Genomic DNA, 135,590 nt, shown 5'->3' with positions numbered 1-135,590 from the left:
TCTTTTTCTTTTTCTTTTTTTTTCTTTTTACTATTTTTGTTTTTATTTTTAAATTAATAGATTAATCAGACATTATATTTATTTATTTGAGTTTAGGAACCATAGGCAAAAAGTGAGGTGGATTTGGGCAACTTGATAACCCTGCATGAACTATCCCTAATGTTATAAAGCGAATAAAATCATATATCATAATATACATTAGCCGCAGAACATTCTCAAAAAGCACAGGCGCTTCTGTGTGATGAAACTCCGATCCCCGGAGAGGAAAGCATAGCTATACGACCCCTGGGCCCGCATGTGAGTCAAAAGAAAAAGCAAATGACCCAGGTTGGCCCCATATGTTCGCGTATAGTGTAGATGACAAGGTAATCTTTATCTGTATAAATCATGTTGACATTGTGTTGCATCCCCCACATGGCCGCGAAACATAACGTCCAACAGGCCCTCTAATTATTTTGGATTGTGGTACCATAGCAAGGTTTTCTCCACTAAACAGTGGTACAAAACATACAAAATTAACTGCTTGTTGTCTTTTTTTTTTATTTATTTTTATTTATTGTAAAGATGACCCTTTTTTGATTTGGTTCCAGCGTAAAGACTCTTCTAAAACCCAGCGACAGAAAGGTAAACACTCGATGACCTTCAAAAACCTCTGTGAGCTCTCACTCTCAGGGAAGTCCCTGTGGCTTGTCTCGCTCGTTCCTGAGAAATCTTTCCTGCGTTTTGCCCTTTTTGTTTTTTCATGCTTTTTAGCCCCATATCCCTGAAGCCGTTTCCTCAATATGAGTTGCTTAGCTGAGTTTAGACTGCTCAGTTTTGGCGGATCTGGAGCTTTTTGTTAATCCCGCGTTTACTACTAAAAAATATTGTGCTAGCAACAACCCTCCCTGCTTTAAGGTGAACTTGGTACCGAATAGATAAATCTCTGACTGAATGCAACGTAAATGGAGTCGTTCTACTCCCGCATTCCGCGCTCACAACATGCTTTCGAGACCGTGTGTATGTGCTTTATTTATTAGCCCCCCCCCCCCGCCAAAAAAAAAAAAAAAAAAAAAAAAAAAAGTAACATGAAGCATAGCTTAATAGCTCATCGGTCCAAGTGAGCCAGACCTCCAAGGCGCTCCTAATCCCTGCTTCTCTTTTATTTGCATGGCCTGATCCTGCTGCTAAACTGGGCCGATGGCGAGGTTAAGGATCGAAGCAATTGCGTGATTAAAGGATGAGTTGGTGGTAGGATTCAGGGCTGAGGCGGCAATGGTGCCTAGGATTAAATTAATAGCTGGATTGCAGGCGACTGATGACACTCCCTCTATTTCGCGCCTTTCTGCTAAATCCAGGACAATGGGGCTTATATGAAGGGAGCTAGAGGGACTAGAAGTGGTCTAGCTACTGGGTACACTAGGCGTTGCGCGGCATACGGCCTACGGAGGACTGAGCACCGTGCTGCTTTAACGTGAACAAAATGCACAGAAGCCTGTTACAACTGATTTTTTTTGATCCTGTCCTTCTTTTTTGGATGACAGGGCCTTCAGGGTTTACTGACTCTGGCCTAGTCCAAGCAGCTCTTATTCATTTTATGAAAGTAAAGTTGGATGGATAGTTGCCTCCTTACCCATAATCCTTATGGGTACAATGTAACCCCCTTTAAAGCATAAATAGGGTTCCCTTATATGGCAATGGGAGGGAAGCAAGGCCCATGAAATTGTTCAAATAGTTCAGCAAGTAAAAAGGATGCCTGAAAACAGCATTGTGGGAAGGCAGCAGGTACCATATAAGTCATTTTGCTTCCTTCTGTATGGTCCTCCTGATTAGCAAATGCGTTTATGGAATCTCAAGGAAGTGGATGTCAGTGCGAAAGGTATCAATGCAGAGGGTGCCATTGCGAAAGATGCCAATACGGAGGATGACAAACAATAAAATGCTAAGAAGGGAGATGTAAATGCAAAAGATACCAATGCAGAAAATGTCAGTGCGGAAGATGTCAATGAGGAAGGCTTCCAGGAGAAGAATACAGGGATGGTACATATGGGTTGAGTGCATTGGCAAAGCTGCGTCAGAAGAGAAATGGCAAATAGGGCCTTCGCCGGTACTGAATGAATGTTCAGGCATTAACATCCACTTTTAGCCTACCTAGCCTTCACAGCCCTCCTTTCACGCTTGCTCAAACGCCAACCAAAACAAGTTCGGCCGCCATACTTGGTGGAACAAGGGAATTTACGGACCGAAGGATACCTACAGTGATGGCTGAGAAGAACTGAGAGCTTGCATAGGCAAGTGCATCTAATGAATCTCTAAAGGATGCTGTCATATGCCTGGAAGGGAAAAAGGAGAGACCCTTTCAAGAAAATTGAACAGGTCGCTGCTCCTGCCTCATTTTGGGTTCGGAGCTCTAGAGGCCGAGGTATGCGGGCAATGCTACTGGCGGGGAGGAACTACAAGACAGTAAGGGTCCTCATGGACCTTACTGCAGAGCTTTATAATGAATGCAAGGGAAGCGTTTCCGCCTGGCTTGCAAAGCAAAGAGGGACGGAATGGAGGCGTGAAAAAGCATATGGGGCATTGGTGTGCGAAAGGACTTTAAGGGAGCCCGGTTGAGAACAAAAAAAAAAAAAAAAAAAAAAAAAAAAGAGAGAGAAGAAAAGAGAAAGGAAGTATTCCACTGCACATGGCTTCGATGTGGCATGGCAAATTGCTGCTAGTCGTGTTCTTCTTTGTTAGGAAGTTGGACTGAGCGGAGTGTACCCTATTCATAATGAGCGGTAGACATACTGCTACCGCAAATCGATTTCACCGGCGAGTAGGTGGAATATTGGAAAGGGGGACTTGTGTTTAGTCAGTGGTTCATATATTTTTCCATTTCACTAATAAGGGAATGTTTGGCTCCCGACAACCAAGGCTATTCAAAAAATTAATGGGCTACTGATGCAGAAAGAAATTTAATTTCCTTTTAGCGACAAAAAACCACATCTATTCCGAATGCACTGCTCAATTGATTTTAGAGTCCTCGCCAGAAAGTCAGGGACACATATATTTGTCGCGTTTTTGAATTGAATAAAATACTTCCATTTTTAGACACAAAAACAACACGTACAAACTTAAAATTTTAATTTTTTCGTTTTCTGTTATCAACAAGACGCTCCTCCTCAGACTCGCATTCTTCAAAATTGAAGACGCTACCAATATCTTGACAAAGGTCCACTACCTCAGGCTCCAGGATAACAGCCTCGATGTGCTCTTGGTTCATTACTCTATCAAGTTCTGTATCCCACTCACTGCTGTCGACTATGATCATGTCGCCAAAATACTCAGTAATCTCCTCTTCATCAAAGACCTCTTGGTAAACCTCCCCGCTCATATTCTCTTGTACGCGACTCCTGTCATTATAGTATCTCATACCAATTTTTACAAACTTCTTCCATACAGAGTAAAAGACCGTGCTCGGAATCTGTGAAAACAACTTAAGTAGCCTTTTCTTCAGCAAAAAGGACGTCATTGTCATCCTTGCCCTTGAAGCAATTATGTTTTTCACAACAGTCCATATCTTTTCAATAGGTTGAAGCTCGCAATGATAGGGTGGAGTCTTGTAGATTTCATGGCCGCCGTTCTCCTGAGCAATCCTGCTGATAGAAAAGTACGACTCATCGGGAAGGGCACTAACCAAATTCATAAGGTCGACTTTATTCAATGGTTTTCCATTTTCATTTGTTGGAAGAACAATGTCCTTGCTCGCGAGCCATTCTTTGATTGTCTTCACAATGTCGCTCTTGGTCGGCTTTTTGTCTTTTCTGTGAAAATGGTATGAGGCGCTATCAAGGTGGATTTGGCAAGGCCCAAGGCCCATCTCATTAAGGTTCTTACAAAGTCGCCCGAAGATGTAGTAAACAACAAACGCCGCAAATGTAACCATTATCGGCTTCCTCCCTGCATCGTTTACGACGCCGCCACCACTTTTAACCCAACGTTTTATATATACCACCCAAGGCATTATTTGAGAATATACTATTGATATCAAAAGGCTCAAAAGACATTTTATCACTTGTACAATGAGAATGAGGAAGAGGAAGAGGAAGAGGTAAATGAGATCAAGAATGATGTCCATTCCGCTTCTAGCAAACACTTATTAATGTGATAGTCTAAAACGATAATTCAATTGATTTATTTGTCATGGCATCAATTCATCCTCTATTATTCAATAAATATATGAAATCCCAACTTCGTACGTAAATTTTTTATTTTTCGAATTTTAATTCAAATTGAGCATTTTAAAAAATAGATGTGTCCCTGACTTTCTGGCGAGGACTCTACAATCCAAAGCTTCAAGGGGTTACAACGATTTAAATTCTGACATTCTAGGCACCCAACTTCATTCTCTGTCACATGAATTTAACTGGTTGCACCATGCAAGTCAAGCTATATTGGTCTCGCGCAGCAGTAATCCATCTAAATAATTTATGCATACTTTTCGGCGTTATGAAGGAAAGACTGGCTATACCTCCCCCCTACATGATGCACAAATAAACATGGCAACTTTTGTTCTATCAATAGACAAACCTAGTGGCTTACCTCACGTTGGGAAGCCGAGAGACCTTCGCGCTTTTTAGCGATTGATCTAGGCGTCCAACTATTTTCCCCTATCTAGCGGAAGTCCTGTCGTCCAGTAATCTTTACTGAAATGCTTACAGAAGAAAATAAAACTCCATTCTGAAGAACCTGTAGTATGAATGTAGGGCCAATAGCAGGATTTCTGTGTGCTATTCATTTACCGAAGAGACTTTTGATGTTGTTAATATATAAGTGGAAGAGAGGGATCAAGGTAGATAAGGGTGCTTACATAGAATGTTAGATGAAGAACTGGTTCAACAGGAACTACTGCTTTGTAATATCTAGGATGCCTTCGAAACTAAGTGACTGCGTTAGGAGCGGCTACAGTGATACCATAAACTAGACGGATGACTTGTGGCTTCGATCACGGCCGTACTAGTCTAGTGCTTTGCCTCGTGAGGCTCATTTACTTCGTTAGGTACCAACGCTTGAGGGTACTTATCTTAGGCAGATAGGATTCCTGCAAGCAAAAGTACACAACAAGTCGAAATTACTTCAAATATTCATGGGTATTGCTGTTAAAGGCAAAGACTTGAGCCTGCAATCAATCGATTTTTTAAAGTGGTTGGATATCTCGGCATGCTGAAGATTTAAAATGTGAACCTGTCTTTATCCCTGTACTCTTTATTTGCATTCCATATAGATACATTATCTTTGGTCTTCAGTTATTATACCGCCTCTTCAAGTCCATGCCCTCCACATCGATTTTCAACCCACCCCTCTGCCGCTACCCCATCCAAAGCTGCGAGTGAGAGATATCTTCCCTCCCTTGCATATTGTTTATTTTGTCTTTTTTGAACTTTATTCTTTTTTTTTGTTATTGTTTTTGCTATTGTTTTCTTGTGTATTTTATTCATTTTTTTTTATATCTGCAGTTTACGATGTAGCTTATTGCAGTAGTAATAGGGCCGAGGCTTTAGTAACCTTCATAAATGTACTATCCCGGCCTCTGTGCGATAATATAAACGTTCTGTTGGCGTTTGCAGTTCCAGACGAAGTTTGTTGCCTTTACGGGACGGGCAATAGTTTTTCTAATGAGGCAAGAGCCGACTCGTCATTATAATGACTATCGCTATTGCTACTGCTGCTGCTATTGTTGAGGAGAATAGGGTCGAGAAAGTAAGGTATGATGTGTTACAATGGTTTCCGCCTGTGAATTTGGATGGCGCGAAGTGCCCCGTTGGTGTACCGGCTATGATCTGGTGTATAGTACAAGGAATCATTACTTAATACCCTGACCCTCTGTAAGGATCATAATTGCTTTTACACGGTGTGTACAAGGTAAGTAAACTTTGGGGCCATGGAGGAGCACTAAAAAGCAAAGGAACAGGAGGGAAGGAAAAAAAGGCATTGGGTTGTCCAACTTGATTGATCCGTGACATTTATGTTATAGTTAAGCTTTTAATTCTTTTTATTTAATGAAGACCCATGGATCATAATAATACGTCTTTCTTTCGTTCTCGTAGATTATTATTATCCTAGTATACTTTAAGGCCAATATACCAAGAGAAAAAGGTAAAATAAGGATTCTTATATGCCATCATTGTGCTCTTGAGAAAGAGAAAGAGGAGGGGAAGGGGAAGGCAGTAGTACAACTTGAAGACCATCATCAGGTGCAATACCGATAACTTCTGCACACATCGTAAAGGTCAAAGGTCGTGGTGGGACTACAGGAGCCGCAGGAGCGGCAGCTCCATTGCTGCTGGCATTCGCGTCGCTTCCAGTCGCAACGCTAGGGGAAGGAGGGGATGCAGCTTGTTGATCTATTCCTTCTGGATAGATATTTATGGCTGGCAGCTCCCTCAAGGTCGGAGGGAGTCTTCGAGGCATGCTTCCTTGGGCGCAATGCGGTAGCTTGAGATAAAAGACGAGAGGGTAAGGATGAAGAAGAGCTGGTAAGGTGTAAGTAGGCTTTGAAGCGTAAGAGGATGTGGGTGTGAGCTAGGGAAGGAGGAATGGTTGTTCTTTTTTCTTTTATATACGAGTAAAAACGTATTTTTTTGGACCATGGGTGATATGGTCTGGCTTCTTCTATATGGGAGTTCTTTACCTGCCTTCCTTTCCTGCTGACAATCTGATATTAAGAAAGCTTTAATTATCTAGGTTCATATATGTTGATGTTTTTAAATGAGATAAATTATACCATCTATTTATAACAGATACCTTATGCAATACCAGTCTTTCCGCAGCAAAGTCAGCAGAGCTGGAGAATGAATGGTTAGGAGGCGCTCCTTGACGAAGTTTACCTTCGCCAAGGAAACCTTGTTTGTCAACATTTTGAGTGAAACCAAAATTTAAAAATTAATTATGGAGGCGTAATCTAATCTATTTTTGATCTAATCTTTCTTGATCTAATCTGATCTGAGGCTTTCATAACCATAACTGCGATAAATAAAAAAATGTAAGCTGGCCAAATTTTTATCAGAAACTAAAGCTCAATGTAACATACACTGCCACTCAAAACTGAACCAATGTCCCTAGCAACTAATTTCTCCCTTCCCCATTCTCTTGGAATCGCTTACGTGAACACCGCTGGCGATATATATAAGTCTCCTATCTTCCTTGATGCTCGGACTACGCATAGAAGTGAAGCCTTCAACTTACCTCATTATCGAGCTTACTTTTTTTTTTTTTTTAGTTCGGCTTCGAGCCACTACTTTGAAATCAAGCGCTCTAATTCTTTTAGTAGCCACCATTCAGGCCAGTACAGAGTGAAAAATTTTAGACAGACAAGTAGTAACTAGGGAGCAGAAGTAAGTGAGAATAAGATGTGGGAACACACATCACATCCATGGGGTATTTATTCAAATTCATATCAAATTATAACTACAAGTTTGCCTACGGGTACCATAAATAGAGTAGCCATGAAGCGAGTTTTTATGATATACAACCATTAGCATATACTATCTTGTGTATAAAATATATTATATTTTTACGTTTTAATTTTTATGTACTCGTGTATTATGAAGTATACAATGATCACCTTTTGTTACGCTCCATTCATCTAACGGCATCTATGTATTTGTATATAACTGTTAATAGTAGGAGGCCGTATATGTGCCATAAAATCCAACACTGCGTCACTTCTAGTCAGGATATTACATTGGTAGCAGTCCTCCACGCTTTAGGATGGGATAAGTGCTGGATCTGTGCATTGTATACTAATTACATGTTTAAATGTAGCATCAACCGGGGTTGTGTTTGTACCCTGTTCCCAATCGTATGGTGTCCCTACTGTCTGTCACTCTTTTGTTTACGTAGGGCTGACGTGACTACCAGGCTGCACTAGTGGATAGCGCTGGTGATCGACCCATTGATGTGGTCCAGATCCGATAATGGACTCTAGGGCTGGATTGGTGGGACCGAGGCAGATTGACGGCCCTACATCTAATTTTCGTCTTTCTATGAGAGTTAAAGGCAGAGAGACCTTGAAGGAAGAGTCTAGGGAAGTTATGGTTATCAAACACACAAAAATATAAAACACACAAATGCAAAAACCACATAATACAGAATACAAATCACAACATACAATCCATAATTCATGGTATATGATACATACAAGCTGTAAAATTGTGAGCATAGTGCACTCGTAGCGTTTACTGAATTGGGCAAAGCGCACAGCCAATCAGTGACTTTATTAAACTTGGCATATCCATACCATAAAGGTGATATAGATGCAGCAGTATGCTGGGTTTTTTTTCTTCATTACGTTTTTATTGGGATCACATAATGTGAGGATGGCACAGGTAGGATGGAATTAAAGACAAGACTGGGAGAATTTGTAAATGGGGTTGTCAGAATAGCCAACTAGTGTGCTGGTCGATATTCCAAGTGTTGGCCTGGACGAGGATGGAAGCCCTGCTTTCTTGGCATGCGAAGGGGCCTTTGAAGGGCTCGGAGGGAGAGGGAATTTGATGCTCTCTTTCCAGAACGGTTTTCTCCAATCAACTATGAACCACATTTCGTTTATTGCATTTATTTTTTAAATTGTGCACTGACCATGATCAACCACATCTGTAGTGATAAATTTTGGGTCCGAAATATATATAAAACTCCAGATATTCCTCAACCTTTTGATAAAAAAACCCCACACACACCCTCCTCATTTTTTTTATTTATTGTCTCTCTACCCTCCTCATCTTTAAGCTTTTTTTGATTTTATTCATCTTTGTTGATCTTGGCTCGAGAATATCTATATATGAAAGTGTTTTTTTTTTTTTACATCTAGTTTCACAGGTCATTAAGTCAAGGCTTAGGCTATTACTTATTTCACTGAATAAACCACAAAAAGCGCTTTGGGCTATCAGTAGCAATGTAACATAGATAAATTTATATTTGTATAGCCGGTGTTCAATAAAGAATTCATTGAAAAGCGAGTTTCATTTATTTTCTCTTCTTTCATATAGAGCTAGGACTATAGCTGTGTGCAAGTTTAAGAATATAAAATAAATTAATAGCCATTTACATAATTTTATTCAGATCTAGGCGGGGTTGAATGCATGAATTTGGATGACTTTGCTCTCTTACATATAATTATGCGTATACCTTTTTTTTATTTTTATTCTTTTCATCGCCCCATGCCCGTTAGAAAATATTCTCATATTTTATAAACCTTGGAATAGTTTACTCCTCATATTAAAAAAAAAAAGTAGCCCATGAGTCTTTTGTCGTCACAATGTAGCTTGTGTATGGATATTGGCGCTAGTGCAACAGTGCAGATTTTGTTAGTATAATGATTATAACTGGTTCATCATTTGTGGCAAATGACGCGAAGGAGGCGGCTTCCAAGAAGGGGTCCGTTCCTCAACCAACGCCGCAAGCCAAATTACTGGTTGGTTGGAAGTGAAATATTGCTGGCATGCTCAAACATTTTTATTATGTACGGAAATATGTCGCGGCGGAAAATATGGGTTTCTTACCCTATTTATTAATATAGAGGAGACTAACATGTAGAGTATATGGCAAGTGCCAACGAGCTATGGGCCAAGCAATACGAAAAAAAAAAAAAAAAAAAAAAAAAAAAGCTGACGGGCATAGGACAGAATTATGAGAATATGAAGCGCATGTCTGATATTCAGCCAAAACGTTTGCGCCTAGAGCTAATGGTTTCCCGAGTTTAGGGCTAAGTAGAGTGGAGCAAGGGTCTCAAGCTACTATTGCAGTCGTCCCCTCTTCCTCATTCTACTTGGGGGAAGCAGAATTCCAAAAGGGACATCATCGTCGCGTGTAAGGTCCACAAGTTCGGATGTCATAAAGAAAGGTTGAGTTAATGACCCAGCTGTGCCTTGGTCCTGGTTGCCTTCGTTGCCGACAGGAGCAGCATTGGGGTTGGCACTAGGGGCAGAGGAGAGACTAGAGGCAGAGGAGAGACTAGAGGCAGAGGAGAGACTAGAGGCAGAGGAGAGACTAGAGGCAGAGGAGAGACTAGAGGCAGAGGAGAGACTAGAGGCAGAGGAGAGACTAGAGGCAGAGGAGAGACTAGAGGCAGAGGAGAGACTAGAGGCAGAGGAGAGACTAGAGGCAGAGGAGAGACTAGGGGGAGCGACAGGAGAAAGGATAGGAGGGGTAGGAGGAGAGATAGGTGCAGCTTGTTCATTTTGATTAGAAGTATCCGAAGTATTTGCGGTGATTTGCGACATCCTTTTCTTTTCTTTTTTTTTTTCTTTTTTTTTAAAAAATGCGTTAGCGTGTCTTTTTGAGTTGAAAGTGTGTGTTATAGGGCAAGAGAGATGTTTTTTTTTTTTTTTTTGGGATAAGAGTTAAGGAGAAAATGAAGTTTATATATACATAGACGTCTAGGGCGGGCAAAAAAAAAAAGAGTATTTTAATGGTGCTTACATACGTATCATTGTATTCGTGGAGGCGTTAATAGAGCCGTATTTGGGGGTGTGGTGGCACACATTATTTATTTCAAAAAAAAGCAATCTATCCGAGGACTGGGGAACTTGAATTTTATTTAACCACACAAATAAGAGTATCATCCTCTGTCATTTCATTTGATCATATTTTTAATCTAAAAACGACAATTGAATTGGTTTAGCGGCATCTCACTCGCAACAAACGAGTCAACTGGCTGCCAATATATTCGAGAGTATTCAAGAAATATAAAGCCTACATGTTCAATCCATTGTTGCTTTTTAAATGACCTCTTTTTGAAAGATAAAGGGCCCTTTATTATAATAATATTTATCTGCAGGCAACTTCATAGACCCTTTTTTTAACTAAAGCCTAAACAAAACTCGGATAGCCCTACTTTTAACGTCCAATGGCAAGCCACATGTTTATATGCTCTAAAAATACTAAACATTCTCTCCTGCAGACATGATCAACGGCCACCACGCTTTGTGCAACCCAAGAGAAACATGCACAAGTTCGATTTGCTAAAAAAAAAAAAATAAATAAATAAAGGACAACACCCAATCACTAGTTTTCAGATAACGGACCAAAACGATTTGTGCACTGAATAAAGGCAAAGTGAACTTGGCCTCCAAGGAATTATTTGTAATCGCTTATACCTGTGCACTCCTATCGTTACGATGCCTATCTAAGCAGTCATAACGTTAGGAATGAGAAAAAAAAAAAAAAAAAAAAAAAAAAAAAACAGAAATCAATGTGTATTTACAATCCTTTTATTTCTTCATATTGCACATAAAAATACTGATGTTTCTATTCACCTTTGTATTTGCCTTAGTCTCTCTACTTTTTGTGCACATAGTCTCATTACTATTTAATATACAGAAAAAGTCCACTTATTCAACTATACTTCATCTTCATCTAATTGGACACCAGCCCTGCTGCACTCGGAATTGAGCTCATAGGCGTCAGAAGACAACTAGAGCAAGTATGAAAGCATATAGTCCGTTTCATTTGGTCGCGATCCCATATGTTTTGAATACTCTCGAGTGTATCGGCAGCCAATTGACTCATTTGTTGCGAATGAAATGCCGCTAAACCAATTCAATCGTCGTTTTAGATTAAAAAAATATGGGGTCATGTTCAAATGATATGAGCGATCGATACCTCTTTTTTTTTTTTTTTTTTTTTTTCTCCCCATATAATAACTTTACATCTGAGGCTTGCTTTGCCACCAAAGCTAATGTACGTTATGACCATTTCCCAAGAACCATCAAGGGAAAAAGGAAGTGGTACATTGAGTACATCAATGTCTGTGTTCCATTCCAACAGAAAACCAAAGACAGTTCATTATATTTGAATTGATAGAGCGATAAGGCACAGACGTCTCTGTATTAGGTAATCCCAATATCTTGAGGGAACCAAGGCCGAGCGAGCCTTGAACCACGTGGGTGTTAAGCATAAACTAAGATTGACTCGCGTTTGCCTTATTTATAGACTACAGGGTATTATAATAAATATAAGCCTTTACAAATCATACTGACATAATTTCGCGTCATTCAAAAGCCGCGACGCATATTGGAGCATGGAACCATCGCAAGGGCGCCCCTTCTCACAATTTGTAAAATATACAGAACCGACCGCCAGCTGTAGTCTTTTTACAAAACGGGTCCCTGGTGAGCGGACTCCAGTACTATGACTCCAACAGCCCGTGGGAGAACAACAATTAGGGAGTCGTCTCCAAAGGTACCTGCTGGCTCCCACTTAATGAAATATCTTTATCTCGGCCTGTTTTTTGTTGGCAGGTCCTCCACATGTGTGTTTTTATTTATTTATATTCCTTTATTTTATAACTTCTATCCCTGAAGTCCTTTTTTAGTATACATATAATTAGTAGAATTTTGGTCACCTTAGCTTGATTATTCCACCACTTTTGGAGTGTAGCGTTCATCCATCTGCAGGCAGCAGGAAGCTGCACCTTTGTCTCAAATCCCACACTGCGTCACTAACCAAGATGTTATGCTGACAGCTGAATGCGGTATCAACTGTGATAATATTTGCATCCAACTGCTATATTCCGCTCGTAGTTTGAGAATTGTGTGCCTTTTTTTTTTTTTTTTTTTTTTTTTTCTTTTTAGAAAAACGTAGAACAAAAAATAAAAATAAAAATAAAAAAAATAGAAATGTTATAAGTATAGCTTAATGGCCCTCGGCCCAAGTGGGCCTGGCCTCCGAGACCTTGACCACGCTCCTCTTGCAGGTGCATGACCTGTCGCAATTTTTAAGCTGGACCAACGGCGAGACTGAGGGTAAGCTAGTGGGGGGATTCAGATTATCGGTAGCAGATCCACGGATTGAATCAATCGTGAAATTGAAGGTTATCGCTGGCCCACCTCTCTTTGACGTTTTTTTTAGCAAAGTCAAGGCATGAGGAGACCATAGAATGAAAGGGCCTAGAGATTTCAGAGATACTGGAATTACAAGGTACATCGTACGAGTTACACGTTTTATAGTACGCGCTACAGAATGGGAAACTATATCATTGTGTAGAAATGCGCGTACGCTTCAATTTTATGGTATATATATGCAATGAAGACATCGCTAAATCATAAATGGATACTCACTTCCATGGTATTATAGGAGCGGGGCCCACGAGACCATCCAAGGCAATTCAAAAAATGAAAAGGATGTTTGAAAGGAGTATTGCAGCTACTACACTATTCATTTTGTTCCCTCATGTGTTACTCTTGGCTTGCGATCACGCTATAGCGGTACCAGGGGAGATGCCAAGGAGAAAGACGTCAATGAGAGAGATATTGTAGGAGATAAGAACGGGAAGAGAAGTAGTAAATATAGGTAGAGCGAGAAGGTAAATAAATGTTAGAAGAGAAATGGGAATGAGGTCGCTGATGAGGACGAACGAAGCTTCAATTATAAAACTCCAGTCCTATTCCTCCTCGCCCCCTCAGTATGTTCGCATCAAGTAAGCTTAATCGTCATGGCTAGCCAACTTGTGGACCGGCCGATGTTTCTAGTGCCGGAAGAGCTAGCCCATCTAAGAAACCTTTAGAGGGCACTGTCTTACACACAGAGGAGGTAGGGTGAAGAGGACTTGTTCAAAATCATTGAGTAGGTAGTCACATCGTCGAGCCCGGCGCCATAAGTACCGAGTTATGCAAGCAATGCCACTCGTTTGAGGAGTGAAGAGAGATTATGAAGCGATGAGAGGGCATGGGAGCTTCATGCACTCTTCTGTCGAGCATATTTAAGCTTTCTATGCGCTTAAGGAAGGAGGTTCGGTCTGCTTTGTGAAGCGACGAAGGGTGGTTTCGAGGCACAACAGAATATGTAAAGGTGACATTTGAGAGAGACTTGTCGCGGGGAAAAAAAAGAAAGCGGAAGAGAAGACATAAAACCAATGTTTATAAAGAACTTGAAACTCGGTTTATCCGTGTGAGATGTTCCAGTTGGCCAGGATAGTGAGTGTGTAAAAACTAAATTTTGAGTTTGCGTATAAAAACGGAAGTACTCTATTCAATTTAAAAGCATGAAAAATATATCCAGTTATGACTATTTGATAAGGACTTTACAACTGCTTGATTTCTACTAAAATACGGCCCATGCAAGATAAAGTTAAATATTCTTTGAAAAAGCAGCTTTGAGATGGTACTAGTATGTCTTTCCTGCAATGCACAAAAGGCATATCATTTCTAGAGCTCTAGACTTTCTGACTATTTTTTAGAATGTGCAGCTAATTAAAAAAAAAAAAAAAAAAAAAAAAAAAGTACACGCTGCTGGTCAACCCATTTGGTCAGTGATTCTTATGTATTTGAGAGCCAACTATTTCCCTTGTTACAAGTCCATCGCGGGCGGTGCAATATCAAAATCAGCCACCAAAACAATTCAACCATCGAGTAGAGAACAAAAGACATTCACAACTTCATCAAAAATAGAGAAAATTGGACCTTGTTCAGCTCATAAGCCACTGCATGGTTGTAACAGATCCCCTGGAAATTCTTTATAAATAATTAAATGAATTGCTGGTTCCTTGATGTTGCTGTGCATCACTTCTTTTATCTGGCTCCATCTTCACAGCCCTCATCGCTTTCATGATCTGGAGCTTTTATTGGCAATGAGAGCGGTTTCTTAGGAAATCGTTCTCGCGACTATGCCATCACGAAGCTCAACAAGGATATCTTGAAGAGCAGGAAATGTCAATGATGCTATGAAGCGAAGTTCGATTGTATATACAGAGTAGTTTGGGCGTAGAACTGGGGGGGCGGCCAACAAGGATGTTCTAGGCCACTATACCCCGCGCTTTTACCTAAGAAAAAAGAAAGGCTAGTTTGCTATTGATGCGACAAAAACCACATCTTCCGTTATGCTATATAGTGAAAATGGGGGGCCATGGGGTGAGCAGCACCACATCTCCATAGACTAACGATCTCGCACAATCTGACTACCCATCTAACGCACGGATACTTAATTAATTTGGTCCAAAAAAAAAAAAAAAAAAAAAAACCACATTATTACATGCAGGTCAAACCACATTTGCTTGAGCTAAAATTATTTTATGCAATTGTATATATAAATATAACATTCGTTAAGAAATAAAATAATTTTTTTCAGATTACCAATTTCACTTTTGTCTAATTGCTTTATTTTTTGCGACCGATTCCAACTCATTTATGCACAAATAGATATATTTTGCTCTTCATGGGTGAGACTCAAATCTCTTTTCTCTCCTAAGTTCCTAGGTAAACCCAGAAAGAGAAGGCGCCGAACTTTTTATGACCGCATAGCGTCTATGAACTTTCGTAGTCTGGGTGAAGGTAAGGTTAATGGAGATTTATTAAAAAAAATCATGTTGTTGGACACATTGAGTAATGTGGGTTATCCTTTGGCTACCGTGCATTGGTATGTTACAGTGGGATGTAAATATGCTGCAAAAAAGGTGTTCGGGCGCGCTTCTTGGCGGTAGCATATATAAAAAAATTGTCTTACTCTGATGACTATAGATCGAGCGTAGATGCTTATAATGATGTAGTTGCAACCATGCTAGCGCTATATACCATATATATACCATACTTTTTTTTATCAAATCCCCATCCCTTAAACCAAAACAAGGGCAACATTTCCTTAAAACCTTACGGTTGAAGGAATATTTCGCGCTCCACAACTGTATTCAAACTATATGACTATATATCAGCCATACAAAGTGTACTCGACTTATTAAATTTAACCCAACATTCCATACTCCCCTCAATTATTGCATATTTATAGCAAGGTACAGGTCGGCATTAAAATTATTATATAAAAGAAAATATGAGAATATTTCTGGTCCGGTCTTGTGCGACAAAAGCTACCTGGAATGATGGAGATATTCGATGCAGAAAGGCATCATTGGGATCCTTTTAGTCAACAAGGCCGCTCACAATTAAATAAGGCCGTTCTTAAAAAAGACCCCCATTGAGTATAAGCAAAGCTTTGCCTTGGTTAGACTTGAAATAGTAAGGTGCTAGCCAGACCATTATAGGGCAAATCTACTTTAGTTTTTATCATAGGATGATACTTGGTAATTCTTAATGAGACTATTTTGAACTTGAGGCACTCTAGGAGCCAGAACGACCTCTCTTCCGTGTAAGACAGAACTCTTTATAATAATGGACAATTTCTCCTTCGCTAGCTAAATAAACCATAACCACTGAAATAATGGATCCATTTAAAAAAGAAAAGGCTATCATATCTTGAATGATATTGAGTACTATTTTTCCTGTCAAGGAGCTTTAGAGTTTCTATCACATATTACCATTCATCACCTGCACCTTTGGCATTTAAAGAGGGGTTTTACCTCATAACGCGTCGCTTCAATAAACATATTCCAGGCATTTCTTAGAAGCCCATCGAAACCACTGTCTAAAAAATGCAAAAAATCGTCTGTAGATAGTGAATCTAACCGAAAATGGTTAACATTACGATCTCTGACCAAGTTTACGTTCATTATCAAGAGAAGAAATAAAGAACGCGAGTACTCTGTCCTCAGTTTTTTTTTTTTTTTTTTTTTTTTAAAAAAAAAAAAAAAAAAAAAAAAAAAAACTACACATAACTATGTATGGCAATCCAAAGGAACGAATGAAACTTATTTTTATTGTTCCTGAGCCGTTAGAGACCGTTAGACAAGCGACATTTTCATGTTGATAAAAATTGGAATTTACTATAAGGGGAATATAGGCCCTGAATGTTGGTAAGGTTTGAAAAAAACTTATTTTGTGCACGTTTTTTATCCCATTGTAGGCAAATTACCAAGATCTTAACTTTCATGCTGAGTTCGAAAGATTTCGAACACGGACGTGATTATTAGTGCACGACCAAGTGCGATTACAGACAATGCCTTGAAGGTTACGTTCGCTTTGCGCTTTCTTCTGTGCACAACTCGGTCCTGTCTGTTCTCTGAAATCTAGGTATTTCTCTAACAGGCGAACTAGTGCGACATCGTACAAAAGATTGTCTGTGAAATTATATATTGTTGATCCACGTTACTGTTACTTCTATGACGACGCAGAATAACATATTTGATGCATGTGACTCGATTATTTTTAAAAAGACACATGTAACTTTGATTATATTAAAAATAAAATAAACCACGTATTTTATTTATATATTAAATACAAAGTAGAATGCTTCGTGTTCCCTTTTTTTTTTTTAAAGACATCGTTTTTTTCTTAAAAAACAAAATAAAATAAAAACAAAAGACATAAAGTCGTCAAATATAACAATATAACAAGATATAATGACAAGGTGAGCAAAGAATATGTGAGCATTATATTTATTGGGTTTTTTTTTCTGTTTTGCTCTATTTGTTGGAACCACATCATACTACTGAGCTTAGAGGAAGGGTCTGCTCTATCTTTCCCCCTCCTTGGTGGCGTCTAACAAACTGCACCAATCAGTTCTCTGTGTGTGTGTTTTTTTTTTTTTTTTTTTTTTTAGCAAGGTGAATGTTTGACGATCCGCTAAGTAAAAAAAAAAAAAAAAAAAAAAAAAAGAACCAAACTCGGCGCTAGAGCAGTGTTGAGGCAGATTAGGTGGGGGAACATTTCAAAGGCCTTCATGCTCCTGTGGCGGCAGCTGTAATACGCCTTGAATATCATCATAATGGGTGACATCAACGAAATCAGGCTTCATGCAGAAGACGGGGGATAATGGCTCTGCCACGTCGTCATCCTCGCCATCCTCATCACCATCGGGGCCGGCATTACCATCAACATCGATACCGACGTCGACATGACCATTGACATCTGCCTCGACATGACCATTGACATCTGCCTCGATATGGTCAATGACATCTGCAGCCGCAACTGCATCGACAGCAGGACCTGCATTAAGAGCGACACCTGCAGGTGCATTTACATCTGCATTGGCATTGGTATCTGCAGCAGCATTGGCATTGGCGTCTGCACCCACATTGGCAGCAAGTACCTCAGCCTGTAATGAAAGCGGGGCAGGCGGGTTGGGGCCTGCAGGTGGACCGTTGGTTGGTCGTCTAGCAGTGTAACATATAGGCATTGTCTTTAAAACAAAATATTTCTGACAGGGAAAACGTCTACTAAGGGCAGTTCCTTTTTTTGTGTGGGCGCAGAAGGTGAAGCTGCGATGGAGTAAGAGTGAACGAATAAAAAAAAAAAAGAAAAGAGATAGATAAAAAAAAGGTGATAACTGTGGCCCTTTTTTCAAAATTTTAAAGAGAAGAGGTGAAGAGAAGAGAGATAAATGATGGCTGCATTATTTTCTATATAACAGAAAAACAAATAGGGCTTTGCAAAGGATACTACTCTCGCCTATACAGGGCCTGTTCCCGCATTGAAATAGAGCATAGAAGGGGACTTACGTCTGTCTGGGCCCGCTTTGGTGGTTATTTTACCTTCGCCATAAACATACTTTGCACATGGGTTCCCCCCCCCCCCCGTAGTCGCCAAGAAACGCTCTGACCTCAAGGGCTATAAGATTCATATTATTGGCTCTTTATTTAAAATCAATAGAATAGCAAGCGCAGATGCCCTCAGTCTATGAATCAGGACGCCCTCAATCTATGAACCAGTATCGAATGAGCTCATGTCTGCCTTTATTGCAGGCTACAGAAGTCTATGAATCTAAACAAGCTAGGGCTCTTCGATAGTTGCGAAAACATAGAGTCGACGTACTTGTCAGGAACTAGCTTTTTCTTCGAGGGTTTTGAAATGGGGCGTCGTTATGAGGTTACCTCCTCTCATAGTGTGTAAAATGTACAAAGTCAACTGCCTGCTATAAACTTTTTTGCAGCAAAGTAGTTCCTTGTTGAGCAGTGTGCACTGCCATAGCCTCTTCACCACCTTGTGCCAGAAGGATAAGCGGTAGGTGATCCTTAAAGTCCTCTGCAAGCACACCCTTAAGGAAGCGGCCTTAGCTTGGCGTGTTGTTGTTGGCATTGCTTCATGTTCGTAGAGTCACTTCAGAATGCATTAATTTGTTGAACTTAGGATGCCTCATCTATGTGAGCTTCTCACTTTCATAATATTCCTGTAGATAGTCATTTGTTAATTATATCTTGTAGCTAAGTAGTTGGAGACGTATTTGCATCGTGTTCCCATACCAAGCACATGCTTAGGAAGCTATGCACTTTTTTTTGAAGTTGAAAAAAGCAGAAGATGAAGCACGACTTAATGCCCCTTGACCCAGGTGAGCCGGGCCTCCTATGTGTCCTTATTCCCCTGCTCCCTTCTATTCGTGTGGCATAGGACTGTTGCTAGGCTGGGTCAATAGTGGGGTTAAGGGTTGAATCAGCGGCAGGGTCTATGGAGCCGGCGGTGGAGTCAAAGACTGGAGTAATGATGAATTAAAAGGTTATTGATGTGGTCCTCCCTTCACTATGCATTTCACTAAAGCCAGAAGTCGGAAGGAGTCAAAGGAAGGAAGGATATAGGAGATCCAGAGGTGTTTTGGTTGCTAAATTCACGATGCGCAATAAAGAATGTAACGGACGGAGGGGCTGTGCACAAGGGGGCGGAGCGCACAGCCAATCATCAACCCACCAAAATGTTTGTGCTTCTTCATGATCACCATCTTTAAACGGTAAATGGGGTTTCGCTTGTGTGATAATGGCAGGGGCGATCGCTCAAAGAGACCCAAATAGTGGAAATGGCATTTAAATAACAGTGTTGTGGATGGTGGATGTAGCATTGTTCTTGATTAGTGAGTGCGCTGCGAAGATGCCAAGAGGTGTCAAAGAAGGATGTCCAAAGGAGGAAGGCATCATGGAGGGAGTTATCGTGGAGGAAGCGTTCATAGGTAAATGAAGATCAGAGGAGTAGAGGGACTGGAGGAAAACAACTGGAGGGGAATGGTAGGAGGGGAACGGTTGAAGAGAAATGGTAAACGAGGCTGCCGGCGGCGATGAAAGGCTATCCAAGCATAAATATTCGCTCCTAGTACTCTTAAGGCTTCCAGTACTCCAAGTATGTCCACACCAATGGCGCTCAAGGCAAACTCAATTGGCATGATCAGTGAAGCTAGTTTGCGGACCTGCCAATCCTCCTTGTATCAACTCGGAGGAACTGGCAGGCACGCGAACACACCCAAGGGAGCTCTAAGGGGCGCAAGCGGAGAAGGCGAAGCAGAGAAGAGCCCTTCAACCCGTTGAGCTCTTGGTTCTCGTCGCGCTTGATGCCCTAAAGGCTGAGCTATACGAGCGCTGGCACTCGCCTACAGAATGGGTAGAGATCATGAATGATGAGGAAATATAAATGCTCCATACTCTTTTGTTGTCGAACATCGCTAGGCTTTCTAATGCATATAATAGAGTATTTTGTTCGAGCAAGGTGAATTTAGGGAAGGTCAAGGGATTGGAGGCAATGCTTAGTTAAGGATAAAAATAAAAAGATAAAGAAAAAAAAGTGGAAATATGCCATCGGCACCGCGCAACTAACGATGTGGCATTGTCTACCCTTAAGTCCTTTAGACCCCAAAAATCCACTTAATCGTTGCTCCATTTGCAGCGAAATCAACAAAACCAATTATCTCGCCACCTTCGGGTAAGTGTTAACCGAAGGTCGGTTGGCCTAATTGAGATTGATGATTTCTGGGGCAAAAAGACGAACTCAGGGGGTCTGAACATTAGATCAGACGAACGAGAAGAATATTCTGGATCACTTTCATAAGAGCAAAAGAGAAAACCTCAACATCTCTGATGAGATCGATTGCTTTACTTTGGCGAAGTAAACTATGCATCTTTTTTGGCGAAGTCAACTCTGCATCTTTTTTGGCGAAGCCAATTTGACAAAAGAAATTGGGTTTAATGAAATATTTAGTTGCCTTGGACAAAAGAAAAAAAAAAAACCAAACGCCAGGGTACTGTTAGGCGCGACATCTGATATTGGGCTCAATGACGTACAGCCTGACATGTCCTCAAATGCAGGTCTACGAAAGCAAGGATATGAAAGCCTACATCTACTTGAAGATCTTCCAGCACCTAATGTTCTTATGCTCTCTTAAAGTGTATAATGTAGTTCCCGTCTCTATTAAAGAGCCATTGATAAGTAGCTTTGAGCCACACCCAAGCGTGTTAGTGCTTCGTTGGGGAAGTTGTATGCATTGTTCAGATGATCCACAACAATGCGGACTCAGACATGTAACTCACCCCTAGATGCTTGACATTAAAGTTTTGAAATTTGGCAAAAAAAAATTGCACGTCCCCCCTTTAATTTTTTTTTTGTATCGCCGCGAAAAAAGTTTGTAATCTGATCGTCATCTGGAATATAAATAAAAGCTCTCCGCCTCCACATTTATTTTTTCAAGATTATGAAGGCAAGGCCAACTATATCTTCACCATTCGCAAAAAGTAAAAAGAAAGAAAGAAAGAAGAAGTCAGCACTGTATGCAGTCTCACATACCCTGCTGCTTCGATTACCACTCATCAGACAACTCAATCCAACTTTCAGTCAATTACTTCCAAATATTTTCTTTCCATTCCTTCAACTGGGCTTCACTGTGGGCCATCCACAAGTAGACGCTTTTGTCCTTCGTGACTAAAATTCAAGTATTTCTCCTCCATTAGTTCCCTAACTAAATCCAGACGAAGAAGGTGTTACGCTTTTTAGTAGCACATAATGTACCTTCCTAATCAGGTCAAAGACACTACAAATGAGGCTTCAAAAAAAAAAAAAAAAAAAAAAAAGCCAGTAATGGGTGATTGGCAACAAGGCAATGGCGGGCAAGGATGTATCCATTGACTACCATGGGTCAGTATGCCACGGGGATTCAATAAACTCCATCAAGTACAAATGGGCTTTGGTTAAATCTGAGGTGTTTAATTGCTAAGTATATCATCGTAGGGCAAACTCATGTTATTTCTCTGTCATGGAATATTGGTTTGGTAATCCAGATAAGCCTATATGGGTTAAAGGGGTTCTAGAAGTTTAGATGGCCCTCTTCCTCATAGAGGGCGGCATCCTTCACAAAAATGACGCTATTCTACTTTGCTAACCAATAAATCATAACCAATGTATTAACGAACTTATTATTTAAAAAAAAGTTTATCGTATTTTGAATGACATAGAGTATAGATTTTTGAAAAATAAAAAAAGTGATAGCTATTTATTTTATATTTTATTTTATTTTATTTTTAAACCAAATAAACACTATATTAATCAGCTATGTTTTGCTATTCCGGTTTATGTCAAAAGACTATAAGGTATTCAAAAGTGGACGCCTTAAAGAAGGTTACTATTTAATAAGTCATTTTATCAAGCATTGATACATATAATACTGTGCACTTTTGTACAATTTTCGACTTTACTATACCTCTCGGGCTAAGAAGCCCACAATTCATGAAAAATTATTGTCTTCTACTGATTTCCCTACTCCAGCTAAGCGTGGGTTTTTAGAATACTTTTTTTATAAAAAGAGTAAGGCTCCTAGCCAATCATTGATCGAAATAATATAGCAAACTCGAAAAATGTACAAAGTGTATTAAATGCCAATTGACGCTTGTGACTAAATATGGTAGACAAACTTGACAAAAAAGGTCTAGCCTAAAGATACCAGAGGTTTCAGAGACCTGTGACTCACAAGCAAAAATGTGATGTTGGTCGCACTCCAAAGCAAGAATGTCATTGGTCCTTCTTGGGGGACCCTCTAAATTTCTATTGACAACTTCGCCAAACTATACATGTCATGTACCCCGACGTACTCACTGGACAAGTGTGGAAACAGAAAGCAGGAGCAGGAGATTCTTCAACGGACATAAACACAGTGGGCGCAGTATACCAGTATACTCCGCAATAATCTGTATAAACAACAGAATTGAATAATACATTATACATTTATATCGCTTTTTTGTAAACAATAAACGTCGTTGATTCTATATAAAATAAAAACAATAGTAATGACACGGATGAAGTATCTGGGCGAGAATATAAATGAGCAGTATACAAAGAAACGTATAGGGCTATTCAATAGGTCAGCACAACATGAAGTATCAGACAGCCTGATCCAATCATCTTTTTCCCGCGTAATTCATAGATCTGTTGTCTCTTGGCTAGGGTCCCGATCCCCTCTACGAGCAAGCTATAGAGAACAAGAGGTGTCCCTCCCCTACTCAAATACGTTGCATTGTTTTTCCTTTCCTTAAATCTTGGCACGAGTCGTTGTATAAAAGAAAGGTCAAAAGGAGAATTGTTTTCTCTCTTTCTGCATTCTTGTCATATCTTTAGTTTTCGCATACAATTAAAAGAAATTCTACTCAATCTATACAACTTTCGTCGAAGGAAGCATGGTATTAAATAATGCGTCTCAACGATGGCTAGCCCCGCCAGCCATAAATGACCATCCATTTGTAAATCTCAACCCAGCCGAAGCAGCTTTACAAGATGCGCCTCCGGCTGCTCCATTGCTTCCACTCCTGCACCCTATACAACCCGAAATAATTATTGCCACTGGCGTCGAAGCTAACGCCAATGAAAACACAAATGGAACCGACGAAAGTAGCGAGGATGGTAGTGCTGCAGGACCATTGCCTCCAGTCTTTGCCATGGAGGCTGATATTATCGATGCCACACGTTACGACGACGTTCAAGATGTACTACAGCTTCCTTCTAAGCATCAAGGCTCCTTTTATCAAGCTCTTTCTCCTGTCTTAGAACACCAATAATTTGATTCTCTTTTAATGGTCCTCCACTCCATACTTTGGTCCCCACAGTTACCCTTCTTTTAGATATGAACCAAGCTGGCTGCCAGCCTGATTTTAACCAAAGCAAAGCAATGTTTCATTCTATTTGTTTGCTAATGGCTTAGTCCCCTCCTTTTGTCTGTGTGCTCAATGATTCATATAAAAATAATTTAGATAGTAAAAGAAAAGAAGGTTTTATTCTATTCAATTTTGTTTTTTTTATTTATACGATCAATTTTAGTGGGGTTTATAAAAATGAAATAAAATAAACAAACATCAAGAGCATGGCCCCAGCTTTTTTTTTTTTTTTTTTTTTTTTTTTTTCCGATACAAGCTTCCAAATAAAGATCCTCTCCCTCGCCCTCCCCCCCCCCCAAAAAAAAAAAAAAAAAAAAAAGAAAAAAAAGTTACTGAGCATTTTTGGTCCGTGCAGACCAGTCAATGCTTCTATTATGTATAAGTGCATTGTTATTGATAATTGGTTACATGACATATTGTCTTCTGAGGCTGCATAAAAGATTGGTTTGCTCTTATACAAAAGATGCGCAGCATTATCCAATAGGAACATTTAGTTTTTTAGTGCATGATTTGAGAACTTATCCAGGGCGAAGTGGTAGATACAGTAGATGAACACTATTTACATCTGTATATACCAATGAAATTGGCCATTCCTTGTGTGACATGGAGTAGCACAAACACAGCTCTGTTTTGGTGTTTTCATTAGAGTACACCATGTCTAACCATGACTGTTAAAAGAAATAGTAGCATTCTTGAGCTCCGAAATAAACCAAAAAGAACAGACAAGATGATTAATAATGACTGGATATTTAATTTTTCGTTCCTATATCCTCTGTATTGGACGCTCGCTGTGTGCATGTTTTTGCTGTTGTAAACCATGATCTGTGTAACCTTACATCTCACAATAGAATGTTGTGAATGGCGCATTCTCTTGCTTTTGGTAGATAGCAGGCACAAAAGAACAAACGCGATTTTATACGGACGAACCATGGTCCGTGTCCTCTTCGCATTTCCACCAATAAGATCACTCGATTGTTTCAATTGTCTTTAGTAAACCATTGTTTTTTCCTGTACAACCCACCGACAAACAGTAGCCATTAGATGTACCTCGCCTTACTTTTGCTACCCTAGCCGCTGGCGCTATCTCTCACGTTTCGGCTGCTTTGAGAATATCTGTTGGTGCTAGACCAATCTTATACTATCTCCTTCACATTAGTAGTCTATGTATCCCATATTCTTCAATCCACCATTAGCTCAGCTTACACTGCTTATCATAGGGCTTTTACCATGACCTTGGCCGCTGCTACATAGGGCAACTTTACAGTTTGAATGTAGCTTTTTATTTTTTTATTTTTTGGGGTTGACATTAGAATGATAAACTATTTCACGTTGACATGACAATGTGTTCCCCCCCTTTATTCATGAAGTCAGCATAACTTAAAAAACATGGTTTGGACAATTAAGGCAACCGAAGGAATTCAATAGTAGAAGGGCAAATCGAGCAAAGGATCCCGTCTCAATAAAGATTATGTGCAAGCATTCCAACAATTGTCGGTAAAGCCTTGAGACGAATAGCTGATTACTTGACCTAACGTGGTCAGTAAAAAAAAAAAAAAAAAAAAAAAAAAGTCATGTGCAAGAGTTTCCCCATATATGCATAAGCACATGTTCTGCGACAATTGAATCTTGGCATGGCGAGGACAAAAATAAATTTTATTTTTCTCAAACTAACATGGTCATGCGCATAAGATTGTGCAATTAATTTTTATTATTTTCCTTTTCTTTCCGCCGATTTGATTTCCCGCCATTTTCTTGGATTGGAAGCATTCCTCACAAGGCTTGGTCTTTACATTATTTTATATATACATTATTTATTTATATATCAATTTTTATTTTTATGGTTTGTCGTATCATGGATACGGTATGTAATGACCCATACTGCCCTAGCCACCTAGCAGTCTCCTACACAAGGTTATTAACATCATTACGCTATATAGACTATACCGCTATATAATATTAGCTTCGCTAAGCTTGAGAGCAATAGAAAAGAGGTGAATTACCACCTACATATTTGCATATTATCATCTTCCCGCTGGCTACCTCTCCTAGCTATCGCCCCATACAAAGTTAGATAGAAAACATGCATTTCATATAAAAAGGAGGCCATTTTATGCTATCTTGAGGGTCGCCAACGACGACAACAAACACCCCAGTAGGCGCTCTTCATCCAACAAATAGAAAAATAATAACACGGTGACGATACCGCTACCCCAGTAGAAAGGAATATGCCGCGAAAATTCCCTATAACATCAAGAAACCTAGATGTGGTCTTCAATGATGCCGAACAAGATCTCCAGATTGAGCCTGATCACTTCCTCCCTCTCCCTCCACAAGCACCACCTCATCTAGCACAGCCCGGAGCACAAGCTCCTGGTACAGCTGGAAACGATTTAGAGGGTGAGGATGACGGTGTTGCTGTACCATTTCAACCCTTAGTTTTTACAATGGAAACTGAGGTCGTTGATAATACACGAGATGATGATCTTCAGATTGTACTACAGCTTCCTTCTCCTTCTGTTCCGCACTCTTCTCTTCCTCCACGCCCTCTTCCTCCTTCTCATGACCATAGCAATGTTTGAAGGTCTTTGGCCCTGCCCTAGGTTCTGCCTAAGTCGAGTCAAGTCCTATGATACAAGTCTCAAGCCAACGCACAGAAACAAGTGCTCAATTACACGCTTTTTTTTTTTTTTTTTTTTTTTACAATAGAATGAGTGTAAATATACGAAATAGAACAGAGTAATAATGATTATGATACAACTTTTTTAGATGATCTGAACAAAGCCAAGACAGCACGGTTATGCGCTCCTCGTTTTAGATCACTAGAGCCATTCTATGGGGCCATGATGCTTTTTTTTTTTTCTTGAACTAGCTGAAGTAATAAAAAAGTAAATGGTAAACGGAGAGTGAAGTTGTTCTGACTTGAGAATATCGACCTTCAATATGCTACATTTAAAAACATAAAAGCCTCACTGTTGGTTAATAAGATGAATGAAACTAGAGAAGAGGAAGAGAGGGAAGTAGGATATGGAGTAAGAATGATGTAAAAAAAGGGTATCAATGAGTGTAGGAGATGGAGAAGAAAAACAAGAGGGAAGCAAAACGAAAAGAAATGAAGGTATCAAGCACAGTTTGATAAAGCCAGCCCATCTAGGAGAATGGATAGAAGAGCAAGTATCAATAAACACCATCGTCCCTGCCCTGCGGAACAGAGGGTGCTGGAAGAGGAGGAGACTGCATTTCAACTTGAGGGTCATCATCACGCGCTATGTCAATATCCCCGATAGCCATAGTGGACAGCAAAGCTTGCAATGGCACACTAGCACCATCATCTTTGTCGCCCATGTCATTTTCGATCATAAAACAAGGAGCCATTAGTCCTGAGTGCATTGGGAAAGGAAGAAGAGGAAGTTGCAACACAACTTGAAGAGCATCATCACGCGTCATGTCAGCAGGCTCAGCTTCCATGGTGAAGACCAAAGGCCCCAATGGGACAGCAGTACCATCAGTATCATCATTGACAATGTTGGACAGAGTTCTGGGACTAACAGGTTTATCAAAATTCCTACTTATTGAAGGGGAAAAGTGATCAAGTGTACATGTACTTGTTTCACCACAATTAGTTTGTGTTCAAGATCAGTTAAAAAAGGAGAGGTACATTATGTTGACGAAGGTGACCCTGAGAGAAGCTTGCACGCAACCAAATGTTGCCTTTTATGGCAGCGGTGTTTTATTTCTCTCACGGGCTGGGACCCAGCCTGGCCTGTGCTTCGTGAGTAGTTAAATGTCACCCCCTTAATATTCTAAATCCTTAGACCAATGTTGCCGCCATCATCCCCATCGTCATCTCTATTTCAAACAATTGGATCATTCGCAATTGATTCAAATTGTACCAATCTCAACGCTCATAATTTACAAAAAAAAAAAAAAAAATCTAGTGACATCAAGCCATCAGGACACATCGTCATCACCAACATCCTACAACCTGTATATTGAATGCCTGCCAACTTTTAGCAAAAATACTGTAGACAACCCATTCCTGGGGTTCCCAATTCTAGGACCAAGGCGAATAATAACTTGAGGGAGGAGCATGGGATAAAAGAATCCAACTCGGCCGTAAATCGTTATCTTAAAGCCTCCAATTGTTATTGGGATAAAGGCGTAAGGAAAGCAATCATGCACGACGCCTCATAAAACGTGCACTATCGGTGCAAGTACTTGGCCGAACGCTTTCTAAAATCAAGATGGTTGAGGGCAGATTAATACCGCTACGATCCAAAGTATTTCTTGACGAAGGCTACTACCACATTAGTCATTCATCAACAAACCGATGGGTTGAGCGTAGCGGCGATCCTATACAAGAACAATCCCGCCAATCACTGTTGGTAATGTTTGCTGTGATTGTGGTAATATTACGACAAGAATAAAGGGGAAACGGTTGGAAAATCCGTGAACGATAGCGTTCACATTTGGCCAGCACATGGAAAGGGACCCCTCTAAGCGAGAACAGCTCAGAAAAGCTGATCAAGAGACGATATGCGGGACGATCGGAATATCCTTGCAGACTACGATTACCATGGATATTTCAATCATGAGTTGTTCGAAGCTTTGTTCGAGAAGCTTTGTAAGACTCTTGTGGAGATGGGGTTCAGCCCTAGCATCATTTATATGGATGGTGCCAAATACCATTTTCATTCCTCCGACAAGAAACCAAACTCTCTTAGTTGCAGGGTTGAGATTATGGATTGGCTGAGATCCCATAATAAAGGGATACCACCAAGTGCACAGGGACATGGCTTTAAGCCATCAAAGGCGGAACTCCTTGAATACATTAAATCAATCGAGCATCAGCCGAGGTACACTGTTTAGAACATCGCATCTAAAAATGGTGGTCATTGGATTATGAAGACCCCGCCCTATCATTAGGAGCCTCAGCCCATTGAGACTATTGAGGGAGTTATCAAGAATATACTATACAACACTCTTGGATTGATGACTGCCGAAACTCTCATTATGATGCTGGAGATGTTCTTCATGAACCTTCCCAACAGGATCTTCATCTCTGAGTGGAATAAAAACCATCAAGTGCGGCGAAAAATATTTGATCGAGCGTTCTATGCCAAATGAGTCTTCTACAGCCGACTCGGTGGGACAGGATGGAGAAGATTTACTCCACATTTTTCGCAAATAACACAATATCTCCAAAACCCTTTGATTTTAGAAAAGGCTGAATAAGTTCATACAGTTTATTCAATTATTTTTACTATTGCTGAGATATCCACTATTCTATGCTGAGTCATGATTTGGTTAGCAACTTATCCGAGGATGGTCATTACTTTGATTTCCCGGACTGTGATGGGGATCGCTGGATAAAAGTGGAGGGCCGCTTGTCACTGCACATGTACGATTTTAAGGGCCCTAAGCATTACAAAGTAAACTGATTATTAAAATCTATAGCAATCCGACATGGACATTGAAAGATGCAGATAACAACCATACAGTTGCACGACGGGCATTTCAATGTCTCTGTCGACTGTACTCGATGATAGACGCGTTCTATTCCAGGACTTGAAACAAACAACGGCTGAAAGAAACACGGTTAGTCCACGTGCACCAATGCGCTTTCGAAATAAATAAATAAATAAAAAAGCACCTACAAAATCCACATTTCTATGTAAGGTAAGGGTACCTTACAATGAATATACGAGCATTCAATTATGAAGAACGACGACTTTTGTTGCTGAACTCAAGCTTGGAGAAGAGAAGAGAAATGGAAAGCATTCTCCCAGGTGTGCCGACGGCTGGGAAGCCTGACATCTAAGCTACGGAAAAAAGTGAACATGGGATGCGCGGTTGGCTATAAGCTTGTTTAGCCCAATTGGGACTAGTTAACCAACAATTAACCTGCGTATTAAATTAAAGATTGAGATTGCAAGACTTAGCGATGATTACCTACGTTTCACCCCCAGATAGAGGTGTGAAAGCTCCGTGATGATGGCATGGATTCGATTATGGGATAGAAGAGATAAGAAAAAGGAATGTGTCGGCTGAATAATGCCTTACAAATAGCGAACCCTTGGAAGGATATTACATTTCAGTGGCGACGTGAAAAGAGAGCCCACAACATTTTTTTTTGTATTCTATGATGATAATTCAATCTTTTCTCGTTTCTGGCCATTAATTCAATCAATATATATCTCTACAATATGTTCGCGACCAAATGGGTTCAAGTTGCTCTATGCTTCTAACATAAGCTTTATTTTTTTTTTTTTTTTTTTTTTTTTTTCATAAAAAAAAAAGAGCAGAGTGAATGTGTCATGCGTATGAACTGGGGGAATGGGAAGCTCTAATAGCGGCTCAACGGTTTTATCTCAGCTGCTATGCATCATTGTTCTTTATCATCAAGATTTATTTCCTATAGAACCAAAATAAGAATAACGAAATGGCCATCATTGCTGTAGTCTCCACATTTGGGTATACAAACTGATCAACATTTTTAGCACTTCATGTCCGCCCTAGTCTTTCCAGATCTTCTACATCCTTTTGAACATTTGCTATGATCTCTGCTTCCCGTCTCTGACGTTCACTTTGTAAGGCCGCTTGGTTCTGGAGCCTTGAAAGCTCACTAATTGGTATCACAACGACAGGTTCACCACTTGTTGTTTGAAGGCTCGTGTTTGAAGAGAACTGAGTCTCATACCAAAATCCAGCCATCAATATCGATACGGCCGACACAATGCTTAGTGCCATTAGACTGGGATTGGCATAGAATGATGTTCCTAGAGATATCCCGACCAAGGAAACTATGAAGCAAATAGTGATAGTCACTCTCACACAACAGATCGTTCCTGGGCTGTAAGGCATTCTCAATCTGCATTTTGATCGTGTATAAGAAGAGAAAGGTATATACGTTAATGTCAAGACCGTACTGCAAAAGAGTTCGCTTCCGTAGCTCTGGGATAAACAGCTAAGGTGTATGTAGTGCCATTGCTTGTGAGTCGAATATGCTGAAAACAACAGAATAAGGAACTCTTTTTTTTTTTTTTTTTTTTTTTTTTGGATATTAGGTATTCAGACTGAGAAACATTCTACACCAGGTGTGTGTATGAGCTTTAAAATGAGGACATGGGCTAGTCAGGCACACAAAGAGCAAAATAGGAGGAAGAGGGCTGGAGAGAAGAGAAAAGGACAGGGTTTTCACCTTGTTTGTGCCTGTAAAGTACTGAGGATAAAAAAAAGATAGAAAAGAAGAGACGGAGTTAGGGTGGGGACAGGACAGAGACCTTTTATATAAATATGGATATTGGAGGACTTTCCGACTTGCTAGAGCCTCGGACCCAAACATTCGATGGACAAATCGAAGCAAGGTAGAGGGCACGTCAGCAGATTTCCTCTCGCTCTTCCTTTTTCTTTTTTTCAGATGAAAAGGTCAGTGCAGAAGATCTACAGTTTTTGTTGCTCCGAGGCTCAAAAAATGGATTGCTCTGGACCAAATATGCAACAGCAAACAACATCACTAATGCATACTCCTTTTGAAGCAGACTGTACGTATCTTAATAAGGCAGACCATTCATTATTCATCATACTCATCTCACCCATGCTCGATAGACAATTTATCTATTATTGCTGTTATTGTTATTATTATCATTTTTATTTATTTGTTTTTAATTTCATCTTTGTTTATTTTTTTTTTTGACACAACATTTCCTATGTGTCTCGTCTAATGTCGTTGTAACTGAATGTGGACAAGGAAGCGGTCTTTGTAGTGCGGCAAGGAAAGAAATCCTTCAAAAGACACAACAGAATGTACACATGTAATAAGCCTAAACAGCAGTTAGAGCTTGATGATGGTAATTCTATGCAGAGAGCACTTTAGCACTTTATTCTACAAGCAAGTGAAGGATGCTGCAGAGAGCCTTTGAGGCGCATATGCGATATCTGGTAGGGCTCGAAATACTCAATGTCTTTATTCATATTGCTGTCACTTTCGATCGCTAGATCACATTCATCTAGAGAAACTAAACCATGGTTCCTACTAATCAAGGTCAATAAGGTACAATTCTGCAACTTGGTGATTGTTGCCGCTCAATCATCAACGGACCAGAATCTCGTCGTTCCACTCATGTGCTTGGAATATAAACCGCGGGACGGAAGTGTTTTCTTTTTTCTTTTTCCTTTTTTCTTTTTTCTTTTTTCCTTTCTCATTTTCTTTTTATCAAGACTCTATTGACTGGACTCGCTTATAGTTGACAAGCAAGATGCTTCCCAATATACGACTCCAAGCCTTTGGCAAAGACTGGTGTCGCTTCAAAAACTATCTGGGTCATCATGATCCAACACACCAGAATCGGATTTACCGATAAAAAGCAAGAAGTATGGCCGACTTTGGTTCCGTAGCTCTTATAGAGAAATGAGATGAACACTGGAACAAGGACGCCACCAGCTTTGGGAGAGCTAGCTTAGAACCTTTCATCACTGAGATGTTGTATAAACCTCAGATTGCTCCTTGATACTAAAGCCGTTACGGATGTAGACCTTGTTACCATGGTAGATGATAGCTGTGCCATCACGAGCTGTCAATAGAAGAATAGGCAGAAATGACGCTATGCCAGTCGAGATTAATCATTTAAACCAGTTCATTCAGACGACACCACAAGGAATCAAGTGGTAATCGTATATGAAATATGAAATACAATTAAGCATCAGCTCAAAGAGGAGAGAAAAGATTGCTTAGCTGAACATCCTTCAAACGTAAAGATATTAGAGTTGCCTTTAGAGGTGGTTGCTACCATCGTGTGAAGGGAACGTGGCTCTGCAAGCTTCCATTATTACTAGCCTCGACGATCACCCCATTTCTGAGAGATAATGTCAAGAGAGTAAAAAAGCCAACCCTACCACAGCCGTCAACGAAGTATGGACCTTACTTCCAGCAACAGACAGCATGATAATAATATGCGGTGCGTTGATTTTGTGGGTGGAATGAGCTGTCTATGGTATGTTTGTTAAAAGTTGTCAAGCATCCAATAAGTGAGGGTATAGGATGTTGGTAATGAGATTTGTCAAGAATGTAAGGTTGATTATAGATCTATCAATGTGTGACTGATAGAGAACGAGACGAATGATTGAGGATGATGATGATGAGAATGAGGATGGGAATGAGGATGATTGAAGCTGACTGACGATGATTGGTGATTGGCTCAGAGTCCTGATGGCCACAAACATTACATGCATGTTCATGTTACTTGCATAGGATTGCGGCTTCACTTTTCTGCAGCATCGGTCTTGAATTGAGCGAGCTCAAAAAAATATCTACATGAACCTACATACCTACATGTACTTTGGATAGCGAAGACGACAAAGGAAGTCTTACTGTTGAAATAAAGTTTGCTCTTGGCTACCACTCTGCCTTCGGCTTAAGATCTTTTCAAAATTCTTGCCGTCAACAGCCACGCGTATGGATTCTGTGATTAACATCAACTGAATCTGGTTTTTTTGTTGAGAGCAAACAAGAGGCTGAAGAACTAAAATCTGTTAGCACTGTGCTGTGTTCTTGATATTTTTTTATTGTGCCTTTGATATATGTTCATGTTCACTGTCAGATAATTCCTGGTTGGCGAAGCGACTACCAAGGACCTACCTATAAATACAGATCTGTTGCTCCATCGTATTCACACCAAGCATTCTTCTCCACAAACATCTTGCAATCATCATGCCTCGACGTTTCCCTTCAGTTCTAAGAGAACTACCAGGCCGGAATCTCAATCAAGTTGGACCAGATCTACAACCCATTCCTGCTCCCCTTGTCGTCCTGGTCGGAGATAGCGTGGATAGCAATAGTAACGGCGTTGCTGTTCCACTACAACCATTGGTTTTTACCATAAGGGCCGAGATAGTCGATACCACGCGCGACAATGAGCTTCAAATCGTACTGCAGTCTCCCCCTCCTCCGTCCTCCTCTTCTTCCCTTCCCTCTTCTTCCGTCTCAAGGACCTAGCGATAACATTGAAGACACTCTCGTCTTCCTGATTATTCTTCTTACAAGGCGAGAATAATGCTACGATGGATCAAGGCTAAATTGGATGGATATGGATGGCCATCATACCAAACTCAGCTTTGTTACAACGCGACACCTTTTTTTTTTTTTTTTTTTTTTTTCCCCCTTTTTCCCTATATCTCCTCTGTTCATTGATACCCTTATTTTGTACGCCTTTACATCTTTCAAAACTGTAAAAGAGGTAAGTTATCGCCATGTTAAGCGCTAATTGACCTTGCTGGCTGTTCATTTACCATCTTTTATTAACACTTCGTTTTCATTTTCATTTTCATTTTTTTTTTTTTTTTTTTTTTTTTTTTGGACTAACTGAAGCAATTGAATAATAAAATAAATAATTAATAAAAATGAAAAATAAAGAGAGCGAAGTCTTGTTGAATGAAGGATATCAATGCTCAACATTTGAGGGACGCGAAAAGAAAAAATCCGTTGGCCAATAAGATGAGCAAAACTAGAGACGAGGAAGAAAAAAGAGAAAAAGCAAGATCTGGAACGAGGTGATGTAAAAACCAGGGTATCAATGAGTAGGGGGGAATAGAAGGGGAAAGAGAAGGAGATATAACGAAAGGGGATACAAGGAAATGAAAGAAAATGGAAAGAAGTGAAAAGAAATGAAGGACGTTCTATATCACCAAGCCCAGTTTAATAAAGTCGGTCGTCCAGGGAGCTTGTACAGAAGAAGCTGTATCAACAGATGCCACCGTTTCTGCTCTGCGGAAAGGGGGAATCTGGAGGAGGATGAGGCTGCATTTCGACTTGGGAACCATCGTCATGCGTTATGTCAATATCCTCAATCGTCATAGTAGATAACAAAGCTTGCAATGGCACACTAGTGCCTTCACCTTGGTTGTCCATGTCATTTTCGACTACATAGCCAGGAGCCATTAATTCTGGATGCATTGGGTGAGGAGGAGGAGGAGGAGGTTGCAACACAAATTGAAGAGTATCATCGCGCGTCATGTCAGCAGGCTCAACTTCCATGGTGAAGACTAGAGGCTCTAATGGGACAGCAGTATCATCAGTATCGTCGTCCACGTTGTTTTCAGCTGTGAGAAGAAGGGAAGGGAGAATAGAAATGACTTGTAGATCTAATTGACCATGATCGGGGATTATGTCTGGCAGTTGTCTTGGGGGTGAATGGAATCGTCGAGGCATGATGGGTGAAAGATGATATGTGGAGGGATGAAGGGTAGATCAGACATATTTATAGGCTGTCTTGTATTATACTTACCAAATAAATTATCAGGCAGCGTAGGATATGCATTGTATGTTATGCTCGAACTTCTATGTGATTGAATTGATTTGGTGGCTGATTTTGACATTTCGCTCTCCGCGACAAACTGGTGCAAAGGAATATAATGGGTCCCAATTCAATCAAGATTATTCAAAAAATCAGAGATATCGGTATTTAGTCAATTATAAGCCTACCACTTAATAAACCTTTTGTAATTGATAGCGGACTAACCAAAAATGGCAGCGGTAAGACATTGGTATGGCTCTGCTGAAAAAAACATATGAATCACTGACAAATTGACCAAACGGCACGGAGTATATGTATATGCATTCAACTGTGTATGAAAATGCATTCAGCTGTGTAACACCTCGCCAGGAAGTACATGTACATTTAATTCAAAATTTTTTATTTTAAATTGGCTGGCAAAGGGTGAAAAAAAATCAGCCAATTTAAAATAAAAATTTTGAATTAAATGTGAATATAGCGCACTGATAAAATCCACATTTTGCAAAACGACGGGATAGTAAACTAATATATTTGCCACGTTTTTAAATCGAATAGAATAGTTCCCTTTTTGGACAAAAATATGCACTTTAAAGATGCATCTATTCTTGCTACGCCAGATTTCCAGAACCACTTGAGCTGGTGCTTAGACCCCATTGATAGTTTGATCGATTGAAGTTGATTGATATCAGTCTTATTGATCACGCCGTATTTCTCTGCTGCCAAGGGTTAAAAGTTACGTCTTTATAAACTTCCTCTTTGAACTTTCTCACTCCCCGCCCACATCCTCTCCCACCACAGTCTATATCTGTAACCCCTCTTCTGCATTATTCTCACAACCATATGCTGTAGTGCTCCTCGATGGCCCCAACAGGCTTCCAAACGGAAGCTGAGGTTATGCGTAAGTCTTAATTTTCTACAAGATGATAACAAAACACAGGAAACCAAAAGACTTTAATGAGATATACTACAAGATATTTCCCTATTGAAGCCTTCTTTTTATTTTTTATTTTTTATTTTTCATAAACAACAGACTCGGAATCGCTCAGGCGAGGGGTCGTTTCCAGAGCCATAGCTTAGTGCTCTTTTGTAGCATAAACCGACGTGTCGCCATCATCCATCCATCCATCATATCCATCAAACACCTGTGCACCTTTGCATCTTTATACCTTTACAACTGCTCTTTTAAAGCATTATACAAACATTATGATTTTATTCTCCTCCTCTCGTCGTTCCTACCTACCCGATCATTCTTTGCTTGGCCACTGAAAGGTAACTTATTAATTTCCTTTCTTTCTTTCTCTCTTTCTCTCAGGATTTTCCCTTTCAAAGTTTCATATCTTCAACAAATGTATAAACAATTTGTCATTAATAGCCTGCTTCTTTAGCCTTAGTAGCTTTAGCAAAAGCTTTCGCTCTTCTGCTCTACCAGGCAGGGGACGGCTATAACAGTGGTGTTCAATCTACAGGCTTTTCATGCTATGTACCCTTCAGAGTGCCATGTGACTTCTCTTTTGATGACATAAAGTAATGATTAGAAAGTGTGCAGCATCAGTGATATCAGGTTTAATATTAAAATGTTGCTAACAATTTATACCATGTCTCCACCATCTATCTAGTGGTGTTACGAATGTTTTCAGGCCGGGCACTAGAATGGAAAGAGAAGGACCAAGGCTATCAATTAGAGTCCATGGAACACTTTGGCCATCTCAACCAAGATACTGTAACCAAAGCGATATCCGCCACAAAAAAAAAAAAAAAAAAAAAAAAAAAAAGGCCCGCCTATCGTTAGTGTTCCTATGGTGTACTCTAATACAAAATGCATCCTGCTACACCACTAATGCGCCAGGCCAGGAACTACTGTCAGTCAATTGCACCCTCGTATTCCTAAAAGATGTCGGGGTGCTATTCGAACCTCTAAGGTTTTCCAAGAGCACCATAAGGAGGTAGCTTGGACAAGTCATGCTGCGAAGCACAATACGACAAGGGCAGCAAAATAGGCAGTTATCAGTACAAATGCATCCATTTTGAATTCATTACCCTGCGGTGTAAAAGGTATAGCTTTTTTTTTTTATTTTATTTTTTTTTATTCTATGTTCGTTTTAGGTGCTATGGTCAATGATAGATAACATCGCAGGATTGAGAGGAAATAAACTGACACTCTGCTTTAAAAATATTAATTAATCTTCAGCATTAGGGCATGGAGAATACCAGATACCCTTGCGACCTTAGGAAGTTTTGCGCAGGGTATTGACTGCATTGTAAAGACTTCCTCGGTCTTTCATGAGCAATTGAAATTGCTGTCGACGAGGGTTGCAAATAAGAGTGGAAAAACAAAGGACCACTTTCCCTCTATCATTACCCCTCATGCAAAGAGTGCTTTAAAACAATGAAGCTATTTGCATCTGTATATAAATGTATCATGTATTTTAGTGTATTAACTATAACAAACCTCAATAGATAAAATAAAAATAAAAATGCAACATACTGGGCATGGTAATGTCAATGGAGTTAATCTATTTGACAATCAGGGTTGTCACTCTTATTTGGCAGCCCCTTCTAACTATTTTACTCAATTTTTTTTTTGCGTGACAACCTTGGTTGCCAAATAGTAAAATATATGATTTGACAACCTTGGTGTAACCACAGTCATGACAATGGAGTGTTGCCACCATTTTAGAAATCGCATATTTGTCCCAGCTGGAAAGGTTGCTGAAAGGTTGTCATGTGACGGGTTGTCAAATAAGCCTATGTGACTACTAAATTAAAGGGGTTGTCAAATAGATACACCTGAAACAAATCTAAAAAACGCGTTCATCCTCTTTCTCACAAATACGCTTCATCGTTCCCCTACCTGATTCAATATTACTTGATCTACACTTGACTACTGAAAGGTAAATTATTACTTTGACTCTCCTTCTCCTCCTCTCTCTTTCTCTCAGTAATATCCCTTTCAAATTTTTCTTCCTTTTTTATTTTCCAATATTTCTCATTATTTTCCTCATTTTAACATTCAAACAGATGCATAAACATCTTGTCATCAGTGGCCTGCTTCCTTAGCTCTAGCAGACTTAATGAGAGTCAGTTTTTACGGCTCTTGTGGTTTGCCGGGCGGGAAGTGGCTATGACAATAGGTGGTCAATCTAGAGGCTTTTCATGGCATGTGCTCTCTTGGGCGCCATGTGGCTTCTCTTTTGATATTGTACTTGTGTCGTGCATAAACATCCTGTCATCAGTAGCCTGCTTCCTTAGCTCTAGCAGACTTAATGAGAGTCAGTTTTTACGGCTCTTGTGGTTTGCCGGGCGGGAAGTGGCTATGACAATAGGTGGTCAATCTAGAGGCTTTTCATGGCATGTGCTCTCTTGGGCGCCATGTGGCTTCTCTTTTGATATTGTACTTGTGTCGTGCATAAACATCCTGTCATCAGTAGCCTGCTTCCTTAGCTCTAGCAGACTTAATGAGAGTCAGTTTTTACGGCTCTTGTGGTTTGCCGGGCGGGAAGTGGCTATGACAATAGGTGGTCAATCTAGAGGCTTTTCATGGCATGTGCTCTCTTGGGCGCCATGTGGCTTCTCTTTTGATGTTGCATTTTTTTATTTTTTTATTATTTGTTTTTTTATATTTATTTATTTAAAAGTAATGACTGCTTGACAGTTAACGATTTACGTATCTCAAGTCTATACTATTTTTTTCTAGGATGTTGCAAGCGTTTTTAGACTGGGCTTTGGAATGGAAAGGGAAGGAGCACGTCTATTTGCCAGAGTTCGTGAGACATTTTGGTCTCCTCAACCGAGATGCAGCAACTAAATCTTTCCAGGAGCTCATTCAACATTCTTGTATTCCTAAAAAACGTCGGGATGATATTCAAGAGGCGTATAGGTTTTTTCAGGAACACCATAGGGAAGCGTTTTGGGCAAATCGTGCTATGAAGCACAGTACAACGATGACATCAAAGCAAGCAGTTATTAGTACAAACGCAATCATTTCAGCCAGTTTAGATTCAATATCTCGTGGTGTGAAAGGTATTTTTTATTCTATTCTATTATATCTTTTTTTATATCCCTTTGGTGGCTATGATCAATAATAGATGGTATCGCAGGAATGACCTGGATTAGAAGAAACGCTGATCGAGATCGAGCAATTCCCAAGTTGATATTATTTAATATTTAAAAACCTCAAATAGAGGATGATACGTTGAGTTTTGTTGGTATTCCCGCGATCAAACTCACTGCTGATCAAGAAGGTTCGTACTTGTGTTACTATTTATTATTGTCATTATTGTCACCAATGCTATTATTACTAATAATATTATTATTTATAATCTGAATGACAATATATATATTGCAATCCAACTATAAAGAATCCAGTCCAGAAGCATCGTCGCACCAGCCAAAGAGACGCAGGGAAGAATCCAGTGATTCTCTGGCCACAGAAGAAGATCCTGTTGACCGTCTATTAATGTGTTTACCACAGCCTATGTCAGCTATCTTAGGATCGCATGGCTGGACGTTTGTTGCTGCTGAAGACGGCCTTGATATTGGCGCAATGTTTGGTAATTACTATCGAAAATGTGCCAATTCTGTTTTTAAAGCTAGCTATCCTGAGGACGCACTAGCTTTAAATGCGACGCTGCTAATAAGGGAAGACCCAACTCCTCTTCAGCTGGAGTGTTTTGGTGAAGAGTTTTTCGAGAGATTAAAGAATCGGTTTAAAAATCGCATACCAACTATCGAAATTTCAAACGAACGAACACTCATTAGGAACTGGATGGATAACTTAGTAGACAATGAGTGGGACAGTGATATTACCTTGAATCATTTGGAGAACTCCAAGGTGACGGTGAAACTTTGTCCACTGAAAAGATATCTAGTTTATGCCTTATCGGAATTTGAGCATTTTCAGAAGCCATCCTATAGTGAGGCTGATGGCATATCATCGTTCCTAATGCCGCTGCTGCGCAAATTCTACCATGTCCAAGGCAGCGCTAGACTCGCATACACAAATAACTCGTCCAGGACCAGTATATATCACAGACGAATCCTTGACTTGGAAACCAAAACATGTGGCCAGCCCGACCTCACAACAAGAAGTAAAAGGGATATCGAGCTTTTTTTTGCAGAGGCCGCAGGAGTGATGTGCCATGATACATCGAAGCAAGCTGGAGATTTGGTCCGACTTGGAGTATATGGAAAGAATGCTATTGATCAAGTGGACGACATCTATGACACATCAATTACTGTCACGTTAGCACATGTTGTTGGCCGTAATGTCACGATGTACATACAGTTTCCATTAGGGACAATGTACATCATGTTAAAAGTTGGAGCATGGAAAATACCAGATTCGCTAGAGACCTTAGGAGGACTTGCACAAGATATTGGCTGCATTGTGAAGACTTCCTCGGTCTTTCATGAGCAATTGAAATTGCTGTCGACGAGGGTTGCAAATAAGAGCGGTAAAACAAAGGACCACTTTCCCTCTATCATTACCCCTCATGCAAAGAGTGCTTTAAAACAATGAAGCTATTTGCATCTGTACATATATATGTATCATGTGTTTTAGTGTACTAACTATGACAAATCTCTATTAAAAAAATAAAAATAAAAATAAAAAAATGCTGGGAGCATACTGGGCACGGTATTACCAAAGAGAGTCTTTAATAATCGCGCGTACAAGGAATGGCTGCCGAACTTTGTGTGACATTTAAAAATTCAAAAATAGAGCAGATCCTTCCGCCATGGAAATCTGGTTCTGCGTTTTTTTTTTGTTGCTGACGGAGAGACGGAGAAGGAACAATGTCGGCAATGCTAAATGTCTTGTCATATCGTGTGCTGATGAGAGTAGTGAGTTATGGATAGATATTGCTTCCTTCCACTGGGCTGAATGTTGGTTCCACAGATGCAGCCCCCTCTTTTCCTTAATTTTTTTATTGATTTATAAAAATAGTTGCAATTGACCCATCCCCATTGGCGAAGCACTGATTTCTTTAATTTGCCATGAAAATCTTAATAAACAAATATAGAAAGTCAACGCCACGATGAGCTTGTTTTGAGGGCGATCTTTAGAATAAATGGAAGATCTAAAATGTGAGACTTACACTTAGAAAGAAAGAAAAGAAAAGACGCGTGTTACTTTTTTTGAGTACATATATGTATATATGGAGGGTACTACAGAACAGAATCGCGATTAAGGGAGAGGATGATCTGAGAAGAATGGGATCCAGATCGACCAGTTTTTCTCATCTCTGTCGGTTGGTAATTGCTTCTTATCACAAAAATGTGTCATTAGTTTGTCCTACAATACATACAATACAGTACAAGCAAGTAAACAAGAAAAAGAAAAAATTGAATTGGCGATAAACACACAGATTTTCAAAAGAGCGGAACGCGGAACAATGATTTGTTTTTGCTATTACTTTACGCGTAATTTTGCTGAAAAAAAAAATAAAATAAAATAAAAAATAAAAAATAAAAAAAAAGCTGCTTAGTTATGATACTGTGAGATTAGCGATTGGCAAAAGTTTTGCGAGCATTGGAAAGGACTTTATTATTGTAAGCTGAAGATTTTTTTTTTCCTTTCTTTCTTGTTCAATAGATATGGTACTTGACTTTATTGTGATTTGAATGATCTAACATGAGCTTGAATTGATGCACTACGCGTGCAAATGATTGTAGAGTGGATCAGAGACGGGAAAGGTGGGGGTATCGAAATAACTCTAAAAAAGCAAAAAAAAAAAAAAAAAAAAAAAAAAAAATGCCGTCGTGATCCTGAGGAGGAGAAGAAGAAGAAGAAAAAGGAGAATGCGGTTCTTTTTTTTTTTTTTTTTGCCAGCACGACTTGAAGACTATCATTGCGCCTAAAGATCAATGGCCTCGGCTTCCATGGTAAAGGCAGGTGCAACTGGCACACCGACATTGCCATCCTCAGCATTATTATCGTTCTCCGCCACAATCACGGTCGGATTTGCTTCTGGTTGAGGTCCAGGCTGGGTAGGAGGAGGAGGAGGATTAGGTATAACTTGAGGACCCTGTTCAGCTCCATTGGGGACAACATTTGGCTGATTTCTCAATGTTGAAGGAAATCTTCGAGCCACCATGTTTCTTGCTATTGGGCGTTTTTTTTTTTTTTTTTTTTTTTTTGATGTTTTAGATAAGAGAGATCTGTAGAGTCTTCGCTGTTGTTCTTGTCGCTGCTGTAGTTGTAGCCGTAGTTGTAGTTGTTGGTAGTTAAAAGTTTGCGTGTTTAGGCATTGCTTTTATACGCGTGCCAAAGAAAACAAATTGGATGCCGATGTTATTCCCAACCTTATCATAACCAAATGAAGCGGGCTAGACAGCGTTGGAGAGGATCTATCCTAAGCGGACTATAGTTAAAAAAATGATTTATTATCTATGCCTTTAATTAAGCCCTTGATGAATATCTATTTCTACACGAAACAATAATAATATAAGGGGTGGAGAAGTGGGGGAGGGGGAAGGAAGAACACAGCAGGAGAACGTCATGATGGCGTCTCCCTAACTTTTCACACGAATTGAGTTGAAGGGTAAGGGAGGAAGGAAGGATTGTCAAGAGGTGAAGAAGATAGAACATTGGCACAACATTGGGACTATATTGGGACATTGGACTGCAATGACAAATAAATGTTACAAATATAGTTGCAGATGCAATTTTGTTCTAGTTTTAGAATAAAAATTAGACTTTTTTTCTTCGCCACGCTATTTTAAAAACATTTTGTTTATAGACCCTTGTTCTTGTTCTTGTTCTTGTTCTTGTTCATATTATTCTACATGTTACATGTGTATACATCGATGATCACTCTTTTGATCGCGTGTGAAAAAAAAAAAAAAAAAAGAATATCTCTTCCTCATCCACTCATTCACAGGGCGAAGAAAAGTAATTAGATAGGGTATATAGAAAGAACTGCATCGTACTTTATTTAATACTGTTAAAATACTTGCAAGCTATTCCTGTTCGTTTTGATGTGGTTTTCTTTTATATCATCTTCAGCAAGTAATTACTCTTCCCGTAAAAAAAATAAACTAATTTAGAGAGAGTTCTTAACAGCGCTGGCACGCTTAGCCATCTTGATGTTGGACTTGAAGCCCATGACTCCACCACCCCAGAGCTTGCGAGCAGACTCGTTCTTCTCAGTGTAGTTGGACTTGATAGCAGAGATCAAAGAAGAGAGCTCAGACTTGTCCTCAGCACGGACCTCAGTGAAGGCAAGGGCAGTAGCAGTCTTCTTGTGGACGACTGTTCCAAGACGGGCCTTACCCTTAACAATGACGTATGGGATACCCATCTTGCGGCAGAGAGCGGGCAACCAGAGGACGAGCTCAATGGGGTCAACATCATCAGCAATGACGACGAGGGAAGCCTTCTTGGCCTCAACCAAGGCAGTGATGTGGTTAATACCATACTTGATCACATAGGGCTTCTTGGTGTCGGCCTTCTCACCCTTCTTCTCAACCTGAGCAGCGGCAGCAGCAGTCAAGCGCTCCTTCTTCTCAATGCGAGTCTCGGGGCGGTACTTGTTGGCGAGCTTGAACAACTGGGTAGCAGTGTTCTTGTCCAAGACCTGGGTGAACTGGTTCAAAGTTGGGGGAACCTTGAGACGCTGATTCAAAATCTTGCGCTGACGCTGAAGGCGAACATATTCAGGCCATTTGACATAGCGAGAGAGGTCCCTAACAGGCTGGATGTCCTGACCAACACCAAAGTTCTTGGGGGTCTTCTCAATCAAGGGATTGGTTGGGGCCTTGGAAGCGGACTTCTTGGCATAGGGGGAAGGAGCGACCTTGGACTTCTTAACGGGAGCCTGCACAAGAAAAATAAATAAAAAAAAAAAAAAAGGAAATATAAATTTTAGGATCTGGTATAGGTCATGGAGAATAGAAAGATCTTTGTTGAATATATTTCTTTCTTTTATTTTGACAAAGGTAATAAGATTTAATGTTGCCTTGTCAAATAAAAGAAAAAAAAAGCTCAACAAAGTTGTTTCCAGAGCTCTAAGGAAGACAACAAACATCTTTTTTTTTTTAATGATCGAAATTCTCATCAAGCAAATTGAAAAATTAATCCAAATCTGCTAAATGATCCAATCGAATCAATAAATAAATAGAAAAAAGCAATGTTGTCCTCCACCAGTTTTCAAACACAAGAAGTATAAGAGCATCAAGCCCTTGCCATTGATTCCTATTCCTTTATATTTTTTTGCATGATCCCCATGTTCCAATGTTAACATTAGAAATGAGAATTATACCAAAGGAAGAGGATTCAATAGCACCCTTCTGCGTTATCAAAAGATAAAAACGATGGAAAGGAAAGGACTGATAGAGAAAAAAAAGAATCCTCTCATGCTCCACTGTATAGGGTAGATATGGTGGGTTCCTGAAAACGAAAAAAAGTTGAAGCTGGGTTCAAGTTATTACCATCTCGAAATTCTGCTGTAAAGGGAAAGAGAAAGAGCAAACGAATTCTGCAAAGAGGAGAAAAATTTATTCGCATCCATCCATCCATCAAAACACGCAATAGGTCAGCTAAGCCACACCCACGTGAGTATATGTTCGCATGTAAAAGCTGTAAGACTACCATTCATAAATTCATGGTGTCTTCTTCTGCTTCATAGCTAAGCGAGCTGATGCTTTGATTACCCTCCTATTAGTGATTTTTTCCAATAGATTCAGAAATATTCTACCTGGATAATAAGACGCTGGTCTGATGAAGATAGTGATGTGGCTTTTTTTTTTCCTTTTCAAAGTCGTCCAGAGATGAAGGATATGATATATTAGTTTCTTGTAATTTATTTCCATTGTAAAATCTATTCCTTCGGCAAGGAAGACCACTAATTTGCCCATGAAAGTCCTGTACTTGTTGCTGACCTGTCATGATAATCCCCTACTAACCATTGCCTTCTATTAACAATATGAATACTCAACCACGCAAGAACAAGTACATAGAGCTTATAACAAGATATTTGTTTTGTTGAGTATGATTTGATTATAGAAACAGGATAGTAAGATGTTCTCACCCTACTAGATCAATGCATACCCTCCTCATAATGAGTTGCACTATCGATACTATTGTAAGAGCCGCTTAGAATAAAATGTGCAACTTCGCACTCTCTACAATCGCTACACTTGCTGCAGACGAATTTATATCCTTTGGATCCTTCATTTTTGGCGATCAATGGCCTTACTCTGGAATCGACCCTCTGTGAATTCGTATTCAAAACATCGCTTTCTGGTATTTTGATCTCAGTTGACGTTGGTTTCACTGTGCCCCCATAGCTTGCTTCACGGGGGGCCGAACACTGCACTATATCGCCGACAGCCCCATGTTGCTCCAAGAGCTTTCTATTCGTTACACTCAAGCCAGAAACACCTTGAATCCTTGCATTACTAGCATATAGACCTGTTTGCTTCGTGCTCCACTTCAGGCAGATATTATACTGGTCAACCTCCTCTTTAATGACCTTGCCACTCTTGCTTCTGTACAACAAAAAAAAATAAGTCCGTCTCTGAACTTAATTCCAATAAATATCACATGACAATAAATATTTTTGAGCATTTGTCGCTAAGATATGCCTATTTGTGTACAAAAAGGTATATCGTTATCCATGCTGCTATAAGTAAAGTCGCTCATTTCAGACCCAATTGGGTTATCTCGACCTGGAGCCGGTAGCTGACTCCGAAGCGCAACTTTTGAGAGATGGTTTTACGTTTTCGGATGAAAGTTAATATTATGTGACCAATCTAGACAACCATTTCAAAATTAGTTTTGCAAAATTCGGTAAAAACGATGGAGCGCAATACAGTTATGCTCAAAACACATGGAACCCTCAGGATAAATGTAGTTTTCAATTTGGAATCGAACGGTGGTAAAATCGCTAGCGGTTACATAGTGAGAAAAAAAAAAAGTTATCCTAAAGAAAAAGCGACAAGGTCGCGGAAAATAGCGATTTTTCGATATTCAATGCTCATTTACTCAAGAACCACTGCATGGAATATTGAAAAGTAGGGTTTGTACCGTAGCTATAGTCGAAAAGAATGCATCTTGGCTCTATCTCTCAGGATCCTGGTGAAATAGTCCATTAAGTGTGTCAAAAATGGCATAATTTTGGTTTTTTCTGTGCTTGAAGTACTTTACACAGGTGCTACTCCATGGATACTGGGTGGATTTTCTTAAGAGTAATATTAAACCAAAGGTAATAAGCTCCCCTACTGGTCGTTCCAGTGGCGCCTGCTTCCTAGCACTCTAGCAGGAGTTACTCATGCTTAAAGTCTGACCAGTCATTAAAACCACCCAAATTTATCACAATTTTGAGTACTATCTCGTTAAATACTGAACAAATCCTTTTAATTCTTTTTTTATTTTGCGCGTATTGGTGCCTTCTATTGTATATTTTATGGGCATGCTTCCATCTTTCCTAGAAGGATAGTTATAAGCATTCTAGTACATGTACTTCATTGATGATTGCGTGTGAAATTTGATTGTGTGATTTTATGGGAGAAACTTTAAATTTAATAACACTGCCGTTGTGGCTTCTTAGTTCCGGATGCGTTGGGGATTAACGGCAAAGTATCCAGCGTATCTATTACTGACCTTAAGGTTCTTACGCTTTCATTCGACATTTTTAAATCATCAAAATTGTGAATAAACTTTCGAAGCAACTCATATAACTCATTATGTTCCTCACGTAGCTGATCATCCTCTAGTTGAATCTCAGTCTGATTAAGCTCACTCTCCTCAAGTTGATATTCACCATGCTCAACAGCCATATGTTTGTCCATGACCAAAGGCATAGCTTTCTGGGGGAGACTCAGTGGACGTTCTTCGTCATTCTGCTTGACTTTGAATAACATCAGCATATGCATACAAAGGCGGCGCCGACTAGTAAAGTATTGGCAATTACAACCTGTGATAGTGTCATTTTCATCGATGTAGAGGTTATATACCACGCCCAGTTGTTGGCGAGATAACACAATAATACCCTTCAACATGGATGACTAGACGTTGAAGCTCCTCAATATTTTTACCGTTCAGATAATTTTTATGCATGATGTCTAACTTCTCGCCTTTGGAATGCCGACCATAACGAACAACACTGCGCATTGCCAATGCCTAATAGAAGTCATCCACATCATGGCTTAGGAGATAGATCAGTCTGTCGCCTCGGCAGTTAGTATGGCCTCGTAGAAAATGGGACTTGAGGTGATTGTGCCAAGATTCTACATAATTATTGGTATCCATACCAGCATAGAATTTACCAACGCGGTATGACTTCATCCACCGTTGTCTACGTCCTTCGATGAAGTAGCGTTCTTTGAGGTACTTCCAAAGTTTCCCCTCATTGTGCTCCGACCATTTCTTTTCGAATTCAACTATCTTCTCCCCGGCGCTTAGAGGAGATGGGTCATAAGAATCGAGCGGAGTTCATTCAATGCAGATTGCCGAAGCTCCTTGCTTTGGTTCTTATCGGCTCCTCGAATTAAGGACGAGAACTTGCGGGCCCAGCTTTAATCACATGCCAGAGACACAAATGAATAGTTACATCCTTTCCAAATGCTTTACGGATGGCCTGGTATTCCACTTGAGCGTCATCAGTAGTAATGAATTCTGGAGTGCCAACCATATCCTTAATATGAATGAGCCAATTTTTCAGCGAGTGGTGGGTATGATCATTGGTGAGCAGAAAAGCGACAGGAATGGGGCTCATCCGCAGTGGATCCTGGATTATTATTGTGAATAACTCAAATTTGGATCGGTTCGTTCCATGTGTCGAGTCCAGTCCAATACACTTAAAATTCGAGCTGAATACTGATCGCTGAAAAGGAGACATGAATCCATGGGCGAATTTGCGAATTTTTGCCCATCCTTCCCTACCTTGATGGAACTCTCTGTGAAGACGGTAAAGTGCTTCTCTCTATGCAATTTTGACATCCAGAGGCTCATCGATTCCATGTCATCGTCTGATAATTTTGTCAGTTTAGACATGTATTTATGTTGAATATTATAAACATCCTCATATGTAAGGACATGGTCGTGCTGCAAACGACCTTGCTTGTGGAGAGAATATGCTTGGGGCCCGGCCAAATTAACCTTAGCAATTATTGCCCTAGTACATAGGCCAAGACGAACCAAATTTCGAATCCGTGCTCTAGTTGACTCCGTCATGGTAAGGTACTGAAAATCATCAACATTGCCTAGGACATGCCCTGTGTGTTTATAAAAGTACATGACCCGGAGTTGCTTCCTTCCATTCTTAATTGCATATTTGGGATCCTCACTGTCGTCTTTCATGTTGTGGACTATAAGTTTTGCTGTACAGCCGACTTTCATGCTAGGCTTTAAGACGCATCTCTTTTTTTTTTGCCTTGGTCCCTGCCCAGGGTCGAGAGGGATATCTTGAAGAGAGCCATGAGATGCTTTTTGTACGCTACCTTCGCCTCGTGAGTCATGTCCACGGTGGTATTCGTAGGTTTCAACATAAAAAATTTGCTTCTGCCGCCTGGCTTATTATCTTGATGTTTGCGCAGCATCCAAGCAAAAAAATGATCGCGGCCGTCTCGTTCGAGCCAAGAGTCGAAGTCCTCCTTGTCAACGTAAAAAACACGAGGGCAATAGTCGTACTGAGCTGTGCGGGTCTCTTTTACAATTCCCTCGATCGTGGCATCATCAACGGTTGACTTGATCCATTGATAGTCTTGCAATTGGGAAGCCAAAAGTTCAGTTGTTACTTCATTGATCTTCGCATTAGCCTCCTCGTTTGGCTCTGGACTTCGTGAGCCATCTGGTACGAGGGAACTTTCCGCGGTGCCTGGGTCTGCTGAAGGATGGGTGCTACTAGCTTCAACAAGAGCAGGAGGCAGCTCACGCTCTGTTTCTGGCTCGGAATCCGACGCATCACTTGAATAGTCATTAAGATCGGAATCTGACTCCTCACTCCCATAGTCGCGGTCAGAAGCAAACTCTTCTTGGTCATCATCTTGATCTGTTTCGTTTAATTCATCAGCCAATAAACTATACGCAGTAAATCCTGAGCTAGACAAAGAACGAAGTGTCAAGGAAAACCGAATTATGGCTAATAAATGCGTGAATATTAGTGTTGACAGGAAAATAACATTGCCAACATACCATAGTGTTTGTTTGAGGAAATGTGCTTGAAATGGTCTAACTAAATGCTGAAATAAATTACATTTGTTTAGCTACATTCAGAATCCATTAGTTCATTCAACACACGATGGCGAGATGCTCTTTGTGTTTATACCTGGAAAAGGTGTAAAAGAACGAAGTGAGTGTATCAATTGTTCAAACGCGTAAAAAAATAAAAAAATTAAAAAAAAAAAGGTGACGTATTAGAATCGCTTTTATATTTCCCCTTAATTCTCCCAACACACCGCTAGGAAAGGCTCTTTTTTTTTCTGTCATTTGCACCACAGGGAATAGCTTTTTTTTTTTTCCATGTCATTTTTTTTCAAGCAAAGTCCTACACTACAGATCACAGGAAAATGGCCTACGTGTGAAGCATGCTACTGTTTTTCTTGCTCTCATTTCACAATCTCATTTATTCATCCGGTTACCACTACGAAATATACTTCTCATCATTCTCATCTTTAAAAAAAAAAAGTAGAAAAATTAAACGAAATAAATAAAAAAAGAAAAAAAAAAAAAAAAAAAAAAAAAAAAAAAAGAAAGCTATTCCCTGTGGTGCAAATGACAGAAAAAAAAGAGCCTTTCCTAGCGGTGTGTTTGACAGAAATTTTTTAAAGAGAGTGTCAAGTTTGGTCCCAGCCTGAGCCTGAGAGCAAGCATTTGCCTTTCAGTACGTGCATGTGCACATGAAAACTTCGTCCTCAGGCTGGTGACGAGCCTAAGGTTCAGGATCAATTTTATAGTGCTTTGCGGCTTGAATAAATTGCACAAAACCACTCACAACAATGTTATCAAGTCCATTCTCAATACGCGCGTCTTCAAAGACTAGAGTTAACGTACAAATGTCCAGCTTTTTCTTTATTATATGCTCTCAAGCAATGAACTAGACTTTATAATATAATTGCAACACTTACCTCGAAATCAAATTCATGGCCAGCCAGGATATCTACTTGATCATTGTCCCCTTTTTCTCCATCGTCATCTTCTCTTTCTTCACTGTCATCCTCTCTATCCTTCCCAGAGTTTGACGCGTCAAGGGCTTTTCTCTAAAGCATAATTATTGCTTAGATATCATCAAGGAAAGCATTGATACAGAAAATTATTATTATATATATATTATTCGTGTTTGAACACCTAGAATATCTTCAAATCCACCGATCAATATCTTTTCAATTTGATTGATGGCGAGAACATCATCGATAGGAGCATCAGTAACAGCTTCTTGTCCTTGGAATGAGGTATTAGACACAGTGCTCCTATTCGAACTGAAATTTTGTCAATTATGATGTTTCAGATTAAAAAAATAAATATCAATTGACAAAATTTCAGTTCGAATAGGAGCACTGATTAGACATGTTCATAGTGGGATGAATGTAAGGTGAAGAGTGGATGTGCACACTTTCGATTGTGTGGTGAAAACAAGAGAGTTAAAGAGACGAATAGTGTTTGTGTATTTAAATAATACATGTTACGTCACACTTGGGGGCCAATTCAATCTTTAATCGCATGGCGTCTTGTGCAACAAGAAAAAAAAATTTCTCACAGACACACACAGCATAGCCCAACCTTGAAATAAAGGAACAGATTTATCAATTGTCGCTCCTTTCTTTAACTTGCTTCACTTCATTTTTGCACTCTCCTCTTCCTTTTCTTCCTTTATCCTCTTTTCACTTTTTTCTTATTTCCCCCCAGTTTTGCTCCCATCAATTTTGCTCTTTTATTTATTCCAAGCCTTCATTCATTGCCTTTCCTTTCCTTTCCTTTCCTTTTTTTTTTCTTTTTTTCTTTTCCTCCCTCAACTTCATCTCTAGACAATTTTGAACCATCCTGCTACTGAATTATCATCCTTTAGCATTTTTATCAACCTTTCCCTATTTTCTGTCCTCCGTCCATTTACACCCTTGTTTTTGAAATCACAATGGGAAGCGACAGAACATCACCACGATGCCTATCACCTCGAACTAAACCGTATGAAAGGAAAGAAGAAAGAAAAGGGGAAGCGAAGGAAGAGTCTTCAAGCACCAATGACCCTAAAATCCCCGAACCAACCAGCCTACAGATTTATTGTATTGTTGATGGAGAAGCAACTTCTTTTTCTGTAAAGATTCTTTCCAATTGTTCAGTCGATGAACTCAAGCAAGTCATCTATTCGCCTGCTAGGTTTGGTGATATCCCACCAGAGAAGCTAACTCTCTACAGGGTCTCCATCCCTGACAAAGGCAAGATCGTCGTTGAGTCAGAAATCGAGTCAAAAGAGGCTCTTACAGTCGCGTCAAGGAAGCTTAGGGACATATTTATTTCCGAACTTCCAGAGGAAACTATCCATGTTTTTGTCAAGCCACCGCAGCGAGGTATGTATTTAGCTCTTGATGGACTGATTGTTGATATTTTCAGCTGATGAAGCTTGGTTTATATCTTAAACGGCCATGTGCATAATATCACCATTTGGTTTGTGTCTTGATAACTCAGCGTTCTTTCTAATTATTCGCCTTTGATACTTAGCTCAGAAAAGAAAACAAGATGGAGATGCTGGTGAGTGCTTTTGGCTGAGAACCTGGTTATTGATCAATTCAGAGTGATGTGCAGTGCAATAAATCAAAAATATTGACTTTGATCACTCTATCTCCTTTATCAGAGTCACCCTCTAAAAAAGCTCGTCCAAGTATAAGTAGCAGAGGTACTCTTAGGGATGCGATTACAGAAGCGGGGCTTGTAACGAAAGGGATAGTGAATGGTAGGCCTGTCCTCTCGCCTCTCAACTCGAAAGAGAGGGTCAAGCTGCTTTCGTACATGGGGGAGGAGTTTTCAGGAGATAGTATTTACTACAGCATTGTTAGCGTGGCTTGCGAGCTCCGAAATTCTGGTGGTATCAAGGGTTCCAAAATATTGACTGCCCCTGAGGGTCGTGTCTTCCCTGTTGTCGGAACAAGGCATCTTTATATCAGAGAAGAATATAAAAAGCTTTATGACCATATTACAACCTTAATCAAGACTCCTCGTACAAGATGGCGCAAGAACCGATACTTTGTCACTGGAACGCCTGGAATTGGGAAGTCAGCCTTTTTGGTCTACTTTGCCGTCCGCCTCCTTGCAGAGCATGACGAAGAGAATCCACCGATTATTGTTTTCCATGAAAAGAAGAATACCGAATGTTATGCCTACGGAGGAACAACTTGCCAACGTTATGGGGAGAGAGTAGATTTCAAACATTTTCTTGAGCAACCTGAAACGTGGTATTTAGTTGACAGTGGTAACCATCCTCAACCAGATCAAGCCAGGACGATATTTGCGGCATCACCAAAAACTCTCAATGAGCAGTACGCTGAACTCAGCAAGGAAACTACACCAATTAGCTACTATCACATGTCACTCTGGAGTTTGGACGAGCTTAAGGAATGTAGAGCCAATGTAGAGGATTATCATCCAATGGATGAAGAATTTTTGGAGGAGCTTTTTTACAAGTTGGGGGGAGTGCCAAGACAGGTTCTACAGTGTCCAGTCGATGTACTATCTGAAAAGCAAAAAGATATTAACCGCGCTAAAGACGCTGCGTTTTCCCGCGTCAATGCTGCCATTAACGCAGTCAGGAACCCAGCAGATCTTGTAGCGCTCTTTGCACGAGGAAAAGAAGCGAGTGAATTTAGTGGTCGTTTACTCCATAGAGTTCCCACTTCTGACCACCTCGGCTTCCACCTGGTATGGGCATCTCGTTGGGTCGAATCACGGATTATCGAGGAAATGAAAGATGACACTTGGCGCGATGTGTTGGCGAAACTTGTCAAACGCGGAGAGGATATAGATAAAGGCCCACTGTTTGAAGTCTATGCTCATCACTTATTTCGACGTGGTGATATTAGATTTCCCTTTAGGGATCTTCAGTCAGGCGAAACAGGATTTCTTGATTTTCCAGCAAACCCAGAAGTGGTGCATATCCGGACTTCAAATGAATTATCAGGGCTCACTCAAGCAGCTGACAAGTTGTTTGTACCATCTATAACCACCTTTCCGTGCATTGATTTTGCATTGGGGCCCAACAAGCTATTTCAGGTCACAGTATCAGAGAAGCATCCGATCAAGCAAGCACCATTCAAGGAGATAATTGAATATATTACTGGACCCTGCTTGAAGGGAGACCAATCAAAGTCGAAGGGAAGTGACGATACCATTTTCCTCTATTTTGCGGTGCCAGGAAACATATATGATAATTTTAAAGTTCAGAACTTTCTTACCTCCAAAGATACGGTCGTCAAGAATCCATATGTATGCTTAAAACATGTAAGACAGCGTGTCATAAAAATCGACATCGAAGCTGCATATTCAGGAGGAGCAGCCGGTACGAATCTGAAGAATTAAATCGAATACCAATCAAGTGGATGAAATTTTGTCTTTTTTAAAAAAAGCATTATACCCGTTCCTTGAGAATTTTTTACAATGGTTCATTCTTTATGAATGAAGCCATCATTATCCACTTACCTTTTAGACGAATAGATAGAGCGGTTTAATCCGTCCTCCCTTCTACTGGGGCATATAGAACTTTATAAAGCTGTGATCATTATGCGATCTTGTGTGCAAGAAAGGGCAGGATTTTGTGATACTATTATCAAAGAGTTTTGTAAAAACGGATAGAGATGAAGAATCCTGTGGAGAACCCAGTGAGAGTCTGATGATGAGACCCAAAACCATATTATTATCACCAGGACAGCTGGCATAGGAAATTATCCTTTCTCATATGCTTTGTCATCTGGATGCTTGCCACTTGCGAAAGACCTATCAATTATCATCATCCAGGGCGCCAAAACGTTTACCGGGAGCTAGGATGACAGCTCCACTCTAAAGACATAAATGTCGTTTTAGCCCCATGGTGCGTGCACGGGATGGCAACCTGTGACCAATGAGATCATATTAGTTGTATGTTCGGCCAATTCAGTGTCAGTATGTGAAGACGGTGCGTCTTGAATCTCTAGGCGTCCAGGGACATGGAATAAAAAAACATCAAGAATGTGGCCAAGGCTGCCACGCGATTGACCAAATATCGCACGAGTGTCTTGAAGTATGTCCGGACTTTTGCTTGATTATCCCATCTAGGAAACGATACTGCACTCTTGAACCTCAAGTCATCGAGAACTTCTCGATATTCCTTGAAGCTTTGCCAGTTCTCTTAACCCAAGCAGGATCATAAATACAAAAGCCTATCCCGCAAGGAACTATGCAAATTCGTGGTAAATCCTCTGATAAGCCCTCCAATCCATGAAAGAATGCTGATAATATTGGTCGCTTAGTGTCGTTGTTGTTAATACACTGGTATTTAGCCTCCCCTCCCCATATCCTGCGCCTCGTTCAAAACAACCAAAAACATAGAGTTGCTTTGATGCCGCTCCGAAAGGACTCTGATTAGATTGTCGAACCAATCTTGCAGGAGCTTGTCAAGGCAATTAAAGCCAACTCCACCAAGTAATTCTGCTACTTTTGTGAAGAGTGCTAGGAATAAATCTGTCCTGGATGGAACCGAGCTTCCTCAATGAACTTCTCCAAGGACCTGTGGACACACTTGCAATAGCATCCATTGGCTAGGCGTCATTCTACCTTCGGACAAGTAAAAAGGGTAAATTGATGAGCATCAAATATAAAACATAAAGGCACTTTTGCTTACGTTCTTCAAGGGGTATACGAAAACCAAACTGCGATTAACCGCCTATGAACGCAAGACACAGAACATTTGGTGAGATTATAAACAAGCGTGGATATCCCAGACATCAAGGACCTTTTCCTCCTAATCTCCCATCCGTCTAGCATGGCTCCCAAGGTAATTAATGTGAGAGGGAATGATTCTGGCGAGATTGATGCCCTCAACAGCATGTAGCATTAATATATCGAGAACTATGAATATACTGACGACACAATCCAATATTGTATCACATTTTACCGGTCAAGCGCGTGGCAGCCTTGGCCACATTCTTGATGTTTTTTTATTCCATGTCCCTGGACGCCTAGAGATTCAAGACGCGCCGCCTTCACATACTGACACTGAATTGGCCGAACATATAACAAATATGATCTCATTGATCACAGGTTGCCATCCCGTGTACGCACCATGGGGCTAAAACGACATTTATGTCTTTAGAGCGGAGCTGTCATCCTAGCTCCTGGTTAAACGTTCTGGCGCCTTGGATGATGATAATTGATGGGTCTTCCGCAAGTGGCAAGCATCCAGATGACAAAGCATACGAGAAAGGATAATTTCCTATGCCAGCTGTCCTGGTGATAATAATATGGTTTTGGGTCTCATCATCAGACTCTCACTGGGCTCTCCACAGGATTCTTCATCTCTATCCGTTTTTACAAAACTCTTTGATAATAGTATCACAAAAATCTGCCCTTTCTTGCACACAAGATCGCATGATGATCACAGGAAGCTTTATAAAGTTCTATATACCCCAGTAGAAGGGAGGACGGGTTAAACCGCTCTATCTATTCGTCTAAAAGGTAAGTGGATGATGATGGCTTCATTCATAAAGAATGAACCATTGTAAAAAATCCTCAAGGAACAGGTATAGTGCTTTTCTTTTACAGGACGAATTTTCATCCACTTGATTGGTATTCGATTTAATTCTTCAGATTCGTACCGGCTGCTCCTCCTGAATATGCAGCTTCGATGTCGATTTTTATGACACGCTGTCTTACATGTTTCAAGTATCCAGGTATTGCCTTGGCATCCTGATTATCGTTAATAACAAACTTCTGAACCTTAAAATTATCATATATGTAACCTGGTACCACAAAATAGAGGAAAATAGTATCATCACTTCCCTTCAACTTTGATCGGTTTCCCTTCGAGCAGGGTCCGGTAATATATTCAATTATCTCCTTGAATGGTGCTTGCTTGATCGGATGATCCTCTGATACTGTGACCTGAAATAGCTTGTTGGGTCCCAATGCAAAATCAATGCACGCAAAGTTGGGTGTAGATGGTAGAAACAAGTTGTCTGTTGTTTTGGAGAACGTTGAAAAATCTGCTATAGTCCTGGTAAATAATCCTTCCGAGTCCCTCGGAAGGTCAAAGAGTCCTGTTTCGTCTGATTGAAGATCCTTAAATGGAAACCTAAATCCACCACATCGAATTAAATAGTGAACGTAGAGTTCAAACGAAGGACCTTTTTCTATTTCACTGCCAGCTTTGACAAGTCGCTTCAACACGTCGATCCAAGTCTGATCTCGTAACTTCATGATGATCCGCGATCGAACATAAGGAGATGCCCATACCAGGTGGAAGTCGAGGTGGTCAGAAGTGGGGACTCTATGGAGTAAACAACTACCCGCTTCATCTCCTTCTCTAAAGAGGGTTGAAAGATTTCTTGGGAGCCAGGGTACGCCAATGGCATCATTGACACACTGAAACGCAGAGTCTCTAGCACCCTTAATATCTCCTTGATTCTTGAATAGTTCTTTGGCTGGAGCCTGTAGGACCTGTCTTGGCACTCCCCCCAACTTGTAAAAAAGCTCCTCCAAAAATTCTTCATCCACTGGATGAAAAAACTTTACATTGGCTCTACATTCCTTAAGCTCGTCCAAACTAGTACAATCGTATCAGTGTTACTTGGCGTCACAGACGATGATTATTGGTCTTTAAGATCTTTGAGATATAGAGATATAGAAGCCTAGCTATGGAAGTAGAAGTTGGCTTTGACTATATATAGTCAACATTAGTAATAAAGAGAAAGCAGAGGCAGAGATGCCGAGCATTTACTGAATTATTAAAGTACATGGCCGCTTTGCGAGACAAGATCAGACAAATAAAGTTAATCTGTCAACTGTTCGTGGTATTAAGCGTGTCTTTAGGGATGATGCAGAAGGTTCTCTGAGAATTGAATGAGAATGAGAATGGCAATGGCAATGGTAATGGTAATGGCAATGGTAATGGTAGTGCGAAAAGAGAAGAAGCCTGTTATGCATGCAGATGATTGTGGATTTTTTTAAGCCTGCATGCTTTCTCTTCAGGTTGGCGCTGTTTGTGCAATAGGTTTGTGCTGTTTTCAGAACAGGTTCGCGCTGTTTTAGAAAAGGTTTGTGCTGTTTCAGAACAGGTTCATGCTGTTTCACAACAGGTTCATGCTGTTTCACAACAGGTTCGCGCTGTTTGGGCAATCAGCTTGTGCTGTTTGGGCAATCAGCTTGTGCTGTTTGGGCAATAGGTTTGTGCTCGTTTTCTTCCAGCACGTGCTGGAAACCAAAACATCACGCCCTTTCTCTTCAGGCTCAGATCTCTGGATTCAGGATCAATTTTATAGTGCTTTGCGGCTTGAACAACAACAATATTATTAAGTCCATTCTCAATACGCGCGTCTTCAAAGACTAGAGTTAACGTACAAATGTCCAGCTTTTTCTTTATTATATGCTCTCAAGCAATGAACTAGACTTTATAATATAATTGCAACACTTACCTCGAAATCAAATTCATGGCCAGCCAGGATATCTACTTGATCATTGTCCCCTTTTTCTCCATCGTCATCTTCTCTTTCTTCACTGTCATCCTCTCTATCCTTCCCAGAGTTTGACGCGTCAAGGGCTTTTCTCTAAAGCATAATTATTGCTTAGATATCATCAAGGAAAGCATTGATACAGAAAATTATTATTATATATATATTATTCGTGTTTGAACACTTAGAATATCTTCAAATCCACCGATCAATATCTTTTCAATTTGATTGATGGCGAGAACATCATCGATAGGAGCATCAGTAACAGCTTCTTGTCCTTGGAATGAGGTATTAGACACAGTGCTCCTATTCGAACTGAAATTTTGTCAATTATGATGTTTCAGATTAAAAAAATAAATATCAATTGACAAAATTTCAGTTCGAATAGGAGCACTGATTAGACATGTTCATAGTGGGATGAATGTAAGGTGAAGAGTGGATGTGCACACTTTCGATTGTGTGGTGAAAACAAGAGAGTTAAAGAGACGAATAGTGTTTGTGTATTTAAATAATACATGTTACGTCACACTTGGGGGCCAATTCAATCTTTAATCGCATGGCGTCTTGTGCAACAAGAAAAAAAAATTTCTCACAGACACACACAGCATAGCCCAACCTTGAAATAAAGGAACAGATTTATCAATTGTCGCTCCTTTCTTTAACTTGCTTCACTTCATTTTTGCACTCTCCTCTTCCTTTTCTTCCTTTATCCTCTTTTCACTTTTTTCTTATTTCCCCCCAGTTTTGCTCCCATCAATTTTGCTCTTTTATTTATTCCAAGCCTTCATTCATTGCCTTTCCTTTCCTTTCCTTTCCTTTTTTTTTTCTTTTTTTCTTTTCCTCCCTCAACTTCATCTCTAGACAATTTTGAACCATCCTGCTACTGAATTATCATCCTTTAGCATTTTTATCAACCTTTCCCTATTTTCTGTCCTCCATCTATTTACGCCCTTGTTTTTAAACAGGTTTGAAAACACAATGGGAAGCAGCAGAACACCATCACGATGCCCATCACCTCGAACTGAACCGTATGAAAAGAAAGAAAGAAAAGGGGAAGCGAAGGAAGAGTCTTCAAGCACCAATGACCCTAAAATCCTCGAGCCAACCGAGCTAAAGATTTTTTGTATTGTTGATGGAGAAGCAACATCTTTTCCTGTAAATATCCCTTCTGATCGTTCAGTCGGCGAACTCAAGCAAGCCATCAAAGCAGAGAAAGCCAATGCATTTAAGGATATTGACGCTGACCAGCTCACCCTCTACAGGGTCTCTATTCCTGACGAAGACAAGACCGTCGTTGAGTCAGAAATTGTGTCGAAAGAGGCTCTCGTACCCGCGTCAAGGAAGCTTAGGGACATATTTATTTCCGAACTTCCAGAGGAAACTATCCATGTTTTTGTCAAGCCACCGCAGCGAGGTATGTATTTAGCTCTTGATGGACTGATTGTTGATATTTTCAGCTGATGAAGCTTGGTTTATATCTTAAACGGCCATGTGCATAATATCACCATTTGGTTTGTGTCTTGATAACTCAGCGTTCTTTCTAATTATTCGCCTTTGATACTTAGCTCAGAAAAGAAAACAAGATGGAGATGCTGGTGAGTGCTTTTGGCTGAGAACCTGGTTATTGATCAATTCAGAGTGATGTGCAGTGCAATAAATCAAAAATATTGACTTTGATCACTCTATCTCCTTTATCAGAGTCACCCTCTAAAAAAGCTCGTCCAAGTATAAGTAGCAGAGGTACTCTTAGGGATGCGATTACAGAAGCGGGGCTTGTAACGAAAGGGATAGTGAATGGTAGGCCTGTCCTCTCGCCTCTCAACTCGAAAGAGAGGGTCAAGCTGCTTTCGTACATGGGGGAGGAGTTTTCAGGAGATAGTATTTACTACAGCATTGTTAGCGTGGCTTGCGAGCTCCGAAATTCTGGTGGTATCAAGGGTTCCAAAATATTGACTGCCCCTGAGGGTCGTGTCTTCCCTGTTGTCGGAACAAGGCATCTTTATATCAGAGAAGAATATAAAAAGCTTTATGACCATATTACAACCTTAATCAAGACTCCTCGTACAAGATGGCGCAAGAACCGATACTTTGTCACTGGAACGCCTGGAATTGGGAAGTCAGCCTTTTTGGTCTACTTTGCCGTCCGCCTCCTTGCAGAGCATGACGAAGAGAATCCACCGATTATTGTTTTCCATGAAAAGAAGAATACCGAATGTTATGCCTACGGAGGAACAACTTGCCAACGTTATGGGGAGAGAGTAGATTTCAAACATTTTCTTGAGCAACCTGAAACGTGGTATTTAGTTGACAGTGGTAACCATCCTCAACCAGATCAAGCCAGGACGATATTTGCGGCATCACCAAAAACTCTCAATGAGCAGTACGCTGAACTCAGCAAGGAAACTACACCAATTAGCTACTATCACATGTCACTCTGGAGTTTGGACGAGCTTAAGGAATGTAGAGCCAATGTAGAGGATTATCATCCAATGGATGAAGAATTTTTGGAGGAGCTTTTTTACAAGTTGGGGGGAGTGCCAAGACAGGTTCTACAGTGTCCAGTCGATGTACTATCTGAAAAGCAAAAAGATATTAACCGCGCTAAAGACGCTGCGTTTTCCCGCGTCAATGCTGCCATTAACGCAGTCAGGAACCCAGCAGATCTTGTAGCGCTCTTTGCACGAGGAAAAGAAGCGAGTGAATTTAGTGGTCGTTTACTCCATAGAGTTCCCACTTCTGACCACCTCGGCTTCCACCTGGTATGGGCATCTCGTTGGGTCGAATCACGGATTATCGAGGAAATGAAAGATGACACTTGGCGCGATGTGTTGGCGAAACTTGTCAAACGCGGAGAGGATATAGATAAAGGCCCACTGTTTGAAGTCTATGCTCATCACTTATTTCGACGTGGTGATATTAGATTTCCCTTTAGGGATCTTCAGTCAGGCGAAACAGGATTTCTTGATTTTCCAGCAAACCCAGAAGTGGTGCATATCCGGACTTCAAATGAATTATCAGGGCTCACTCAAGCAGCTGACAAGTTGTTTGTACCATCTATAACCACCTTTCCGTGCATTGATTTTGCATTGGGGCCCAACAAGCTATTTCAGGTCACAGTATCAGAGAAGCATCCGATCAAGCAAGCACCATTCAAGGAGATAATTGAATATATTACTGGACCCTGCTTGAAGGGAGACCAATCAAAGTCGAAGGGAAGTGACGATACCATTTTCCTCTATTTTGCGGTGCCAGGAAACATATATGATAATTTTAAAGTTCAGAACTTTCTTACCTCCAAAGATACGGTCGTCAAGAATCCATATGTATGCTTAAAACATGTAAGACAGCGTGTCATAAAAATCGACATCGAAGCTGCATATTCAGGAGGAGCAGCCGGTACGAATCTGAAGAATTAAATCGAATACCAATCAAGTGGATGAAATTTTGTCTTTTTTAAAAAAAGCATTATACCCGTTCCTTGAGAATTTTTTACAATGGTTCATTCTTTATGAATGAAGCCATCATTATCCACTTACCTTTTAGACGAATAGATAGAGCGGTTTAATCCGTCCTCCCTTCTACTGGGGCATATAGAACTTTATAAAGCTGTGATCATTATGCGATCTTGTGTGCAAGAAAGGGCAGGATTTTGTGATACTATTATCAAAGAGTTTTGTAAAAACGGATAGAGATGAAGAATCCTGTGGAGAACCCAGTGAGAGTCTGATGATGAGACCCAAAACCATATTATTATCACCAGGACAGCTGGCATAGGAAATTATCCTTTCTCATATGCTTTGTCATCTGGATGCTTGCCACTTGCGAAAGACCTATCAATTATCATCATCCAGGGCGCCAAAACGTTTACCGGGAGCTAGGATGACAGCTCCACTCTAAAGACATAAATGTCGTTTTAGCCCCATGGTGCGTGCACGGGATGGCAACCTGTGACCAATGAGATCATATTAGTTGTATGTTCGGCCAATTCAGTGTCAGTATGTGAAGACGGTGCGTCTTGAATCTCTAGGCGTCCAGGGACATGGAATAAAAAAACATCAAGAATGTGGCCAAGGCTGCCACGCGATTGACCAAATATCGCACGAGTGTCTTGAAGTATGTCCGGACTTTTGCTTGATTATCCCATCTAGGAAACGATACTGCACTCTTGAACCTCAAGTCATCGAGAACTTCTCGATATTCCTTGAAGCTTTGCCAGTTCTCTTAACCCAAGCAGGATCATAAATACAAAAGCCTATCCCGCAAGGAACTATGCAAATTCGTGGTAAATCCTCTGATAAGCCCTCCAATCCATGAAAGAATGCTGATAATATTGGTCGCTTAGTGTCGTTGTTGTTAATACACTGGTATTTAGCCTCCCCTCCCCATATCCTGCGCCTCGTTCAAAACAACCAAAAACATAGAGTTGCTTTGATGCCGCTCCGAAAGGACTCTGATTAGATTGTCGAACCAATCTTGCAGGAGCTTGTCAAGGCAATTAAAGCCAACTCCACCAAGTAATTCTGCTACTTTTGTGAAGAGTGCTAGGAATAAATCTGTCCTGGATGGAACCGAGCTTCCTCAATGAACTTCTCCAAGGACCTGTGGACACACTTGCAATAGCATCCATTGGCTAGGCGTCATTCTACCTTCGGACAAGTAAAAAGGGTAAATTGATGAGCATCAAATATAAAACATAAAGGCACTTTTGCTTACGTTCTTCAAGGGGTATACGAAAACCAAACTGCGATTAACCGCCTATGAACGCAAGACACAGAACATTTGGTGAGATTATAAACAAGCGTGGATATCCCAGACATCAAGGACCTTTTCCTCCTAATCTCCCATCCGTCTAGCATGGCTCCCAAGGTAATTAATGTGAGAGGGAATGATTCTGGCGAGATTGATGCCCTCAACAGCATGTAGCATTAATATATCGAGAACTATGAATATACTGACGACACAATCCAATATTGTATCACATTTTACCGGTCAAGCGCGTGGCAGCCTTGGCCACATTCTTGATGTTTTTTTATTCCATGTCCCTGGACGCCTAGAGATTCAAGACGCGCCGCCTTCACATACTGACACTGAATTGGCCGAACATATAACAAATATGATCTCATTGATCACAGGTTGCCATCCCGTGTACGCACCATGGGGCTAAAACGACATTTATGTCTTTAGAGCGGAGCTGTCATCCTAGCTCCTGGTTAAACGTTCTGGCGCCTTGGATGATGATAATTGATGGGTCTTCCGCAAGTGGCAAGCATCCAGATGACAAAGCATACGAGAAAGGATAATTTCCTATGCCAGCTGTCCTGGTGATAATAATATGGTTTTGGGTCTCATCATCAGACTCTCACTGGGCTCTCCACAGGATTCTTCATCTCTATCCGTTTTTACAAAACTCTTTGATAATAGTATCACAAAAATCTGCCCTTTCTTGCACACAAGATCGCATGATGATCACAGGAAGCTTTATAAAGTTCTATATACCCCAGTAGAAGGGAGGACGGGTTAAACCGCTCTATCTATTCGTCTAAAAGGTAAGTGGATGATGATGGCTTCATTCATAAAGAATGAACCATTGTAAAAAATCCTCAAGGAACAGGTATAGTGCTTTTCTTTTACAGGACGAATTTTCATCCACTTGATTGGTATTCGATTTAATTCTTCAGATTCGTACCGGCTGCTCCTCCTGAATATGCAGCTTCGATGTCGATTTTTATGACACGCTGTCTTACATGTTTCAAGTATCCAGGTATTGCCTTGGCATCCTGATTATCGTTAATAACAAACTTCTGAACCTTAAAATTATCATATATGTAACCTGGTACCACAAAATAGAGGAAAATAGTATCATCACTTCCCTTCAACTTTGATCGGTTTCCCTTCGAGCAGGGTCCGGTAATATATTCAATTATCTCCTTGAATGGTGCTTGCTTGATCGGATGATCCTCTGATACTGTGACCTGAAATAGCTTGTTGGGTCCCAATGCAAAATCAATGCACGCAAAGTTGGGTGTAGATGGTAGAAACAAGTTGTCTGTTGTTTTGGAGAACGTTGAAAAATCTGCTATAGTCCTGGTAAATAATCCTTCCGAGTCCCTCGGAAGGTCAAAGAGTCCTGTTTCGTCTGATTGAAGATCCTTAAATGGAAACCTAAATCCACCACATCGAATTAAATAGTGAACGTAGAGTTCAAACGAAGGACCTTTTTCTATTTCACTGCCAGCTTTGACAAGTCGCTTCAACACGTCGATCCAAGTCTGATCTCGTAACTTCATGATGATCCGCGATCGAACATAAGGAGATGCCCATACCAGGTGGAAGTCGAGGTGGTCAGAAGTGGGGACTCTATGGAGTAAACAACTACCCGCTTCATCTCCTTCTCTAAAGAGGGTTGAAAGATTTCTTGGGAGCCAGGGTACGCCAATGGCATCATTGACACACTGAAACGCAGAGTCTCTAGCACCCTTAATATCTCCTTGATTCTTGAATAGTTCTTTGGCTGGAGCCTGTAGGACCTGTCTTGGCACTCCCCCCAACTTGTAAAAAAGCTCCTCCAAAAATTCTTCATCCACTGGATGAAAAAACTTTACATTGGCTCTACATTCCTTAAGCTCGTCCAAACTAGTACAATCGTATCAGTGTTACTTGGCGTCACAGACGATGATTATTGGTCTTTAAGATCTTTGAGATATAGAGATATAGAAGCCTAGCTATGGAAGTAGAAGTTGGCTTTGACTATATATAGTCAACATTAGTAATAAAGAGAAAGCAGAGGCAGAGATGCCGAGCATTTACTGAATTATTAAAGTACATGGCCGCTTTGCGAGACAAGATCAGACAAATAAAGTTAATCTGTCAACTGTTCGTGGTATTAAGCGTGTCTTTAGGGATGATGCAGAAGGTTCTCTGAGAATTGAATGAGAATGAGAATGGCAATGGCAATGGTAATGGTAATGGCAATGGTAATGGTAGTGCGAAAAGAGAAGAAGCCTGTTATGCATGCAGATGATTGTGGATTTTTTTAAGCCTGCATGCTTTCTCTTCAGGTTGGCGCTGTTTGTGCAATAGGTTTGTGCTGTTTTCAGAACAGGTTCGCGCTGTTTTAGAAAAGGTTTGTGCTGTTTCAGAACAGGTTCATGCTGTTTCACAACAGGTTCATGCTGTTTCACAACAGGTTCGCGCTGTTTGGGCAATCAGCTTGTGCTGTTTGGGCAATCAGCTTGTGCTGTTTGGGCAATAGGTTTGTGCTCGTTTTCTTCCAGCACGTGCTGGAAACCAAAACATCACGCCCTTTCTCTTCAGGCTCAGATCTCTGGATTCAGGATCAATTTTATAGTGCTTTGCGGCTTGAACAACAACAATATTATTAAGTCCATTCTCAATACGCGCGTCTTCAAAGACTAGAGTTAACGTACAAATGTCCAGCTTTTTCTTTATTATATGCTCTCAAGCAATGAACTAGACTTTATAATATAATTGCAACACTTACCTCGAAATCAAATTCATGGCCAGCCAGGATATCTACTTGATCATTGTCCCCTTTTTCTCCATCGTCATCTTCTCTTTCTTCACTGTCATCCTCTCTATCCTTCCCAGAGTTTGACGCGTCAAGGGCTTTTCTCTAAAGCATAATTATTGCTTAGATATCATCAAGGAAAGCATTGATACAGAAAATTATTATTATATATATATTATTCGTGTTTGAACACTTAGAATATCTTCAAATCCACCGATCAATATCTTTTCAATTTGATTGATGGCGAGAACATCATCGATAGGAGCATCAGTAACAGCTTCTTGTCCTTGGAATGAGGTATTAGACACAGTGCTCCTATTCGAACTGAAATTTTGTCAATTATGATGTTTCAGATTAAAAAAATAAATATCAATTGACAAAATTTCAGTTCGAATAGGAGCACTGATTAGACATGTTCATAGTGGGATGAATGTAAGGTGAAGAGTGGATGTGCACACTTTCGATTGTGTGGTGAAAACAAGAGAGTTAAAGAGACGAATAGTGTTTGTGTATTTAAATAATACATGTTACGTCACACTTGGGGGCCAATTCAATCTTTAATCGCATGGCGTCTTGTGCAACAAGAAAAAAAAATTTCTCACAGACACACACAGCATAGCCCAACCTTGAAATAAAGGAACAGATTTATCAATTGTCGCTCCTTTCTTTAACTTGCTTCACTTCATTTTTGCACTCTCCTCTTCCTTTTCTTCCTTTATCCTCTTTTCACTTTTTTCTTATTTCCCCCCAGTTTTGCTCCCATCAATTTTGCTCTTTTATTTATTCCAAGCCTTCATTCATTGCCTTTCCTTTCCTTTCCTTTCCTTTTTTTTTTCTTTTTTTCTTTTCCTCCCTCAACTTCATCTCTAGACAATTTTGAACCATCCTGCTACTGAATTATCATCCTTTAGCATTTTTATCAACCTTTCCCTATTTTCTGTCCTCCATCTATTTACGCCCTTGTTTTTAAACAGGTTTGAAAACACAATGGGAAGCAGCAGAACACCATCACGATGCCCATCACCTCGAACTGAACCGTATGAAAAGAAAGAAAGAAAAGGGGAAGCGAAGGAAGAGTCTTCAAGCACCAATGACCCTAAAATCCTCGAGCCAACCGAGCTAAAGATTTTTTGTATTGTTGATGGAGAAGCAACATCTTTTCCTGTAAATATCCCTTCTGATCGTTCAGTCGGCGAACTCAAGCAAGCCATCAAAGCAGAGAAAGCCAATGCATTTAAGGATATTGACGCTGACCAGCTCACCCTCTACAGGGTCTCTATTCCTGACGAAGACAAGACCGTCGTTGAGTCAGAAATTGTGTCGAAAGAGGCTCTCGTACCCGCGTCAAGGAAGCTTAGGGACATATTTATTTCCGAACTTCCAGAGGAAACTATCCATGTTTTTGTCAAGCCACCGCAGCGAGGTATGTATTTAGCTCTTGATGGACTGATGATATTTCGATTGTTCAATTGATGAAGTTATCTCATCACGGTCACGTGTATCCCTCCCTTTTTTATGTTGTTGAGATGAATCTCGGCAACACTATTTAACTGGGGCGACTTTGGATTTCATCTCTATAAAAGAATTTGAAAAGTCGCCCCTCCATGCTCCGTGCACATCCTCAGACTCTCACTGTTGTCTGAGAACACAGTTTTCATTTTTATTTTTATTTTTATTTGACCTATTTACATTGATGCATTTGTTAGTTTTTCTGATTGAATCTGTTTCGCGTTTCGCACACATGCTCTGACTCTCCATTAGCTGGCGTTCATATCTCATTGACAGCAATATATTCTTTGATCTGATCAAAATGCTAACATTTCTGCCATTGCCGCGCTCTCTTATCTTTCTAGAGTCATCGGAACAGATTCTCAAGAGAAAAATGGACGAAGGTAATAATTTGTTTTTTGCTGTATAAATAGATTGACTTGATGACTGGCTATATGTTATGGTACTAACCAACTGTGTATGTGTACGATGATCATAATTAGATCCACGGTATATTTCACCTTCAAAGAAGATGCGCATTGAGGGAGGGTGGAGAGAATACAGGGCTTCTGATGGTAAAATGGTCACGTTACCACCCTCTTGGATCGCAATGCTGGAGAATCCTGAAGACCCGCCCGATGCACGTAATAAGTTTAATCATCTGAAAAGCGATAATCAGCTTGGTGATCAAGTTCACATTCCATCCTTGGGCCTCACACCGAAAGAATTTGAGGAATATAATTCGGGATTTATAATTACGGATCAGATGCTAGAATTGTGGAAGGAGATTAGTGCTGAACAAAGGTTTTCATTTCGGCGAGTCCTTTCTGGTCCTATGGGGGTTGGCAAGTCATATCTATCCTATTTCCTTGCTGCAAAAGGATATGCGAAAGGGTGGCTTACCCTTTATATACCAGATGCCGCGATATTAAATGAAAGTTCGGATACAAAATCGGCAAAGGCACTGTTAAGGCGCTTCTTCGCTTTCAACAGGGATATCTTGACGGCATCTGATCTGGAAAGTCTCCTCGACTTTTCTGAAGTTATAGATTGCTCAATTGTGGCTGCTCGCGCAGTATTCGACCTATTCAAACAGAAGGAGCGCAAAACACTGTTCATTATCGACGAACATGGAGAGTTATTCCGAAAAGAGCCGTATGTGCCGGATAAATACCCGTTCCTGAAGCATCTAATGAACCTTAATCTATGGCAGTCTCATTACAAAGGATCTAGAGTGATATTTACAGGAACAGCCCATGCCAAATATGAATTGCAGATTATGGAAGACAGTGCTCGAGCTATCTTATTGTACTTTGTTGGCCCACTATCCGAGACAGTGTTTTCAAAATGGTTGGAGGTCCACCTGAACCAACCCGATATTGTCCAGGATGTAATGAGGATTACAAACCGTGTGCCGCGAGAGTTTATGCGCCTCATTCGATCAATTAAGGAAAGACCACTCACAAGAGATAGCATTGATGGGTATGTAGCTCAGAGAACAAGCGAGCTTCGCCCTGTAGTTTGGGATTACTACGAAGCTCTCAGCGATGAATCGAAGAAGGAGTTCGCTAAAAGCCTTGCAACAGTCTTCCTTGGCAACAACTCGGAGAGTGGTGATTTTGAATGGGATTTCCGTGACCTAGGGCTTATCTATCGTCTCAACAAGAACCGCGGAGCCATAAACTATGTCTTGTGCCTCCCAGCGCAGAAAGCACTCTTTCAGGCGTTTACAAACATACCTCATCATGAGCATATTCTGAGGCAAGTTAGTCTTGGAGAGGTAGGTGATGATTTTAAGTTGACACTGTTGGTCCGGTTTTTGACTTTAACCAAGCTAATCGTTCTCAGAGCAACAAACCTTGTCGGCAAGGATCCAACGCAGATTATAATGGACTTTAAGGATCATGGGACAATCCATCAAAACATGACTTCTCTTGGACGTGGCTATGGACATGTACTGAGCCATTGTCATTCGAGTTATCCTCGCTTTGATTTCATACTCGACACAATGTTTATCCAGGTGTCCATAAGTGATTTCTGCGACCACGAGCAGAAACAAACTAAGCAGATCCAGAACGCTTTTGATAAGAGAGATTCCAACGGCAAAAATCAGATTGAAAGATATTTGGACGAAGTATTTGGAGGCAATCATTCCGCCTTAATTGACGATGGACATTTTGTTGTCAAAAAGGATGGAGAGCCAGTAACTGGATTTAAAATAGTTTACATGCGTGGTTCCCCTGGTACACCAAACCACACTGGATTAATCAGAAAGTACAAAGATCTTCTTCATGTCAGCTTCGACGAGCTCAATGAGAAACTTTTTAGAAATATCCCAACTTAGAATTTTCGCCACAGTATACAGCAATAATATAGTTCTTAATCCTATAAAAAGGCTTGTCATAGAAATTTAATAATACGGTTCTTTATTTTTGAGATGTATCACGGCTAAAATATTTAACTGGGGGACGACTTTGGATTTCATCTCTATAAAAGAATTTGAAAAGTCGCCCCCATGGTCCGTGCACGCCACAGAGAGGTCACTTGCTTGTTAAGGCGACTGTTCGATGCTTGTTGGTTTTCCAAATCTGCTTTGATTTCACCATAATTTAGCGGAATTGATTAGCATCTCCTGAATAGCTGCCATCCAAAGGGACTAACTTCGAATGGACAGGATTTACTGTGTTTGTTCAAAACAATAAAGCTTGACTGAAAGTCTGCTAATCCTCAAACTATGAGGCAAATAATGCCTCTGAACGCTTCAATAGGATTATGGCGAGCTTTTGGGGTGCAGAAAAGACAAGATTGTCTCTTTTGAGCAATGAAGGATATAGGATTTGTTCCTTGGAGACACACTTTTTTGAAACCACGCTTGTTGCTAGTAAAAACACAAATGGTTCCCGTTTTCCGCATGCTTTCAGCGCTTCCACAAACCAAGAGCTGTGATGTATCCATTGAATGTTATATGTTTGTCGAAGTATTGACTCATCCCTTGCAAAAGTTCAGGTGTATGCTAGGAATATTGTTTAAGGGACGTAGAGTAGTCAATGGCATGTGGTGGTGTTCAGGTGTTTATACAGTATCAGATGGAGTCCGAACAGTCGCCATATTCGGATGAATTGTAAATTGAAGTGAATATTTGAATAGGTAAGATGAAAATAAAGTGAATAATATAGAGGAGTTGTAATAAAGCGCTTTATATCCAATAGCTTGCAAAGAGTATATCTGTATGAGCGCTGTTTCTGAGGAATATGTACGCCTTGTTGAGGCTCAGTGGAGGTTCATGCAAGAGGAGTGGCCAGCTATAAAGAAAGCCAAGTTTCATCGCACAGAGATGAAAGAGACATCTGACGTAACACACGTCAAGTCAATGGTGCTTGACCGTCTAGGATTCATCCCTACGTTCTTTTTTCTGACACAAGTATTTGGGGTGCGTGACTATGGTAGCCCATATCGTAATGTCGAAAAGGGTCTGCCGCTCCTGTATGCGCTGATCACAGGAGATTCATGGTCTACAATGTAGACGGACATGACACAAGAGCCAGCTACATCGGTGCTGACAAGCCAAGTCTCTACTCTTATAAACTCAAGAAGTCGGGTTTTCGTATTCAAGTGTGTTCAGACATGAACAATATCATACTGTTTGCATCCAAGCCAGCTCCTTGTCGAGATTTCAATGATGGGACCATGCTTGTGAAGATGAACATTGCATCGCACATACACAAGCTAGACTGTATTGCTCTTGACGGTGGCTACAGTGGGTTCGTTAGACAACTTGTCGAACCATCAAATGCACTGTCCTACGAGAACTTCTGTTATCCTGTGCGCAAGACTAGAGGGATCGCCATGACAGACCAAGAGTTACATTACAATAAAGCGTTTGGTGGGTTTCGGTCACGCATCGAAGGGTGCTTTGGAGACATGCAATCCACCTTCTCCAAGTTCACACACGACGCTCCCATCCGTTTCTCAGACGCAAAGACGTTTGATCTCCAATTCAAGCTTTGTTGCCTGCTTATGAATATCAAGAGAGTCGTGTCAATCCATAATATCCCCACTCAGACGCACCACACATTCTGGATGCAAGATGCGCTTGACTTTCCAGACAATAATGAGTATCAGGTTGCTTATGAGAAGCTCCCCAACATCAAAGTTAAACTAAATCATGGTCGAAGTCTTTTAGAATTACAAGAAGCGTTCCTATCTGTAGCTAGTTCGCAGCCTAACATACTAGACACTGCAGATGAGACTATGGCAGAGACAGCGCAGGAGGGATACGAGGTTGCTAGGATTTTAGACCATCGCGGAGAAGGTGAGGACATGGAGTTTCTGGTTCAATGGGAAGGCTTCGATATCTCTGAGGCAACATGGGTGGCTCTACAGCATTCCAACTACAAACAGTGCATCCAAGACTACTGGAGAACGAAAATCAGCTTCTAGAGACCGATTGCACGTACTTTCAAAAACCATCATGACGCGCACAGACCATGGGGGCGACTTTCCAAATTCTTTTATAGAGATGAAATCCAAAGTCGTCCCCGGTTAAATATTAATCCATGACTTTTCAAAAAGAATACAATATCGTAATCTGCTCAAGTCCTCCATTGTATTCATTTAGTTCCATCATTGAAGAAACCTTCCCAGTTCTTCCCTACTTCCCTCATGTATTTTATATGATAGCTTGTGGCTTTCTTGTTAATTCCAACTATATGAATACCAAGAACCTCATTCAAGACAGAGTTGACAAAGTTCTGCCGGTTTCTGAAGTTCCAGTTGCTATGAGATGGGTACGGGAATGGAAGTTGTGTGCAAATATTCCGCATGTTTGACGATAGCGATTCCCATTGCTCATCCAGGCTTGATTTGAGAGCTCTACATTTGGGATCAAATGGAGAGTCATAACCACAGGCAAAGAAGATGTCTTTTGCATACTTTAGTTTGGTATACTTTGATTGGTGTAGTCTATGTAGTATGGCGCCAGTGTCCCTCCTTTCTTGATCTTTCCCGAGAGGATATATGTACCCTTTATTTATTGTTATCTTTACCTGTTTTTCTTTTCCTTCTTTTCTTTTCTTTTCTACATTACCCTTCAATAGGTGGCATGTTTCACTATCCCAGAGAACAAGATCTGTTGGATGTATATAATCCAGCTGCCAGCAAACAACTTTGATAACGAACGCTTTAGGAATTCGGAATGGGGACCTGAAGCGGCTGCTTCCTTGTGTGAGAAGATCCGTCATATCAAAGCCCCCTTTGGCTTAACAATGGGTGATTTGATCGATAAAACTTCAAAGGACACGATCTCCAAAGTCATGTTGGAGGAAAAGCTTTTTGAAACTTGGTATCATGGACGCACTGTGCTTATTGGAGATGGTAAAAAATAGTAAAAGTATGCAATTATGTAGAAAAAAAAAAAAAAAAAAGAAAGTAAGCTGATGCTGATAGATCTTCTTCCTTCCTTCGTTCAACAACACATTTAGCTTGCCACAAGGTAAAAGCCACGAGCTTGTCTCCTAAGCAAACCGCATCATTTAAAAAGCATCAATGCACCTTAACACGGAGTTTTTTTTTTTTTTTTTTTTTTTTTTTAATGAACAGATGCTTCCAAGCGCTGGTCAAGGCGCAATCAATGCTATGCAAGACGCTACTGTCCTCGCCAACTGTATCAACGACATAAAGTCCCTCACTCGCTCCAATATCACAGCTGCCCTCAAGGATTATCAAGATCAACGCTTTCAATATGCAAAGACTCAATTCGAAACCAGCAAGCGTTTCGCTGTTATCATGGGTGGACAGGTATGTCCAATCAATAGATTCATTTGGTTCTTCCATCTTTATGAGAAGAGAAAGACAAAAACATGGATTATAAACCCTTTTATTTTTTTTATTTTTTATTTTTTATTTTTTATTTTTTATTTTTTATTTTTTATTTTATTTTTTATTTTAATTAGACATGGCCAGACGCTGTCGTAAAATTGTGCTGAGTTACATGCCAAAGTACTTGAACCAAAGACGTCAAGACAAAACTTGCGCTTACAGACCTCAAGCCAACTTTCTGAAACAGGTCCCTGTAAGGGGTACTATCCCAGTCCTTCCACAGGTGCCTTCAAAACGATATTCTTTCAGCGCTAGTTCCATGTGAACAAAAAACAAAGCTCACAGCTGGTTTATTATTATTATTATTGTTATTATTATATATTTTTTCAAACAAATGATCGATATATATATATATTTCTTTTATTATGTACACAATGATTTCTTCGTCGTTAATTGCGATGGATGGTTAAGTGTTCCATTTATACTACGGGGAAAGAAGAGGCACAGTTTGCATGCTGGTGTGAGTAAAATGCAAGATAAAGGATAAAGGATAAAGGAAAAAAAATAAAAAACTCAAACTGTGGTAGTAGCGTAGTTTTCTTTTCTTTTCTTTTTTTTTTTTTTTCTTTTTTTTTTTTTTTTTTTTTTTTTTCTTTTTTAATCATGAATGGCTTTGATGGCGTTGGCAACAGCGGCAAGTCCAAGAACGGTCCATGACATGATTGTTCCAAGTTCACGACCAGAGGTATGGACTCCATCAACAACTCCCAATTGCACAAGAACATCATTCAACAAGCCACCCTGAAGTACTTGTGAAGTCACCAAACCAACAAAGAGGGTGTGCAAGGCAACGCGAGAAAATCCACCAAGTTCCAAGAGGATAAGAAGAATCAGAGAAACAGGGACAACAGAGGTGAATTGAGTCAGGACATTTCCAAACAAGTTGCGCTCAGTCTCAAACAGATCTTCGGCACTGGGCTTGCTCTTGAACTTTTCAATCCTCGCAACATGATCGCCATTTTCTAAATAATACCCATTAAAGTTTGTTTTGTTGTGTCACATTAGTATCATGTAGAATTATTTGTATAATTTAAAAAAAGAAAAAAAGCGCATCAACCATGGAATATGCAAACTTACGGAGATTGTGTTTCTCAGATTCAGTCGTGACAACTGTAACGGTTGTTCGGCTGGGATCCGCCAAACGAGTAAGACGTCGGCTACGCCAGATGCGTTGCGCCAAGAAGATAAAGTACAAAGACAAGACAGCACCATAGACAGAGCTAGCCGACATCTCACCACGATCATTTTGATCAAACCAATGACCGCGAACATTTCCTACAAGCTTGTAGTACTGATCCTGAGCTTGATGGAACTTTGATGATGCAATGGGAGTGGCTGAGCTCCAGATTGAACTGGCCGAGGCAGTGGCGTGTTCATAACCATGACGAGCCTTATCAGAAGCAGCGTAGTACTTGTTCGAAGCAGATCTCTGGACCTCATCAATAACACTCTTGGCATCATCAGTGGCCTGGTTAATAGCAGATGACACCGATTTGGAAGCATGTCCAGAGACAGACTCGGCGGATTTGGATGCCTGAGCCGATAGTGAGGCGCCAGACTTGGAGGCATGGTGAATAACAGAAGAGCCGGACTTTGAGACATGATGAGAGGCTGAGGAAGCCGACTTGGAGGCAATGTGGGCAGCGTGCTCGAGCTTAGCCTTGAGGTGAGCTGTGTCACGGTTGAAGGCCTCAATGGCATGATGATAAGCGTTCTTGGGAGCAGACTTGATCTTGGTCTCGGTCTCCTTAACGGTCTGAGAGAACGATTCAGTGGCATCATGGATGGCTTTGCGGAGTCTAGACTTGTCAGCCTGATCTTTAGTGGCTTGGTAAGCCTCATGGATGTTATTTCGGGCGACAGTGAGGGATCGCTGCAGGTTATTGATGAGTGAGTTGTAAATCTCAGCACGAGCGTTCTTGATGCTCTTGATCGTATTCTTGAATGCGTGCTCATACTGATCCTTAAAGTCACCAGCATTGTCAACAATAGAGTTCCACTGTGAAGTCAACCAGGAGTCAGTCTGTTCTTCATAGTACTTGGCCTCATTCAGCTTGGCCTTTGTCTTATCAAAGAACTCGTCCAGTTCCTCAATAGCACCATGCTCATTACGTAAGACACGATCCAGGAGGTTGTGGTATTGGTCCTTTACAGGCTTCAGGATCGAGTCGAAGGATGTGAGCGAAGGAGCGTTCTGGATCTTGCTTTCAGCCTGATGGAACAAACCGGTCAAGGTATCATGAACTTTGTCTTTGGTCAGCTGTTTCTTGGGCAGGGCCTTGATGGACTGATGACGGTGATCATGTCGATTGGGGTGCTCCCAAACCTCCCTGCAGTCCCAGGCAGAGGGCTCGTGGCGTGAGAACCAGTACTGCGAACTTGGTGCGCAACCGTACTTTGGAGGATTGTATGCCAGGGAATTGACGGCGGACTTGAAGCGGTCCCACTTTTGGTGCGTGATATCAGCTGCTTGGTCCTTAATATTGCCCACTTCACGCTCAGTCGTATCGAGAGCCTGGAACCATTTTGACTTTGCCTTTTCATGAGCCTCCTCATGAATGCGTTCTGCGTTAGCAAGAGCTTCTCTGTACTTTTTCTCAGCAGCCTCATATGCCTCGCGCGCCTCCTTTTTGTAACCTAGAAAAGCCCATTTGGCCTCTGCAGCAGCCTCGTCGCGAGCCTTCCTGGCTTCGAGGACCGCCTGTTTAGCAGCCTCGTCTGCATCCTGAGTAAGGGATTTCCAGTAATCATAGGCGCGTTTGAGGACGCTGTTGTGTTTAAGCAAAGATGGGTCGTGGTGGATTTCATGGTCCTCCTCAGTGTCGTCATCATCTTCGGTATGAGCAGGGAACCAGTAATCACGGAAAGTCCTGCGGACATTTTCGACGATACCATGAGATTCATCTTCATGACCCTCGAGGATCTCTTCATGCTCAGACACGATGGTGGTTGTTCGAGTAAGGATAGTGGTGGTTACTCCGTCCTTGACGGTATGTGTACTGATGGTATGTGCTCCCATAGTCAATGGTGTGAATAACTAATATGGTTGAAAAAAGAATCTAGTATTTAACGGGTTTGTTTGTAGTAACAGAAAGGACGGACGTCGAATCAAGCAAACGAGCAAGAAGAGAAAAAGTGTGGTTGATAGGAGATAAAAGGTAAAAAATGAAGGAAGAATAAAAGGAAACAAAGGGAAAGAAAAAGAACCAGAAAGAAAAAGAAAAAAGAGAGGGCGTGGTAAATATGAGTTTGTTTTATATGCATCTACCACACAAATGCGCTTGGGGCACCTTTTGTGCTGTTGTCATTGAATCAGAGACAAGCAGTCCATCAGAGACAATTCAAGCAGAAAAAGAATTTCGTCTTGCATCATCTCCATCACTTGAGTTAATAATGATGAAATCATCATTTATAAAAAATTTTAATGCTCTCATACACTGGTCATTTTATAAAAAAAACCAAGCCATCACACTCACTTTTGTTTTATACAAACACTAGCCCCAACCAGAAATTGGATCCCTGACTTGGACTTGGACCTGGACCTGGACCTGAATCTGAACCTGAACTTGACTTGGATCTGAATATCATGGGCATTTTTACTTTTTTTACTTTAACTATAGACTTTTTTTTTATATGGACCATCATCTCTACCCATGGGGTTGATGTTCGGATATTCATAGGCTTGTCCACTAAAGAGCCCTTGGTCCTTTGGTACATTCTAGACTAAAAAGGGATCACGACACTTTAAACAGATATCAATAAAGTATATAATATAACATTATGGATACGCATAATGTTCTAGGACTCTTTTTGTTTGTTTAATGGTGCCGTCATCATGCGATGAACATGTGGTGGCGACAAGGAGCTTAAAAAATGAATCAAACTAAAAAAATAAAAAAATAAAAAAATAAAAAAATAAAAAAGGCACGACATTCACTTTTATGGATATCGTCACGACGTTTGCATTTTTATTTTCAATTCCATGACAAACTTGGCTAGATTAAAGATTTCTTTTTTTTACAACATTGTCGAGAAATAGACCATTGCAGCAGTAACAGCAACGACAGTGTACATCACCGTCATCCCAGCTACGAGCTGTCCCTCTTGATAGGCCTTCAAAGACGTGGCAGATGATGTCGATGTCGGAGTAGAAGTCGATGTGTGTGTGACGGTCTTGGTGACGGTCGTGATTGTCGTAGTCGAATCAATAGGACCCATACTACTGCAATAGGCACTCAGACTAGCCTGTGAGGGCGGGTTGTCGCTTCCGAGCATCAACGTCAGTTGATTGGTCTCTCTGAAACACTCCACACACATGTCATAAACACTCAAGAATGTGCCTGTGCATTGGCATTCTGCCAAGGTCTTGTTCGAAATAGGGACCGTGGACGAACGAACAATCGAGTCTAGGATCTTCTTGCATGCCTCGGTGGAAAACGCAGGCTTGCAGGTGTTACAAGCTAATGAACTTGTTGGAAACCGGACCTGGACTCCATTTTCTGGCTGTGGGCGAACTGGGATCGGTAAAATGACACTTGCGAGTAAAAAAATTGAGACACTCAAAAGCATCGAGCGAGGTGTTGACAAAAAGGACATCATGATTTTTTTTATTTTTATTTTTATTATCGGAGGGTACAGTGCGTTAGTTGTTGTCAAAACAAGTCTTGGACGTTCTGAAAAAAAAAAAAAAAAAAAAAAAAAAAAAAGTGAGCAGTTTTGTTTCTTTTTTCTTCTTTTTCCCATTTATAGCTCTTTGCAGATCCCCAATCTTCTCGGTGTGTTGTTAGAACAATCAGTGCTCACAGCCGATGAAAATGATTTTAGCACCGGCAATCATCCACATTGATCAAGGAAGGAAGCAGATCAAAAAGTCTTTTTTTTTATCTCTTTTTTGTCTATGGATTTTGGTGCCGATCAGTAGAAATATCCAATCCACAACATCCATGTCAGTCCTTTTGAAATGATCACCAGTGTACAATGAATAATGATGACAAGAGAGAGAGAGAGAGAGAGAGAGAGAGAGAGAGAGAGAGAGAGAGAGAGAGAGAGAGAGAGAAAAGAAAGAAAAAGTGGTGCGCGGTCGTGTTTAACATGCAATTGTTCATATTGTAAATACAATTGAATGCTCACTTTTTACTGATTGTTGATGCATAAAAGGTTGATTCATTGGCATTGGCCCATTCTCACTCGAGTTGACTACTGTACCTTACTCTGCTTACATGAAAATGTTTATTTTCTCCACTTTCTCCCCCCTTTCCCGTTAGACTAAAAAAAAATAAAAATATGCACAAAGCGTTCCATCTCAAGCAATTTGAGATGAGATAAACAAATAAACAAAACAAACAAATAAAAAATGAATATTTCCCGCCTCTCAGGGTTCTTTCTCCATCCAACCATCCATCGCGGTGGGAATGAAAAGAGGGAGAAGGAATTGCAAAGGTGACCTTTTTTTTTATTTTTTTCCTTCTTCACATAAAGCTGTTCAGTCTTCCCCCCTCTTTCTTTGTTCCCCCTTCTCTTCCTCAAGCACATTCAACAGCCGTTTCCATTTCAAGCCGATTATTGGAGATTCAGTAACACAACCGTTTCCAACCCCAAGCATCCTTTAACAAAAAACTTGATCAGCAATGTCGCGCGACAACCAAAATGTCACCATGTTTCAGTTCTTTGAGTGGTACACACCAGCAGGTTAGCCCAACATAAGCTGTCGTTGAGCATTTCTTTCACATAGTTATTATTATTTTGCTCCATGTAACATACACTTACGGTGGCGTCAATCGGTACTTGATGATATAGATAAAAAGCATTGGAATCGTCTCAGGGAACAGGCCGAATATCTAAATTCAATTGGCCTCTCCAGCATCTGGATCCCCCCTCCCATGAAGGGAACGTACGTACAGACAGAAACATATTGTGATGACAGGCCCCGATGAAATGATGAATGAACCTCAACTCAGCCTGACTAACTTTTTTTTCTTTTTTTTGTTAAAAAAACTTATCCTAGTTCCGAATTTGATGTCGGTTACGCGCCCTATGACCTCTGGGATTTCGGAGAATTTGAACATCATGGTGTGGTTCCGACGAAATATGGGACCAAGGATGAATTAAAAGCAGCGATCGAGGAATGTCACAAACATGGGATGAAGATTTATCTCGACGCAGTTCTGAATCATAAAGCAGGAGGGGACGAAACCGAGGTCTTCAAAGCCGCTGTAGTCGCCAGTGATGATCGAAATCGAGAGATTGAACCTGCTCATGATATTGAGGCCTATACCAAATTCACATTCCCAGGACGAGGCAAGAAATACTCTGATTTCGAATGGCATTTCTATCATTTCACCGCAACCGATTGGGATTCACGGGCTCAGCGGAAGGCTGTCTTTCAGATCAAGGGGGACCATAAGGATTTTGCAGATGATGTGGATCATGAGAAGGGTAATTTCGATTATTTGATGTGTAATGATATTGATTACAAGCATCCGGATGTTGTTCGTGAGACTGAGAAATGGGCCGTCTGGTAATTTGGATTTTTTTATTTTTTTATTTTATTGAAAATGATCATGCAAACCAGTTGCTTTTTATACTGATATTTGTGTCTTCAACAACTTTGTCTTTCTCTCTCTCTCTCTCTCTCTCTCTCTCTTTCACACATTTCTTATGACTTCTTTAATCGATGTATTCAACCATAGGTGTGTTAATGAATTCGGGATTGACGGCTTCAGGATTGACGCGCTTAAACATGTGTCCACAGGGTTCATTTCGCATCTTTTGGATTATATTCGCAAGAACACAGACAGAAAGGATTTCTTTGGAGTTGGGTAAAGCATTTTTTGTTCTTACAGCAGGTGGGACAAAAAATTATTTGTTTGTAATCAATTGTCCAATGATCCCTAACCAACTCTGTTGAATGCAAAATGCAAAAACAAATAAAATATTGTACTGAACATAAAAAAAAAAATAGGGAGTACTGGAAAGACGATGTGGACGATTTGGACAGGACCCTTGATACCAATGGCGGGATTCATCTGTTTGATGTTCCTTTGCATTTCAATTTCATGCAGGCTAGTAAACAGGGACCTTCCTTTGATATGCGTTCCATCTTTGACGAAACCTTGGTCAGAGTCGCTCCCAAATGTACAGTCACCTTCATTGACAACCATGACACTCAACCATTCCAGAGTCTAGAGAGTTATGTCGAACCCTGGTTTAAACCCTTGGCTGCCGCTGTAAAGTCCTCATCCTAATCCTATTTCCTTTCACTTTGTGTATTGTTGTTTGTTGTTATTGTTGCTTTGCTTGCCTTTGCTCTTGAAACTATCTCATTCATATTCATTCCTTTTTATTTTGTATTCGCAAAATATAGTTGATCTGCCTCAGATTCGATGGTTTCCCATGTCTCTTCTATGGTGACTTTTATGGCATCGAGGCCAAATCTCCTAATGAGCCTCATACTGCAATCCCAGGCCATAAAGCCATGTTGACCCGTATCTTAACAGCCCGTCGGGATTATGCTTATGGTTCACAGCAGGATTACTTTGATCATGGCAATTGTATTGGCTGGGTCCGATATGGGGATGAACATCATCCAAGGGGCCTAGCCGTCTTGATGTCTAATTCGGAAGCTGGTTATAAATACATGGATGTTGGAGGGCCTAGTAAAGGTGGCCAAGTCTGGGTGGATATGATGGGTTATTGGCAACAGCCCGTAACGATTAATAAAGAAGGATGGGGTAAATTCCAGTGCCATGCTGGGAGCGTTAGTATCTGGGTGGAGAAAGAGGAGGGTAAAGAATGGTCCACAGTTCAGGAATCTTAGAAACAAAGAAAAAGGACGGGCCACAACCAACATTCACATTCACATGAACAATTCTTTTCTCCTTCGCCACATTATTTGAAGTGTCAAGTCGCCCCTCTATATTTATAGAGATCTCTCTTTTTTTTTTTTTTTTTTTTTTCAAACATCACCCATCTCTGCCTGCCTTTTATACCACTTGACTTCTTTAGACCACCCATACACCTCTTATTTTCAAGTATTACATTGTAAGTTTCCTATAGCATCGCTACTAGCTGAATATCTTGCCGATGGAATCCCATTTGTCTAACGGCTGACCATTGTTTTGTAAATAACGATAGAAATAAATACTGTAAAAAGAAAAGAAAAGAAAAGAAAAGAAAAGATGAGGTGGTTGCAAAACATGCCAAGGCGAGATCAACTCCCACCTCAGAAAGCTTTAGATCTTGCCACCATCTACTTGGAACAGGCACACAAAACAAAGGATCCTGTTCTCGCTTTGGAGATATGTTTGGATGCTGAGAATGTTCTTTATCGAATACAACAATCCGATCAAAAGCTGCTTGTCAAGGCCTCAACAGGCAATGCAGACAATGCAAACAAAGTGCTATGCAAGGCAATCACTGCAACTCTGAATGACGTTGGTGAATTTTTTGACAATCTCGGTCATCCAGATCACTCTAAAAGAGGTTACAAGTATGCAGCCAAATGGGGTCATGCTCAACAAGCCAACCCAGCTCCAGACAATTCTCATACACACTGTCGAGCCAGCAACACTGTCAAAGATGACAATGAAGGTAGTGGTAATGACGATAATGATGATGGCGATAGCGGCAGCAAAAGTCAAAGTAACAGCAGAACTGTTCAAGGAAGCGTTAGCACTACTACCAGTAGCAAAGTCGGCAGTATCAACAATACACTAAAGACCCTCATGATCCACAGCTCTGCAACTATCCCAAAAGAAATATTCAGTCATGATGCGCCACAGGTGGTCTTCAAGTACAGCCTTCCTCACCCAGATACTCATTTGAACAATACACAGCAGCTTGCATATTGTCTTGACTTGCTTCCTACTGCTCCCATTCCAAGAAAAGACCTCAGTAAGCAGGAGCAAGAATGGTCCTTGGCCACATGGAATGATCATGATGAGCAACAACGGCTTCGCAACCTGGCATCTGATGTGATTAGTATGTTCATCCATGACAATATCAAGTCTGAGGCCACTGTTGCTGAGGTTATGATGCTGGCACCGGTTCTCGACTATGACCAATACAAGACACTACTCATGGGTCTAGTCAATGGATTCAGGCATAGCATCATGCTGGAGACTCATTTACTCGAAGGCTTATCACAGCTGATGCAGGATGCTCCTCTTGGATACCTCGACTCTGATGATCTAGTCCGCATTCTCAATACCCTCAGCTCTCGCCTACAAGGTACACACGAACAGTCTGGCAGTCACATCTATCAACTGTGTGTTACAGTCTCACATGTGCTTGATGCCATGGTCAATAATCAAGTCAAGGGTCTGAAACGAGAACAACTCCATGAGCCACTGTCAGCCTACTTAAAGGGACTGAAAGATAGCTCGGATCCTTATTTGGTCTATCATGCAGCCTATGCTTCACAAGCTCTATTGTATATCCTAAACGATGAAAGTACAATCCAAGCCATGCTTCGACGTACATCAGCAGTGGCTCGAGGAGTGTTTGGAGCAGTGAGCGCAATCAGGGATTGGGATCTCAATGCCTTTATGGATGAATTGATCAGAATCCAGAAAGGGCTTCCATCTGTGACTGATGTTATAGATAAAAGCTTACATATGTACAAAGGTACAACCTCACTTTATGCAAGTGGAGAAGCATTCAAACAGAGTATGGAAGAAGGACTCACTTTTAGTCGCAAGAGCACATGGTATCCAGCACTCCGTGGAGCTGATGAATTCCTCCATTCAGGTGAGCTCACCAAGTTCAAGACTCTTGTGTGTGAGGTACCCTGTCGACGAGATATTGCATTCCAATGGGGACTATGTCAGCGGTTAGGAGAGATTGCAGCCAGTACAGAGTGGGCCATTGGGATACGCCAAGATGCGGTTAGTTTCCTTGGAGAGATCTACAAGAATGACAGAGACTGGAGTGATCATGTCGAGATCAAGCAATGGGTCATTAATATACTAAAGAGCCTGGTCTCATCACTGAACGGAGATCTACAAGGTAAATAGATATGGAACCACATCGTCAGTTGGACTATGCAAAGCAAAGATGCTGATAGTGCACTATATACTCTACATGCGTACTTCTCTGTAGTTGTCGAGTCACTTTTGAGCGATCTTGCTACGGATGAAGATGCCAACAAACAGCAGTTATACAAGAATTGCTTCAAAGAGCCAGTAGCAAAATACCCCTTTATCACTACACCGTCCTCACCTGCTTCTCCATCATTGCTCGATCATGTACAAAATAAGCCTGATGTCGAGAAGAGTCTGCGCTTACTCAAACGACAGCGGATGGAAACTAGAGATGATCGGAGTTTTTACGTTCAACAGTATGCCAAAGCAAGTCCTCAAGCAAGTGATGATGATTCGTTCTTGCTAATGGATAAGGTGAAAGAGTTCTTGGACAGTGATCAAAAAGTATTTCTAGTTCAAGGCGATTCAGGAGCAGGCAAGTCAACATTCAATCGCACTTTGGAATCAACTCTGTGGGAAGTGTATCGAAAGAAGCATGGCAGGATACCATTGTATATCAACCTACCATCCATCGATAACCCTACAAAGGACATGGTCGCAAAGCAACTGCGGATATACGGCTTTACAGAGGCGCAGGTCAAGGAACTGAAGCTGACTCGGTCATTCATCTTGATCTGTGATGGGTACGATGAGACCATGCAGGCCAGTAACCTGAATGTCACCAACCACCTCAACCAGCCAGGCGAATGGATGTGTCAGATGGTGATCAGCTGCCGCAGTGAGTACCTAGGAAAAGACTATCGAGATCGGTTCCAGCCTATGGATCGCAATCACCAAGCAGACGCTGGATTGTTTCAAGGAGCTGTGATTGTACCATTCTCTGAGGCGCAGATCGATGAGTACATCAAGCAGTATGTCGGTGCCATGGACCTAATGTGGAGTGTGGATGACTACCAACGCGCGCTCAAAATGATTCCTAGCCTAAGGGAGCTTGTGAAGAACCCATTCATACTGTCACTCTCACTGGAAGTATTGCCGCGGATGGTTGACCCGCACCAAGATGCTTCCAAAACACAGATCAAGCGCGTCACACTGTATGACAAGTTTGTAGAGTTGTGGCTCGAACGAGGCAAGAAGCGACTAAACGAGATAATAGTATCGGGGGATAAGAAGATGTTCCGGACATTATGTGATGAAGGGTTTGCACAGAATGGGATCAGATACTTGACAGAGCTAGCAGTGGCAATCTACAAACATCAAGATGGCAATCCAGTGGTGGACTATTCTCCATCGAGAGACAAAGGTACATGGAAAGAGGAGTACTTTAGCAGAGAGAGTGAGAGATACCTCCTTCGAGAAGCATCACCTATGAGCCGTACAGGTAGCCAGTATCGGTTTGTGCATCGGTCTATCTTGGAGTACTGCGTGGTACGAGCGATGTTTGAGCCACAGAAAGAGATGAATGTAATTGCGAGTGATAGAGAAGCACTAGCAGTACCGACTTGGCGTCGAAGAGGGAGTACCAGTTCTGTATACAGTTTTGAGGTGGAAGAGAACAATATAGTTGAGAAAAATAATGATTTGATAGACCCTGATGAAGGGTCCCCCTTAGTGTGGAGAAGCTTTGTAAACGAGCCATCTATTCTTCAGTTCCTTGTGGACCATATCCAACTGGAAGCAAAGTTCAAGCAGCAGCTGTATGAGTATATAGAACTCTCGAAGAGCGATAGCAAGTGGCGGACAGCAGCAGCTAATGCAATGACAATCTTGGTTCGGGCAAGGACATCATTCACCGAAGCAGACTTACGAGGCATTCAGGTTCCAGGAGCCGACCTTAGTCATGGGATGTTTGATGATACTCAACTACAAGGAGCAGATTTAAGGAAGGCTAACCTTCATGGATGTTGGTTTCAGAATGCAGACTTCAATGGAGCCAAGATGTCAGGAGTACAGTTTGGAGAATGGCCATTCCTTCGCGAGGAGGGACCAGTACGCAAGGGATCATATTCACCTGATGGCAAGACATTAACTGTAATTGCCTACAGTCAGAATACCAAGGGGAGCTATGTCAGCATTTATGATACATTGACATGGGAGAGATGCTTGACTTTGACCGGTACCAATTTCAGTTACTCTCCAGACAGCCGACACATTGCTGTTGGACGTGGCAATATGGTTGAAGTGTTCGATGCAACATCAGGAACATTGGTCCATAGCTTGGAGGGCCATACAGGCACTGTTAATGCTGTAGTGTACTCACCAAGTGGTGACCATCTCGCTTCAAGTAGCAGTGACAGGTCGGTGCATGTGTGGGATGCCAGGTCCGGCATACTCCAATACACATTAAAGGGACATACTTATGGGGTGGCAAGCGTGGTGTACTCACCTGATGGAAAGCAGATTGCAAGTGGAGACAATTACGAGGCGGTACTACTTTGGGATGCGGCATCAGGGGAACTGATAAAGGTGCTCCAGGGCATTGAATCTAACGCTAAACAAATCATATATTCGCCTGACAGTCAATAAATCATCATTCGTGGTGATGAGTCTTGCTCACTGGAGGTATGGGATGCTCGATCTGGCCAGAAGAAGTGGGCTTTGGAGCATAAGAGGCCTGCCGGAGGTGTTCAATACTCTCCTTGTGGGAAATTCGTCACTTCGTTTACCTTATTTGAGGCATATCAGTGGAACATGCAGACAAGGAAGGTCATCCATACTATTATAGGCAATCCTACTTTTGCCTATGACTTAAGCTATTCACCAAATGGTGAGCAGATAGTCATTTGTTGTCTCGACCGTACAGTGCAACTTTGGGATGCTCGATCCGGACAGTTGATCAGCACATTATATGGCCACACTGACCGTATACAATGTGTAGCATATTCACCCAACAGCCACCAGATTGCTTCTTTCAGCAAAGATGGAACGATACGTCTGTGGGACACACAATCACAACAGTCTAGCCATGGCTCATATGGGCATACGCATTCAGTCTTTCGAGTAAAGTTTTCACCGAATGGGCAACACATCACATCATGCAGCATGGACAAGACAGTTCGTGTGTGGGATAGTCGAACAGGGCAATGTATTCATACTTTACAACAGTTCACAGGGGACATCAAGTATTCACCTGATGGACAGCTTGCCTATTGTGGCAGTGATTCATGCATTCACCTTTGGGATACTCAATCAGGCAAAGTTGTTCATACTTTGAAGCCATCAAATTGGGAAGGCAGTATCGAGCGCTTAGATTTTTCACCCATTGACCATCAAATTGCCTGCGGCCACTCTAATGGAGATGTGAGTGTATGGAACACACAAACAGGGCAACTCATCCGTGCTTTACAAGGAAATGGCAATGGGGTGAAGCAAATTTTATTTTCACCTAATGGTCACCAAATTGCTTTATATGGTGAGGCCAAGAGGCTCAGGGTCTGGACGACACATTCAGGAGATCTACTGTATGAGTTAGAGGGTTTGTATTTGATGGATACATTGCTTGGTCAGAAATTTTGTATTTATTCGCCTGACAGCCAAAAGATAGCATTCATCCAGGACAACGATAAGGTGCAGCTACGGTCTGCAGATACAGGAGAGCTCTATTTCGAAATATATTTCGAGGAGACTCTGGAAGCGATTGCATTTTCACCATCCAGTCGACAGATGGTTGTTGGAAGTACAGAAGGGACAATTAGTGTGGTGGATACTGAATTAGGGATCGTATTGCATGCGCTTGAAGAACACAGTGTACCTATAAGAGCCATATCTTATTCTTGTGATGGCCAGTATATTGCCTCTACCAGCGAGGACAAAACTGTACGACTGTGGGATGCAGAGTCATCCAATTGCCTAGCTGTTATCCCATTCATAGGAGGAGTTGTCCTTACTCTTTCATGGAATGTTACTGAAAAAGGTTGCTTCCTAGTGACGGGATGTGGGGCTGGCTCTGTTCGAATGTGGCAGATCATCAAAGAGGAGGATGGCCAGTATAACATCCGCTTGAAGTGGAGTACGAAGCAAACAGGGTTTTATGCTGGCAATACAAGGATTCAAGGTGTTTCTGGCTTGAGTGAAATGAATAGAAAGCTGATGGAGCAATATGGGGCTGTCGGTAGTATAGTACAGTGTTCGACCTTCCAGGAAGCAAGACTTGAGAAGGCGAAAAAACCAACGCCAACCGAACTGAAAATACCGGAAGTATTCTAGCGCAGATAAATTCACAGTATTCTAAAAGTCTAGCTATAAGCGACAGACAACAACAGCCATTATGTGTTCACAGATGACTAGTGTTTACGGATAATCAAAGGGTATCATTGACATGGCCAACAAGGAAAACGTTTCCATTGCTCAATTGGTGATATTTCTGTAAGCTATCCAGAAGACGCTTGCGAACGAATAAAAGAAAAAAAGAAAAAAAAGGTAGCAAATGAAATGAGTCCTGATGTTATTTTTTTATTTTTCGCTTCCACGCTTTGAAACAAAACTATGTGGTTCCCACACTTCCTTCTATTGAGAAAGGGCATTAGTCCCAAGAAGAAGAGGATTGTGAGGGATCAGCAGCGGATGTAGTTCCAAGGGCGACAAGAAGACGAGAAGACGAGAAGCAAAGAGGACATTGAAAGTTGATTTAGGTTTTCGAGAGCAGAGAGAGGGATCTTCATTTTTCACTTTGTCTCATGTCAATTAATGGTCACGCATGAAAAAGAAAAAAAAAAAAAAAAAAAAAAAAGGTTTACACACGTTAATGAAATTAATCGATTATTCCTTCTTTTTCATCTTTTTCTTCCTTTTCTATCCCTCTTCCTCCTCGTACTCCCCTCGCCCCCTCGCCCTCGTACTCTCCCTTTTATCTCATCATCTCTCTATCTCCTTATCCTCCACTTTCATCACCACAGGAATTTTAATATCTCATCCACATCATCCATATCATCCACATCAAAATAATCATCCAATGGCGCCCTGCACAGAATTCCAAGCCTGTATCAACCCAACGCCCACAAAGGCCCGAGTGATCATTGTGGGCGCTGGAATTGGCGGCATTGTGTTTGCAGCATTGATGGAAAAGGCCGGGATTGAATACCAGGTCTTGGAGCGAGCTGCCAAGGTCATCCCTCTTGGATCCGCTCTCAGTTTTGGTCCCAATGTGATGTACCTGTTTGAACAGCTGGGTATCTTGGATGAAATCATGGCCAATGCTAAACACTTTGCATTCTCGACTGGATACAATGAAAACCGGGAAGCTACCCGGACACTGGTTTATAGCCCGGTAGAGAAAATGTAATGCACAAAGACCTTTTCTTTAAACGAGGAATGAAAAAAAAAAAAAAAAAAAAAGAAAAAGAAAAAGAAAAAACAAAGAAAGATGTCCTTACTATTGTTCTTTTTTTTTATTTTTTTATTTTATTATTCTAACACGATATATATATATATTTCTATAAAGTGGAGGTTATCTTCCTCATATTATCGCTCGTCCTATTTTAGTGGACATCTTGATGAAGCTGGTTCCGCTTCACAAGATCCATTATTCCAAAAAGATCCTTTCTTGTAAACAGGATCGTGAGGGCGTCATCATTTCATGTTCCGATAATTCGACCTATCAAGCCGAGATTGTCGTGGGTGCAGACGGTGCTTATTCAAGTGTTCGGCAAAATCTTTATAAACAATTGCTGGCTCAGGATCGGTTACCGAAGAGTGATCAGGCCGAATTGCCCTTCAATACGACCTGTCTCGTCGGACAGACCAAGCCCTTGGACCCTGAGAAGTTTCCTCATTTGAAGGATAATCATACTTGGTTTGAAACGACGATTGGAGAAGGCAAGCCTTATTCTGTAAGTCGACTCGTATATACAATTATTTTTTCTTTCAAATCGCATGAAGATAAGAATTAATTAATTTACTTTTTTTAATTTGTTGCATATATATCATATCGGCGCGCGGTGTTCGAACTGAACTGTTTCTAACTTCCATTTATATATATATAAAATAGTGGGTCACTTTCACCACCAAGTTCAATACGATCTGCTGGATGGTCTTGGAACATCTGGATGGAGAATCCTCCAAGGGAAGTGAATCGTTCCAGAACACAGAATGGGGTCCAGAGGCAGCAGAGATGATGTGCAAAGCCGTGAAAGATTTCCCTGTTCCTCGGAATAATTTGACCTTGGGCGACTTGTTTGAGAACACACCGAAGGAATATATTTCCAAAGTCATGTTGGAGGAGAAATTGTTCGACACCTGGTATGGAGGACGGATGGTCCTCATTGGAGATGGTAAGAAACGAAAACAAGTTTTTATTTTAAGATACATTTCGATATGTAAATGTATTTGCAGTATATAAACATGTGGGAAAAAATATTACCAAAAAAAAAAAAAAAAAAAAAAAAAAAAGTTTTTTTGAGAGCAACAAAGGATTTTAACCAAAGAATTCGTTTTGTTTTTTCTGCCATGTGGAATAACATAGCATGTCACAAGGTAAAAAAAAAAAAAAGATAATTACAATCATGACATGGAAGGTCTGCGAAGGTCTAGAAGTGAAGAAGAAGAAGAAGAAGAAGAAGAAGAAGAAGAAGAAGAAGAAGAAGAAGAAGAAGAAAGAAGGAAGGGAAGGGAATGGATAAAAGGATTTCTCCTCTACCTTTTACCTTTTACCTTTTACGCCCAAATGAAAACAAAAGAAGCAGAGAAAGAGATCGCATCAGGAGCTGCTCAATTGCTACAAAGAAAAAGCAAGTTCTAAGGTTGGGCGAATGGCATTCCTACGAAGCTCACAATAACATTCTTTTTTTCTTTTTTAAATGTCCGCTCTCTCTTTATGATCGATCTGCATCTGCATCCGTTAGTTGTTCCCATCCGCTGGTCTTGGTAAGAACAACGAACAAAGAACAAGCAAGTCTCAAAACAAAAAGATCCTGTATATGTATTCACTTTTTATTAATTCCTTTAAATGTTTTATCCTTTTCCAATAGGCGCTGTGAGTGCAATGCAGGATGCAGTGACTCTTGCAAATTGTATTTACGAATTACCGGAACACCCAACGACCGAGGAAATCTCCAATGCCTTCAAGCATTACCAGGATGAACGGTATCCCCTGGCCAAGAATGCTTATGACACCAGCCATCGTCTCGCTCTTGTCATTGGCCAGGTAAGAATAATTAAAAACTTCTTTACCACCCCCCCCCCCCACATTCGTACATCCACAACAACAACATCATCTTTGAACTTGTACTTTGAAATGACCCCAATGATTATACATATTGATTTTCAATTTTTTTTTTTTTTTTTTTTTTTTTTTTTGTCATCGTGTATTTGCATTTTTATTCGCATTTGTATTTGTATCTGTGTAGCGCTGGTACAATAGCGTCATCCGTGGGTTGATGAAGGTCCTGCCCAAGAGTGTCTTCACAAAGTCATTATCAGTCATGCACTCATACCGCCCTCAGGCATCTTTCCTCACACCTGTTCAAGACAAGGGTGAAATCCCTCCAGTACCTCAGGCTAGTCTGGATCGTGCTAGAGCCAACGCCAAGGCCAGAGCCTTGAAAAATCCCAAGGATCAATCACAAACTGGTGCACAGGCCATTTAAACATTTTAGGAGCAAAAGCATTAAGCATTAAGCATAATCATTTAGGCATTTCCCAAATTAAATTCCAAATTCATAAATATATAGATTACATTCACACAATTAGCACAATCAAATTCATTTAAAAACTTCTAAATAGATATATTTATAATTTTTACTTGACTAAAAGTGATAGTTTTTTTTTATAGTGTCTTCTTGATGTCCAAAATTGTGTGCGTCTCATTCATTACCAGTTCTTTTGGAATTGTCCATTGTTGTTGTTATTGTTCATGTTGTTCATATTCATATTATTCATTCCTGTCATCTGAGGGTTCATGCCTCCCATGCCTCCCATGCCTCCTCCCATTCCTGTGTTCATACCTCCCATGTTATTACCCATACCCGTCATCTGAGGTGTAACACCTCCCATGCCTCCCATGCCTCCCATACCTCCCATACCTCCCATACCTCCCATACCTCCACCCATGTTGTTCATGTTGTTCATACTGTTCACACCTCCCATGTTGTTCATGCCTCCGCCCATACCTCCGCCCATACCACCCATCCCGCTCATGCCGGTCATGTTACTATTCATGCTTCCCATACCAGCCATGTTGTTGTTCAGACCTCCCATCCCGGTCATGTTGCTGTTCATGATGCCTCCCATGCTGCTGTTCAATCCACCGCCAAGGCCGCTTCCCATGCCTCCTCCCATACCACCCATACCCGTCATCTGGTTATTCATGCCAACGAGACCTGATGACGTTGGTGGACGCATGTATGAGGAAGCCATTGGAAGATGGCCAGTAGCTTGAGGCTGGATCGGCGTGAGACTGCTACTATTACTTGTGTTTGGAGAGTTCATGCTGTTCATGCTGCCTAAACTGTTCATCCCACCCAGACCGCCTAGATTGCTGTTGTTGTTATTTCCCAGACCGCCAAAACTGTTCCCACCTCCGAAGCTCGATACGGATGAAGTAGAATTCTGAAGGATCCGTGATTGGCCCAAGGGTGAAGAAGCAAAAGAGTTGGACAGCGATGGTGACTTGTTGAAGCTGTTCATCCCTGTCATATTGTTGTTCAAACCACCAAGGTTATTGCTGTTCATATTGTTCATATTATTCATGTTACCCATCCCCGTCATATTGTTGTTCATGCCAGTCATGTTGTTGTTCATGCCCGTCATATTATTATTCATGCCGGTCAACATGGGTGATTGGAATTGAGAGCTATTGTTGTTGTTCATGTTGTTCATGTTGTTCATGTTGCTCATGTTGTTCATATTATTCATGTTGTTCATGTTGTTCATGTTGTTCATGCTATTCATGTTGCTCATAGCACTCAAAGTGTTCAGGCTTGGCGCATTGCTACTCTGACTCATGCCTGTGATGGCTGGGGTCTGGAACGATGCTGACTGCATTGGCTGTGGCGTACGGTTCAAAGGCGACAGGCTATTGTTATTCATGCCAGTCATATTGCTGTTAAGGCTGTTCATACCCGTCATGTTGTTATTAAGGCCGCCCATGTTGTTGTTCATGCCTGTCATGTTACTATTGATTCCCGTCCGCATGCTATTGATCGTGTTCAAGTTGTTATTATTAAAGCCAGTTGCCATGCTAGTCTGCATTGGTGGTGGGGGTGGTGGAGGAGCCTGACTCATGCTGCGGTTAATGAACGGTGCTGGGACTGGAGGTGCCGATCTAGCTGGTACAATAGCTTGTGGGGCTCTTGGGATTCCAGTAGGGTTGATAGTGATAGCCCCGATACCAAAAGGGTTTGCGGGCGCTGTGAATATGGTGCAAGGGAGGGGGGAAAAAAAAATTGATTAATAAAAAAATACTTTTCTAAATATAAACGTCTACAATAATTTGGTCCGACATGTATTAAATCATTTTTATATGATTAAACCACAACTTACTAGCATTGACCCAGCTGGCTTTGCCCGTGAGTTGGCTGGCCACACCAGTCATCTGAGGATTTACGCCCGTCATCATCTGTTGTTGCATAGAAGGAAGACCAATGGAGGCAGTGCTAAAAGTGGGCTGAGGAGTGACTTGTTGTCCAGTAGGGTTGGTTGGAATAAAACGAGGTGGCCCTGTAGGGTTAACAGGCACCAACGGGGCAGGGAGCCTTCCAGAAGACACTGGAGGAGGAGGAGCCATGCGGCGAATGGTTTGAACAAGCTGTTGATTTTGGTTTGCCTGCTGGACAAGAGCCTGTTGAAGCATTTGCTGTTGCTGTTTCACTTGCTCCAGCTCTCTCTTCACATTATCCGCAGCTTGCTTCTCTTTAATCTTTTGCATCTGCTCCCTGACTCTCTCTGCTTCTTCCTTTTCTGCTTTCTGAGCCAAGGCAATGGCTTCCAACGATCCGGAAGCAGGCGATGAAGGCTTAGGTGCAGCTGATGGTGAAGGAGGTGCTGGAGATGATGGTGTGATTGGTGGGGCCAGACCAAGGGAGCCCAGAGAATTGTTGCTGTCTGTCCTTCCAGGTGCGCCAGGCCTTGGACGTCCTGCAGGGGACGCAGTCTCATCCTTGGCTTCCTTGGGTTTGGGTGAGCCGGTCTTTTCGGGCTCCTCTTCCACAACCTTGGGCGCTGTAGAAGAAGCAAACTTCTCGATCCATTCATCCTCGTTATCACGATTCTGAACCTTCCAGTTGTCGTAGTCGAAGGGGATCTTCTTGGGATCTCGAACCTCCCAGGCATCATCATCAAATGCCAAGTCTGCTGCAGAAGTGCTTCCGGTGGCATTGGAGTTTGCAGGTCTGCTCCTGGATGTGGATTTTGAGCTGCTGCTGAGAGCGCTTCCAATTTTTGTAAATTCGGATGCATCAATGGTCTTTGATGCTGAAGTTGTTGCTTTGGGACGAGTGTCTAGGGAAAAAGTTGGGGGAAAAAAAAGAATATTAGTCTCGGGATTGCAAAAAAAAAAAAAAAAAAAAAAAAAGATAGCATATTTATGGCATTTAGCACATTTAGATTGATCCACATCACTTACTCTTGCGTTGAGGCTCATCCTTCTTCTTGCCAAACACAGGCGTCTGAGGGTTTTGGGGCGTCCGGTTGGTAGCGTTTTCGCGCTCCTGCAACTCACGAGCAAACTTCTCATCAGCTAATTCCTGCTGCCTACGTTGCTCGGCCAAAGAGGCGCCTGAGGTGCGAGCATTTGAGACTTCATCTGCCTGCAACTTCATGGCCATCTCGCGATCATTCAGCGTGTCAGTTGCTCCAGGAGCTGATGCGAAACTGACAGATTTCTTTACCTTGGGTGCACTGGCAGTGTCGGGAGAAGTTGGTCCTGAGCCTGTACTACCACCGATTGCCTTACGGATACGGATGATATCACCCTCCTTGACATTCAATCCCTTGAGAACATCTCTGCTGAGCTCAGGTAAAATACTAGAATCCATTCGTTCAGTGCGAAAGATGGTAGAGTAGCGAAGGGCATCCTCGGTTGCAACGCCGGATTTGATGAAGAAATCATACCAGTCAAAGCCCGACTCTGAAACCTTCATACCAGTCACCTTTTCGACATATGCAATATCTTCCTGAGACATTTCACGCACAGGAACAGCAATCTTGACACCATTGAGCTTGTGCAAGCTGATCTTGCCATCTTGGAAACCCAGGTATTCTGCCTCTACCTTGTACTTTCCTGAACGATCTGTCCACATTCTGGTATTTTTGGGTTCTATCAAATAGGAAAAAATACCAAGGTTATTCGTTTGATCCAATGGACAATAACAGTGAGGCAAAATTGGTTCTCAAAGCGCAGGCTTACTGTTGATGGGCTCAGAAGCAGGAGCAGGAGCAGGCGCAGGAGCAGGAGTGGTAGCGACAATTTCTTTCTTGGCAGGTTGTACTACTTTTGGAATAGGTACTGCAGCTACAGGAGGTAGTGGCGGAGCTAGAGTCGAATAAGCATATATATAAGAGGCATTATTAGAAGTCAAGATATGTACCCAATGTGGACATACAAATGGGTCAACAGACAGTTTGAAAGGTACTTACGAGCAGGGATTGCATGTGAGACAGGTTGCTCAGGTTCCTCTGGCTGTGCCTGAACGGCAACTTCTTCCTGGTATTCCTCCGGTGTGGGTTCATCTGCAAACTGTAAGCATACAAGATAAAAAAAAAAAAAAAAAAAAAAAAAAAAGAATGTCGATAAATAACCATACATGACGAACGACCGTAGCAATAATAAAGGAAAAAGAAACATATAAATGTTGACCAATAAAGTTAGCCGAGGACACATACTCTGACATAGGATGCTGGGACGATACCAACTTGATCGCCAATTTGAACCTTCCACCATTCGTCACTACTGACATAGTCTGTGACCCATAGTTCGTCGTTTTCACGCATGTTGATCTCCTCCTCTGCCTCGGCCTGGAAGTCATACATGGCAATGGCCCAACGGCCTTCGCAAACAGGTTCTGGTTCAACATATTGTTGTTCCTCTTCGTATGCGGGCTCTTCTTGTACAGGTTCTGGATGGTGATATGAGGTTGCGGATGAAATATTGGGTGATCCTTGTGCGGTCTGATAGGTGGAAGTGGAGGTGACAGAGTCACGGACAGAGGCGGTTGAGGTAGTGGATGATGTGGGGTAAGAGATGCGAGACTTTTGTTTGGATTCTTGGATCTTGTTGAAAATAGCCTCAGCCTCCTGCTTGGATGCAGCCTGAAAGTCGAATGAAGCTGGGGTTGAGCCACCAAGGTCCAAGTAGACATGTTTCTTCTCTTGTCGGACTTTGTCAACATCTTTGATCGACCATTGGCGCACAGGAGACTAAGGTGGGCGATGATTGAAACGAAACAAAGCGGCGTCAGTGATGGGATGATCCATACAACACGAACACGTTTAAAAAATACAAAAAAAAAAAAAAAAAAAAAAAGAAGGCTGGAGCATAGCAATTAGTTTGTGTCTACGCCACAGCCGTATTGCCTTACTTTGTCACCCTCGCTCAAGAAAAAGATGGTTGAGCTGCTGACACCAAGTCTACCCTTCTTTTTCTTCTTTTTGCTGTCGAGCTCCTGCATATTTCAGGGCAAACATATAGAGAGTAGAAATAATAATAATAATAATAATAATAATAATAATGAAAAGTAAAAAAAAAAAAAATCAGAATCAGTATTTAGCCTCGAATGAAAAAGAAATAGAGTATGCAGAAATGATAAAGTAACAATAGGAAATGCAGGGATGTATGTGATCCCTTACATTGACCATCCAAAAGTTGGGATCGTCTCTTTCTGCTGGCATTGCTGCTGCTGTTGCTACTGTTGGTGATGAGGTAGTGGCATTGAATTGTGGAACGGCCTGATCTTGATCTTCCTCTTGGTATTGCTCCTCTGCATAATCATCCTGATGCTGTTCTGCTGCCTCTTGTGCCTGTGTATGTTCGTCCTGACCCGCAGAAAGCTTTATTAATAGATATAAAAAACAATGTTAATGAAGTTCACAGATAAAAGATAGAATGTATATCACTCTTTCTACTTTTGCTTTCCTCAAAAAAATAAGCGTAGTCCAATGGATTTGATTACCTCAACATAATTTCCAGGTACAAAGCCGACATGGGTGCCATTGCCAACGAGGAACCAGTCTGGGTCATCCTGCTCGTACAATGTGAGCGCATCGCCCTCCTCGAAAGTGAGCTCTTCTTCTGTCGTTGCTTCATATTTGTAAAGACCGACTACGGTTCCAGCAGCAGGAAGCTATTGTTATGGAGGAGGGGAATCCATTAAATTGAACATTAGTAATTGAACTGAATTGAATTGAATTGAACTGAATTGAATTGAATTGAACTGAATTGAATTGAATTGAACTGAATTGAATTGAATTGAACTGAATTGAATTGAATTGAAATGAATTGAATTGAATTGAATTGAATTGAATTGAATTGAATTGAATTGAATGGAATTGAATTGAATTGAATTGAATGGAATTGTTGAAATCAGTATGTGAATGATGAAAGAGACAATGAAGTAGAAAAAGAATGACTTACAAGTTCGATATAGTTGCTTGGGACAAGGCCGACGAGCAACTCGTTAGGGTCGACGGTCTTGAGTTTAGCTTTCCACCATTCGGGATCGTCGTCCTCGAGGATGTAAAGGATATCGTTTTCCTTGATAGTCAACTCCTCCTCTGTGTTGGCGTCATAGTCATAGAGGGCCTGACAGACCTTGAGGAAAGGCATGGTTGGTGTGAGGAGAGGAGTGGTGTGTTGTGTTGTTTGAGGAGTGGTGTGTATGAGAAAGAGATGATGGAGGAGGCTATTGTAATTCTTTTTTTATATTTCTTGTAGTAGAGTATAAATGTAATGAACAAAAAGAATGTAATGGAAGCAAGGGTGATGTGAAGCAAAGGAGAAAGAAAGAAAGAAAGAGAGAAGAGGGGATGAGAGGAGGATTGAAAGAGAAGGGTGAGAATAAAATAAAAAAAATAAATTCGATAAAATTTAAAGCGGGGGATTGCAGATTAAGATTACAGAAGTTTAAAAGCAATGACCGAATCTATTCTCATATCTCTTTACCATTACAAAGATGCGTCTGTGCCTGGTGACACACTCGATCGGTCTTTTATATTGCTCACTCTACTCTCTCTACACTTTCAACAAGGATGTATATTTGTGTGTGTGTGTGTAGAAGTAAGAAGTAAAGAAGAAAGTGTCAATGGATAGGAGCAAGATCATTTAACCAGGTGCCATTGGCTTGTACGCGTTATTTGTCTAGTCAAGAGAAAGCTGTCTGATCAATTGCATTATACTTTTAATACTCTTTTTTATTTTATATTAATAAACCGTATCCATTGCCCACTGCCCACTGCCCATTGCCCATTGCTCTCTAACCTGTATTACACCTTTGCTTTAATTTTATTAAGTGGCTCCCACTAAAATGAATTGCATTATCCAACTATTTTTGGCAAAACTATCAAAACTATACCTTACATCCTCTACATCCACATCTACATGTCCATATTCGTATTACATACATCTATGCAAGGGGAACCAGGGACAGAGGGCCATCTTGTGCTTGTACTTGTATGTACGCCTACAACTATTTATCACAACCAGGGATTAATTTTAATTGCTCTCCCTAATGCACATCACACCCTTGAACTTTCTGTTTTGGCCTTCTTTTTAGCCAATTGTATAATATTTTAGCCATAATTTATATAAATATTAGCGCAACCATATCCCAATTAGCAAGGATTTCTTATCGAGTCAACCTCTTTTTTTCTTCAAGTTGGCGAAAAATTAAAATTTCATTTACGAGTTTACGAGTGAGGCGCCACACACACAAACAGATTTTGTCTACAAAAGAGATCTGCATTCTTTTTTTTTTATTTTTTTCCTTAAAATTCATAACTCTTGCATTCATACACAATGTCCGACTCTAATGTTAAGCGGGCTAGGATACCCAAACCAGAAAAGAAAAAGCCAACAACAACAACAGAAACAACAGCAGCAGCAACAGCAGCAGATACAAATACACCCTCAAAAGACTTGTCTACAACTGCCGTTGACGAACCCTTGATCAACATCCCCGCTATCAAAAAGAAAAAGGAACGTCGAGTCAAAACTGAGGAAGAAATCGCTGCTAAACAGGAACGCAAACGACTTCGAAAAGAAGCCGAAGAAGCAAAACGACAAGCTCAATTGGCCAAAAAGGGTCTCACCCAGATCAAGACCTCTATTCAAAACAAGACCCCAAAATGGAAACAATTCTTGAAAAACACCACTGAGGCCGACAATGCTGAGAAACTGAAAAATATCTCTTACAAAGTTGAAGGAGACGACAATGGCTCAGATAGCGATAGTGACAGCGGCAGTGACAGTGATAATAATGAGAATGATACTAAAAAGAATCATGAAAAGAAACGGAAAGCTGACAAGGATGCAGAGAGCACTCCGTCTGTAAAGAGCAAAAAGGCCAGGCAAGAGGAGGCTGCAAAACTCGCCACATTAGATACATCTACACCAGGCAAGTAATCTTCTTGTCCTTAAAAGCATGAGACCCGACCTTATCAGATCGTATAACTGACACAGTCATTCTCCCTTCTCACCCGACTTGCACTTTTAGGACTGGCCTATTTGGTTGAATGGAAAAAATCAAGAGCAGCCTGGAAGTTTCAAAAGATGCGTCAGGTCTGGTTGCTCAATCATATGTATGATGATAAACAACTTCCTTCCTCACACTGGGACATCTTTTTGGAATATATTCGCGATCTGAAAGGTGCAGCTAGAAATGTAAGTTGGATCAAGAAAAAGGAAAAGCAAGAAAGAAAAGAAAAATACGTTTGCAAGATAATTGAAATCGCCCTATTTAAACAAATTTTCTTTTTATTTTTTATTTTTTCAATGTAGATTGCCGTTGAGGAAGCCAAAAAGACTGTTGATGCACCTGAACCTGAAGATGATCAGGCAGAAGAACAAAAGCAAAAGGATGACAGGAGTGATGAAGACCATGATATGAGTGATGCTACTAATACTCAAGAAAATGAAGATACCGTGTCAACCATTCCATTGTCTGAGGAGGAAAAGGCTGCTGAGGAAGCTGCAAAGGAGGCCAAGATCGAAGCCAAACGTTCAGCTCAAGTCAAACTCTCAAGAGCATTAGATGTTCTGCGAATTCTTGCATAAGAACAATGGCTTTTATACTCTTTTTTTTTTTTTTTTTTTGCATCTTTCATCCAACAAAAACATTTTTAGCATAAAAAAAATTCGACCTTTTCAAAGTTAATAGACAATGGCATACAAAATCCATTCATATCATCAATCATGCTGTAACGTCGTTTTTTTTTTTTTTTTTTTTTTTTTTTGGATAAATCAGATCAAAACAATAGAAGCAGTCACATTGCTCTTGTTTGCAAGTTCATGTTTCTTTTTTGCGCGACGACATTATCCTTCCATCCTCCCATTAAACAATAAAAAAAAAAAAAAAAAAGGTCTAGACATACATTAACATTCATGGACAGAAAACGAGTTCCAGGGCCTGAATTGAGTGTAGCTCCCTTAGTGGAATACCCTGCTGATTTCAAACGATGGACACCTCAAGACGAATGTCGTCATGACTCGAAGCGTCAGCCTGAGGATATGCGCCCTATTTGTATGTTTAAATATTAAAGCAGCAACAACAATGATAACCAGGCGGAAAAAAAAAATAAAAAAAAGAGAGAAAGAGGGAAAGAGACTTGTATGCGTGTGTACTGCCAAGTGATCTTGGGCGCGTGAAAAATCAGTGACTAAAATACTAAAATAATGGAGAATATTTCTTTTTTTTTTTTTTTTTTTTTTTTTTTTCTTTTAGATCTAAAGACAGGATTGATCACTCAAGCTAATGGATCTGCATATATTGAATTGGAAAAGACAAAACTTGCTTGTGGGGTGTACGTTGCGTATTATTAAATCGAGCAGCAATGGAAGAAAAAGAAAAAGAAAAAAAAAAAAAGATATCATAGGTCAGCTTTATTTACTCGACTAATTTACCCATTTTTTGCTCATTCTTTTCCATTTCTTCTTCTTCTTCTTCTTGTTTCTTCTTCTTGTTTATTATTATTACTACTATTACCTATTTCATTGGATATCCCGACACAGCTATGGACCTAGACCTATCAAGAGAGTCGGACAAATTTTCAGTGGCAGAGGCATTCTTAACTGTGAGATCAAATTTGCATCTTTTTCCTGTGCGAAGCGTAGGAGCAACATCCGGGTAAGGATGAATTACCATTATTATGATGATGGTGATTATTTACATAAAACGCGACTTCAAATTCCTTGGTTTTTTTCTTTTATTTTTTTTTTACTCAAACGCATGTCCTCTAATACTTACATTTATACATACATGTTTATTTTTGTTAAAAAAAAATTTGTTCGTAGGATCCCCAAGAACGAGAACTCTCTCAGATCCTAAGCCAAGCTTTAGCACCTGCAGTTCGTTTAGAAAAAATTCCCAAATCAGCGATTGATGTCTACATCACCGTGCTTGAATCCGATGGATGGGGATCTTGTGTTGCTGCCGCTGTCACGGCTGCCTCGGTCGCATTAGCTCATGCTGGGATCGAAATGCTGGACCTTGTAGCGGGTTGTTCAGCCTCTTATATTCAAACAGCACCCTTGTCAATATCATCGCTCTCAATATCAGAAGGAGACACGGGATCAATATCTACTTCTACTACTAATACTAATAAAACAATAACAGCAACAGCAACAGCAACACAGCCGCCACAAATCTTTATGGATGCTGATTTCGAAGAAGAAAAATACCAACAGGGTGCTATTGTTTTGGCCTATATGCCATCATTGCATGAAATCACACATGTCTTGCAGAGCGGGAAGGCCGAAAGCTCTACTATTTCCCAGGTAAAGCTTATTTTTTTTTTTTCTTTTGTTCTCTTTATATAAATTAACTACAGTTGAAGCTTTAACGTTTTTTTTTTTTTTTTTTAAAAAAAAAAAATTCTCTTTCCTCCATAGTCTGTGGAACATTGCATGGAAGCATGCAACAAGATCTATGCTGTAATGCATCATGCTCTTCTGGAGTCTATTGGCGAGAACAAAGAAGCACTTTAATGAAAGCAGTGTATAGAAGCAGAAAAGATGAAAGAATAAAAAAAAGAAAAAAAAAAAAAAAAAAAAAAAGTATTCAAGGGTCTAGGCAAGAGTATACATCCTGAGAGAACCTTTTATGGTAAAGTAATGCAAATAAAAATAAGAAATATAATTGGATCAACAACAAAATTAAATGATGATTGCAATGCTGCAATGTTGTGCCTGTGACCAAATTTTATTTTTCTGTGATGTGAATTCAAACAAACAAGTTGGGAAATCGGCTCTTTTGTCCTTTTGGCTTCACCAACATAACAAAATCTGCTTGTTCCTTCCTTTGCTTTTCTCTTTCTCATTTCTCATCCCAGATACTTGCTTACTCAACTACTTTACATACCTACATCCTCGGAATAGATGTGCGTACAAAACATCGGTCATCCCTACAAAACCCTATTATCTATTGCCATAAAGACTGCTGGCTAATAATATCATCCCAAAACATTATCTTTCTTTCTTTGATTAAAAGCCAAGACTCTAACCGGAAGGAAAGCAGAGAAAATAGACAGCGACCAATGTTTAGCAAAACATATACCTCCACAAGAGGTGTCCTTTCACCATCAATGGCCCTGAGACTCTTCAATCTTTATATCGAGAACACTCGCAGAATAGACAATGACAATAACATCCTCATGGAGCTGTGTCTCGATGCAAGCTTTGCATTATCTCGAATCCACCAATCCGACATAAAGAATCTTGCCTCCCCTGCTTCCAATGAAGACAGAATACTATGCCAAGGCATCGCTTCAGCCTATAATGAAGTTGCTCGCTTATTCGAACATCTGGGTCGCTCAAGCGATGCTGAGAAAAATGACAGAAAAGCGAGGAAGTGGGGATATGTCCAAGATAGCAATATTACCTATCATGAACCATCACAAATTACTAAATCGATCAACATTAACAACAACAACAGCCAGAATAACAGCAGCACCAGTGTCAGCAGGTTGAAAGAGGCGATTAAAATCGTGGGTACTGCAACAACAAATAGCATCGCAATCATTCCTTCAGATATATTTGACCATAATGTGCCTCAAGTGGTCTTCAAGTACAACCTCCCTCAACCAGATGTTCATCTGAATGATATCCATCAACTCGCCTATTGTCTTAACCTGCTCCCCACTGCACCCCACCCATTGTCAAACCTTACAATACAGGAACAAGAGTGGGCTTTGGCCACATCGAATGATCGTGATGAACAAGAACGACTTTTCAACCTGGCTTCTGATGTGATTACTATGTTCATCCATGACGATATCAAGGCTGAAGCTACTGTCGCTGAGGTTGTGGTACTGGCTCCAGTTCTCGACTATGATCAATACAGGACACTACTTTTAGCTTTAATCAATGGAATCAGTCAGAACATCATGTTGGAGACTCATTTACTCGAAGGATTGGCCCAACTAATGCAGCATGCTCCCCTTGGATACCTCGACTCTGATGATCTAGTCCACATTCTCAACACTCTTAGTTCTCGCTTACAAGGCACGCATGAACAGTCCAGCAGTCACATTCATCAAATATGTGTAACAGTCTCACATGTACTTGACGCCATGGTCAACAATCAGATCAAAGGTCTGAAGCGAGAACAACTCCATGAGCCGTTAGCAGCCTACTTAAACGGGCTGAAGGGCAGTTCAGATCCGCATCTGGCGTATCATGCAGCTTATGCTTCACAAGCTCTATTGTATATCCCAAATGATGAAACAACAATTCAGACCATGCTTCGACGTACATCAGCAGTGGCTCGAGGAGTGTTTGGCGTGGTGAGTGCGGTTAAAGGCTTGGATTTCAATGCTTTCATCTACGAGCTGACTAATATCCAGAAAGGACTTCCGCTTATGACTGATGCTGTAAATAAAAGTCTACGTATGTACAGTAACGCAACCTCATTTTATGCAAGCGGAGAAGCATTCAAACAGAGTATGGAAGAAGGACTCGCTTTTAGTCACAAGAGTGCATGGTATCCAGCACTCCGTGGAGCTGATACATACCTTCAATCAGGCGACCTCATCAAGTTCAAGACTCTTGTGTGTGAAGCGCCCTGTCGACGAGATATTGCATTCCAATGGGGAATATGTCAACGACTAGGGCAGATTGCAGCCAGTACAAAGTGGACCATTGGGATACGCCAAGATGCGGTCAGTTCCCTTGGAGAGATCTACAAGAATGACAGGGACTGGGACGATCATGTGGAGATCAAGCAATGGATCATAACTATACTAAAGAGACTGCCCCCGTTGTCAAAGGAAGGCCCACAAGGTGAGCAGATATGGTATTGCATCTTCCATGGAGCTACTCTAAGCAGAAGTACTGACAGTACATTATGCGTCTATATCCTCTATCTGTGTTTTGTTTTAGCTGCAGAGCAACTTCTGAGCGATCTTGCTATGGATGGCGATACCAACAAACAACAGCTGTACAGGAATTGTTTCAACGAGCCAGTAGCAAAATATCCTTTTATCACTATACTGCCTCCATCTGCTTCATCGTCATTGCTTGATCATGTGCAAAACAGGCCTGATGTCGAGAAGAATCTACGTCTGCTTAAGCGACAGCGGATGGAGACTAGGGATGATCAAAGCTTTTACATCCAACAATATGCCAAAGCAGGTCCTCAAGCAAGTGATGGTGATTTGTTCTTGCTAATGGATAAGGTGAAAGAGTTCTTGGACAGCGATCGGAAAGTGATGCTTGTCCAAGGTGATTCGGGAGCAGGCAAATCGACATTCAACCGTAGTCTAGAGTCCGCTCTGTGGGAAGTGTATCAAAAGAGGCGTGGTCGGATTCCATTGTTTATCAACCTACCATCCATTGACTATCCTGCCAAGGATATGGTGGCCAAACAACTGCGGATCTACAACTTCTCATACGAACAGATCAAGGAGATGAAGAAGACTCGGTCATTCATCTTGATCTGTGATGGGTACGATGAGACCATGCAGACCAGCAACTTGTATGTCACCAACCACCTCAACCAGCCAGGCGAATGGATGTGTCAGATGGTGATCAGCTGCCGCAGTGAGTACCTGGGAATAGACTACCGAGATCGGTTCCAGCCTATGGGTCGCAATCACCAAGCAGATGCTGGATTATTTCAAGAAGCTGTGATTGTACCATTCTCTGAGGCACAGATCGATGAGTACATCAAGCAGTATGTCGCTGCTATGGACCTAATGTGGGGTGTGGATGACTATCAACAAGCGCTCAAAATGATTCCTAGTCTGCGAGAGCTTGTGAAGAACCCATTCATATTATCACTCTCGCTTGAAGTATTGCCGCGGATGGTTGATCCACATCAAGATGTTTCCAAAACACAGATCAAGCGCGTCACACTGTATGACAAGTTTGTAGAGTTGTGGCTCGAACGAGGCAAAAAGCGACTAAGCGAGATAATAGTATCAGAAGACAAGAGTATATTCCGGATATTGTGTGATGAAGGATTCGCACAGAATGGGATCATGTATTTGACAGATTTGGCTGTAGCTATCTACAAACATCAGGATGGCAACCCAATGGTAGACTACTCTCCATCGAGGGACAAAGGTACATGGAAAGAGGAGTACTTCAGTAGAGAGAGTAAGAAGAACCTCCTTCGGGAAGCATCGCCTCTGAGCCGTACAGGGACCCAGTACAGATTTGTGCATCGATCTATTCTAGAATATTGTATGGTGCGAGCGATGTTTGAGCCACAGAAAGAGGTGAATGCGACTGCAAGCGATAGAGAAGCACTAGCGACACCAACTTACCGTCGAGGGAGCACCAGCTCTCTGTACAGTTTCGAGATGGAAGAAAATAATGTGATTGAGCAAGGAGTGAGTCTAGTCATGCCAGATGAAACCTCACCCTTGGTATGGAGGAGCTTTGTAAACGATCCATCTATTCTCCAGTTCCTCGAAGATCGCGTCCAACTGGAAGCAAAGTTCAAACAGCAGCTGTATGAGTATGTAGAACTCTCGAAGAGCGATAGCAAGTGGCGAATAGCAGCAGCCAATGCGCTAACAATCTTGATTCGTGCAGGAGAATCGTTCATTGAAGCAGATCTGCGAGGCATCCAGGTTCCAGGAGCTGACCTTAGCCATGGGATATTCGATGGTACTCAACTACAAGGAGCAGATTTGAGGAAAGCTAACCTTCACGGATGTTGGCTCCAGAAGGCAGACCTGAATGGAGCCAAGATGTCAGGAGTACAGTTTGGAGAATGGCCACTCCTTCGCGAAGAAGGGTTGGCATTAAAAGGATCATACTCACCTAGTAGCAAGACATTAGCTGCTGTTTTGTACAATCAACAAAGCAAAGAGGCATGGGTCAGCATCTATGATACACTAACATGGAAGAAGTGTTTGGCTTTGAAACTTGGCAACGACTTTAGCTACTCTCCAGATAGCCAACACGTCGCCATTGCGCGTGGTAATACGGTTGACATACTCGATGTAGCATCAGGCGCATTAATACATAGGCTGGAGGGCTATACGGGCATAGTTAATGCTATAATGTACTCACCAAGTGGCGATCATCTCATCTCAATTAGCATAGATGGGTCAGCACATGTATGGGATACTACATCTGGTATACTCCACTACACACTAAAGGGACATACTGGCAAGGCGACAAGCGTGGTTTATTCGCCTGATGGGAAGCAGATTGCGAGTGGAGGTGAAGGCAACGTGGTACAGCTATGGGATGCGGCATCAGGGGAACTAATACGGAAGCTCCAAGTCTGGTGGCCTCGTATTGAGCAAATCGTGTATTCTCCCGACAGTCAAGAGATTATCACCCGTGGCTATGATGCTCACTTGCTGGACGTGTGGGATGCTCGGTCTGGTCAAAAGAAGTGGGTTATGGAGCATAAACGTCATGTCGGGGGCGTCCAATACTCTCCTTGTGGGAAATTTGCCACCTCATTTACCGATTTTGGGACATATCAATGGAGCATGCAGACAAGAAAGGTCATCCATGCTATTGTCAGTTTCACCAAAGACTTGAGATATTCGCCAAATGGAGAACAGATAGCCATTTGTTGTTTCGACCATACAGTGCAACTTTGGGATGCTCAAACCGGACAGTTGATCAACACGCTATATGGTCACACTAATATTATAAGATGCGTGGCATTTTCATCAAATGGCCACCAGATCGCATCATTCAGCGAAGATGGAACGATACGCCTGTGGGGCACACAATCGCAACAGTCTAACCATGGGCATACAAAAGCAGTCTTCCAAGTAAAGTTCTCGCCGAGTGGGCAACATGTAGCCTCGTGTAGCTATGATAGTACAATCCGTATATGGGATAGTCGAACAGGGCGGTGTATCCATGTTTTACAAAGGCCAGTAAAGGATATAAGATACTCGCCTGATGGTCAGCTTGCCTATTTTGGCATTTATAATGATCCATGCGCTTATCTTTGGGATACTCAATCAGGCCAAGTTGTTCATACTTTGAAGCCGCCAAATTGGGATGACAGCATCTGCGACTTAGATTTCTCACCCATTGACTATCAAATCGCCTGTGGCCACCTTAGTGGAGACGTGAGTGTTTGGAATACACAAACAGGACAACTCATATACACTCTGCAAGGGAATGGCAATCTTGCGAACTATGTATTATTCTCACCTAATGGTCACCAAATTGCTTTATATGACGAAGGCAAGAGGATTAAAGTCTGGACGACACACTCAGGAGATCTACTGTATGAGTTAGAGGGTTTAGATTTGACTGGATTGTTTGGCCGTAATTTTGTTTATTCGCCTGACAGCCAGAGGATTGCATTTATCCAGGACAAGACAAAACTTCAACTACGGAGCGCAGAAACAGGAGAGCTTTGTTTCGGAATAAGTTTCAACATGTTACAAACAGGGATTGCGTTTTCACCATCCAGTCAACAGATGGTTGTTGGAAGTAAAGGAGGGCCTATTAATGTGGTGGATACTGAATCAGAGACCATGGTATATAGGCTTGAAGGACACACCAATGAAATAATTACCTTATCTTATTCTTGTGATGGCCAGTATATTGTCTCTACCAGCTTTGATATGACTGTACGACTGTGGGATGCAGAGTCAGCCAAGTGCCTAGCTGTTATCCCATTCATAGGGGGAGTTGTCTTTGCTCTTTCATGGAATATTACTGAAGAAGGTTGCTTCCTAGTGACAGGATGTGGGGCTGGCTCTGTTCGAATGTGGCAGATCACCAAAGAGGAGGATGGCCAGTGTAACGTCCGCTTGAAGTGGAACACAAAGCAAACAGGACTTTATGCTGGCAATACAAGAATTCAAGGTGTTTCTGGCTTGAGTGAAATGAATAGAAGGCTTTTGGAACAATATGGAGCTGTCGATGATACAACACAATGCTCGGTCTCCCAAGAAGCAAGTCATGAGAAAACAGCGAGATCAGTGGCAACCGAGTTTAAGATACCGGAAAGTAAGACTTTGGACACTAACTTAAGGAATAACGATTCCAAAGCAGTACAATTAATCGCTAAAAGCGAAGCAACTAAAGGACACCAGTTCATTTGCAGCAAGTGCAGTGAATGTAACGAGTGTGAAGTTGCACATTTTATTTTAAGTGGATCTTACGATAGCACTGGTCAGCATTGTAAAGAGAACATTCATCCCGATCTAGTAGAAGAGCAAGACGAATAATTGGCAAGAGTGAAGCAACCAAACTGAAATAAATTCGTTTGTAGTAGTTGTAGTGGTTGTAGCGAGTGTGAAGTTGTGTATTTTATTCCAAGCGACTCTTGCAATAATATCGATAGTACCATTCAACATTATGAGGAGAACATGCATGTTGACCTACTGGAATGCAAGCACCACACCCTTCCATCCTTTTTTTTCTCTCTCTTTTTCTTTTTATCATTATTTTTATTTTACTTACAATCAAAGTACGATCAACATCAAGGGAGGTTTGTTATTTTCTAGTTGTCTAATCTTTATCAAAGACACAAACATGCCGGAATAGATGCTATGCACTCTGGCATGGATCAGATAATCAAAAAGGCACTTTCAGGATGAGAATGTGATTGTTCTAGGGTCTAGCTGTAGACGATTGCTGCAGAATTATTGATAGATATCTAAAGGCGGTCTGTATCTCTGAATGATTAGATTCTTCATAATGCTTATAGCATGGCAAACATACAACTGTAAGCTGTCCATGATGCCTCCAACTCTCAATTAAAGTAGTTCTTTTGAAAAAGGATCGGATAGGAAGTAAAGAAGGAAAGTTGTTCTAAATAGGTCTCGAAGGTTTGCTTTTTTTCGTCTCTGAACGACTTTTTAAACGCAAATGATTGATTGTAAGTAGGAAAAATAAAAAAAAAAAATAAAAAAAAAATAAAGAATGCAAAGATATTGATTATATTGTATTTCTTTGCTCTTCCTGAATCTGCATGGAATCTATGTATTTTTGAAAGTTTTTCTTTTTTCCAGTTTTTTTTATGGATTCAGAAAACGTCTTTTTTTTTTTTTCTTTTTCTTTTTTTTTCTTTTCTTTTTGTTCTTTTTCTTAGGCGTTGATATATTGCTGTCATTGGTTTTATCGCCTATCTGTCTTTTGTCTTCATCTTGCACTCTGCTCCTTCTTTTTGTTCTACTCTTTCTCTACTCTTCCTCCTTCATTACAACCATATTACCACCGTGTTCAAAAGCTCGTTGGTGTTACTTCCTCTGCTACTGGTGGTTCCTCCTGTTTATTCAATTCCGTTGCTGTTGATGTTGATGAAGGAGCAGGATTAAAATTAGGATCAGGCATGGAAGAGGAAGTCGAAGTTGTCGTCGAAGCTGTTGTAGTCGTAGCAGTATTAGTGGTAGAAGAAGGCTTAGCATCGTTGCCTTTGATAAGATAGCGCATAATATCCGATAGACTGACGATTCCCTTCAGTTTGTTCCCACTATCCACGACAATCAGTCGGTGTACTTGTGATTTACGGATGGTCCCAAAGATCGATGATAAGCTATCGTTCAAGGTACAAGTATGGACTCCTGCAAAATCCTCTGGTCGTCGAAGTAATGCCTCTGCCACACACAAATCTAAATCGCGATATACTCCTGCCTTGACCAATGTCTACTCATATTTGTATGATATTAGGGTGATGCAAAAGAAAGAAATAAAATTACGTTGAGTTGGAGAAGGAGTGATGATAGATATTGATGAGCCCATTGTTGACTACGAAGCAAATAAATAAATGTTCAATTACACATACCATCACATCAACTGTCTCAAAGACATTTAACACGACGCCTAAGGTTGGAAGAATTAGGAAAAAAAATCTTTTTTTAGGATTATATTCCCACGACTGATAATAATAATAAAAAATAACCCTACTTCCGAAATAGTGGAATGTTCCCCACAATTATTTTACATTCTGCGTTCTTCCTTCTTTTTCTTACCATCTTCATCAACAATGGGGACTGAGGAGATCCTCCGCTTCACAAACATATCAATGACCGACATCACTGGACTCGAAAGATCAGCCACTGCCAAATCAGTATAGATCCCAATTTTGAGTTCTGAAAGAGGTTGTCTTAATGTCTTTTCATCCTGATAGTTCATGGCAATGAATTTGAGGATCCTGTACTGTGTCAACACTGATACGATCATCTCTTCTCCTGTCTCTGAGTCCACATCCACAAGGGGTAATCGATGTGCACGCGATTCAACAAGCAATTGACATGCGTCGTACAATGACTGCAATGGATGGAGTGAAAAGAGTTCAGGTGGTGGGACTCCAATAAGTTTTTCGACATCTTTGGTGTAGTTTTTTTTTTAAGAGCATATAAAAAAGAAGGGAAAAAAAAAAAAAAAAAAAAAGGAGTTAGACCAGTTAGTATGACATCTAGGACCCAAAAGATACCCCCTTGTATCTCTCTCTGTTGAGAATCATCGATTGTATAATCAGAATGTATACCTCGCAATTGTGATATCTGGAATTGATCCATTTCCCGAATGGCGGCAGAATAAGACGAGTGCGAATAATAAAACTGGATAAGGTTAATGAAATCCGTTGCTGTCAGCATTCCTGCAAACTTGCGCTTGGTCGAATCCCATAATGGTGCTGATACAATATCTAGGGAGAAAATATAAATCAAAAACCATAGATGTTGAGCACAAACAAAATAAAAAAAAGAAAAGAAAAGAAAGAAAATAAATGCTCGCATGTGGTACAAGATCAGGAATAAAAAAAAAAAAAAAAAAAAAAAAAACTAAAAAAAGAAGATCAAAAAAAGGCTCTATGCTGAAGAGTCCTTCATAGTCTATGGTTTCCTCTTCTACCCCTGATCACTCTCAAAAAAAAAAAAAAAAAAAAAAAAGAAAAAAATAAGCTTATTAATAATTGTCCATAACAAAGAGATGCCTACTATATTGCATCAAGACTGAAAGCGCCTTCTTGACCAGTAATGTGGTATCCAGGACAATTTGACGATAACTGACAGGCAAAACATCGTATGCTGAATGTTGTTTCAAGAATGATTCCATCGCCGCCTGTGGCTGTGGCTGTGTGCCTTGAAGAGTCTCCGTGTCCTTTTTTTTACGCCATGCTGAATAAGACGCCACAGGATCCAGACTTTCTGTAGCAGGTGGTGGTGATGGTTGTGATGATAATTCGGCTATATTTGCATTGTCATTGGCATTGGCATTCATATTTTCGGATATTATTGTTGATGGTTGGATATGGGTGTCTTGGTTGTTGATGATATTGTTATTACTATTGTTCAAAGCACTTGTCAGGGTAGAGGATGGCTGTGTAGATGGAGTCATATGTGTCGCTATTGTTGTTGTTGCTGCTGTTGTAGGCGTGGATGAGGATACATCGGGGGTATGCGAGGCAGATGCTGATAGGGCATTGGATGGGGAGAATGATGTCAAGGGCTGGGTAGTAAAGTCTGGGGACTCTTGATGGCCGAAATAATCAGCTGGGGCTGTTGCAACGCGGTCCTGAGGAATGGTCGAGCCATTGTCGGAGTTTGACTGTATCTGTTGCTGCTGTTGTTGTTGTTGCATATCATCAAAGGTACTATTGGAGATAATGACCGGTGTGCCTACATTGGACTTTGCAGTATCATTCACATTTGCACTTGTAGTTGTGTTTGGATTGTCTACTGTGTCTGTTGGCTCTGAAGAGGCTAAAGCATCGTCCCTGTTGGTCTGACCCTCTATAAAGTCACTCATTTTTTATCATGCACTGCACTGTTTACTCGAATAAGAAAAAGAAAATAAGAATGAGAATGAGAATGAGAATGAGAATGAATGAGAGAGAAGAGAGTGCAATGAATGAGAATGGAGAGGTTTGTTCGTGATTAGAGTATTGTCAATTGACAATTGCGAATTGAATTTTAGAGTGCAAAGGAATGTAAAAAGCAAAAAAAAAAAAAAAAAAAAAAGTTGCCAATTACAATTTTATATTTTTTTTGCTCTTTTTGTCTTTTTTGCCCAACAAAGGTGACTGCGGTCAGTGGGAAACAATTCACACAACCAAAGCTTCACATACATATGCACATGTGCAACAACAGCATGTGGACAAACAGACACGTTTTATTGCTGCATGATAACATCAGTGCAATCAATGCAATGCATTGCATATCACTTTCCTTTTCTTTGATGTCTGAGCGTACATGTTAGCATGTATAGAGCATGTAGCATGTAGCGTGTGTATTTCTTTTGAATGAATTCTGACTAGCGACTACAAGTTTAATTTATTCTATTCAAAGCACCGTTTACGGCAACATAAATACTGACTTCTACTACTACTACTACAACAATAACAACTACTCCTTACTACCACTTTCGCGCCTTGGCCTCCTCTTGTCGTCGAACCAAATAATTTAATCTCTCCCAAACTTCCTCCAACTTCATCCGTCGATCCATCAACTGTAAATGTTTACCCACCAACGGATTCTCCCTCGCAAACTTCTCCATCGCCTCTTGACCCGTCTTCACCCCTAACCGACTATCAATCATCCTCGGCAACTGGAACACAAACTCATTCATCAGCTCCACCTGAATAAACATCACACTCGTATACGCCAATTTCTCCGATACCATCGCCAAAAACGCTTCCGGACATTGGGTCTTGTTCTTGGAACTCTTACACGTCTTGGACTTCAATGCCGAGAGTCGATACTTCAGAACCAATGCTCGATCTCGTAATGAAAGCGCCTCACGTGCTTTATTGAGTAACTTTGGATTAAAATGAGGTCGCATCACCGCCTCTAATTCATCCTCAAGCTCCTGTAAATGTGAATGCGAATGTGAATGCTCCTGTTTCTCTTCAGAGGAAGATGATCCCTTATCCTTCTCACCTTCATGATCCTCAGAATGCTGATCTTCTCCTAGAGATTCTGAATCGCTATCACCGAAAAGTCGTTGTCCCTCCAAATGTGAATGTGGATTCGACTCTCGTAACTTTGCAATTTCTTCTCGACGTTGAGTCCGTTTAGCCTCCTCTCGATCAAACTCAATCACATAGTTGATGGCCTTTCGAAGCTTCTTTGTCCCGACTGTCGTCTTGATCTTCCCCAACGCTTCCTCACACATCTCCAATTCCTTCTGCAACAAAACAATAGAACGCTTGACGCCCTCAGTCCATTCTCCATCCGAACACTCGACTTCATACTTGAATGGCTTGATCGTATTCTCCACTTGATCCGCAGTGGCTTGACTACGGCTACTCAAAATCTCGTGTGTCATCGTCTTGATCGTCTCTGCTGCATCTGGGTGATGGTTAAAAGGTTCAGCCTCCGCAAGTTGTTCCATCGTCCTCGTCAAAATATCCACCACACGCTGAGTAGTCTGACGACCCACCCCGGATTTCGTCAACGCAGATGAAGCCAGTTCTAATTTCAAATCCCAATAAAGGCGATCCCCCTCTGCCAAGGAATCCAACTGTGAAAGCTCATGGATCCGAGGATCTGCCCAATATCTTTGAGCACAGATATCAAGCATCCGTTGTTCCAACATGTGGCGGATCTCCAATCGAACCTGAGGTTTCCCAAAGGCCCGAGAGAAATCCTTGAACCGATGCTTCAACTTGTCAACAGACTCTGCCACATAAGATTCAGCACTCATCTTCTGATCATTGTATTCGACCTTGAATTGATAGCGAGTCTCATCCAATTCTCTCTGAACAGCCTTGATGATCGATCCTAAATTCGAACCCATATTCTCCTCCAACACATCCATCAGTTTCCGACGTAATGTTCCTGTACCAACAGCTATGCCCCGTTGACTGAACTGATAAGCACTTCTGAAATAAGCATCCTCTGTCTTTATCACTGCCTGTGTCATATTATCCTTGTTATTACCCCCCGGTGGTTTACAGACAACACCAATGTAGCCCAGGTGAAGGGGATAATCCTGGTTTCTGAGAATAGCCACGCCTCGTTCTGGTTCCACCAAATCCATCTTGGTGATTACACCAATAGTTCGTAAGCCCAATGGATCCACTTTACGACTACTCCTCAGGGCCTCAGAATTAGCCAAGTCCACGTCTGCAGCACAGACAGCCAAAATGATGTTGGGTTGTTGAATATATTTCTCACAGAGTTCAGAGATCTTTTCCTTGAGTGTCAGAGGTTGGTTTTTGGAGGTGATCTGAATGTATCCGGGCAAGTCGATCAAGGTTAAATCTGGAACGTTGGGGGAATAGATCCGGAGTTCGATCGGTTTAGAGGAGACACATTCAGATTCTGGAACAGCCATGTTGAGATCCTTGAGAGTCTGTTGAACCCGCTTAAAGTCGTGTACTTTTCCTAATCCCAATGAGGGGAACTCTCCGTACTCTTCCATTGTATGAGGTGTATGGATAAGTGTCAACTCGATAGGTCTTCGTGTCACCATGTTTGAGCCCCTAATGAACAAAATAAAAAATAGAAAATAGAAAAGTGTCAAAGAACAATTCACATTGTGACGAAAATAAAATAAAATAAAACAAAAAAAAAAACCATACTTGGGCAAAAACTCATGTCCAACAATGGCTTCTAGGACAGAGCTCTTTCCAGAGCTTTGGCTGCCAATGACGACAATGCTTGGTAACTTGAGGGTATCATTATGATCGATCGAGTTTAGGATATTTCGGATCTCAATCAATTTCTTTGTCAACAACATAAAGTCACCATCATGGGGTGGGATTCCTGTTGAAAGAGGTTTATCCTGCTGTTGCTGTCCTTCATCCTTTGATTTGGCCAATCCAAGAGCGGCAGCAGCAGCAGCAGCTCCGCCTGGGTCTCCATCATTGTTATTGTTATTGTTGTTGTTGCTGTTATTATTATTATTATAGTTGCCACCTGTGGATGATTGACGGATGAAATGTGCTCCCTCTTGCATCTCTGCATCCATAGATCGACCCTCATCCTCCAATGCTGATCCTCGGAAAAAGGGTTGTAAAAACTCTGGTAAGGATAATTCTGGCAGGCGAACCTCATTCATGGTTGATTTCACAGAAGTGACTAGATCCCGAACGTCAGTTGCTAAACCCATAGCCCAATCTGTGCCTTTGTTCGAAAGCTCTACAAGTTCATTCATCCATGGAGCGAAAGAAATATTAGAAAAAAAAAAAAAAAAAGTTCAATTGTCATATTTCCCATAATTGTCACAATAACCACGATAACCACAATTGCACACAATGATGATAAACGTGGGATTAATAACTGATGGAATAGCTCAACAAATTACATTTATAGATTACAGCAACACACTGATATTCAATTCTTTTCTTTTTTTCTTTTTTCTTTTTATATACCTGTGACCTTGTATTGGGCGTAAGAGAGACTGGCCAAACCGGCAGTAAACGCGCCCATGGGTAATTTCAGAGCATGCATCACAAAACGAGGTGCTGCTGAGGCTGCAATCCCACGTCTGGCCATTAAATCATGACCCCGTCGGATCCGATAGGATTGCAATGCGGACTGACGACGAGGGATAGTGAACAGACCATTGGATGTTTTGATAAAAGGTCGTTGGGCGGTAGTAGTATTAAAATAATAACTATTGTTGGCCCCTGCCCTTGCTGCAGCTGCTGTTGATGATGATGAGGAAAAGGCGCGAGTAAGCATGCGGGATCCGGTTGCAACAGATAAAAACCTCATTTTATGACGATTGCTGTTGTTGCTGCTCAGTTGCTGGTGGACACCTGCTGGGTCTCGTTTTGATACTGTAGTAGAAGTAGTAGAAGTGGAAGTGGTAGCAGTGCGTGGAGCAGTTCTGAGGACGGTTGCAGTGGAGAGGAGTCGAGCTGGTTGAGTCCGTGAAGCGCGCAGTGTTGCCCTGCTAGACCGGACTACGGAAGCCTCGGCAAGCAACCTGGAGATCATTGTAATACAAAAGGATAATGAGAATTGAAATGAGGCTGATTAAGCCAAATGGAAAGAGGAGAAAGAAAATGTATATGAATGGAGGTGTGTCTATATGAAAGAATTACAAGTCTATCAAAGGGAGTAGAAAACAAATAAAAGCACAGACACACAAAGAGAGAGAGAAAAAGAGAACAGACGGGAAGAGAGTAAACGTCTTTTGAAAGGGGAGGAAAAGAACACTGTTTCCGTTGTTTTCGTTACAAACGTAGTTGTGTAATGCATCGAGAACATGCACTTGAATATGAGTTCAGTCCCAGTCCAGTAGTCCCAGTGTCCCAGTGGCAGTGGGTTCCTTCTGTCTTTGAAAGGAAATTTTTTTTTTTTGCATTGACCATCCCGCGCTGAGTGTTCTTCATCGGAAGATCATGTGATGGTCTCACTGAACAACATTCCTCTCCCTTCGGACCTTTCCTTGGCACTCAGCAGACCAACAGATTAACATGGAAAGAATAAAGGTTGTCATAATCATCTCCGAATATGGATATCCCGTAGATCCTCATAGAATATCATTACTCCTCCTTCCTCTCTTCCTTTCAATCTCTCTATCGATCTATCTGTTGAAGATATCGTTCACCCGTAATTTAAAATGTGTTTTCTTCATTTGGACACTACAAGTTATAGACTACAATCAGTTCAAATACGATGCTATAAAAAAATAAACATTGCAAAACTACAAGCACTTTCTCCTTTCTTTCTTTTGTTTCCTTGCTTATTTAAAGTTGTTCTTCATTTCACGAAGAACCTGCATGACATCGATAGGATCTGATTTGCCTGTAAAAGCTTGGAGTGAGGGTTCACTTTATAAACAAATAAAAAAAATAAATAAATAAATAAATAAATATAACCAAAGCGGATCAATTTTCTTGTTACCCCATTACATATACATAAGATTGGGTCCATAGCAAAAGCAAAAAACACAGGCGAATATTAAACGCAATTGAAAAGAAAAAAAAAGAAAGAAAAGAAAAGACTTACTTGACACGAAGGAATGGATTGCACAACAATTCTTCGCCAATCGTTCCAGGAACTGTCGTGGTCACATTTTCATTCATCATCCATTGAAGTTTCTGTGCAACATGTGGATTGTTGGGTTCAACATGTTGAGCGAACCGAAGATTGGCTTTGGTGTATTCATGACCACAATAGACCTTAGTCTCCACAGGAAGGGTCGCCAGAATATGAAGTAAACTGTTGTACATATCTGCTGCCGTACCCTCAAAGAAACGACCGCAACCACCTAAAGTGAAAAGCAAAACGGATTTCAATCAATTAAACTTTTTGCATAGTGGACATAAATTGTAAGAGGTATCCCTTTTTTCAAAAAGGAGAGAAATGAAGCCATACTCAAAAATAACGTGTCACCCGTAAAGACGGCTCGATCCGAATCATCCTTGACATAATAACTAACACTGCCCTTCGTATGACAATGAGTCCACAATGCCTGGACAACCAAGGATCCAATCTTGAACTCCTCTTTGTCCTTGACCACATAATTGATCTCGGGAATCCTTGCATCTGCTCCAAAGACTGCAAGTCCTGGTTTCTTGGAAATCAACTCCACGTTTCCTCCAGCATGATCCCAATGATGGTGTGTACAAAGAACCGAGGTCAATTTCGCTCCCAGATGTTGAAGGATATGCATCAGCTTCTGAGGCTCTACAGGATCGACCACCGCAGCCTCAGAGGTCTTTTCATCAAGAATGATGTAGGAGTAATTATCTAGCATGATTGATCATTGGTAAATGGAAATATACATATGGTATTAACAAAATTAATGCAAAGTTTTTTAGGAGGGGTTACTATTTTAGTCAAAAAGTTTGTTTTGTGCGCAAATGACGTTCTCATCAACTAATCAAACACGTCGAATGAGACATATATCAACAAGATTCTGTGCTTATTGTCCAGCTTATCCAGCTTATTCAGCTTATCCAGCTTATTCCCATCCAAGAAAGCTGCAGTAATGCTAAATGCCTCAAAGCTTACTAAACCTGATCCATTTACTTTTTTTTTTTTTTTTTTTTTTTCATTTTTAATATTTTTCACAACAATGTCCTCAATATCTAAAAGGGAAGAGCTTTTTTTTTTTTTTTTTTTTTTCCCTTTCTATTCTCACCTTCAAGAGCGGGGACAGGAATAACACGCATGTTGGGGTTTGTTGCAGCAGAAAAGTTTCTTAATGATCCAGGTGTTGAGGAATGACCAAAAGTCTTTTTAGAACGAGTTGAATGAACAGATGCAAGAGTTGAGAATGAGGGTGAGATGCAACGACTGTTATGAAGAACTGGTCTAGGGGAGTGAAGAAGACGCGTGGGAAAAGTGGCTGCTTGACGTTGAAATTGGAAGGACGAAGAAGAAGAAGAAGAAGAAGAACGTCGGAAGAGTTGAAGAAGAAAAGACGATTGATAAAGTTGAGGAGACATTCAAAAAAAAAAAAAAAGTGCGACAGAGAGAGGATAAAGAAAAGAAAAAATACGTGGGAGAGAGATAGTTTAAACTGTGTTAAAAAATGGAACCTTCTGATGATCTTTTTTTCTTTTGACATTGTCATCAATTGCATGCAGGTCAATCAAACGGGGTACGTTCCTCCAAACTAAATATGATTTGCACCCTTTGCTGCATTCCAACAGAGGAAAGGGCTCTCGTCCATTGATTCCTTCCTGCCAGAACAACGCACTGTCCAACCAGAATCCTTGGACACGTCGATATAGAGAACCCAAACAGATCATTTCTCGTGCTAGGTTTATTAGGATATACATGTATATATATATATTTTTAGATGATCACTCTGAGAAAACTAATCCACCAATGCTGTAGACACCAAGTTTCGATCTTCATCTAAATCTAATCGTAAATGTCTTCCTACATACAACCCTGACTCTGACTCTGAGGCTTCTACTCTACCCTTATGCTCGCTATGTTCATCATCATCATCCTTCTTGAACAGATTCTCACGCTTCAATCTCTCAAGATAAACCTCATACGCCGGCATAAACCTCGTCACAAAATCTCTCACCTGTTCCTCTGTCATCCCTGTCCCCCTCCGAGCCCACAGTTCCTGCTCTTGTTCTGCTCGCCATTTAAAGATCGTCTCCAACTTGGGCGCTGACAAATGAATAAACACATCCAGATAACTATACCATTCTCGTTCATAGGCCTTCAAAAATTCATTCACCATCTCAATTGAAGGATATGGATGCTTAGAAAGAAAAGAAGAACAAGGTTGGGAGGAAGAAGAATTACTATTGTGTTCCTGATAAATCTGTTGTAGTCTCAAGGGATCTCGAATGGATTTGAACCCCAAAGACCAACCCTCGAAGAGGATCACATCAAAGGGCGCTTCAGCATGAGACCATTGTTCCCTAGGAAGTTGATCCCCACGGCCAGAATGTAAAGCCTTGTCGTATGCTGGAATGGGAACTGATATAACGTTAGATGTCAACGTTCCTTGCTTTAATTGTTGCTGGTGTTGAGTTGTAGCAGGAGCAGCAGCATAAAATTGTCGATTCGCATCACAGAACGCCTGAAACGTGGACGCACCCAAATGAACATCATGTGTCCCTGGAAGTCCACGAAACTCAATCAGTTTGTTGTCTGGGTATCGCTGACTCAAAGCAGTCTGGTCTTTGTAGGGTAGATAGAGATCATCTGTCGAAAATGAAAAGACGCGTAGATTATGTGGAGTTCCTGAAAGTACTGACACCAACTTGTTTGTCATCGTCGTCTTTCCTAAGCAGAGGAGAGAGAGAAGAAAAGAAAAGAAAAAAGTTAGTACTGTTAAATTATGGAATCGTGCAAACAATCCAAATAAGAAAAGAACGAACCCCTTACCAATCCCCTGTGGACCTGACAAACCTACGAAAAGAGGTTTTGTTGTAGAATGTTCGACCCCAGGAGGAAACCGTCTCGGCAATGTCAAATGTCGCAGAATATGTTGGACTATCACTTGTGTCTTGTCTAAACGCGTACTCATGACGAAACGAGTTGCAATTGTACCAAGAGGAAAAGGAAAAGGTAATGTTTTATAAACTTGACATGCATTACTTTTTACATGGTTTCTCTTTTACTAAAGAGTGGCTTTTTGGCAGGAAGTGAAGAAGGAATGAAAAAATGAGTCCCAAAAAATAAGAGCATGCCTTTCTCTCTCTTTTTTTTTTTTTTTTTTTTGGTAATTGACTCGACGACGACTTCATCCAAATTGGACAAGCATTATTCCCCGCATTCACCATGGACCTTCCAATAATCAAATACAGCAAGTCAGAGTACATTGAAACGGTACACACTTTCATGTTGATTTCAGGAACCTCAATAAACAAGTCTGTAGTCAAAGTCAAAAATGGTGGACTCATTTCCCTTGCTTTTTCACAATTTCCCATTTCGACTTTTGTAGGACACGGGCAACAAAGTTTCACGCAAGTCTGTTATCTGCGGCAGTCAAAACATCATCCTTGGTGGTAAGGTGAGGAGCTTTCTTTATTTTTTTTTTTTTTTTCATTGAACTTCTTTTTCTCGCAAGTGCAAGTTGTGCGTTGATATCACACCCACAGTCACATGGATGCGCGTGCCAAAAAAAAAAAAAAGAAAAGTGATTTTTATATTATTATTACAATTACAATTTACAATTATCTTTTTGCAGACGATATTACAGACAGGAAGTGTGATTCGTGGTGATCTGAGGCGGACAGGTCCTGGTCAGGCTGTTGTCGTCTCTGTTGGTCGGTATTGCTTCTTATCACAGGGATGTGTCATTCGCCCACCTTGCAAGACGTACAAGGGGTAAAAAATAAAGGAATTTTAGGACTCTGGATTTTACATTCGATCTGGACACTGAGTCTTGTCACCAAATACTCACGACATTTCTTGTTAAAAAAAAAAAAAAAAAAAAAAAAAAAAAAACAGAGCATTTAGTTACTATCCTATGAAAATCGGTGATCATGTCACCATTGGTGAAGGTTCAATCGTTCAAGCAGCTTCCATCGGTTCATTTGTCAGCATCGGAAAGAACTGTGTCATTGTAAGCTTAGGGAAACAAAAAAAAAAAAAAAAAGACCCCATTTGGAAAAACTCCTTCTTGTGCTTCTTCATCTTTCTTACTCTTATTCTTATTCTTATTCTTATTCTTTTTTTTTTCCTAAGGGTAAATTTGCAATCATCAAAGAATGTTCTAGGATCGAGGACAATACAGTGATCCCTGCGAACGCTGTCGTCCCCTCATTCACCATTTACAGCGGATCGCCTGGAAGATTGGTAGATGAATTGCCCGAAAGCATTCAAGAGATCTTTGAAGCACGGACAAAGGATCGATATGCAAAATTCGTCCCAAGTACAGACGTATGAAATGTCTGAAGTAGGAAAAAATAAGAAAAATTATAAAAATTATAAAAAGGTAGAATAAAAATTAATTAATAAACATTACCTCGCGTCTTGTTCGAACCAAAAGTTTTTATCCCTCCAAACATGGTCCTTATTTAAGTATATAGGAGTAAAATCCTCAATTACCATATTACACACACACACACAAAAAAAAAGATAGGAATAAGATGTCTCGGCATGACAAATACGCGACTCTCAATTAGAACTGAGCTGATAAAGCAAGCAAGGCTTGGGCAACTACAGAACTGGATATCAGATAATAAGCTTATGGGTGTTATATTATTCAGCTTGGTTGACTTTTTTTTTTTTAATAAATTGAGAAGCTAATAACATCAGTCATGACGAAAATGAAGGTGCGTCCTCCTCACCCCACCGCTTTGTTTATATCCTTCAAAAGCTTTGAAAGCTCTTCAGTGATACTGCCAATTAAGTGACGAAAATACTATTGATTGACCATGTTTACACCATCAAAGGTAACCTACAATAGGCAATCTGTCACAATATTCTATTCTCTCTTGACATGAGGAACGGCCTCCAAGAATGCAGCCGGCTTTTCGCTTTACTTGCTTACAGCTAGGCTCTTGGACACGGCATTCCCATTTAGAAACACATTTTAATCACTCGGTTCATGAGCGATTACATCGGTCTTATAACATGACGCTTATAATATTTAGGAGATCCCAATCCTTCACATCATAACAATTTGATCGCGTGGTTTTAATATTGTAAAAAAAATGAAAAAATGAGGATATTTACTCTATATGATCTGTATGGACGTTCTCCTTAGAATACTGAACAGGACTATCGTAAGAACTACTTAGAATAAAATGCGCATGTTCACACTCGTTACATTCACTACATTTGCTGCAAATGAATTGGTATCCATTGGTTACGTCGCTCTTAACGATTAATGGCGATGCTTTGGGATCGTCCCTCTTCGGACCTGTATCCAAACTCTCTCTCTCCGTTCCTTCGGAGCTACATGTCGTAGATGTCTCTTTCTTGGCCTCATGGACTGGTTCTTGAAAAGTCGTACACTGCCCTATATCATCGATAGCCTTATGTTGCTCCAATACTTTCCGATTTACTTCACTCAAACCAACAACACCTCGAATGTTTGCTTCGGTAGCATTAAGAGCTGTTTTCCCCGTACTCCACCTCAATCGTGAGTGACATTGGCCTTCTTCGCTCTTGGTAATCTGCCATAGCCGAATAGAACCGTCCCTGTGTCCTGTCACCAGAGAGCTGCCTTTTTCGGAAACATTCCATGCAAAGGTGTCCACATCTTCACCTACAAATGGGAGATCAGCCAAGCACTGCCCTGACTCTGGATCCCATAGTTGTGCGCTCCTGTCTATGCTACATGAGGCAATGTACTGGCCATCACAAGAATAAGATATGTCTTTTATATAACTGGTGTGTCCTTCAAGCGTATGCAACATTGCCCCTGATTCAGTATCCACCACATACGGTGGCCCCTCTAGACTGCTGACAACCATCTGTCGACTGGATGGAGAAAACACGATCTCTGCTGGCCTATTTTCGAAGTTTGTTTCGTAACAAAGTTCTCCCGTTTCTGCGTCCCGTAGTTGCGCCTTTTTATCATCCTGGATAAATACTATCTTCTGACTGTCAGCTGAATAAACAAAATATGGCTTATGCAGCTCCATAGTTTCTAGATCATAATACAAAAACTCTACCGAGCTCACTGTCCAGACCCTGACTCTATTATTACCATAGGAAGCAACTTGGTGGCCACTAGGTGAAAATAACACAGATTCCACACTATTGCCACCCCCCGGAAGAGTGCGTATGAATTGTCCTGTTTGCGTACTCCACACACTGATATCTCCGTTTTTATGACCACAGATAATTTGCTGACTACTGGGTAAAAAATTAAAGTCCAGAACTTCAGCGCTTTGGCTTCGTCGCTCCAAGACGTGAATAGCTTGGCCTGAATGAGTATCCCAAATGTGGACACGTTTCTCATTGAAAGCTCCGCTGGAAGCAAGCAGGCGACCATCGGATGAAAACTTAATGTTGTTTGTGAACGTCCGCAAGACATGAATATGTTGCCCCGTCCAGCTATTCCTTATATGCACAGTACCGTCCCAGCTGCAGGATGCGACCTGTTGTCCATTTGGTGAGAAGCTTAATCGGGATATTGATTTTGTATGACTATGACCATATGAATCATGACTGGACTGCCAAAGCTGCGTGCTGCACAGACGTATCGTTCCATCTTCGCTGAATGACGCAATCTGATGGCTGTTGGGCGAATATTCTACACAGCTTATTAGCTCAGAGTGGCCATAAAATGTGTTAGTCAGCTGCCCGGATCGAGCGTCCCAAAGCCGCACCGAAAAGTCGAAAGCACAAGCTGCAATCTGTTCTCCATTTGGTGAGTATTTCAGGTCTTTGATCGAAGTTGAATAGCCTCTAAGAGCATGGATGACTTTCTCTGTTTTCATATTCCACTGGTATGCCATAGAAAAGTCGAATGACGCGGCGAATTTCCCGTCCGGAGAATATTGAACACCGAGGGCTTCGCTAGGGATACCAGGCTCCATGCCCCACTTCTTCTGACCAGATCTAGTATCCCACACTTCTAGCGAGGTAGCGCCATGGCCACGAGTGATGATTTCCTGACTGTCAGGCGAGTACAGGATTTGTTCAGGGGATTCATGACACTGGAGCTTTAGTATCAGCTTTCCTGATGCCGCATCCAATAGCTGTACTGCCACGCCTTGACTACCAATTGCAATCTGCTGCCCATCAGGTGAATAAACTACGCTTGTCGCCCTAGCATGTTCATTTATGTATTGCACCATGCCAGACCTAATATCCCAGACATACAATGACCCGCCCTTACGAGCAGAGGCGAGATGATCACCACTTGGTGAGTATGCTACATGGCCATCCAAGTTGTGAGCCAGTGCCCCTGATACTGTATTGAATACAGAAATCTTACAAGCAGAGGCGAGATGATCACCACTTGGTGAGTATGCTACACCATTAATGGTGCCTACATGGCCCTCCAAGTTGTGAACCAATGCCCCTGATACTGCATTGAATACAGAAATCGTACCCCTATTGCACCAGGTGGCGATGTATCGACTATCTGGGGAATAGATATAGTCGCATTCTCTGCCATTGGCCTCCAGAGTCATACGCTTATCCCATGTCATTGTGTCATAGATGCTAACATAGCTCTTGTCGGTATTTTGGTCGTACACTGCTGCAGCCAATGCCTTGCCATCAGGTGAATATGATCCTTTGAGCACACCTCCACTTTCATGAAGAAATGGCCATTCTCCAAACTGTACTCCTGCCATCTTTGCTCCACTAAAGTCTGCTTGACGAAGCCAGCAGCTACGAAAGTCGACCTTCCTTAAATCTGCCTCTTGTAGCTGAGCGCATTCAAATATACCATGACCGAGATCCGCTCCTGGGATCTGGACGCCTCGTAAGTCTGCTTCAATGAACGATTCCCCTGCTCGAACCAAGATTGTCATTGCATTAGCTGCTGCTACCCGCCACTTGCTATGGCTCTTCGAGAGCTCAACATACTCGTATAGCTGCTGCTTGAACTTCGCTTCGAGTCGGACACGATCAACAAGAAACTGGAGGATAGATGGCTCGTCTACAAAGCTTCTCCACACTAAAGGCGAGGTCTCATCTGGGCTGATTGAGTCATCCTCCTGCTCAACTACATTGCACTCTTCCGCCTCAAAACTGTACACAGAGCTGGTGCTCCCTCGACGACGAGACAGTGCCGCTGGCCCTTCTCTATCCCTCACAACCACACTCATCTCTTTTTGTGGCTCAAACATCGCTCGTACTACACAGTACTCCAGGATAGACCGATGCACAAACCGATACTGGTTGCCTGTACGGCTCAGAGGCGATGCTTCTCGAAGAAGGTACTTCCCACTCTCTCTGCTGAAATAGTCCTCTTTCCATGTACCATTGTGCTTCGATGGAGAGTACTCTACTACTGGATTGCCATCTTGGTGTTTGTAGATTGCAACTGCCAGCTCTGTCAAGTATTTGATCCCATTCTGCGCAAATCCTTCATCGCACAATATTCGGAACATCCTTCTATCCTCTAGCACTGATATCTCGCTTAGTCGCTTCTTGCCTCGTTCGAGCCACAACTCTACAAACTTGTCATATAATGTGATGCGCTTGATCTGTTTTTTATAGATATCTTGATTCGGGTCCACCATCCGTGGCAATACTTCTAGCGAGAGTGATAATATGAATGGGTTCTCCACAATCTCTCGTAAACTAGGAACCATCTTGAGCGCTCGCTGGTAGTCTTCCACACCCCAGAGTAGATCCACAGCAGCAACATATTGCTCGATGTAGCTGTCGATCTGTGCCTCAGAGAATGGCACAATCACAGCTTCATGAAACAACCCAACATCCGCTTGACGGTTGCGATCCATAGGCTGGAATCGATCTCGATAGTCTATCCCAAGGTACTCACTGCGACAACTGATCACCATCTGACACATCCACTCACCAGGTTTGTTGAGGCGGTTAGAAGCATACAGGTTGTTGGTCTGCATGACCTCATCATATCCATCGCAAATCAAGATAAATGACCGAGTCTTCTTCATTTCCTTGATCTGCACATCCGTAAAATCGTACATTCGTAGCTGTTTTGCGACCATATCCTTTGCAGGATTATCGATGGATGGTAGATTGATAAACAATGGGATCTGGTCACGTTTCCTTTGGTATACTTCCCATAGAGCGTGCTCTAGAGTGCGATTGAATGTCGACTTGCCTGCTCCTGATTCACCTTGGACTAGGAACACTTTCTGACCGCTATTCAGGAACTCTTTCGCTTTGTCCATCAGCAAGAACTTTTTGTCGTCACTTGCCTGGAGATTTGCTTTAGCATACTGTTGAATGTAAAAGTCCCGCTCATCTTTAATCTCCATCCGCTGTCGCTTGAGTAGGCGCAGGTTCTTCTCAACATCGGATTTGTTCTGTACACGCTCGAGCAAGGATGAAGATGTCGGTGAAAGCAGTGTGCCAATGAGGGGATACTGTATTGCTGGCTCGTTGATACTATCCTTGTACAGTTGCTGTTTGTTGGCATCTCCATCTGTTGCAAGCTTGCTCAGAAGTGACTCTGCAGCTACAAGTAAAAACACATGTAGAGCATATGGTTTGCTGTTAGTATCCTCACTTCTCATACTTTAACTGAAGATACATCACTATACCTGCTCACCTTTTAGGGCCTTTGATATCAAAGTCAGCTTCTTCAGTATTTTGATGACCCATTGTTTGATCTCCGCATGATCACCCCAATCCTTTTCATTCTTGTAGATCTCTCCGAGGAAATGAACAGCGTCCTTACGTGTCTCCGTGGTCCACTCTGTGCTGGCTGCAATCTGCCCTAACCGTAGACATATTCCCCATTGGAATGCAAGATCTCGTCGACAGGGCGCTTCACACACCAGAGTCTTGAACTTGATGAGCCCACCTGATTGGAGTAATTCATCAGCTCCACGGAGTGCTGGATACCATGCACTCTTGCGACTAAAAGCGAGTCCTTCTTCCATGCTCTGCTTGAATGCTTCTCCACTTGCATAAAGTGAGGTTGCACCGTTGTACATACCCAAACTTTTGTCTACAACATCACTCACAGGCGGAAGCCCTTTCTGCATGTTGGACAGTTCACCCATGAAGGCATTTAGATCCCAATCCTTAACTGCACCCACAATTCCAAACACTCCTCGAGCCACTGCTGATGTACGTCGAAGCATGGCTTGCATTGTTGTCTCATCGTCTGGGATATACAGTAGGGCTTGTGCAGCATAAGCTGCATGATACACTAGATGGGGATCTGAGCTACCTTTTAACTCCTTCAAATAGGCTGCTAACGGCTCATGGAGCTGTTCTCGCTTCAGACCTTTGGCTTGACTGCTGACCATAGCATCAAGCGTTTGTGAGACTGTTACACACAGCCGATAGATGTGAACACTAGACTGTCCATGAGTGCCTTGTAAGCGAGAACTGAGAGTGTTGAGGACATTGACCAGATCATCGGAGTCGAGGTATCCAAGAGGGGCACGCTGCATCAGCTGAGCCAACCCTTCGAGTAAATGAGTTTCAAGCATGACATTTTGGCTAATTCCATTGATCAAAGCCATGAGTAGTGCCCTATACTGCTCGTAACTGAGAACAGGAGCCAGCATCATGACTTCAGCAACAGTAGCCTCAGACTTGACATCATTTTGGGTGAACATTGTAATCACATCTGAAACCAGGTTGTGAAGTCGCTCTAGCTCATCTTGATCATTCGATGTGGATAAAGACCATTCTTGCTCTTGATTGCTGGGGTCTCTTTTAGGCATAGGGGCAGTAGGTAGCAAGTTAAGGCAATATGCAAGCTGCCGGGTATCATCCAAATAAATATCTGGACGAGGGAGATTGCAGTTAAAAACTACTTGAGCCACGTCATGATTGAATATTTCTTTTGGGATAGTTGCAAATCTGTGAGTTGTCGAGACCTTTGGTGTTTGAATAACCTTGCCAGCATTGATGATATTGGTGCTGACGCTGGCATTCCCTTGAATATTTTTGCTGGTGCTGTTACCATCTTTTTTTATGTTGAAGGTTTGATGATTTTTATGAGGGCTTTCAGAAACTGGATCGGGTTGTTGTACATGACCCCATTTGGCTACATACTTGTAACCTCTTTTCGAGTGAGCTGGATGACCAAGGTTGTCGAATAGTTCGCCGACATTGTTCAGAGTAGCAGCAATTGCCTTGCACAATGCTCTGTCTGTATTGTCAGTACCGCTTGCTGAGGCAGCGACGAGCGACTTTCGATCCGATTGATGTATCCGATAGAGAGTATTCTCAGCATCCAAACATATCTCTAAAGCGAGCACAGGATCCTTTGTCTTGTGTGCCTGCTCCAAGTAAATGGTAGCAAGGTCTAAGGCTTTCTGAGGCGGGAGTGGTCCTCGTCTAGGCGTACTCTGTAGCCATCTCATCTTTAGGAAAAAAAAAAAAAAAAAAAAAAAAAAAAAAAGATTGACAAAGTTATAGATAAGTGTCGTCTGATCTATAAAACAATCAATTAACAGCAATAGTGGAAGGAGAGCTTACAGTGGAATGCTTGAAAACAATGAAGATCTATTAATGGCCTAAGTATGGTAAAACAAGTCGAGTGAAAAAAAGAAAGAAAGAAAGGACCGAAGTTGATGGAAGAAGAAAAGAGAAGGCAGAATAGAAAAAAGAGATGGAGAGGCATAGTTTCACAAAACTGATTTGTGTAATATTAAATGTTGTTCATTCCTCGTATTCCTTGTCTGAGCATTCTCCTCTAAGCGTGCCACATCATCAGGCAAATATGATCCCCAGTAGAGTCCTTGCCAGAAAGCCGTGAACTGGATATATTTTTCAACATCCTATATACCAAAGTGATCTTCAAGCCGCCAGACGCTGTTTAGTTTATGAGCGCATGCTTCATCGCAATTCCCCTATGCTAGCAAACGGAAATGGTCCACAGCTTCCTTTTTTTTCTTTTTTGCTCACGTATGACAGTTCAGCATGGTAACATCAATCAATATCAACTAATGTTGCTAGCATTTCCACCAGATAAATGTTCTTTTTAAGAACACAGCACTAACGCCGCGATTAGGTTTCAATACATGAAGAACTTGGGTATTTCTCCAACAGAGTAGGAATGTGATGCTTGAAATCCTTAGATGCTCAGTGTTCCCATATTTATAGACAGACATAGTGTTACAATGAGCGTAAAGAACGACATAGTGTTTTGGTGGGCCTGCGAGTGGAAATGTGCTTGCTATGGGTGTCCAACATTTTGCTAATTTGTAACCGTTTTGGGCTTGATCTCTAGAACATCCACTGATGAATGGTACAGTTATACGTCGCGATTCAACTCAAGGCCAGAAGGCAAACAAAAAAGGCTTATTAGGCCAATCCTACCAATAAATAGTGAAATGGACGAAACCATATTTCATAAGTTAATCCTAGTTCATTTACCACTGCCAAACATGGGTCTTTGTTTATCGCATTCAATTACTTGATGAAAACTAAAAAAAAAAAAAAAAAAAAAAAAAAAAACATGCCCATTCCTGGTCACAGGGCTCCCACGATCCTTCCGGCACCATCACATGAGGCTCTGAGTTGGCTAGCTCTTATGTCACATCAAGTATCGGGTGCTTCGCGTATAAGGGTCTTGAACTTGGTGAGCTCGCCTGACTGGAGGAATGCAACGGCTCCAAAGAGTGCGCACTCCTGCGACTAAAAGCGAATCCATGTCCTGTCTAAACGTTTCTCCACTTGCGTAGAGTGAGGTTGCACCATTGTGCATACGCAAACTTTTGCCTACAACGTCAGTTGCAGACGGAAGTTCTTTCTGAATATTGGGCAGTTCATCCATGAAGGCAATGAGATTTCAATCTTTGAATGCACTCACTGCTCCAAGCTCCCCTCGAGCTGGGCGTAATTGGTAGGAACTTCACCTTATCTTTTTTTTCCTTTTTCATTTTTTTCATTTTTTTCTTTTTACGCTACTGTTGGCAAAGCAAAAAAGATTAATATTAGATTAGTGACATTTCATCGTCAAGCTAATCAGCTGGTAGGGATGTTGGAAGGAAACTTACATTAGTTCAAAAGATGGCAAAGCAGTCGAGCAACGCCAAAGCAAAGTATGTAGACAGAATAGAAGAAGGAGAAAAGGGGTAATTCGGCACTTCGCAGGTGGCGAAGGTGCTTTCGCCAAAAGCGAGCCACGTCAAACTACAGTATCATGAATGTGCCTTTTTGTACAGGCATGGTCTATCAATCACCGCGTGCAACATGTTCACCCTCTTGGTTCTTTTTTTTTTTTGTTCTTTTTTTTTTTCTTTTGTTTCAATAGTATATAACATATGGGAATCCAAAAAAAATACTAGAAACCCAATAAGGGTAGGTTGTGCTGCGGTTGTGCTGCGGTCAAAATGTTTGCCATTTTTGGCACTAATACACGTGATGATAAGATATTAAGGGTCAGATGTTTCATGACCTGAGGCTCCTCCAATATAAAAGAAAAGATGGGAGCTTCTTTTTATTCTCTCTTTTCATCATCCCCACATCACTTTCCTCCACTTTCTTTCTTTTAATTAAAAAAAAAGACTTGTTTGTTCAGCAACTCCATCTTTAATTTCTCTGAATTTATATATTAATTTTTTTTTTAAAAAAAAAACCACTACATTACCGCATGTCCGATATTCAAAACCTTCAAACCTACGGTATGAATCAATTCTATTTTAAAAAAGCACTCTGTGGACCCTGTCAAATACGCAGTTTTAAAAAACAACTTCTCCCCCAAGTTGACTAGTGACAAATGACTAATGACAAATGGGCAATCTTTACTTTATCTGTCAATAGATCCTTTTGCCGATCTTGGCGACTCTGGCGATACTACCGAACAAAGGGATTATATCCGTATGTCAATATTCTCTTATCTCTCGTTTTTTTTTTTTTCTTTTACTGCGGCCTCTTATCTATACCCTTTTTTGTTTCCCCTCTCCTCCTTTCTCTTTTCTCTTCAAACAATAAGCGATGGCTACTTTTTTTTTTTTCTTATACCTTCGTAACCAAGGGGAATCTTGACCCTGTCGCAATCGTATTCTTGTCTATAAACAATTGTCATAATGCACTGCCTTTTATTTCCTTTTTGTTTTATTCCCTCTAGTTCTTTCCTTCACTTTCTTTTCACCAATCGCATTCGTTTTTTTTTTCATTTTCTTTCATTGGAGTGGTACATGCATGATCTTTGGGGATTGGGTGAACTGATAAGAACTATACTATACAAAGGTAGTTTTTAAAAAAAAAAAAAAAAAAAAAAAGTATCAGTGTTGATGAACTAACATGTATATTTATATATGTATTTTATTCTTTAGATATTCGTATTCAACAACGTAACGGACGAAAGACCCTGACGACCATTCAGGGACTGCCCAAGACGTTTGACCAGAAGCGTATGCTCAAGATCTTCAAGAAAGACTTTGCATGCAACGGTACTCTTGTGGAGGATGAAGAGTTGGGTTCCGTCATTCAGCTCCAAGGCGATCAGCGTACCAAGGTCCACACTCTTTTAACCACTGAAGGTGGAATTAGCAAGAACCAGATCAAGATTCACGGTTTCTAAAAGAAAAGAAAAACCCTTTTTACTTTTTCTTTTTCTTACCCTTATTTCTTACTCCTTTCATTATAACCTCATAACAAGGCCATGGTGCTCTTTTGATTTTTAACAAAATCTTTTTTTACTTTTTTTCAGTACCTTTTTTTCAGTACCTTTTTTTTTTTTTTTTTTAATTTGTTAAACCCTTTGCAGTTCTTTTTTCGACACTATGTTTAACGTTTCATGTAGTTTCTTGAGCATGCAGAACGAATGTGCAATAAAACAACTACGGATATCAACTGTTAACATTTGGGCCTTTTCTTTTTTTATGAATATGTTTATTTAATGCTTGACAAGACAGATGGATGATGGCGTGATTGAAGCGATGATAAGCAAAGCAGTAACTGTTGAGGTATTTTTTTAAAAAGTTTTTAATATGCTCGCACGAGCCAAGTCAAGAGTGCTCATGTGCTGCTAAATTGGAACTTTGGACTAATACAGAATATTGCCTAGAATGGCAGCTAACCTGAAACCAATTAAGCATTCTTGGCAAAGACAAAGATTATTACCTTTTTTTTTATTTTTTATTTTATTTTTTAAATGACAGATGTGGAGAAAAGAAGAAAAAGGAAAAAAGGGGAGATCGGAAGTCTAATGAGGGAAGAAGGTCAGTGCCCCCCCCCACATTTCTGAACATCTTTATGATCTTCTCTCTAATGCGACACCCACGACTCGTCTGATTCTTGTGATCCAATGCTACCGATTTCAGCCTCGGTCCATTCAAAATCCTCTTCATCATCACGATCCACAGTGACTGATCGATCCTCTGAATCCGCAAACACGTCCCCGTTCATCCTTCCATGTCCGTGAACTGATGATCGATCCGAGGACGAGGATAGGTTCTCAAGTAGAGTCGAAGGATCTTCGAATGGATTAATGTTCTCATGATGGCTACTACTCAAGTCATGACGAAGAATTGCATTGGCAGCACGGGAGCTAACTCCAGACTGTGGTGCTGTTGTCTCTATTGCTGTCGTTGTTGATTCTGTAGCAGCTGAGGGGCTTGTATGATGATAATCAATACTTTCCTGGGAATCTGTAACATTGTAATTTTGGATCAAGGGTTCATGGCTAGCAAATGGGTTTTGATAAATCTCAGAGATAGTGGGAGGAGAGATATGTGGTTCCCGTTGACGAAGTGTTTTAGCAAGTTGTTCATCCTCATCCTCTTCCTCTTCTTCATCTCTACGTTCTCTAAGAACAAAAGACTCTCGCATTTCTCGTTCCAGACGTTCCTCATGCTCACGCATAGATCGCTGCAGATTCTCTTCACGCTCTCGCATAGCCCTTTCCTTCTCTGCAAGACGAGCCTCCTCTGCTTCAACCCTTTGTAGTCTTTGCATTAGATCATTCTAATTTGTTGTTAACAAGGAAGAAGCAGTGTTAACATTGTATGATTTGTATGTAGCAAAGGAGATTGATATTGCTTGTTTCACTCAAAAAAAGTCTTTCCAAATTTAGCTGGATGCTGTTCCGCTTTTGGGATTTTTTTTTTTTTCCTTTTTTCTTGCGCTCCACACAGGAAAATAAACTTGTGAGCAAAAGAGAGCCGAGAGGGTAAATATGACAAATATAAGCCCAATAACACCAATCTTTTTTAGCTCGTCATGAAGAGACTGGAGACAGAATCATATGTGGTACAGTCAACTAATGTCGGAAACATTACAACTATCGCTTTCTTTTTTTTTTTTTTTTTTTTTTTTTTTCCATTTTAGTAGTAGTCTCCAAGGCTTTTTCCTGCTTCTGGTTTGACTGATTGCACATTGAACATTGCATTGACGAAGAAAAAAAAAATAAAAAAAAAAAATAAAGGAAGGGGGCATTGCAATGAAAATAAATAAACAATGCATGACTGCATGCATGCAAATTCAATTCACATGCGTACATTTGCAAACAAAAAAAAAAAAAAAAGAATGTCTATGCATTGTAAAGACTTGAGCAATATAGAAAATAAAATAAAAAAGAAAGAAAAAAAACAAACTTACGTCAAGCTTCGATTTTTCATTCTCGTCGTCTTCAGGTTGGGGGATTCGTCGTTGTCGTAGTTCATAGTCGCCATGGATCGAGGTCGAGGAAGAGTAGAAATTATATCGGTCTTGGTCCTCCTCCTCCTGTTGTTGTTGTTGTCGCTGCTGTTGCCGGTGATTTTCTCGGAATCGTTCATAGTTAGTCGAGCTTGGTTGTTCAAAGAATTCTTCCTTGATGATCGTATAGATCACTACGCCAGTGACAACTACGCCAAAGACGCTTGCAACAATTATTCCGGGATGCACCATCCTTTTTCTCCTTTTTCTTTATGGGGGAAGAAGGAAAAGAAAAAAAGAATAATAATAATAATAAAAAGGCAGCAGTGATCACAGGAATGTGATTAGTATTGAAGAAGAAGAAAAAAAGTGGGCAAAGAAGAGTGAAAGGAGAAGGAAAGAAGAGAAAGAGAGAAAGAAAGAGAGAGTGGCGAAGAGAAAAAGAATCTCGCAATGCTTGGCAAAATGCATAAACTCATGTGTTCCAGTGACTTTGCATTGGTTTTTTTTACCGCAAGCTTAGGACATTTGGGGAACCTTAAATTCCTTCCCTTGCTTTGCAAATCTTACTTCTTTTATCCTTCATCGAAAATATCCAAACTTGGTACATACAAGCAAAGGGGGGTCTTGGGTATGTCCATCTAGAATGTCATGCTTGATGCCCTGATACCTTGATACCTTGATACCCTGATACCCTGACTTAAATGCCTCCCATCTAGATGCTGGCCCCTTGTCCTAACAACCCCCTCTGCGCTCTCGATCCGTCGTTGGATACACACAGGATCTTTGCACTCCATTTATCGAACCTTTTTCAACTTGCATCACCTCTCTTGTTCATGACGCATCAACTCATCGTAGAAATATCAAAAATTCATTCAAAGCGCTACTGAATGTGAGCACCTTGGGACTTTTATCAGTTGAAACAAAAAAAAAATTGAGGTCCATGCACGGCAATGACGGCCAAAGTCGTCAGAGCAGACACAAGAAAAAGAAGAATGACGGCAAAACGACGAACGTCTTAAGCAACAATAATACTGTCGCTGTCAACGTTAATCTAAACTTCCCCTAGACGAGAAGCACATCTACGTCTACGTATTCAAACAACCTAATAAACTTCTTTTCATTTTGTCGAGGTTGCTGAAAGAAAGGTCTATCCTAACTGATATATACAAGGACGCGCAAACTGATGATATAATAGGCGCCCTATTTACGTTTTCTACATCTTGGGGACTAGTCGAAGTTTTTTTTTAGGTTTTGTGGGGAACCTTTGTGTAGGAGAGAGGGAAGAAGAACCGATTGATTGACGCGTTGGGTCTTCCATCCCGATCCACGACAGTCCATTAAAATAAGGTTTACTGCTCTAAATCCATGTAAACGAATTAAAGTCAACTTCGAAAAAAAATAAAAAATAAAAAAAAAAAAGCTTTCAGTCAGCTATGATGCAAAGGTACCATCGATATCTTTAGCTCTTCTGGATCCAATTTAGAGGGCAAAGGTATATGGTTTCACTATTGACCCTCACGACGACAAGTGGCAAACATGATATTGGCAACTCTATGCCTGTTTCCAAACATGTACATGTACATGTACATGTACATATGCAAAGCCACGCAAATATTCACCCCTCGTGTTTTTTCGACTTCGCCAAACCCTTTTTTTTTTTTTTTTTTTTTTTTTTTCTTTGTTCACCTCTCACAACAACATCCACCTCTCAACATAGAGCGCTTGCTTGTTCAAATTAATATAGTTGAAAATAGCTGTATGTTGCTGTCAACTCTTTATATCCGTCAAAGTGATAAAGGTGGCTACTGACTAACAACACTATTCTAATACAATTCTTCTTACTTCAAGGCCAATAGTTCACAGCTGACAGGAGATTTCTAAAAAAAAAAAAAAATAAATAAAAAAAAAATACAACAACCAATGTTTGGGACAAAGTATACTTCGTCTCGAGGTGCCCTTCCGCCGCCAAAGGCTCTGGGACTCTTCAACCTTTACAAGGGGGATACGCACAGGATACAAAATGAACACGATATCCTCATGGAGCTGTGTCTCGATGCAGACTTTGCTCTGTCTCGGATCCAGCGGGCTGAGGGAACGAAACTTATTGCCTCCGCCTCTAATGAAGACAAGATGCCACGCCAAGATATCGCTTCAGCCTACATTGAAATCGCTCGCCTATTCGAACGTCTGGGTCGCCCAAATGATGCTGAGAAAACTGACAAAAAAGCAGGAGCAACAGCTTGAGCAGCAAGAACAACAACCGGAATATCGGTGGTAACGAATTAAATAATACAATTATAGCAGCAAGAATAACAACGCACAACAATGGCGTGATCTCATTATACGAAAGTGGGATGACATTCAAACAGAGCATGGAAGAAGGACTCGCTTTTAGTCGCAAGAGTGCATGGTATCCAGCGCTCCGTGAAGCCGATGCATTCCTGCACTCAGACGAGCTCACCAAGTTCAAGACTCTTTTATGTGAAGTGCCCTGTCGACGAGATCTTGCATTCCAATGGGGAATATGTCAACGACTAGGGCAGATTGCAGCCAGTACAGAGTGGACCATTGGGATACGCCAAGATGCGGTTAGTTTTCTTGGAGAAATCTACAAGAATGACAAAGACTGGGGTGATCATGTGCAGATCAAACAATGGATCATTACTATATTAAAGAGACTGCTCTCATTGCCAAGGGAAGATCTTCAAGGTGAGCAGCTATAGTATTGCATCTTCAGTTGGATTATAAGGAACATGGAAAGAGGAGTGCTTTAGCAGAGGAAGTAGTAGGAATATCCTGCGAGAAGCGTCACCTCTGAGTCGCACAGGCAACCAACATCGGTTTTTTCATAGGTCTATTCTGGAGCACTGTGTTGTACGCGCAATGTTTGAGCCACGGAAAGAGATGAGTCTGATTGCAAACGATAGCGAGCCAACACTTGC

At 41.1% G+C, this 135,590-nt stretch overlaps 32 protein-coding genes across 32 annotated transcripts; 15 read left to right on the top strand and 17 right to left on the bottom strand.

Annotated features, from left to right (window-relative positions):
• Positions 1 to 6,028: 6,028 nt before the first annotated feature.
• On the bottom strand, positions 6,029 to 6,878 carry BCR41DRAFT_389775 (hypothetical protein; the record flags this gene model as incomplete). Its single annotated transcript, XM_022028159.1, has 3 exons — positions 6,029 to 6,543; positions 6,653 to 6,676; positions 6,849 to 6,878. The coding sequence occupies 3 exons, from the start codon at positions 6,876 to 6,878 to the stop codon at positions 6,133 to 6,135; spliced, it is 465 nt and encodes a 154-aa protein (XP_021876880.1). The 3' UTR covers positions 6,029 to 6,132.
• Positions 6,879 to 7,855: 977 nt separating this feature from the next.
• BCR41DRAFT_400803 (hypothetical protein) lies at positions 7,856 to 10,241 on the bottom strand (the record flags this gene model as incomplete). The annotated part of the gene is made up of 2 exons (XM_022029164.1): positions 7,856 to 8,004; positions 9,788 to 10,241. The coding sequence occupies 2 exons, from the start codon at positions 10,239 to 10,241 to the stop codon at positions 7,856 to 7,858; spliced, it is 603 nt and encodes a 200-aa protein (XP_021876879.1).
• A 7,312-nt stretch (positions 10,242 to 17,553) lies between these two features.
• BCR41DRAFT_374688 (hypothetical protein) lies at positions 17,554 to 18,920 on the bottom strand (the record flags this gene model as incomplete). Its single annotated transcript, XM_022026893.1, has 3 exons — positions 17,554 to 18,103; positions 18,377 to 18,452; positions 18,716 to 18,920. The coding sequence occupies 3 exons, from the start codon at positions 18,918 to 18,920 to the stop codon at positions 17,554 to 17,556; spliced, it is 831 nt and encodes a 276-aa protein (XP_021876878.1).
• A 4,340-nt stretch (positions 18,921 to 23,260) lies between these two features.
• Positions 23,261 to 23,638, top strand: BCR41DRAFT_374686 (hypothetical protein; the record flags this gene model as incomplete). The annotated part of the gene is made up of 1 exon (XM_022026892.1): positions 23,261 to 23,638. One exon carries the CDS (start codon positions 23,261 to 23,263, stop codon positions 23,636 to 23,638), a length of 378 nt encoding a protein of 125 aa, XP_021876877.1.
• Positions 23,639 to 25,959: 2,321 nt separating this feature from the next.
• Positions 25,960 to 26,313, top strand: BCR41DRAFT_374685 (hypothetical protein; the record flags this gene model as incomplete). Its single annotated transcript, XM_022026891.1, has 1 exon — positions 25,960 to 26,313. The coding sequence occupies one exon, from the start codon at positions 25,960 to 25,962 to the stop codon at positions 26,311 to 26,313; it is 354 nt and encodes a 117-aa protein (XP_021876876.1).
• A 3,862-nt stretch (positions 26,314 to 30,175) lies between these two features.
• On the bottom strand, positions 30,176 to 30,602 carry BCR41DRAFT_362211 (hypothetical protein). The gene has a single exon (XM_022025686.1). The coding sequence runs from the start codon at positions 30,593 to 30,595 to the stop codon at positions 30,236 to 30,238; it is 360 nt and encodes a 119-aa protein (XP_021876875.1). The 5' UTR covers positions 30,596 to 30,602; the 3' UTR covers positions 30,176 to 30,235.
• A 3,867-nt stretch (positions 30,603 to 34,469) lies between these two features.
• On the bottom strand, positions 34,470 to 34,937 carry BCR41DRAFT_374683 (hypothetical protein; the record flags this gene model as incomplete). Its single annotated transcript, XM_022026890.1, has 1 exon — positions 34,470 to 34,937. One exon carries the CDS (start codon positions 34,935 to 34,937, stop codon positions 34,470 to 34,472), a length of 468 nt encoding a protein of 155 aa, XP_021876874.1.
• A 943-nt stretch (positions 34,938 to 35,880) lies between these two features.
• On the top strand, positions 35,881 to 37,471 carry BCR41DRAFT_413880 (hypothetical protein; the record flags this gene model as incomplete). The annotated part of the gene is made up of 5 exons (XM_022029490.1): positions 35,881 to 35,920; positions 36,408 to 36,546; positions 36,869 to 36,965; positions 37,126 to 37,133; positions 37,211 to 37,471. 5 exons carry the CDS (start codon positions 35,881 to 35,883, stop codon positions 37,410 to 37,412), a joined length of 486 nt encoding a protein of 161 aa, XP_021876873.1. The 3' UTR covers positions 37,413 to 37,471.
• Positions 37,472 to 37,856: 385 nt separating this feature from the next.
• BCR41DRAFT_191135 (hypothetical protein) lies at positions 37,857 to 38,702 on the top strand. Its single transcript, XM_022019819.1, has 2 exons — positions 37,857 to 37,913; positions 38,041 to 38,702. Exon 2 carries the CDS (start codon positions 38,144 to 38,146, stop codon positions 38,669 to 38,671), a length of 528 nt encoding a protein of 175 aa, XP_021876872.1. The 5' UTR covers positions 37,857 to 37,913; positions 38,041 to 38,143; the 3' UTR covers positions 38,672 to 38,702.
• A 15-nt stretch (positions 38,703 to 38,717) lies between these two features.
• Positions 38,718 to 40,540, top strand: BCR41DRAFT_400796 (hypothetical protein; the record flags this gene model as incomplete). Its single annotated transcript, XM_022029163.1, has 3 exons — positions 38,718 to 39,042; positions 39,204 to 39,263; positions 39,381 to 40,540. 3 exons carry the CDS (start codon positions 38,718 to 38,720, stop codon positions 40,538 to 40,540), a joined length of 1,545 nt encoding a protein of 514 aa, XP_021876871.1.
• Positions 40,541 to 42,924: 2,384 nt separating this feature from the next.
• On the bottom strand, positions 42,925 to 44,499 carry BCR41DRAFT_362208 (putative ribosomal protein L7a.e.B, cytosolic). The gene is made up of 2 exons (XM_022025685.1): positions 44,452 to 44,499; positions 42,925 to 43,838 (listed from the first exon to the last, which is right to left on the bottom strand). The coding sequence occupies exons 1-2, from the start codon at positions 44,452 to 44,454 to the stop codon at positions 43,065 to 43,067; spliced, it is 777 nt and encodes a 258-aa protein (XP_021876870.1). The 5' UTR covers positions 44,455 to 44,499; the 3' UTR covers positions 42,925 to 43,064.
• Positions 44,500 to 65,106: 20,607 nt separating this feature from the next.
• BCR41DRAFT_374676 (hypothetical protein) lies at positions 65,107 to 65,743 on the bottom strand (the record flags this gene model as incomplete). Its single annotated transcript, XM_022026889.1, has 4 exons — positions 65,107 to 65,118; positions 65,150 to 65,281; positions 65,368 to 65,500; positions 65,715 to 65,743. 4 exons carry the CDS (start codon positions 65,741 to 65,743, stop codon positions 65,107 to 65,109), a joined length of 306 nt encoding a protein of 101 aa, XP_021876869.1.
• A 126-nt stretch (positions 65,744 to 65,869) lies between these two features.
• Positions 65,870 to 67,358, top strand: BCR41DRAFT_191041 (hypothetical protein). The gene is made up of 3 exons (XM_022019818.1): positions 65,870 to 66,599; positions 67,032 to 67,068; positions 67,168 to 67,358. The coding sequence occupies exons 1-3, from the start codon at positions 66,164 to 66,166 to the stop codon at positions 67,205 to 67,207; spliced, it is 513 nt and encodes a 170-aa protein (XP_021876868.1). The 5' UTR covers positions 65,870 to 66,163; the 3' UTR covers positions 67,208 to 67,358.
• A 311-nt stretch (positions 67,359 to 67,669) lies between these two features.
• BCR41DRAFT_362176 (hypothetical protein) lies at positions 67,670 to 68,195 on the bottom strand. Its single transcript, XM_022025684.1, has one exon. It carries the CDS (start codon positions 68,138 to 68,140, stop codon positions 67,883 to 67,885), a length of 258 nt encoding a protein of 85 aa, XP_021876867.1. The 5' UTR covers positions 68,141 to 68,195; the 3' UTR covers positions 67,670 to 67,882.
• Positions 68,196 to 68,240: 45 nt separating this feature from the next.
• Positions 68,241 to 69,086, top strand: BCR41DRAFT_362172 (hypothetical protein; the record flags this gene model as incomplete). Its single annotated transcript, XM_022025683.1, has 1 exon — positions 68,241 to 69,086. A coding segment is annotated over one exon (609 nt), but the record flags the coding sequence as incomplete, so codon positions are not given.
• An 846-nt stretch (positions 69,087 to 69,932) lies between these two features.
• On the top strand, positions 69,933 to 71,104 carry BCR41DRAFT_341690 (hypothetical protein; the record flags this gene model as incomplete). Its single annotated transcript, XM_022022254.1, has 2 exons — positions 69,933 to 70,547; positions 70,638 to 71,104. The coding sequence occupies exons 1-2, from the start codon at positions 70,172 to 70,174 to the stop codon at positions 71,102 to 71,104; spliced, it is 843 nt and encodes a 280-aa protein (XP_021876865.1). The 5' UTR covers positions 69,933 to 70,171.
• Positions 71,105 to 71,497: 393 nt separating this feature from the next.
• Positions 71,498 to 73,121, top strand: BCR41DRAFT_389768 (hypothetical protein). Its single transcript, XM_022028158.1, has 4 exons — positions 71,498 to 72,037; positions 72,145 to 72,155; positions 72,263 to 72,460; positions 72,616 to 73,121. Exons 1-4 carry the CDS (start codon positions 71,800 to 71,802, stop codon positions 72,646 to 72,648), a joined length of 480 nt encoding a protein of 159 aa, XP_021876864.1. The 5' UTR covers positions 71,498 to 71,799; the 3' UTR covers positions 72,649 to 73,121.
• A 4-nt stretch (positions 73,122 to 73,125) lies between these two features.
• Positions 73,126 to 75,743, bottom strand: BCR41DRAFT_362167 (hypothetical protein). Its single transcript, XM_022025682.1, has 2 exons — positions 73,619 to 75,743; positions 73,126 to 73,503 (listed from the first exon to the last, which is right to left on the bottom strand). Exons 1-2 carry the CDS (start codon positions 75,558 to 75,560, stop codon positions 73,139 to 73,141), a joined length of 2,307 nt encoding a protein of 768 aa, XP_021876863.1. The 5' UTR covers positions 75,561 to 75,743; the 3' UTR covers positions 73,126 to 73,138.
• Positions 75,744 to 76,558: 815 nt separating this feature from the next.
• BCR41DRAFT_389766 (hypothetical protein) lies at positions 76,559 to 77,140 on the bottom strand (the record flags this gene model as incomplete). Its single annotated transcript, XM_022028157.1, has 1 exon — positions 76,559 to 77,140. The coding sequence occupies one exon, from the start codon at positions 77,138 to 77,140 to the stop codon at positions 76,559 to 76,561; it is 582 nt and encodes a 193-aa protein (XP_021876862.1).
• Positions 77,141 to 78,032: 892 nt separating this feature from the next.
• BCR41DRAFT_327948 (alpha amylase) lies at positions 78,033 to 80,451 on the top strand. Its single transcript, XM_022021681.1, has 6 exons — positions 78,033 to 78,229; positions 78,338 to 78,431; positions 78,546 to 79,058; positions 79,231 to 79,359; positions 79,503 to 79,767; positions 79,905 to 80,451. Exons 1-6 carry the CDS (start codon positions 78,169 to 78,171, stop codon positions 80,355 to 80,357), a joined length of 1,515 nt encoding a protein of 504 aa, XP_021876861.1. The 5' UTR covers positions 78,033 to 78,168; the 3' UTR covers positions 80,358 to 80,451.
• A 6,844-nt stretch (positions 80,452 to 87,295) lies between these two features.
• BCR41DRAFT_362160 (hypothetical protein) lies at positions 87,296 to 90,214 on the top strand. The gene is made up of 7 exons (XM_022025681.1): positions 87,296 to 87,798; positions 87,962 to 88,349; positions 88,508 to 88,790; positions 88,982 to 88,992; positions 89,361 to 89,382; positions 89,487 to 89,662; positions 89,865 to 90,214. The coding sequence occupies exons 1-7, from the start codon at positions 87,473 to 87,475 to the stop codon at positions 90,102 to 90,104; spliced, it is 1,446 nt and encodes a 481-aa protein (XP_021876860.1). The 5' UTR covers positions 87,296 to 87,472; the 3' UTR covers positions 90,105 to 90,214.
• Positions 90,215 to 90,258: 44 nt separating this feature from the next.
• Positions 90,259 to 96,490, bottom strand: BCR41DRAFT_362159 (hypothetical protein). The gene is made up of 10 exons (XM_022025680.1): positions 96,086 to 96,490; positions 95,625 to 95,795; positions 95,302 to 95,502; positions 95,034 to 95,117; positions 94,339 to 94,872; positions 94,093 to 94,192; positions 93,863 to 93,988; positions 93,080 to 93,772; positions 91,999 to 92,955; positions 90,259 to 91,865 (listed from the first exon to the last, which is right to left on the bottom strand). Exons 1-10 carry the CDS (start codon positions 96,275 to 96,277, stop codon positions 90,328 to 90,330), a joined length of 4,596 nt encoding a protein of 1,531 aa, XP_021876859.1. The 5' UTR covers positions 96,278 to 96,490; the 3' UTR covers positions 90,259 to 90,327.
• A 952-nt stretch (positions 96,491 to 97,442) lies between these two features.
• On the top strand, positions 97,443 to 98,722 carry BCR41DRAFT_425688 (hypothetical protein; the record flags this gene model as incomplete). Its single annotated transcript, XM_022030615.1, has 3 exons — positions 97,443 to 98,063; positions 98,163 to 98,329; positions 98,447 to 98,722. Exons 1-3 carry the CDS (start codon positions 97,466 to 97,468, stop codon positions 98,720 to 98,722), a joined length of 1,041 nt encoding a protein of 346 aa, XP_021876858.1. The 5' UTR covers positions 97,443 to 97,465.
• A 280-nt stretch (positions 98,723 to 99,002) lies between these two features.
• BCR41DRAFT_341682 (3' exoribonuclease family, domain 1-domain-containing protein) lies at positions 99,003 to 100,681 on the top strand. Its single transcript, XM_022022253.1, has 5 exons — positions 99,003 to 99,188; positions 99,390 to 99,468; positions 99,677 to 99,791; positions 99,959 to 100,441; positions 100,556 to 100,681. Exons 1-5 carry the CDS (start codon positions 99,050 to 99,052, stop codon positions 100,649 to 100,651), a joined length of 912 nt encoding a protein of 303 aa, XP_021876857.1. The 5' UTR covers positions 99,003 to 99,049; the 3' UTR covers positions 100,652 to 100,681.
• A 7,641-nt stretch (positions 100,682 to 108,322) lies between these two features.
• Positions 108,323 to 110,323, bottom strand: BCR41DRAFT_312624 (hypothetical protein; the record flags this gene model as incomplete). Its single annotated transcript, XM_022021095.1, has 5 exons — positions 108,323 to 108,745; positions 108,879 to 108,922; positions 109,072 to 109,428; positions 109,590 to 109,748; positions 110,041 to 110,323. 5 exons carry the CDS (start codon positions 110,321 to 110,323, stop codon positions 108,323 to 108,325), a joined length of 1,266 nt encoding a protein of 421 aa, XP_021876856.1.
• Positions 110,324 to 111,353: 1,030 nt separating this feature from the next.
• On the bottom strand, positions 111,354 to 115,247 carry BCR41DRAFT_425684 (hypothetical protein). The gene is made up of 3 exons (XM_022030614.1): positions 114,420 to 115,247; positions 113,628 to 114,186; positions 111,354 to 113,528 (listed from the first exon to the last, which is right to left on the bottom strand). Exons 1-3 carry the CDS (start codon positions 114,988 to 114,990, stop codon positions 111,458 to 111,460), a joined length of 3,201 nt encoding a protein of 1,066 aa, XP_021876855.1. The 5' UTR covers positions 114,991 to 115,247; the 3' UTR covers positions 111,354 to 111,457.
• Positions 115,248 to 115,741: 494 nt separating this feature from the next.
• BCR41DRAFT_378998 (hydroxyacylglutathione hydrolase) lies at positions 115,742 to 117,176 on the bottom strand (the record flags this gene model as incomplete). The annotated part of the gene is made up of 4 exons (XM_022027187.1): positions 115,742 to 115,829; positions 116,008 to 116,269; positions 116,377 to 116,751; positions 117,146 to 117,176. The coding sequence occupies 4 exons, from the start codon at positions 117,174 to 117,176 to the stop codon at positions 115,742 to 115,744; spliced, it is 756 nt and encodes a 251-aa protein (XP_021876854.1).
• Positions 117,177 to 117,759: 583 nt separating this feature from the next.
• Positions 117,760 to 119,107, bottom strand: BCR41DRAFT_327927 (P-loop containing nucleoside triphosphate hydrolase protein). Its single transcript, XM_022021680.1, has 2 exons — positions 118,861 to 119,107; positions 117,760 to 118,758 (listed from the first exon to the last, which is right to left on the bottom strand). The coding sequence occupies exons 1-2, from the start codon at positions 119,000 to 119,002 to the stop codon at positions 117,827 to 117,829; spliced, it is 1,074 nt and encodes a 357-aa protein (XP_021876853.1). The 5' UTR covers positions 119,003 to 119,107; the 3' UTR covers positions 117,760 to 117,826.
• An 88-nt stretch (positions 119,108 to 119,195) lies between these two features.
• Positions 119,196 to 120,460, top strand: BCR41DRAFT_389755 (dynactin, subunit p25). Its single transcript, XM_022028156.1, has 5 exons — positions 119,196 to 119,304; positions 119,420 to 119,488; positions 119,666 to 119,805; positions 119,929 to 120,043; positions 120,166 to 120,460. The coding sequence occupies exons 1-5, from the start codon at positions 119,257 to 119,259 to the stop codon at positions 120,364 to 120,366; spliced, it is 573 nt and encodes a 190-aa protein (XP_021876852.1). The 5' UTR covers positions 119,196 to 119,256; the 3' UTR covers positions 120,367 to 120,460.
• Positions 120,461 to 127,027: 6,567 nt separating this feature from the next.
• BCR41DRAFT_374659 (hypothetical protein) lies at positions 127,028 to 128,836 on the bottom strand (the record flags this gene model as incomplete). The annotated part of the gene is given in 6 exon segments (XM_022026888.1): positions 127,028 to 127,069; positions 127,089 to 127,421; positions 127,537 to 127,563; positions 128,061 to 128,332; positions 128,437 to 128,486; positions 128,601 to 128,836. 6 exon segments carry the CDS (start codon positions 128,834 to 128,836, stop codon positions 127,028 to 127,030), a joined length of 960 nt encoding a protein of 319 aa, XP_021876851.1.
• A 691-nt stretch (positions 128,837 to 129,527) lies between these two features.
• Positions 129,528 to 130,736, top strand: BCR41DRAFT_362149 (translation factor sui1). Its single transcript, XM_022025679.1, has 3 exons — positions 129,528 to 129,686; positions 129,826 to 129,882; positions 130,341 to 130,736. The coding sequence occupies exons 1-3, from the start codon at positions 129,656 to 129,658 to the stop codon at positions 130,586 to 130,588; spliced, it is 336 nt and encodes a 111-aa protein (XP_021876850.1). The 5' UTR covers positions 129,528 to 129,655; the 3' UTR covers positions 130,589 to 130,736.
• A 411-nt stretch (positions 130,737 to 131,147) lies between these two features.
• On the bottom strand, positions 131,148 to 133,067 carry BCR41DRAFT_389753 (hypothetical protein). Its single transcript, XM_022028155.1, has 2 exons — positions 132,607 to 133,067; positions 131,148 to 131,973 (listed from the first exon to the last, which is right to left on the bottom strand). The coding sequence occupies exons 1-2, from the start codon at positions 132,895 to 132,897 to the stop codon at positions 131,275 to 131,277; spliced, it is 990 nt and encodes a 329-aa protein (XP_021876849.1). The 5' UTR covers positions 132,898 to 133,067; the 3' UTR covers positions 131,148 to 131,274.
• Positions 133,068 to 135,590: the final 2,523 nt, after the last annotated feature.

This window comes from Lobosporangium transversale (genome assembly GCF_002105155.1).
Source record: "Lobosporangium transversale strain NRRL 3116 chromosome Unknown BCR41scaffold_53, whole genome shotgun sequence".
Classification (NCBI taxonomy): domain Eukaryota; kingdom Fungi; phylum Mortierellomycota; class Mortierellomycetes; order Mortierellales; family Mortierellaceae; genus Lobosporangium; species Lobosporangium transversale.
This window is presented reverse-complemented; position numbering and strand designations above follow the sequence as displayed.

What these genes read in the sequence shown, in the direction of transcription:
- BCR41DRAFT_362149 (XM_022025679.1), top strand. Translation starts at nt 129,656, where the DNA reads ATGTCCGATATTCAAAACCTTCAAACCTACG. An exon ending in TCAAAACCTTCAAACCTACG is followed by an intron (nt 129,687 to 129,825) that starts GTATGAATCAAT and finishes ATCTGTCAATAG; the next exon opens with ATCCTTTTGCCGATCTTGGC. An exon ending in CGAACAAAGGGATTATATCC is followed by an intron (nt 129,883 to 130,340) that starts GTATGTCAATAT and finishes TTTATTCTTTAG; the next exon opens with ATATTCGTATTCAACAACGT.
- BCR41DRAFT_327948 (XM_022021681.1), top strand. Translation starts at nt 78,169, where the DNA reads ATGTCGCGCGACAACCAAAATGTCACCATGTTTCAGTTCTTTGAGTGG. An exon ending in TGAGTGGTACACACCAGCAG is followed by an intron (nt 78,230 to 78,337) that starts GTTAGCCCAACA and finishes TTGATGATATAG; the next exon opens with ATAAAAAGCATTGGAATCGT. An exon ending in ACTGAGAAATGGGCCGTCTG is followed by an intron (nt 79,059 to 79,230) that starts GTAATTTGGATT and finishes ATTCAACCATAG; the next exon opens with GTGTGTTAATGAATTCGGGA.
- BCR41DRAFT_362160 (XM_022025681.1), top strand. Translation starts at nt 87,473, where the DNA reads ATGGCGCCCTGCACAGAATTCCAAGCCTGTATCAACCCAACGCCCACA. An exon ending in GAGAAGGCAAGCCTTATTCT is followed by an intron (nt 88,350 to 88,507) that starts GTAAGTCGACTC and finishes TATATAAAATAG; the next exon opens with TGGGTCACTTTCACCACCAA. An exon ending in GTTCCCATCCGCTGGTCTTG is followed by an intron (nt 89,383 to 89,486) that starts GTAAGAACAACG and finishes CTTTTCCAATAG; the next exon opens with GCGCTGTGAGTGCAATGCAG.
- BCR41DRAFT_362159 (XM_022025680.1), bottom strand. Translation starts at nt 96,277, where the DNA reads ATGCCTTTCCTCAAGGTCTGTCAGGCCCTCTATGACTATGACGCCAAC. An exon ending in TCTTGAGCGAGGGTGACAAA is followed by an intron (nt 94,873 to 95,033) that starts GTAAGGCAATAC and finishes CGCCCACCTTAG; the next exon opens with TCTCCTGTGCGCCAATGGTC. An exon ending in CTCACATGCAATCCCTGCTC is followed by an intron (nt 93,989 to 94,092) that starts GTAAGTACCTTT and finishes ATTCGACTCTAG; the next exon opens with CTCCGCCACTACCTCCTGTA.
- BCR41DRAFT_362211 (XM_022025686.1), bottom strand. Translation starts at nt 30,595, where the DNA reads ATGCCTTACAGCCCAGGAACGATCTGTTGTGTGAGAGTGACTATCACT.
- BCR41DRAFT_191135 (XM_022019819.1), top strand. Translation starts at nt 38,144, where the DNA reads ATGACAATAGGTGGTCAATCTAGAGGCTTTTCATGGCATGTGCTCTCT.
- BCR41DRAFT_389755 (XM_022028156.1), top strand. Translation starts at nt 119,257, where the DNA reads ATGGACCTTCCAATAATCAAATACAGCAAGTCAGAGTACATTGAAACG. An exon ending in ACATCATCCTTGGTGGTAAG is followed by an intron (nt 119,489 to 119,665) that starts GTGAGGAGCTTT and finishes ATCTTTTTGCAG; the next exon opens with ACGATATTACAGACAGGAAG. An exon ending in CCTTGCAAGACGTACAAGGG is followed by an intron (nt 119,806 to 119,928) that starts GTAAAAAATAAA and finishes AAAAAAAAACAG; the next exon opens with AGCATTTAGTTACTATCCTA.
- BCR41DRAFT_425684 (XM_022030614.1), bottom strand. Translation starts at nt 114,990, where the DNA reads ATGATCTCCAGGTTGCTTGCCGAGGCTTCCGTAGTCCGGTCTAGCAGG. An exon ending in CGCCCAATACAAGGTCACAG is followed by an intron (nt 114,187 to 114,419) that starts GTATATAAAAAG and finishes ATGAACTTGTAG; the next exon opens with AGCTTTCGAACAAAGGCACA. An exon ending in GGACATGAGTTTTTGCCCAA is followed by an intron (nt 113,529 to 113,627) that starts GTATGGTTTTTT and finishes TTTGTTCATTAG; the next exon opens with GGGCTCAAACATGGTGACAC.
- BCR41DRAFT_327927 (XM_022021680.1), bottom strand. Translation starts at nt 119,002, where the DNA reads ATGAGTACGCGTTTAGACAAGACACAAGTGATAGTCCAACATATTCTG. An exon ending in GTCAGGTCCACAGGGGATTG is followed by an intron (nt 118,759 to 118,860) that starts GTAAGGGGTTCG and finishes TCCTCTGCTTAG; the next exon opens with GAAAGACGACGATGACAAAC.
- BCR41DRAFT_362176 (XM_022025684.1), bottom strand. Translation starts at nt 68,140, where the DNA reads ATGCTATCTCTTGTGAGTGGTCTTTCCTTAATTGATCGAATGAGGCGC.
- BCR41DRAFT_389753 (XM_022028155.1), bottom strand. Translation starts at nt 132,897, where the DNA reads ATGGTGCATCCCGGAATAATTGTTGCAAGCGTCTTTGGCGTAGTTGTC. An exon ending in ATGAAAAATCGAAGCTTGAC is followed by an intron (nt 131,974 to 132,606) that starts GTAAGTTTGTTT and finishes ACAACAAATTAG; the next exon opens with AATGATCTAATGCAAAGACT.
- BCR41DRAFT_191041 (XM_022019818.1), top strand. Translation starts at nt 66,164, where the DNA reads ATGGGAAGCAGCAGAACACCATCACGATGCCCATCACCTCGAACTGAA. An exon ending in TGTCAAGCCACCGCAGCGAG is followed by an intron (nt 66,600 to 67,031) that starts GTATGTATTTAG and finishes ATCTTTCTAGAG; the next exon opens with TCATCGGAACAGATTCTCAA. An exon ending in CAAGAGAAAAATGGACGAAG is followed by an intron (nt 67,069 to 67,167) that starts GTAATAATTTGT and finishes GATCATAATTAG; the next exon opens with ATCCACGGTATATTTCACCT.
- BCR41DRAFT_389768 (XM_022028158.1), top strand. Translation starts at nt 71,800, where the DNA reads ATGTATATAATCCAGCTGCCAGCAAACAACTTTGATAACGAACGCTTT. An exon ending in CTGTTATCATGGGTGGACAG is followed by an intron (nt 72,461 to 72,615) that starts GTATGTCCAATC and finishes TATTTTAATTAG; the next exon opens with ACATGGCCAGACGCTGTCGT.
- BCR41DRAFT_362167 (XM_022025682.1), bottom strand. Translation starts at nt 75,560, where the DNA reads ATGGGAGCACATACCATCAGTACACATACCGTCAAGGACGGAGTAACC. An exon ending in ATCTGAGAAACACAATCTCC is followed by an intron (nt 73,504 to 73,618) that starts GTAAGTTTGCAT and finishes GGTATTATTTAG; the next exon opens with AAAATGGCGATCATGTTGCG.
- BCR41DRAFT_341682 (XM_022022253.1), top strand. Translation starts at nt 99,050, where the DNA reads ATGGACAGAAAACGAGTTCCAGGGCCTGAATTGAGTGTAGCTCCCTTA. An exon ending in AGCGTAGGAGCAACATCCGG is followed by an intron (nt 99,792 to 99,958) that starts GTAAGGATGAAT and finishes ATTTGTTCGTAG; the next exon opens with GATCCCCAAGAACGAGAACT. An exon ending in AAAGCTCTACTATTTCCCAG is followed by an intron (nt 100,442 to 100,555) that starts GTAAAGCTTATT and finishes TTTCCTCCATAG; the next exon opens with TCTGTGGAACATTGCATGGA.